Source organism: Seriola aureovittata, chromosome 20, assembly GCF_021018895.1.
Source record: "Seriola aureovittata isolate HTS-2021-v1 ecotype China chromosome 20, ASM2101889v1, whole genome shotgun sequence".
NCBI classification, from domain to species: domain Eukaryota; kingdom Metazoa; phylum Chordata; class Actinopteri; order Carangiformes; family Carangidae; genus Seriola; species Seriola aureovittata.
In genome coordinates this window covers 12273202-12398964 of record NC_079383.1, presented here as the reverse complement: position 1 = coordinate 12398964, position 125763 = coordinate 12273202, and the positions used below count along the sequence as shown (strand labels likewise).

Below are 125763 nucleotides of genomic sequence, written 5' to 3'. Positions count from 1 at the left end.
GTCTCGAAAACGTAAAGACGTAAATAATATTTTCTAGCTGCAGACTTTGACAGGAAATCTTCTCTTCATGTGTCCACAAATGGAACAGCTACGTACGGCGAATCTTAAACATAAGGCCGATGAGCAGCTCAAAACGGGTCATAATACCCTCATGTTATAACTGACAACAATGCACTAAAACCTCAACGGCAATGAATCATTTCACATTTGCTCTCACCCGGCGGATATGCAGGCAGAGCCAAAACACCAAAGATCAAAGTACCACAGGGAGCCACTGAAGTGGTAGGTTTTGTGGGTTGGATGAAGACTGAACCCAATCCCCCAGACTTCCAGGTCCATAGTGCCATTTGAGGGAGAAGCCTGCACTACTGATGTGAAAGTCTCTCAGGACAGGATGTCACCCCCCCACCCCGCTTCCTCAATATACCATACCAGCTATTCCTACAAACCATGGAGGGCGGAAGCTTTTGATTTTAAATGTCCCAGCTTTCCTCTTAGGATCCTCACCAGGGAGCGGGAGTCGTCACTCCTCATTTGCTTCTCCAGCAGCAGTGGAGTGAAATGACCAATCCATAATGGGTTCCACCATATCGATGTCCGACAGTGTTATGATGTCTGGAGGGCTGCGATGGGTTGTGACTCAAGCTGCCAGTCTTTGTTATTCCCCAGACAAGTACTACTTAATATTGTATATACAGGCACTGGCCCACCGACACAATGTGACACAATATGAATACAATCTTGTTAAATAAATGTTCTGTGTGTTTTACAGGTGCAGGAATAGTAGTTACATATGTATTTGCATTAGCAAATGTCATCCCACACGTGGTAAAGTACATGCTATATTCATGCTGACATACGGAACAACAACTTATTAGTCATGAGGCATCGAAAAAGGGAGATATTCTGTGTGTGTGTGTGCGTGCGTGTCTGTGTGTCTGTATGAGGCTGACATCTTTTATTACTTCAGTGTGACCATACACTTGCCCAAAAACACAAACACTCTGCATGAAAAAACAACATCATGTTCAAACACATGTGCGTGTGCTTGCTCAGTCACGCACGCACTCATTTTACGCTCTGACACATCATGTTTGGATTAAAAGCAGTCACTTGTGATTGGCTGAGCTCTGCCGGGAGAAGGGGCTGCTGGAGTGATTGATAGGCCATCCATGTGCGCCCAGGTCCTGTGAGAGAAAAGAGAGGCATACATCAGACAGGTGTCAAAACTCACAGCAGGGTGCGGTGATAGGTGGCGTTCAGAGGCTCTGAGGAATGAAAGGCTAGAGGACGAGGAGGAGAGCGAAAAGGAGGAAAACGCAGGAGAGAGAGGTAAAGGGCAGAGAGATAACCTGGAGGCTTGCGAAAAGAGCGTGACGTTTTGATTCTGACACCTTCATGAGCATGACATTGGATTGGAATATCATCTTTTAATATTAGAGTTTACGAAAACAACCCCAAAATCAAGTTTCACAACATAAAGTTTTGTACGGGGCAGTTCTGGAACATTGTTGGATGATATTAGGTTTAAAAAAATGCAGCTGACTTCAAATAATTAAGGCAGAGGTCCAACATATCAGTTAGGAGTAAACTCACAGAGCGACAGCCACGGGCCCATTAGGACCAAGGAGAGTGCCGTGAAGACAGATGGGATGAAAGACAAGCTTGCAGCTAGCGGGGTCTGCATGGTGCCACCAGTGTTTTCACACTGTCGTTTAAAATAAGGAAGGCCATTAATAACCTCCTCACTGTGCTCTGCTCTGCTGCAGTCTGGCGCTCCTCGCAGAGCTAAATGTGGCGCTGCATGGCAGCAGACTGGCAGACTGTGTCAAAGAAACCATATATACCTGAGGAGAAGGAAAGAAAGACAGGAGGCAGACAGAGTTTGTGTGTGCTTCTGCATCTGTTTGTGCTGTATATATACACGTGTGTGTGTGTGTGTGTGTGTGTGTGTGTGCATGTACCATATATTTGGGTTTAATTGTATTTTTTCACTTACTCACCTGTTTGTTTATGTGCTGTGCCTGTGCCGCCTGTCCTACCATGGTTGGATGGGAATCAGATAGCAGTGATGCAGTCAGGGAAGCCGTCAGCACCGAGGTGAAAAGTTATGGTTGCCAGTGGTAATGACTGTGTTCCTTCTTGTCAAACCTTTACTTTGGCAGATGAACAAAACATAAAATTTGACAGGGAGTGGGTTTTTTTCCCCTCATGATCCAAAAATATTACATGTACATAGCCACACTGTGAATGTGTTTTTGCAAAGATGGAGTGGGTACTTTGGTGGAGAAAAAAATAAGTTTTTCCTGAGTGGCAAGGTGACTCATATAATTATTGAGTTATTTTAGGCCTCTGTGCTTTTTAAAACAAACCTTAGACAAATCTTAGACATTTGATTTATAATAACCATTCATTTCCAACTGGCTTCCCTGTGACTATAACCCTCCCAACTACAGGAGTGAAATTGAAAAATCTTTAAGCATACACTCAAATTGCGGCGTCACTCCATTCAGTGAGTGAATTCTACCAGAATAGCAGATATTCAGGTTGATACCTTAAATGTGTCAATCAGGGGGCAAAAATAGAGACGGTAGAAGACGTATGGAATGTTTCTGTTCTCGCCTTTGCTCATGTGAAACGTGGCTCTTCCTTTAAAAGATGATTACTCCACCTTCAAAGAGCATACTGAAAAAAAAAAAAGATCATCTTCCGACTTGTGTCCAGTATTTCTATCCAAAAAGGCAAAGAGTTATGTGACATGGTTCCCTGATTGGAATATTTTACCGAGGTGTGAGCAGGGTGGCCTAATACTGTCAAACCAACGGTTACCTTCATGTGAGTGGTTATGATATTTATGATATTTTGGTTTTATCTGTAACGTGAGCATAAGTGGTGCACATTGAATCCTGGTTCAAAATAGCGCCATTTAAGTGTGTTGAAGTCACAGAAGCTACACAATGTCAGCAACTCAGGCTTGGCCAATGTGTTGTACCAGGTTAATTGCAAGTGGCAGGAGGATCAAACAGTCCGTCTGTTCTTCAGTCCAATGCAAATAAAGGAGACTTTCCAAGAGAAAATGTTCCCTTGTTTGACAGAAACTTAAGACACATGCAAGATGATTTTGTCCATGCAAACTCAAGTGAGTAATCCCAATTAGGAACATCTGGCAGAGCTACTCTTTACAGATTATGCTAAACGTGTACATCTGCATATTTGCATTGTTGTGCTGTCTCTCACCGTCTCCCTCCCTTCCTTGCACACAGGTATCTTTGTATGCACACAATGTTGAACATACATTCACCTCACTGCCGTCATGACAGAACGCCTCATTACCGAGGAAAGATCAGTCAATTTATTGTCAACAATTTGCACACAAAAGACACTAAGACTGACATTTGTTCCTGTATAAATAGGTGTCAGTGAAGCAGTTTCATGCTCTGGATGCAGATGTGAGCCACATGTAAAAGCCTTTTCCTAAAACAAGCACTGCGGAATAGGGAAAGTTGTGCTTACAGTACCTCTCCAGGAGGGGCTGGCTGCCTCCCAGACTGCTCTGCTGTTAGATCTGCCCCTCAGAATAAATAATGACAAGTCTGAATCAAATCTGGGCATTTAAAGAAACAAATTCAGATATTTCCTTTGGAGGAGTTTAAGGCCGGTTTTCAAGCCTCTCAGTTGTCTCCAGATATTTCAGAGAATCAGAGTTTTAGAGCGGGCGTACTTTTAAAGAGGGACATTTCTATAAGTCAGCTGTCTAACTTAGCAAAGATTTCCCGCTTATCCTCCTGGTGTGGGTCAGCTAAGCTAACGTTAATGATAACAATAATAACAAAATTGTAGCTCAGGAATGTGGCACGTGGAGTTTGCCTATCCAAGGCACAATCAGACGACCTGCGTGTAAAACAAACACTTGTTTGCAAAGGAAAGGAAAATAAATGTTGAGAAAGAACTGGAACAGAGAACGAGATGCCTGGCAAGACAACAAGGAACAGTCTGAAAAGCTACATACAGTACAGCTGAGGGTCATGGACAAACAATAAGGCCATGCATGGCAGCCAGGCACACACACTCCTTTGCAGTCAGTCATAATACAAAGAAAGAGGAAGTGGGAGAGTCTTGGGCCAAGGCCTCGAGGGCCCAGGGGTAGTTGAAGAAGAGCACAGCATTAAAAATGAAAGAAGTCATGAAAAACTACAGTTCATAGTACGCTACCTCAAAAGGAATCCCGAAATAAGTTTGTTTTCAAGTTTTTGCGCAAGTCAGCAAGAATGATTCCTTCTGTAGCTGCCTGCAACACGTGGTGCAGCAGATAGACTTATGAGCAGTGGGTGATATACCAAACACACCTCTGGGACAGAAGTGTGTGACTGCATTTATATTGGGATCATGGTCAGGGTGCACAGAGTGCAAAATATAAAGAGGTGCAACGAATCAGGCGCCGATGATGGGCCGCAAAATCACGGAGGAGGCCGTCCCCGGACTCCGACGTCATAACTGACCTTTCGTGTATTTACAGAGGAGGTTTGATTTCCACTCTTTTTCCATGCTCACACATGAGCCGTTGTGAAGTGGGCCCAGGAGGTAAAATAGTAGCTTTGTCCCGACCTGGACGGTTAGCACTGGAGTCATGTGCTTCTGCCAATCCCGATGAAGGGCCCACAAGCCATGACCATTGAGGAAAGCACAAGCATCAGCTGTTTTATATTAAATCAGTCAGATTAAATAAGGAAACCAATAACCTGCAGCTCTCGAGGTGCACTTTTAGCCAAATGTGACGCTCTGGTACTCTGATCATGCTTGTTAAAACAGTTTTCAAACCGACACTCAGGACAGATACCCTTTGCAAAGAAATTTATGAATCTGCACCTGACCATTTGATGCACTGCCATATTTAAATGAGATGCACGGTGATAAAGACGCCCTCCTCACTATTTCAGGACCTAGCAACAACAAACAGCAGAGCATCTTCGTTTTATGCAGCAATATAAACCGTCTGATACACGGCTTATATGGTGCCCATTCATCACCTTATGGAGCGTTTGAACAAGTATCTCATTATCATACAGTTGAAACATGAAGACATTTAAACAGCCCCTTCAAAGTACTCCTCCTTACGCTGCAGACAATATTGCCCTCTACAGGGCATACATATTAGTCACGCTTGTCTGTCGCCCCTTTTTTTTTTTTTTTTTTTTCTGGAGGAGAGGCTGTGATGAGTTAAAGAAACATAGCACCACATGCGCTGATGAATGTATAATTACACATTGTTTGGAGAGATGTCGGATCAGGATCTGCAGAGAGGCAGGAGCGTGAGGAGGGAGAGTGTCTTGCGACCTTAAAGACCCTGGTTTACACCCTCTAGACTCCGGCTTCCATCATGCTGGTGTGTCCTTTAGCCTTAATCCCTGCTTTAGTTTCACATGTGGTGCTCTGTAGTTCACCTCACTCTGGAGGGTGCAAGAGAAGAGATAAATAAAAACAGTGAGGAAATTAACAAATTCGCTATAGTTTAAACAAACAAAAAAACAAGGGCATCAACAAAAATGATGTGAGTCTAATAATGTTTTAATGATGTGAAATTTAATTAAAAAAAACAACAAAACATTAAGAAGACTGATCAGAATAATACCTCCCTAAAACCTGATATGAATTAATCCTAGCAACATGGGCACTAATTTATCAAATGTCTCCGAGTATGAAGGATGATTAAAATGAATGACATGGTCGCATGAAGGACCTGGTCATTGATCCAAGGCCAGCCACTCCTTCACTTAGAAAGTTGATGAATTCAGCCCCTGGTTTCCAAATTAGCTGTTTTGCACGAAAAAGAAAAAGAAAAAAAAAAGAAAAAGACAAAACAGGCCTCTCATCTCTCCTGTGGGAGTATAGCGAGGCAGCTATTTTGCACCTCCATCTTCCACGAGGAGCAGAGTGTGATGAACGTGGATTCAGCCTCCCCTCCGGTCATTTTCTATGAGAAATGCCACAGCGGCAGAACAGCTAAGTCTCCAGAGATACACCCAAGGGTCCGGCCTCACTGTGACACAAGACGGACCCCAATTTAGGACACAAAGACTGGGTCAAAACAGCAGGAGGTGTAGCCTCTCCCTGATAGTCATCCATGCCTTTTCTGTTTATCGTGTCCATGTTCTTGCCTCTGTCTCTTCTCCCTTTTTTGTGTTTTCCCCTCTGCTTCACCCTCATCTTTCTGCATCTTCCTCACTCACTTTCCTTACCATTCGTCCTCCTCCAGTTGGCCTAATGATAATTTGTTTACCTACATAGTTTACCAGAAGTTCATTGTCTGACTCATGCACTCATTTACAAGTTTAAATCTTCTCTGAATGCAAATGTTACCTCATTTTAGATGACTAGAATTTAAAACGGAAAACCATGAAAAAGGTGTATCTCCCAGATTACCTTGCAATTTCATTTTTGCACAAGCAGACACGCTGCTGAAAATTAAATCTTATCCTCAGCTCATCTGATAACATTTTTTGGTTAATTTGGTAATGCATGGACCCCTTGTAATAGGCTTATACTCTCCACTCATACACTCATCCGTGAGTGAAGCAAAGGACCCTCTCAAATCGCCCACTCTCGTGACTCACCTTCTGCAGAAGGACAGAGAGGCCCTCCAACCACTTCTGCTTCTAACTGTTATGGAGTAAATCACAAACATGTCATGACCAGTTCCTTTGGGACTACACACAACCTTAGCTGTCCTGCAATGTGTGACTAACCAAATGTCCTCCTTGCATGGCCAAGGACCCACTGAGCCCAAATCAGCCCCACATCTCTTATTCTGAGAAATGGAGTTTTGTTTTTTCTTTTTCTGTCCACGCTCTCTTGTTTCCTCCAGGCATTGACATTTAATCAAACCCAAATCCCATTGTGCCTATTAACATATCAGGCTGATACGGGTTGCTGTAAAAAAAAAAAAAAAAAAAAAAAAAGCGTGAGTGCAGGAACCTGCAGCAGAGCATTACCATAACTCTGCCTGTGAGATCTCTATTTTCTCTCTTCCGCCCATATGTAAAAATGCTTACCTGGCAAACAACTAAGCGTGGAGAGGCATTTCTCTCCTCCTTCCACTCATTCACCCCGTTTATCTTTTTAGAATGTGTTAATTATTTAGCTGTTTGTGCTTGCGAATGTTTGCCAAATAGCACTGAGACAAGCTAAGCATCTAATGCAAAGGCAATTTGAATATTTCACCAGACCATCAAAACAATTTAAAGTTTGCCTTTTTCCTTGGCTGTGACTGAATAAACAGTGTGGGGTGTTTTTTTTTAGGGAATGTTTAGTGCTTTAATGGATGGCATAGTTTCTCAGTGTGCTGCTCAGTCTTTCCATTATTAATCATCATAGACATGAAGGGACGTGGATACAAGGCTACGTCGATGAAAAATGGTGATGATTATGAGGTCAGTACCTGATAAACTGTTATATTGGACGAGAGTTGTTTCCTCCAGCTCAGCAGATTCTGGCTGCTTTGCTCGTGACCTTGATGAAGGTCTCCCTGCTCTTGAATGACTCTCAACACATCTGACCCTGTTGCAAGCCGTTCAAGTATGTCAGGGCCATATGTCGGTTTGTGTGGCATCCTGCACGCTGAGCATGCAGCCTCTCTACCTGAGACCAGCCGAGGCCAGACTGGTTGTTGGTCTTGCATCACAGCAGGCAATTACTTCTCCGAAAGTAGGACAGTTCTTGGTAATGACAGTCACCAGAGCACAATATTTAGTGCAATGAAAAGTCATTGTTGCTGTCAGCATTGTTTTCTTGGAGAGAGGATGACAAGGCAGTGGGAATGGAACAGGGCCATGTTGTACAAAGAGGATTATGAAGACAAAACAACTTTGACAAGTCGGAAATTTGAGGACACTTCCGGGGAGATATGAAGACTATCAAAGTCAAGCTGTTTGTTGGAGGGGTGGCAGCTTGCTGGTTTGTGTGCCCTTGTGAATGTAGACGAACGCGACGGAAAACACAGACGTCGAGTTTTACCTCTGGACTCAAAAGCTGACACTTGACTGAATAGCTCTTCTCAAAGTAGCAGCCATCTCTCTGCCACACTGAACAAAGGCCAACCTCTTTCTCGGCAGAGGATGTTTTCTTTCAGTGCGGCACAACAAATAAATAAATTAGTATGAGCAATAGGATAATTGTGCAGAGCTAGGGTGCGCTGTAATGTTCATGTCCTCATTTATAAAAGGAAATCTGTTTTCTGATGCCGCAAGATTAATCTACGGTGCTTTGTTTCTGTTATATAGAAATGTTTAAAATAAAGTAATCTGTGAAGATGTACTCTGGAAGTAAGAGACTCTGATCTTCACTAAATCATATAGTTGTTTGCACAACTCACTTACATAAGCCATCTCTCTTCTCCACATTTTAATCAACAAAAGTAATAGCAGCCCCTCATATCAATATACCTGAGCCATCTCCTGTCTAATACCAAGGATCTCACTGTGTACGATTACGCAACCCGAGCTACACTTCTCAACTGCGTCCCGATCAGGATTATAGCTTTGGCAGGGATCAAAATTTGTTTCTGTGCCTTTATTTCTGGTGCTTTTTTTATTGCCAATCTGCAGCACTGTATCTATAATATACAAGCTGCAGGCGGTGGTTGAGAGCTTTGTACAGTCTGTTTTGCTTACAGTTTATTTGATCCTTTAATTGGGCGGTGGACTATCTTGTTTTATTATTCAACAAATCAACAACATCAATTCAGGGCCACCTAATAATGACAAAACATGGTGCTCACACACTGGCAATCTCAAATTGTATTTCCTTATTAGCGCGCTGTCTGGTGAAAAATATGGAAATTATATTCATACTCAGACAGGTAATAACCAAAAGGCAAGGTACAAAGTGGGTTGCAAATTAGTCTAAATACCAAGCCTCTGTTATATTTGCATATTTTCTTTGAACATATTGTTGGGGGAAAAAAGAGGAGGCCAGAATTTGAATGGTTACTTCACATTTCAAAAGTTACATCAAAATTCACTAAACAAGTAGTCTTATTAATGATCAAGGCAAGCACCTTGATCTTGACATTGAGCATTTGCTCATCATGTTTTAGTGATCAGAAGGATGAATGACATGTGTCCAAATTCAGTATAGTCCATGCCTCTGTGCCATAGGATATAACATATGATCAAACTATGCTTTTACACGTTGACTCCAGGTAGGCCTGTTGGGATCTATCAATCCTACACTACTGTGCAAAATAAAGTTATGGTCCATTCATTGTTGAAATTCACAGTCACAATCTATGGTGTCTAAAAATACTATGGCTGCAATTTATAACTGCGACTAACAATTATTTTCAATCGATTAATTATTCTGCTTATTATATTTTCTCAAGTAATATATTTTCTATTTTCCTAAAGCCAAAGGTGAAGTTTTCAAATTGGTTGTTTTTTCCAAGCGACTCTCCAAAACCCCAAAATATACAATTTATTATCACATAAGACAAGACAAGCAACAACTCCTCCCATTTTACATGCTGGAACCAATCAATATTTGGCATTATTGCTTAAAGCTATTAATCAATTATTACCAAAACGGTTTCCTATTAATTTGTTGCTTGATTGTGTCACCAATTCTCTTCTACACCAATCTCCACACAGTAGTCTATTTAGTTATATTATTCTATAGCCTCCTATCCAAAACTAATAGTCCAACCAGTTATTAGTCCCAAACAGAAAAATGTATGTATATATTTTTTTGTATTGAAGCTGTATTAACGTCAAATTTGACACTTAAAATTTAAAGCGAGCCTATTACTTCGGTTAAACAGCAGCCACCGTGGCCATAAGTGACCATTAAAGGATAATGCTAAACTATTAAGTGACACAGTAGCACAGGTAGAGAGGATTCATAAAGTCAGCAAACTAACTCATGTAACTGGTTGTTACACAAACTCAATAAAAAATCCATTCAATTCATGTAGCTAATAATGATTAATAGTGCAATATCCATCTAAAGATAGCTAATGTTTGTAAGCTAACATGAGCCACCATAAGCTAGTGGTCATACTACACCAAGTAAGGCTGTAAAATACAACTTTAAGCTAGAAGGCCTTTTCATTTGCAAGAGGAAGAGTGTGTCATTTCTTCACTCAAAGGTTATACAAGTCATTTTTAAGATCAAAGTATATTTTTAATAGGCTATTATTTCATTCCAGAGATGCGACTATGAAATTATGACTGAGCTCATTTTTCACATAAATGGTGGCCTCCTCCCTTGATTTAAAGATACCCCGCTCCCGCCCTCCTCGGCACATATCCCCACCCCTTCACTGTTTCGGGGATGGTGTGGTCCAGGAAGCGCGCCTCTCCTCTGCTCTCCTCTCCGGCTGAAGTGAATCAGCTGACGAATGGTATCTCCCTCCTCTCCCGGATGAATCGCGCCGCTGAAGCCGGGCAGCCTGAGCGCTGACACAGGAGCAGGTTGCCCACAGGCTCGCTCTCCTCCTGCTAGATGTCGGACCGACCGAGCCTCAAGTAAAAAGATTCCGCCGCCCAAAATAGAGGTTACTTTATTTCATCTTTCGCCTCGGGCAGGAAGCTACCCGCTTCCCCTCACCATGGCTTCCAACTTCAACGACATAGTCAAACAGGGATACGTGAGGATACGGAGTAAGAAACTGGGGGTGAGTACTGTTGCACTTGCTGTCTTGCGCGGCGGAGGAGAAATTGGAGGAGGGGAATGAGGTGGCGAAGGATGAAGAGGGAGAGGAGTTCCAGTTGTTTGCGGTCTTTTAGCATCAGGGGCGGCTGGATTAAGAAAGAGGCTTTAATTGCTCCATAGGCGGCCGTCCTGCTGGGAGCTCTTCAAGAGGAAAAACAGATTAGAGCAGCACGAGCAGCGGCCAAGTTTCACTCAGTGCTTTGTGCATAAAATACAACTGCTCATACTGAGATGTTGGTAAAGTGTAGATGATTGACAGCTCGTGTCATGTGCGTGTTGCTGGAAACCATATCCTCCCTTTGTTTCCAGTTTTCTGGCTTGTAACTTTATTTTCTTTGAGAAAGTTAGGCTGTATCTAGTGTTCTGACTGTGTTTGGCTGCAACATTTTTAGACGGATAACACTTTTTTCAACCAGAGGAGTAGACTATGAATCTCACTTTTGACTGAGATATGCAGTAAAACTATGACAGATATTAAACACACCATAACATATTAAAATCGAATACAGTCACTTGCAATTGAGCGCCACAGGCTATACATCCCTTTATTATAGTGTCAGGAACAAATTAACACTATGTCATATGAGTTCCAGCAACATAATAGGAAAACTGGGAATGCCGCTTATCACCACTCAAATGATCACTGCTCATTCTGTTATCAGTCAGCCCAGCCTTACTATACTTTAACTTTTCTTTCAGCCTGGATGAATTATGCCCAGTAATGAAAAGTGTCATTGAACTCCAGCTGATTCGGTGTGATTGCAGCTCCTCAATGCCATGATAATGGATTTCCATTGAGATACAGCAAGGAGAAAAAGAAAAAAAAATGGCTTATCTGCTTATATTGAAATGAATGATATATATTCAATTATGTGTGCCTTATTGTCTGACTCATAAAGCCATCTGCTTTTGTTCATACTTCCAGCTCATTACGCTAACAGAGCGGGCACACTCCCTCTCCTCTGATGAAGTGTGATGATGGAGGCTAATGAGGTCTGCCTCCTCACATCATCACCTGGCCTCATCAACACTATTCTACTATTGTTTGCTGCTATTGAAGCTATCTTTGATTACTCTTTGAGAGTAATCGTTGTTGAGTAAGAGAAACCTTTACTGGCTCTAAAGGACTTGCACAACATAATCCTGATAAAGGATAAAGCATGAGACACTTGTAGTTGTTAACATGCAAATTAACTCGCTCCCATACAGTTGGCTCAGTTTATTTATTTCTTGCATAGGCTATTAGCTCGATGCATTCAGAAAAAGAACCCGAGTGCGTTTGAAGAGCCTCTGACTTTGCAAAGCTGGTGAGCATGCACACTGTGTTAGCTGTGTTCGAGGTATGGATGCCATATCTCTGCCAGTTCCACATCTCATCCTGCTGTTTGTGGAGAAAAACAGTTTGTGTCCTGATCGCCCACTCCCTCAGCCCTCCACCGCTCACTGCTGTTTCATCATAGAAAAGCCATGCTGCGATGGCCTCAGAGGACCCTGGTGGGGGTAGACAGAAAATATTTATCTGTCTCTTAGTTATTCCAGGCCAATTCTCATTCTGAATCAGATACAAAAACAACAAAACGGAACAGGAATAGGTATTTGTACGCCTCATTCAACAGGCGGTGATACATCCCTGTGATTACTCCTCTTGTTTGATTAGTGTTTCTGTGGGGAAAAATTGCTTGTTGGTGCTAAATGGCATAATTTCAACTATTTTTTGTGTTGTGTTTTTGAGAGAGATGAAAATCCAAATGTGTGACAGATACACACATGCGTGGGCGGACTGGAGAGATACACATCTGTATAAGAGGGGAATTATATTCAGAGTTGGCTAAAATCCAGAAAGTGTTGTTTTGTAGCCCATTTGCAACATGAACCCAAACGTCATATTTACTTTGTTTTATTTTTGTCAAATTTTTCGCATTCATCAACGACTCTACAGCTCAACAATGTTTGTGGCTAAGGAGAGAGACATGAAGCATCATTATCCTGATATGCTGTACAGAGCGTCTGAGTGGAGGGAGAACTGGATACATGCAGACCCAGACTCAAGTTTAGTAACATGGAAACGAATATGCCCTCTTTGCCCTTTCATAATAATACTGCCAAAAGTGCAACACAGATGGTCCATCCTCTCACTAGGGCTTGGTATCATGTCAAATGTTTCAGTACTCTGCGATATGATGGTTTCTGTACTGATACCAAAACAATACAAAAAAAAAGAATTCTTTCAACAAATTTCCATTTTTCATTTGACATAATTATACAAATAAGTCTGCAACTAATGATTATTTTCATCATGGATTAATCCATCAATTATTTTCTCAAACAATGGACTAATTGTTTGGTAAATGAAAGAGCTCAAGGTGACGTCTTCACATTGTTTGTTTTATCCCAACAAATGGTTCAGAACTCAAAGATATTCATTTACCATAATAAAAGACAAAGAAAATTCAAAGGACAAATCCGCACATAGGAGAAGCTGAAACCAGGAAATTATCAGTATTTTTGCTTGAAAAAAAGTTGCCGGTAACTGTGCTGTCAATTCACTAATTATTAGTCGAGTAATTGTTTCACCTTTTTAAAAGCAAAATCTGAAATGTTTAACTTATAAATACAAACAGCCGCTTAAGAATGTCGACTAATTATAAAGCCTGATTTTGATTTAAACAAGGATCTATCTGTAGAGCTACATCAAAAAGACATTTTCATTACTAATCAATCCGCAGTTTCTTTTCACGATAAATTGATTTATTGTTTCCTTTGTAAAATGTCTGAAAATAGTGAGAAATCACTGTTTTGTTTTGTTTTTCTCAGTTTCGTCTATCAAATCACTTATTTTCTCTATAAAGAATCTAAAACCCCAAAATATCCTGTTTAATATGACATGAGATAAAGAAAAGCAGTAGATTCTCAGTGTGGAGAAGCTGGAATCAAATGTTCGTAATTTTTGCTTGAAAACGATTAATTGATAAGCAAAGTGGTTGCAACGGCTAATGGTTTCATCTTGAGATGCCTGCTTTCAGTTTTTGACAGTTTTTGATGATCAGTGCTATGGACACATTTCTGTTGGTACCAGTAAAGTACTAAGGTTTGACACCCAGCCCTACCTGTCAGAGCAACTAGATTTATCTTCTCAAATGGAGTATTAGGCCAGAAAGGTCCTGGCTTTTTTACTCCTCATTGGATGGTTATTTAATATTTTTTATAAAGCGTTTAAAGGTCTCTCAAATATCACATATCAAGACTTTGCATCACAGTTGACCTTCTAATGCTCCCATCTTGCTCTCTATTGTAATGCTGTGTCATTTTAAAACGTATTATACATTATTTTTTATTAGAAAGTGGTACAGTCGAATGGTTCTCTTTACGTGATAAGTATTAAAGTGGCCATGCCAACACCAGCAGCTTTGGCTGAATTCATCAGCATCCGTCAATATGATTGGCTCATTTCCAAACCCCATCATGTGTGAAGGTTGAGGCCATGAGGTCAGGTCTGTGTTCTGCAGAGTGATCAAAATTACCGAGCGGGACACTTTCTCTCCTTTCACTTTCTCTTTGTTTGTCTTCTGTCTTTCTCCTGGGACATGTGTTTTCTTTTTCCACGGAAATGAATAGGAACGATTTCCTACATTAGCCAACTTCTTTGTCTCTTTGTTGGCTGAGGAGACAACGGTGCAGTGTTCTTGAATGCACAAGTAGTCTCTCTCTCTCCTCTCCTTTCTCACATTCCCCTTCTCTTCCTCACCTTACCACCCATTCTCTCACCTCCTGGCCCACAGCATCTCACCTGTACTCCCCACACTTCACAGTGTCTCTCTCATCTCCTCTCCGCTATATTATCTCCCTTCCCTTTCTCTCCTTTTTTCTTCCCCTTTATCTGGCTATCTCCCTCACCCCATTCCCCTTTCTCTCTCACCTTTCTCTCCTTCACTGGTTTGCAGACAGTTGAGAGACTGAGCACAAAAGCATTCTATTCATCACCCCACACTGCACCCTCCATAACCCCAACAGGCTATTCCCCAGGACACCATGCAAAGGCCCATACACATACACACGCACGCACACACACACACACAGACACACACATATATACAGCCAATTGGCTTGGTTCAGCATTGAAGAATTGGCACACACATGCACCCGACAAAACAAGTAAACAATCTGCTGCCAGAGAACAGTGTGTGGATTCTCAATTAATTTTAATCCTGTGGCTTTGTACCATACAGTATTTTTTCACTACATGAAGACAAACTAAATGCTCACAAGAGCAAAAAACAAGTGAAGTGTCTCCGCAAAGAGGCAACCATAAAGTCTGTCAGTGTGTGAGAAAAAGCAGTGGCGGTGTTGCCATCAGCCGCGTGCCTCTTTCGTTTCGCCTTTCAGTGAAAAACGGCTGATGCTATCTGTGGGATGGACTCCTCTTGCAATGCTGAATAACATGACCTTTGAGTAAGTTGTGTGTCAGTCTCAGTCCAGGTGCATGTTTCCCAGGTTTAGGATCACTGTGGTAAACAGAAAAGGTCAGCTGTTTAATATTTTCCCCCCGTCGGTCCAACTTTTCTCAGAGCCTTAACAAAAATGGTCATTTTAAGTTTGCTGCAGGTGAGTCTGTCTGCCATTCAGTTTCTCCATTCACAAACATGTTTTGACACTTCAAAGGAGCTGGAGATCCGATGCTGGCTCAGAGGCAGATATGTAATATTTTAAGAAAACCCAGAGCACTTCGCATGTAGACTACACACACAGATGGGTTCTTGTTGAAATTTATTTCACACTACAGTAACACCACAGTATTTCCACCAAAATAAATAGCACACACAACAAACTCAACATTGACTTCTTTTGAATACAAACAAATGTGCAGTAGAACCAGAAGATTATAATTTTTTACTGCTATAGCTTTAGCTGCTATCATTAACATTTGTGCATTAACAGTGAACCAACTGTGTAATGTGAAGGATGTCACTTGTAATGATGAACCCACAGAGAATGTTGATGTTGATGAATGTGTTGATTTTTCAAAACATCATCAGTGAGCTGGAATACATTTGTGAGATTCTGAGGTGTCATTGGCCATCTTAAAATTCATCATGTTGGATTGAACAGTTGCCTAATCTCCTTTAAATTCTATCTGGAATAGAATTAAAACCAACAAACAAAGATCTTAAAAAAAAAATACATTTGTTCTTCATATAATATGCTGCTAATGCAGTTTGTGATAGCAAGAATAAATTTTGAAAGGGCCAAAGTTGCGTTTTCCTGCTGTCTTAAGTGCAGCTGTGAGAGCGCGTTGGTCAAACCAGAACATTAAATGTCAAAACAGAAAACACATTAAAAATGCATTACGTCTGGCTAAGAATGAGTAGGAGTGAAAATACAATCAGCCAAAAGTGTGGATGTAAACAAATAATGCATGCTGAAAATTTAAGTTTTTCATCATCCTAATACAAGGATATAATTTGCAAAAAGATGGTTTACAGTCCTGTTTATCGATTTACTGAAGTGATTTGGGATCTTAAAATTGCTTTTTTATGAGAGAACCATTTCACAATCTTGGGTGGGCATACAGTTTGTTTTGGGGCAAATAACCCAACTGTAATTTACAGACTGTGTGTGACAACTATACTGCAGCACAGGAGTTATTAGAATCCTTCCACCTTTGGCCTTTTAGGAAGGTTTTAGGGAAGTTTAATGCGTGACAGAAGGGGTACTTTCATTACAGTCTCCCATGCCACGATACAGCAGAATTTGACAGCAAGGAATACTTTGTTGTGACTATTTGAAAACATCAAATTACATGGTGTAATACTCCTACCAGCTATACTGGCTCATGGTATAAACTGATTATGAATGTTTAGTCATGAGGCAAATGTAAATCCATGTAGCTTTGCATCTTTGCTCTATTGGGAAACTGAAGTCTGTAAATACTACAGTGTGAGAACAATCCACTTAGAGCTTAAAGCTGCAATATGTGCGTTTTTCAGTCTAAAACCTTTAAAAAAATTAACTGAAATCATCAGAATGTGAAGAAGTAACAGTTTTGATGTTATGTCAAACACGCCTATGTATTTTTTTGAGAAGATATCTTCTGCAGTTGGCGTGCTAACCAGCAAGTCCAGTCCCCTGTCGCAATACCACTTACCTCAAGAGGTGATAGTAAGTCACTCTATTGTCCAGTCTGCCCACAGTCCAACATGAGTGGATGAAGAATCACTGTCAGCAACAAAGAAAATAAATGATAGCAATAGAGGAAAAACAAGAGTTAGCTTTGCTTTACTCTGGTAAGTAAATAGCTACTAATGCTAATGTTGGCTATGTAGCGATAGCAAATATTTACATATAACACCTTTAAATGACTTGTTAATCCACAGGAAATCTGCAACTATTGTGATAAATTGTGTAAATTTATTTGAAGCAAATATGCTAAAAGCTTCCTCTGGCCCCAGCTTCTCAGAGGTGAAAATGAGCTGATTTTCTGTTTTATATTATCATAAATTGAGTATCTTTGAGTTATAGACAGTTGGTTGGACAAAACAACCACCTTGGGCTCAAAGAATTGTGAATTTTCTCACTTTGCTTTGATATTTCATGGACTAAGCAATTTATTGATTCATTGAGAAAATTATTGGAAGATTAATCAATAAAGAAAACTAATATTAGTTGGAGCTCTACTCTCATTTTAGTTTCAGTTTTTTGCTTTTTAAATAGTAGTAGGCTATACAATGTTATATTTCAATATAATTTAATATAATGTTTTAAACAAATACTCCTGTACCTTTAAAACTTGTCCACTTGAAATCAATTTCAAGCAACACAATAAACAACTTCTAAGTCATCCACAGCAATTTAGTCATTAAAGGTAATGCACTGCTGAACAAAAGCCAACTTTTTAGCTTCAATTCCCTTTTCAGTGAGGAAGCCTCAGCTTGGACTCCTACATTTTAGAATCTTATGGGATAAAACACCATACTGTACAGTGACAAGAACAAAAACTATTGTTTCGTACATGCTTTTTCCAAAATTGTCATTGATGAGAAACTAAAAATTGTGAAATGTTAGTTTTTGTAGAGCTTAAAGACCTGATGCTAAGCCTGCTAAAAAAAAAAAATCATCACAGTGCTTACTGATAAAGACATTAACAGTCAAATAACGAACTTTTGTACTTTAAGTCATTAGCTATGTGAACAAAAGTACTTTTCTTTACCCACTGGTGCTTTCCTCTCCTCTGTGTCTGCAATAACTCCCTCCATTATCAGTTATTATATCTCTTTTGTCTCTCATTTCTTTTTGACTTACAAGTGGGTATTTGTATTCAGCGCCGAGTGGCCTTTATGTGGACAGTGTGTATTGTATTGGTGTGTGGGTATGTTCCCCCTTGTTGGTGCACAAGCACCCACCAAAGCAGAGGCAAAAAAAAATGGAGAACAATGTGTCTATTGTCCAAGATGGCACAGCCATTTAAGATAGGATCTTGCCACTTTCATGCACTCACTATTAACAATGACAGGCCGTCTAGAATGGTGGATGTCAGGAGATTTTTCACCCCAGGAACTGTGCTTGTCAGTGGAGTGTAGCAAAGACACAGTCAGCTGTGTTAGACTTGTGGAAGCAATTGAGACTTCCAGACAACATGGATAAATGTGACTTGGGTTGTGCAAAGAAATCAAATTATATCAATTAGGAAATCATTAGATTCTTACATCCAGTGGCCACAATTAGCAGTGTTCTCCACTCCATTCTGATTGCCAAATAGAAATTGAAATGGTTGTAAATGGAGGATTTGTAACATGCCTAGTTTTGTTTATGATTTTATTTGTGCCTTGTGGGTGCATGTAGCCCACTTTCACTTCTTCTTTTTCTGATAAATGTTTTCGAACTCAGTGCATTAATTCACAGATATGCAGGGCTATACATTCTGTGGTCATTTCCTTTGGTTTCCATCAGCTTCCTCCATCAGACAAAGAACTGAAGACAAATTACCAGCTCTTATTGGCCCTGATGAATTGCATCTCTAGCAGGATATGGGAACAACAGCCCAATACTCGTTATTCATTGTGAAAAATGTGCCTCTATTATATAGTTGCTTTCATAAATAAATCTCTGCCCGAACCTCTCTTGAACATTTCACATCATTGATTCCCGTTGTTCCTAATTATCAAAAAAGCTTTTTGTCGTGAACAGGGACAAATGTTGTTATTAGTAGATATATGTCTAAAACCCAGCTGATTAAGGAATACACCATAAAAAGACCAGTGGTTAATAATACCCCATTGCATCAACACTCTTTTCCTGTCTTCACTCAGTGTTATGCTCTCAAAATACCAGTGAGAAATTTTGTTTCAGTCCCAACCACTTCTCCTCTTTTTCTCTCTCCTGCCGTCTCAGTCTTGCTTTCTGTCCCTTTGCCTGAAATCCGTTCACAGATACGTTACACCAAGCCAGTACCGTCCATAACAGCTTTGTGTTGCCAATGTTTTCTGATGAGCTGCTTTGTAAAGTCCAAAGTTCTATAATCCCATCGGGGGAGAAGTCACAGCTCACTAGAAGAGATCTCTCTTCATGGCTATTTAATCTTTCCAATCCCAGCACACCCTGCATCCTGACAACACACAAAACACTTGATTCAACACCATAAATTTGAGCAAAATGGAAGGAACCGCCAATGTCAGTCTGTTGTTGGTCAATTCACCACTTTGGTCCAGACTGTAATATCTCACAACTGGATAGGCAAATTCTGTAGAGACATTCATGGTCCCCCGAGGATAAAAGCTACTTCGGTGGTCATCTGACTTTTCCTCTAGTGCCACTATGATGTTCATGTTTGTGGTTTTGGGTGAAATATCTCAGATGGGTTGCCATGAACTTTGGTACAGACATTCATGTGTCCCTCGGGATGGATTCCGATTCCCCTGACTTTTTATGTTTGACCATCATCAGGACGAAATTTTTGATTTGTCCAATACTTTGGTTTATGACAAAATACCAAAAAAACTAATGGCATTCCCATCAGCCTCAGTTATACTTGGTGTTTAGTGCTAAATAGCAAATGTTAGCATGCTATCATGTTTAAGTAAGATGGTGGACATGGTAAATATTGCACCTGCTAAGTCGGTAAAATGAGCCCACTCCTGGACCATGCATACCGCACGATCTCATATGCACCCTGAATGATGGGCACAAAGAGAGTGAATATCAATACGCAATAAAAATCAATCTAACTTAATATTAGCTAAATCTATCTTTCTCTCTCCCCCCTTGACTGGGTGTTGCCATGTATCTCCACTTTTTCAGTCATTTCACATTAAAAGCCCTCTGCAGAGTTGTGTAGTCACAACTTAATGGCATGCAGCAGTGACAATAGTTTTTATATGGGAAACTCTGGTGAGCCACGTAATGAACAAATATTACAGCCCTTGATTGAACCCGCTTTTTTCTCCACAGATAAAGTTTCTATTTTTGCCCAAATTGCATTTATGCTGTTTTATCACTTTCTTTCAAGTCAGTGAAATGAAAATTCAAAACTATTTCAAAACTATTTCAGAACTATTTCAGTACTATCTGTGAAGTGTCATGTGCTCCACTTGCTTGTGACAATGAACTGAAGACAGACTGTTGGCCAAGAATATGTACTTAAGCTGTTAAATACAAAAAAGTTATATTTCGGCATTGTGCTAACAGACATTGACTGTTCCTGCTTAGTCACACAGAATGCTCTCACTGTTGTTGGTTAGCCAAGGATGTGTCTCAGTAGTGTTGTACAAGAGAGTCTTTTGTCTTTCCTCTGAAAGATGTTTTCAATAAAGTTAGTAAATGAGTTATATTTTGGAGTTGATTCTCTATCTTGTGGTTGAAAAAAGACTTATAGTATTGCAATGATGTCTCTTCACAGTTAAATTAATTCCCTTAATAATGTTAGCTGTGTGATTTTGAAAGGTGAATGTATTTTGCTCCATATTCAAGTCTTTCTGATCCACATATTTCACCTCCCACGCAGGGCTTGAGCTTTACAGTTCTCTGTGGTACTGTATTGCTACATTGTGCAGATACACTGGAGACTCACCTATAAAACACCAGGCCTAGAGGAATCTATCATAGCTCCATTAACACTTCTGCTTCATCCTCTTCTCCTCGCCTTCCGCCCCTCATTAATCAACAGACCAGCCCTCGGGGCTCTGCTCTGCAGCTAAGCTCACTTCAGTTTGTGTGTCTGTGTGTGTGTGCGTGTGCATACAGTATATGGGCACCGTGTTTTTGTGTACTTTCAGATGTGTATATGCATAGGTATTTTCATGTGTCTGTGTATGTAGATATATGATGATGTCCAGTTTCCAGAAGGATTTTCTTTCTGTATGAATCCTTGCCTTTAAATGTAGGACAAAAAAACTATCATAGATTCCCTCAGATGTTGTCAGTATGTATAGTCTTATGATAACAGTCAGTCATCCCTCTCAAACTGCTTCCGAAGTCAATTTTGTCAGTATGTGATCTGGAGAAATTTGATCAAATCAGATTTTCAGAGATGAGTTGTCAGAGCTGACACGCATGGTTGTACATACAGTATCAAAATTGGACCAAATGAAATTATTCTAAGAACAAGAAAAAGTTCCACCTACCGTTTTATATTTGAATCACGGTCTATAATGAGTTCTGCTCCTGCTGTTACCTTTCATCAGCCTGCTTGCCAAGCACATTCAGTACAGTGTGCAGCCAAAGATAGCCTCAGCTGTGTGTCTATGTGTGTTAAGGGGCTTGTCTTTGTGCCTGTGTTCTTAATTTACTCAGTGCGGTGCATAGGTAAACATTATTATGGTCTTGCTAAAAAAAAAAAAAATTAAAATATTACACCTGATCTGCTTGAAATGCAAGCAAACAGCCTTGTTGAATAATGTAAATTGCACAAGCTGTAGACTAAACAAGGCTTTTTTTAATGTGCTACTAATTGTTAAGCGCTGTATTATTAATGTGCTGTTGAAAAAACCTCGACCTTGGAGTACTGTGTAAGTGGTGGGAGAAAAAAACAGTCAGTTCATGTCACCGGCCTGTGTGGGAACGATGTTTGTTTCTGTTTGTTTGGAGATGAGTTTGTACTCTCCACTCTCCTTCCCTCCCTCTTTCCTTCTCGTGGGAGTTCTTTTAATAGTAAGGAGGTGACAGTTTACCTCTCGCTGAGCACCGGGGTGACAGTTTGGTACCTGCCCAGTGCGGCATGAAGCGTTACAGCTGACTCACGTTGCATGCAAAAGCGGCCTCCTTTTTAAATTTGCACTCCATTCTAATGAGCCGAATTGACCTCAAGTGCAGGCCAAGGCAATCTGATCCCCTTTCTATTAGACAGCTTTTAATATTTCCACAAGAATTATTGTTCGGGGAATGAATTTTGGATAAGTTCTGCCAAGGGAAATGGAGCACACAATAGTAGCCTTGGCAGTGGCACTTTGAGCGGATCATTTAAAGGTCATAATGGGGGGAAAAAATGGCTCTTTAGAGTCATAAAACAATTGAAAACATGAGGTTACAGGACAAAGTTTTGAAGTGAAATATATGATAGAAGAAAGAGGAGTGAATAAGGCAAACTTTTGACCTGTCATGAATCGTAGTGGGGGCCTAATATGCCAACAGATTAGGATTTAACTAATTTAACAAAAGGAAGTTTGAAGTGAGAGCAGACATTGGGGTCAACATTAACTGGTGTTACCCCACTCTCTCTCCACTCACACACACACCTCCCTCCCTCTCGCTCCCCTCTTATGTTCCCAGTTGTTCGTTCTCATTTCAGAGAAATGTCTGTTGGACGAAGTGATAATTGCATTCCTCAATGATTTCATGCTGAGACACACAGTGACACGGAATCACAGCCCACTTAATCCAAGGGAGTGTGTTCTTTGGAAGGAAATGAGACAAAAACAATATGACAAACTCCATCGGACCCGGTTCTTTGACATAAAAGTGCACTTCCACATTTCCCTCCCTTGCACACATGCGTGTTTACACCCCCGGTGTCCTCTTTGATTTGCAGACCAAATGTGGCCGAGCCAAGTTAGTTCCAGCGAGCACAAATCTCTGCTTTCTGGTTGTGAGGGAATAGTTGTTGCAGACACAGAGCCTGCTGCTTTCCCAGCTAACCGTATCAGAGAAGCAGCCCAGACATCAGTGAGCGAGTACCTCTTTAGAATTAATCCTTGGAGGGGAGGGGGGGTGGTGGGGGGGGTGGGGGTTGACTGTACCAATGTATGAGGATTACTGCTTTTAGGGCTTCTGATGAAATTCAAATAACAAACGCTTGCACAAAGTGTCCTGGAAAACACTCAGCGTTTCGTAATATCCTGCTAAACGTGCATATATTTGCTGGAACACCGCACAGTGCTCTTTGCCTCATTCAATTTCACACTCTTTATTGATATGATAATCAAGTGGTCAGCTAATGGTAATTAAGCTAGTCAACTGGGGGAGATGCATCATGGCTGTGGGCAAGAGCTCCTTTCATCCACTTTCTTTATATTCTCTTCCCACACAGGTTAGTCGGTCACTTCTGAGGCACTGTATTTAGTTTCCGTGTAGCGGCCCCTCACCTGTTGGCCTAGATGCTAATTTTGCTCGTCTAGAAGCCGCTGGCGACACAAGCACCAAAATACTAAAGTGTAAAATAAGGCTTTGCTGATATTACAGCAGGACCTAGATGGAGGTTTTGGAGTTTTGCGCATTCAGACCATTTTTTTTTTTTTTTTTGAGTTGGGTTTAACATTCATCCTGGCTAGAGCATCCAGAGTGGTGGACAACTCATTCCAGACTCATAAAGAAAATAACACTGGCCTGTATTACTGCTCTCTGTCTACGGTTGTCTCAGTATGCTTGTTGGCGTGGGTATTCTGCCATAGTCAAATCCCTCTTTGTCTGCGTGTTATTGTCTGTGAACGCTTCAGCCTTGTACATGGATTAAATGGAAATTGCTCTGCGTGTGTGTATGTGTATGTGTGTGTGCAGAGGATTGCTGACTAAAGCTGTAATACATAAAGAGGTTTGGATGAGGGATGGTTTAAAGAGCAGGCAATTGTCATAATGATGACTTAAAGCAAAGTTGTACCACCGTAAAAAAATGTTTTACACATGCATGCGAATCCACCGCAGCCTCGTATACTGTAGCAAACAGCGCCTGCCAGCCTCAGTGGCACTAGAATCAATAGTGGCTAAAATATACGATGGAATAACTTCACCACACTGGAGTAAGCAACATTAGAAAAGTGCATTGGTAGATTATGGGATTATGATTGCGGTGTAATCCTTTGTCCTCTCCTTTCCTGTAAAAACCCTGTTTCCTCTCCTAGACTTTGACTCTGTTCATGCCCAATACTCCCCAAAGGGTGGATGTATCTAAGTTGTGACATGAGCAATATGCCACCTTGTTTACGCCATAAAACTCCCCCCTCTCTCTCTCTTTTCTTACTCCTCTGCTCCCTCACACCTGAGAGAGAAACTTCAATATTGACCTACATCTCCTTCAGAATAATTTGGCTGCTATTTTTGTGCTGCGCTTAAAAAATGCTCTGCTACAGTAGCTGTGATGGCTGGATCCTCACAGTGTGCTACATTTTTTAACTAATGTTTTTCCTGCTCAAGGTTGTGCCGCCCAGCATGGGTTAAACATCTCCCTTGTCTCCCCCACAGTAATAAGAAACAACTGTAGAAATACTTCCCCTGTGCTCACCGTTGTTATTTTACATGACAATTGCAAGGAGTTTTTTTGAGATTGCTCGAGAAAAGCTCGGCTTGCAGATTTTCCAAACATTTTATTTGATGTTACATTTGAAATTTGGATCAAGAAGAAGGATTTCTTTAAAATATACGGCAATGGTAGTCATCGTGATCTATCTTCGATGCTCTGACCACAAGTGCTATTTAAAAGTGTAATTTATCATGAATCTTAATGGAGGGCTGCAGCCAGTTGCCTCCATGGCTCTGGCCTGTTCAGACACTCTACTTTTTCAGCAGCTGCTCTCACCACCTCATGATCATTTTCACTCCTTGAAACTTTGTCTTAAGTGAACTGCCTTTCCTCCTGCTCTCCACTGGCCTCTTCTCTCTGTCTCTTTCTTTCATGCTCGCTTTAAATTTTTCTTCTTTGCATTCTCTCAATCCCTCCATTGACCTCTTTTTTTTTATTTCTCCCCGTTACGTAATCATTTTAATACCACCTGCCATCGTGTTCTTTGTCATATTGGATTCGACGGGTACATTGCTTTCGGCGTGGAATCAGCTGGAACCTGTTGTCCGTCATATTTCATGCCACATTGTGACCAGGATCTAGTTTTCAGCTATTCATACTTTGTGTGTAAAGCCACCCAGTCACAGCCAAGGCCTTAACAAATGAAATAAGGGTTACTAATACTATGATATTACATTTCTGGACCAGTTTGGCTCATGAATGTTTGATGAGAATGTCCAATCATGCATAGACACAAGAAAGAGATGAGGAATGGGAGAAGAGAAATTTAGAAGAGAGAGAAGGGCAAGAGGAGAGACAGAGACAAATCAGGCTTGGAGAGAAAGTGAGGAGGGGGAGTGCGTGTGTGCGCGAGCAAGTGTGTGTGTATGGGATGGAGGTTTTTTTTGGGGGGGGGGGGTGGAGGGGGGGGGGGGCAGTGATTACTTGCTGCTGAGGTAGCACTGCATTACACATGAGGATTTGGAATGGCCCAGATAAAGTAATCTATGATTAACTGGGGCGCGGCTGGCTCACCACCCTGCCAACAGCTGTAGTCAGGGGCGAATTACAAAATTATGGGATGTCCAAACATTTTAGATGCAGCAGGAAATATATTTCAGTGGAAGCAGGGGGGAGAAGGTTGGGTGGGATGAGAGTTATGTACGAAGTCAAAGGTGACAGCCGGCGGCTAGGGAGGAGAGTGACAGAGGGAGCAGAGGTGCAATTAAGACAAACTTTTGTGGCTGTCACATTTGGCAGAGAATTGGGAAAATGGTGGAACAGTCCTTGGAGGATTTGGGGAGGGGAGCCGGAGGCTGGGGTCGTGGTTGGCGGAGTGATCGCTGCAATGATAGCTGTAACAACTGTCCGACGGGATAACAAATCAAATTATAAAGATGGACACAGCCGCACAGACCCCGCCACTGTCTGAAATTGATTGCCAGCACCGGGAGCTGATATTGCCGGGCCTGGTCTGTCATAGTCCATCAGGCGTCATTATCACCAGGGGAACACTAAAGCTTATGCAGAGCTGAATGAGGTGTAAGACTCGATGAGCAGTACTGCATGGAGTTTAACACAAAAAAGTAACTGAAACATTCTAAATAGGTGTGCATGCTGTATCAGTCTCAGTCATGTTTTCTTTGAGGTCAGGTTTAAGAGTCTACAGCCAAGCTAGAGGGTCCGAGAGGCTGCACTCGCTGCGATGCTTTAAGCTAATGGCTAGCATCAGCTTGCTAACAGGCTCACAATGGTGACAATAATCTCATGTTGAGGTTTAGCAGGTTTAATGTTTACCACGTCCACCATCTTAGTTAGCATGCTAACATTTGCTAATTAGTAGTGATGTTATGTGTGTCTGTATATATGACCTAACTGATGCATGAAGCCTCACTTCCCGTCTGTACTGCATGACTGCTTTTGATGGCAGAAAGAGAAATGTTAGTTTTAGATAGTTTTTGGTTTTTAACACCAATTTTGACATTTTGCGTACGAGTGGCTTGGTTGTATTTGCGATGGATCCACCAAGGAAAAGAAAAGACTTCTCCAGTTTGGCAACACCCTGATCTTATTTCTCCCAATAATTGGATGACTAGAGGATCCTCTGTAATAAGGGAAAAGGCAGGTATTAATTTATCCACATCTTTACAAGCTGGCAGTGGGGTTTTGGTGTACACTAGCCTCATCCGTGCCCTGTGAAAGATTGTATTTAAAGGCAGGGGAGATCATTTCAAAGAAATAAAATCATCTTAGTCCCAACACAGCTTAGAAGTTATTTCTCAATAAAAAGGAATAAACTTTTTCCACAATCATGTTCCATTATACATGCCCACAATGCATATTGACTGCTCAATTTTCACACTTCATGCGTAGAAAATATGTTGATTGCATTTACAGTAATTACTAAGGTATGCTTAGAATGAAAAATACAATCATGGTTTCCATTATACTCATATTTAATTTGTAACATACAAACAGTTATATATATACAGTATATATTTGCCTTTTTTACATTCTGGCCAGTAGATGTGTTACTGTACACATGAAGCATCAAGAAATGAACCTTTGTTGGAATGGTTCAGTGCTTCATGAAGCCTCATTCCACCATCACGACTAATTAGCGGCAGCCTGCTATAAGAAACAAGAAGTGTTTATAATTTTTTGGGCAATGAGGAAAATGCTAAAGAGTTGGGGCGTTATTGGTTCACATGCGTGTCGCTTTTGTTTCATGGAATCCGGATCAACGGTTCATTTGTTTTTGTTCTGTAATGTTGTTTGTGCCTTTTGGAGGGAGCTTCAAAAGATTTGTTCATATATCAAGAAGAGCTTCCAGCCAAACTTTGTCTCCGTTGTATTAGGTTTTATTATTGATTTCATTATTTTGTCAGGGAAAAGTTTTTATGTTGAAAGCTGAAGGGGTGGATTCCTTTAATATCAATAAAGACTGTTTTCCTAAGCGTTTGTTGAAGTTCATTGCAGCAGAGAACTGGTAAGAAGTGTGTATTTGTTATTAATACATTTGTTTCTATTTTATCTATTGGTGTAAGGCTTGGTAGTAAATGGGTGGCATTTATGTCTGATTTGAAGCTATATCTGCTCTGTTACCATCATGTCTGAGTGTTGCAGGACTACCTTGATTGAAGTGCTCTCATATCCTCTATTGCCAAGTAAGTGCAGCGGCAATCATCTTTAAATCGGAGTTTGCAGGACACATGACTCATCGAGAGGTTACAAACCCTTCCCACATTTGTCCCTCTTTTGTTCTATTTTTTTTCATCAAATATCTGAGGAATAATAAATGCATTTGCACCTCTGAGGTATTGCGATAGTGTTTCAAGATTCACTAATGCTCCAGAGAATCTACCAGACGGCTATTTTTATTCTACTGTGTGATTAGTCATTTACCTGAAGCAGGCTGTCATTGGAAATCATTTTCATATCTTTAGACAGTTCCTCAGTTCATCCAAATGATGAGTGATTTTGCCTGTGGGGGGAATAGGGCTCATATTTTATTGAGAGGCGAGACAGTTCCTCAATAATGCCCAAAGTTTGATAATGCTCCGTGAAGTGAATGGACTTTGTGTTTGACTGAGACTTCAGAGCTGACTCATTACTGGGGTCCATGAGGTGTCTGACTTCCTAAATTCTCCACCAGATCTCTCAGTCATGACTCTACTTTTTTTTTTTTATATGATAGATTCTGACAAAACTGCATGTCAGGAACCCAAGTTGAACTTAAAGGCATTTATTGTTTCATTTAATGTCACTGCCCCACAAAGCAAGGTTATTTTGTATGTAGACAGATGTGTTTCAGCTTCCTTTTGAACCTTTTGTAACAGCACCATCAAAACAGTCTGCTTCCATCTGTCTGTCTGTGATCATACTTTGGCTCTAATCCCTCTTCCGGTCCCCTCGTATGACTGTCTCAGTGTGGTTGTTGTAGTGGGGCTGGTGTTGATGAACTAGCTGCACCTTGCCAAGTGCCTCCTGAAGTGTTTTCCTCACCACAGACAGACCTCCCTAAAAGTGAAGCGATTGCCCTTGAAATGTTCTCTCCAGTTCGTTGCTTTTGCTGCTGCCTATTTTTCACACCGCCTTTCTATGTGTGGTGATGTTCTCATTTTCTTTTTTGATAGCATAGAATCAGAGAGAGATGCACTTCAGAACTGAAGGAAGAGTATCTTATTCAAATCTAGTACAAAGTGCCTGTATTCAACCTATTGACTATGACATTTTTTCCTGTTGTAGGTTGAATATAAAGTGGATTTCTTACATTTTGGTAACAATCTACAAAAACTACAATATGATGACAAAATGAAAACATGCTTTTGGAAGTTTTGGTATGTTCTTTCCCCATTCAAATTTACACAATTGCTCAAGGTCGGAGAAACTGAATAGGTAGTGGTAGTGAAAACCAATTTTGGAGCAATTGTATTATACACATTTTCAGTGGAATTCAAATCTTGGCTTATCGTGGGCCACTCCACAGACATTTCAGTGTTGATTTCAGAGGTTGCTGAGAGTCATCCCAGTCAAACATCCTGAACACTGTGAAACAGGTTCTCATCAACACTTTGTATGATATGACTCCATTCATTCCTTCCTGTATCCTTACAAGAGGTAGGATTTAACTGAGACCTTACATGGGTTAGGAGCTAATGCTTTGCCTTTTGTAGGACTAGTGCTTCACCAATTTTATTAAGAAAATTCAAATAGGTCAAGGTCATTATCTAGTTGCTGAGTTTGGTTGCGACAATAGCATTAGAAAAAAACTATGGTATTGTAAAATGTAGATCTTCGTGTCCTGTCTTGGTTGGCGAAGCTAATACAACGAGTTTTCCTCTGAATTATTTCCGATCAGTTGAACAAATCAAAAATGCAATCACAGAGATCACACAAAGACATTATAAAGCTTTTGGATATGCCTTCACTCTCACCACTGCTAAGAATGATTCACTATTTATACACACTTATTTGACTACTTTTTGGGTAAATGTTAATGTGTAGCTGTTCGGTATACACCGGCTGGCCAGAATAAGGTGATACATGTATCATAATAATATTTACATTGTATAGCTGCTTTGATTCACATACAAACACACATAGACACAAAGATACAGGCAATTTTAACTAAAAAGAAAAGGCTATGGATTGTTGTTTGTTTTCCTCTCATTGATTTCTGGTTTTGGTCTGTTTACTTATTAATGAAGAGGACAGAGACACGCACACATGCACACAGTCATCTTGCACAGTCATGGATAACTTATGTTGAAAAAATTATTTTCTTTAATAAATCATTCTAAGATTGTGTTAATGAAGTGTTAAATTTTAATGACCCAATCTCGTTTGGATACCAGTGGCCCTGTGGGCTCATCCCACCTCTCAGAATTTAAATGAATACACAATAAAATGACTGCTTTAAATCTTCATGTAAGGTCTTTTTTTTTTTTGATAGCAACCTGCTGAATTTTGCTCTCCACAGCAAGTACCATTTCGACCAGTGGATCACATGAATAATTTTGTCTTCAAGGGACTTAAATATTGCAGCTATATTTGACCCGTCACTGAGGAAAAGTGCTGAGATGGTGGTAGCTGTGTGTGTGTGTGTGTGTGTGTGTGTGTGTGTGTGTGTGTTCCTACACAGGTAAGTGTTGAGTGAGGGGTGTGTGTGTGCAGAAGAGAAACTCCTCTCTAACAGACTTTCAATAACATGCCTGTCTCTCATTAATCGGACGTTAAGACTGGACCTGCCAATCAGGCCTATGGGAAAGGTTCAGACTTAAGTGTTCATATGTAGCCTTTAAGAGGACTCATGCTGAAAAGCTGCTTAAATTAGATAGACAAGGCATGTGTTGATCAGACCTGCTGCTTACTTTATTACCTATTGTAATCTGTATTGAACAAATCCATTCAGAATTTAGTGTAGACTATACTAGTGTAGTATAGTATTCTCAGACTCCTCTGAGGAAATACCTGCAAAATCACTGTCACTCCAGGGTTGTTTAATTTGGTTCATGGCACATTGAGGAGCTTGCACCATTCCTTGACCTGAGTGCTGCTTTGCTCTTTAAAATAATGTAGATTTCCTCCTATATACATATACATATATATATATATATTCTGTACGGTGTTCCTCAGGAATCTATTTTGGTACTTGTACTTTTTGAATTTATAGTCTTAACCCCTGATGGAGTTAGTAGGAAACATGGCAAATCTTTTCATATTCTGATGACACACTGCATTATGTGGCTGTGTCACCTGAGGACACCGGACCAATCAGTGCTCTTTTAAGATGTATTTTAGTGTCTGGATGTCATATAACATTTACAGCTCAACTACATTTACAGGATAAACTGAACAATTCATTATAGGCTCCAAGGATTAAAGAGAGGAACTGGGGAGATGCTTTAGTGTTATCGTCGACAAGGAACTAAACCTAAGACTCATGGCGAATGTCAAAATTTTTTGGGAAAATTCTTATTTCTTAGCCATTGTACTTGTCTCTTGCCTGGTCTGCCCAAGAAATATTGTCGCTTTACTCTTTTACCACCTCACCACCATCACTGTCTGCAGTTCCCCAGGGGGTTCTCCATACTGGTTATACCCCTAAAAGTCAATGTGAACACTAAAGTCTTTTTATTCATCTGCACTATTTTCACTTGTGGTGTTTCATTGAAATAAAGCTGGATTGATTGATTGTGAGTCATGGTGTGAGAGGACCTGACTTCTGAATAAGAGACAAACAAACAAGATTGTAACTTGATGGAAGTTAAATAAAAGATTCAATGCTCAAAGACCGGACATTAAAAAATGCAACCAATCACATGATGTTGTTAATGAGTTACAGGGGCCTTTAGAATCACACAGCCTGTGGAAACAAAGTTGGGTGGCTGGTGTCTGCTCACTGCAGCAATCAAAGCCAGAGGCATTGTTGCATTTTGGCCACAAGCCTGCCATTTTGCTCATGTAAACATTCAATTTTGTTTATAGTTTTCTTTATGCATGGAATATTATTTTGTCAAACTTTGTGTAATGACAGCTTTTCCATACCTAGTTTGTGTAATTGACCACAGGGATACCACAGGTGGGTGGGTGGCGGTGGAACTGCTTTTCACACAGAAGTAACAGAAACAAAAAAGCTCAAAGAAAAAACTAAGATGATTTGATTTCCACCAGAGCTGTCCTGTATTTTTTCCTGGAACTGGTGAATTTGTTGTGCCAAGCAGTGTATTCGACACTGTTCTGCCATTAAATGAGTCACACCAAACCAGCAGAGAGTCTCATTCATGTCTGTGTAATTACAATCAGTGTAAGAGTGTCTCTGAATAAGACCCAACAGCAGCCCAAGAATAGGACTGCCTTGACAAAACATTGACAACTATGGAACTGGCAAAATTAAGCCCTCTCCATTCATACCCCCTAGTTCTTATTATGCACAAGCTATCTCACTGAGCTTGCTTTTGTGCTGGTATAATTACTTAATCTGAGCACTCCTAGGGTGAATTACTTTGTGTGCGGCAAGCAGGCAGCACTGCTTTGACTCAGGCTCCCAAAGGGGAATTGAGGCTAGCTTTAATTTTAGTGTTTTAAAGACACAAATGTGGTAATGGCCATTGTCAAAGGGGATTCATATCTGTTCCTGTGTTTCCGTCAAAACTGCAGTCTTGTTGCATTTTCATAAAGAATATTACAGAAATAAATACACTGTGTTCAATCTGGAGAAAGACTTTATCGCCCCCTTGTTTCCTTACTTCTTTAAAGCGTTTTATGGACAGTATAGAGGATCATCCACAGTGCATTAGTGAGTGTGTAGTGCACTATTCTGTGTTGTTTGCTGTTTATAATGTTCCTGGGCAACACTTAACTAGAATGGGGGCCCATCAAGGCAGACCGATAAGGACCTAGGGATCCACTCTAGTCAATTACTGCAAAGTGCCAAGTTCAACTCAGTGGGCCTTTTATGAAGCACACCAGCTGAGTAAACAAATTAATCGTACATCCATGGTTCCCCAACACAACCATGCGGCCCAGGGCAATCATACATCAGGCAGAGTGATAGCAGCTGTCTCCACCAGGAAATAGAAGGGTCCTACTATTAAAGATAGGCACCCACATAGGACTCATACGCTATTGGCCATCACACTTATTCTCCATCTCAATAGCACTGTTCTATCTGTATTGGGTTTTTACACCTTGACACCGGCTGTTTAAAGGGGGAGGGTGTGTTTTGGATTCCTGTCATTTCTAAATACGTCCCAAGTATAAGCCTATAAATAATTGGCACAATGGAGCAAAGAGCCAACAGCTTGTCCAGACATGGAGTAACAATAATAGACTCTGTACAATCGAACAAAAGAACATTTTAGAGGGAAGGCTTGATTTCTTTTTTTTATTCTTTTTTTTGTGTGTATATATAATTGTGGGAGTGTGTTTGTAAGAGTGCACTTGTGTGTTCCTTTTCTTGATATGACCTTGAAGTAGTCCGATACACAACACCCTGTATTTGTGTCTTTTTCCACTGGCGGATGGGCCAGACTGTGGTCCAGTAATCAATACAATGTACAGTAATTTGCTGCACCAGAGCAAGAGCGAGAGAGGAAGAGAGAGAGTGCGCATATCTGTGTGTCTGCACATTGTGTGGCAAGAGAAACTGAAAGTGTGTGTGCTCCAAAGCCTTTAGTAAATGGAAGCACATTACTCCAGGTTGAATACAAGTCTTGAAGTTGTTAAGCTTATGTACAATTGTTCAAAGCTCTCAGCAACAAGACCTTGGGTGAATTTGTTTTGCTCTAATTTCAATTCTTGAACAATATTTGCTTGTGTATGCACACATATAATGCTGTTTATTATTTGCCATTTCAGGCCACATTTCCTTTATTGATAATAGATTAATAAACTAGTCAATGCACAAAGCAGCTGGGGAATAAATGAATAAATAAACAGTTAATAGTTAGAGTTAATAATATGTCCAGAATTTGGGATATTAAGTAACAACAACAAAAACTGTAAATAAAATATTTTTATTTTTACTAACCTACATTTTCTTCCTGCAAAATATTTTTACAAATTGAATATCTAATTCCCTTATGTAGTTGATAGAGCTTTGGTGGGCATGGCTTTAAAATGTAAGATTCACAGCTAGTTCTAAATAACACAAGAAAAAGCAAATCACTGGTGAGAGGCTGCTTTCTGTTTTGTTTGGATTCAAGCTGGCTTCGCTCTTGCTCTTGTTGCATATTTAAAGTGTATCTCTGTATAATCTTCTGTTCTGTTTAATTTATTTCATTTATTCCTGTGAGCCCATAATACTCCGGCATTACAAATTCCATGCATACAATCAAAGAGAGGAGTTACTGTTGCCACTGTCCACAATGAGAGCATTTACTCCACGTACTGAAACTCTGGTTGTCACAGTCGTCTCAGTATATTATCTAAATTCACAATCAATGAGATTAAAACATTTGAATTAAATATATTACAAGTTTTTGATTCATGAGGCACAATAGTTTAATTTCCCTTCTAAAGTTTTCTGTTTGTTGCTTTTACTCTCCCAGAAAATGACATTCTCTAGGAATCATCTTGCTTAAGTACATAACCAGGATAAGAATCAATGTTATCTATTTTATGTCAGTGCTTTCCAATCGTAAACGACAGGAATGAACCCAAAGGCCGATCTATATTTTGAAAAGCGTATACAGCTGTTCTAATGTGGTCACTTGCTTTGATGTTTGGAAATTTTGCTGAGGTGGATTTTAGTGGTTAATAGCGAGCTTGAATTTTAGATGGTAGCTGGCACTGATTTCCCTCTCTGCTTTGGTGTAGCAGGAGTAGATTTTTCTGTCGTTGTTAATCTGATTTCATCTTGACCTCTCTTGGTCTATTTTTTTATTTTTATTTTTTTATGGTTACCATGAGCAGACTTCTCTGGACAGTGAGTTTGTCTTTCGCTGTAGTTTGTATCTCCGGTTACCATAGTGTATTTCTTTGCTTCAGGGCAGTTGTGTTTCTGTAACGGGGCTGCCATCGTTCTCTCTTGTCAGATCTTCCGGAGGTGTTGGCTGGTGTTCAAGAAAGCCTCCAGTAAAGGACCCCGCCGGTTAGAGAAGTACCCAGATGAGAAGGCAGCCTACTTCAGGAGCTTCCACAAGGTAAACACACAAGACTGAAACACATCCTAAATTTCATTCTGATCACTCATTGTCATTCAGTATGTCTAAATCTATTGTCTTATCTTGTCTGTTTTATGTCAATGTCAATGTCAGAGAATGCCAACAGGTGGGTTTTTTTTTTAGCATCCCATAAATTACTTCGACAGTTCATTAATAATAAAAATTGCCACTGATTAATTCATGCATAATTGATTAATCAATTAATTAACAAGTATTTTAATTTCTAAATAAATTTTCAAGACAAAAAGCTGTATATTCCCTTGTTTTTCCATTGTGTCAATTGTGGGAAGTTGCTGCTCTTCTTTATTTTCTGTGATCACAAACTAAATATATTTCAAAAAATGTATTTCTTAAAAGGTGCCCTTGGGCTTTAAGAAATTGTGATGGGTATTTCTCACTATTTTCTGACATTTTAAATTAATTAAATAATTAATCAAGAAACTAACGCAAGCAGCAGATTAGTTGAGAAATAAATAGTTGGTTTCAGCTCTAAATAATAGAAAGCTGTTCTCTAAAATCAAAGTTTACACAGTGCTTCACAAGAAAAGCAAATACCATGAAAACACAAAGCACTGAGAGGATGTTGTGTCTGGAGCTTTGTGCATCTTTATGATTTTCTTTATTTTTGTGTGGTATAGAAGCCATGTTTCACTAGGCAAAGGGTTTGAATTTACATTTTTATTGTTCATGGTGAGGCCAAAGGACACTGATCAGTCAATCCCTTCAACGATTAAGGTCATGCAACATGTAGTGACCAGAGTGCCATGAAATTTGGAATCAGTATTCATAATATCCAGAGTATGATTCCCGATGATTTGGTGACACCCTGACCTTTTCTCTAATGCATTTTAAAACCCACGTATACCACTAAAGCTCCAGTGGATCTCCTCATGTTAATTAAAACAACAGAAAACATGTTCCAGTAATGTTGTCGTATGACTTGATCAAAGTCATGGGATTCATAATAAATGCAGTACTCATTCTGAGATTAAGTCACTAAAGGTGACACTGCATTAAACCTATGGAATAAATGCTGTGACTGAGCTCTAAACTGTATTACACAGACCTATCAAGCACCTTGTCCATTTTCATATAAAAAGTTATGTCTGTTGGCTACAGATGATGGAGTTAAGGACCAATTAAGATATATTTTGCAACTTCATCTAGTCCTGTGGGGCCTTTTCCCTCCATTTTGAAAGTAATAATCCAGAATAATATCTCTCTCCCTGCCTCTTAAGCCCTTTGAAATACTCTAATTATGGCTCATTATCATGGTGAGGGGAGATGATGTTAAAGGAGCAGCACTGTGAACCGTGTGTAACAGTAATGAAGGGAGATAACGGCAGATGATAGCGGACTTTGACACCAGGTTTCTTATGTGGATGTAGTTTGACAGTTGATTTTTTTACTCTGTAACAGTCTTCTACTACTTAGTGATTGTGAACTTTACATTTACTGTAAACACCTCAATTTCCCAGAATGCAATTGAGCACAGGCTTTTACCTGAGAGATGATATAGGAAGGTGTTTTAATCCACTTTGTTAGAGTCCCTCGCTACTACAGCATCAGCCATGTATCGTGAATGAAGTATCTCCCTGCCTACTATATCATGCTGTCACACGGGACATCCTGTGTGGCTGTAACCCTCCCCACCAGAGGCATCTCACACTCCCAGCGCTGGACTGAGCGATGAGTGCACACATGCACCAGTGCATCTGGTAATGCATCGCCACAAAGATCAAGAAAGGTCCCGTCTGAGGGCTTCATTCAAAGCTGCAGTGCTTTGGGAGGAAATAGGCTGCACTGGTGGCTGATTTACAGAATCAACACAAAGGGGATTGGTTTTTTACTTCCCACTTTTTTTTCTGCGCCCCCCCCTCTCCCTGTGCAGCTTTCTCTGTCTGAGGAACGCTGGTCCTTGAATATTTTTAGCAATATTTTTAGCCCTTTGAAAAAGTTGTTTTTCTGTGTGCTACATTTTTCTAGCTCTCCTGAGCCTCTGACAGAAACAGTTAAAGTGGAAAGATGGAGTCTTATTTAAATGTCTAAATACAGACATGCATATGGAAGTGGAAATAACTAGTAAAGACTGTTTTTAGCTGTTAGTGACGTCAGTCGGTCGATCCACCACTTTGGTCTGTATTAAAATATCTCAGCAACTATTGCACAGATTAAGTTGAAATTTTGTACAGACATTTGTGGCCCCAAGAGAGAGAGACAGAGACACGTTTGGCTTTTAGTCTAATTTCTCAACAACTGATGGATGGATTTCCATGAAAATTGATACACACAATAATGTCCCACTAAGGATCAATTGCACTAGTACTTTCATTTATGACTAAGTGCCTTCTCATCAGCCTCATCTGTAGCTAGTGTTAGCATGCTAGCAGGTGCTTAACTAAGACGGGGAACATGGTAAACGTTCCACCTGCTAAACATCAGCACTTTAATGTGCTGACATTAGCGTACAACTCTTAGCACTCCTGTCCCTTATGCTGCATTCACGTAATATCGGCAGAATGGGAAGAACGGGAATAATGGCAGTTTTTCTGACGTGGGAGTGTTCACGTATTTTTTCAAGGTGGTTAGCCCTCTTGCTAACCGTGTAGTCACACCAGATAAATAACCTAAATGAATTAATAGCAGTTTGTTACCAATTGAAACCAGTTACAAACATTGTGTATATGTCCTGTAAGATTGTATTAGCATGATGTTATAGTCAATATTAGACTTTATGTTGATGTAACTGCCAGTGGTGATGCATTTGGAGCCATTCTGCCAACAGTTTGACATGTTCGAAGTTCTTCTCACAAAGTGGGACATATTACTGTCATAAATTTCTAATATCTCTGACGGTTCCGGCATGGTTGCTTGTAATATGGTTTAAACGATATGATGTGAGCGCGGCGTAAGTACAGCTTCAAAAAGTCGCCAGCCTGGCTGTCGACTGTTGGTCCTCTTAATATGAGATTTATGTTACACCTTTGAATAAAGAAGAAGATGGAGAGGAAAGAAGAGGAAAGGAGATTCACTTTGCTCAGATTCTAGCGCCTTAGGCTGGGAATGCACCCAAATCTCTCCCAGCGCAGCTACACACACACACACACACACACACACACACACACACACACACACACACACACACACACACATAAAGGGAGGATAAAAAATGCACAGTTACGCACTAAACACAAACAGAGAAAGAGATGAGAAGCTGGTGGAATTCACGGCTCAGAAAGTCCCACTGTTGATGCTTACTTTGTGTCAGTTATATGTATGAATAGCCTGCCTGAGGACAAATAAATACTGTATCTTCACAGAAAAAAATCACCTCATCTCATATGAAATATTTAAATACTGTCTTTGAAGGGGATACGAAATAACAAATGAAAAATATCTCCCATCATTCAATATAAATAGTCTCCTCTCCCCTTTCTCGTCATTTTGTGTTTCCTCGCGTTGTTGTTGAAAATACTACACTGAATCTCTGAGCAGGGGATATTTGACAATAGAGGGGAAATTTATTATACATGATGTTATCAAGCAAAGAAATCTGTAGTCCACATATGTTATTAGGTTTGCTCTTTTAACCTCAAACAGTCAAGCTTTACTATACGGGCAGGGAGCCCAGCTAATTCATTCCCAACAGTCTGGCAAAGGGCCCACAGTTAGCACACAATGGACTACAATAATGTAATGGGCCTTATCTCCCAGGCGTAGCGAACACAGAGAAGACTGTTGAACAAAATGGCCTGTAAATGCGGGTTATATTCAATTAAATGTAATCTTCTCTTTTTTTTCATTCGCGATCAATCTCCTGGTAAAGTGATTTAGATGCTTTTGATCGCAGTCCTCCCTATTGTGTGCAAAAGCAGCTTCAAGGAGAGTCTCTTGAACGGTGGTATAGTGTATGTAGTATGAGCCTCAGGTCACATTTATTCATAAAGCGCTTTTAAAATAGATAGCAGTACATTACATATTACATGCTACATTGCAGCAGGCCATGTGTGATTTCTTACTTTTTGAAAAGAGCTTTTTGTAATCAGCAGAATAACTACTATTTATGAGTCCCTTAAGATCTCCTACATTTCTGTTTTACTTTGCCATCCTTCATATGCTAAGCCTTCAACTAGTATTGCACTTTCAGCAAAGCAGTGCAAGATGGCAATTCAGCCTTGCTGCTGCTGGCTGTGTTCATTCATGTAATGTGCTGCTGCCACTCTCCCCTTCCTCCTTAGATCACCGAGCTCCATAACATCAAGAACATTACCCGGATGCCACGGGAGACAAAAAAGCATGCAGTGGCGATTATCTTCTGTGATGACACGTCCAAGACGTTTGCCTGTGAATCAGGTAAGTTCCTTTTCCTCCATTTAAAAATTCAATTTTTTTTTGTCTTTTTAAGGAAGGGAGGAAAGAATCCACTATCAGGATTTTTTTTTTTTGGCATTCTAAGACCTGTGTTGGATTAGGACTGGAGGGCTGGTTTGTTAAAAGTCTGGCAAGAAGTTGATGAAGAAGCAGAAAGGCAAAAAGAGAAAGAAAGAGCTGAAAGAAGCAGGGGAAAATTGGAGTTTGGCCAAGTGATACTCATTTGCCGCTATATTAAGAAGTGGGAGGATCTGTTCCGAAATATTGATCTTGATATTGCAGGTATGAAAAACGATATTGGCCATCGTTTGCGGTGTGTTTCAACCCCATTATGGACTGTAACAACAGAGATTGCTTCTAATACGTGGACAGGAAGCCGGATGATGGGCGCAAGGTTGGCTGAGATGCAGTAGTCCATTCTTAAGGTGCAAATGCTGGATGTGAAGAGGCTAGATGAGGTGGATGTACGTTAATGTGCGACCACTAAACAGACGAGGTTGAACATCTCAATCTTCACTCCAGCCTTGTGAGTGTGTGTGCACATGTGTGATGATGAAATACTCGCCGATGGAGAGATGCATCAATAAACCTCGGGGGAAGATTATTGAACTTAGAGTGGTGAAGTCTCTTTTACTCTATTACACGTGATTGCTCACTCTTTCTCTTTCTCTCTCTCTCTTGGCTCATTTCCATGTTCAGAGCTTTCCCTCTCACACCACCATATGGATGTCTTTATCAACCCATGTCGACTGACCTCCCATAATCCTTCACTTCCTACGCCCTCCTTACATTTCACCCCTCACTCCCCAGGACCTCATGTGGGAATTCACACTCATATGACCAAATGTATATGAAGAAATATATAATATACATGTTATATATGTATAATTAAATTTTCTTATTTGAATCAGTTTCTAAATGATGTAAATACATCAAAGGAAAATGTAGTAGATTTTATTAGCTCATATTGCCAGCTGGGTCAGGTTACATGAGAGCTAACCTACAGTGGATGCTAATTTGGCATATAGCCTTTCTACTGCAGCGCAATGTCAATGAGAGTTTGGATCTGAAAACTGAACCTGGCAATTGGAAAGCAAACTGCAAGCCTGTTTGAATATCTTTATACAGATATGCCAAAAAAAACATCATAAGTGTTGACTGTTTTCTAAAAGAAAAAACAAGGTAATTAGGCCTCATGAAGATCTCTTGATATTTTATTTTTAAAAATAACTTTTTGATGCCTCCACCTGAGCAGTGTCATGTTGTTTAGCATGCTGTCAATGAAACAAGGCACTGAACAAAAGACAATAACGGATCTTACACTTTTTGACAGTTGCGTGCTTTGGATGAATCTGTCAAGTATGAGCCATAAAGAGATACAAGGGTGTGACCTGCAGATCTGAAAGAGATTAGATATGAATAGTACCGAATGAGTCTACTCAAACTTAAATTCCACAGCTGAATCAGATCCGAGAAATTATTAAGACAACTGCATATGTATATCGCATTTGTCTGTCAAACCACAGCCTCTTGCAGAAAGCAGGAAAAATAAGACATCCTGACTCTCATTATTCGATTTTCACATACGCTCTTATTCCAACCTCATTTTCTTTTCTTTTCTCATACGCTCTTCGCTAACATTAAATGCCTCTCTGTCCTCTTCTATCACACACCTACACCTCCTCACAGACAGAGAGACATCCTCCTACCATATTTCGTCATGCGTGGCACATAGACTAGCAAGGCTGCCTCAGTACTGATGAAGTGTTTGTTTAGCCGATTTTCCACTCAGTGGCCTTAAAAATGTGGGAGTTTAGAGGCACTTAAAGGCCATAGTAACTGACTGAGAGGAGCTGAATCTGGGCAGGCATGAGCAGGAAGCTAAAGTGCAGAGCTGCTGTAGCTGCCTGTGTGTGTGTGTGTGTGTGTGTGTGTGTGTGTGTGTGTGTGTGTGTGTCTGTGTGGGTGGGTCGGTGGGTGCATCTGTGTTTCTGCATTCTGTTGTGTGTGAATGAAGTGCTTCAGGCTGCAGCAGACCTTTCCTTCACCCTGCAATGTTGTGTAGATCTGTACCATTGGACACTAGAGTTGATCTGACAAACAGGCTGTCTCTCTACGCCAGCGATTACACAAGCTAGTTTGAAATGAATGAAGTGAGAATACCTCTCCTCACACATAAGCATATGATGATTTTTGATTAATAGACACAGAAACATTCCCACACTCGCCGGCGTGGCATTCCCATACTTCCATGTGTCTCTGTACACATCACTGGCCACATATCCCAGAATTCCACAGGGCCCAGAGTTAAGGAGCTTCACAAAGATAAACAACTCCAGCGTTTGCCTCATTTCATACCTCAGTAACTCTCACCAAAAGCTCACATAAGACAATTGGAAATCTTCTCCATTGTAAACACAATTTTTTTCTGACTTAACAGGAAGGAAAATTGGTATTCACACAGACTTCCAGATTTGATTCATGAAATTTGTCCCTACTTACCGTCCAATTAAAAAAAATTCCATCTTTCAGTAAAAGCCCTCTCTCCTTTTAGTGCCAGCTGTCACGTGTGGTAGATATAACTTTCCACCCAAATCCCAGTCTTCAAACCCAGAAGGCTTCTTTAAAAAGTGCCAGTAATCATAATTGTCATGATTTAGTCTAAAATATTACAAAATTACTATTCCTATGAACCCCCAAAGGAACATTTTTAAAAAATGCTTTATTTGCTGTCTTGCCAAGAGTTTAAAGATTGAAATCTCATGCCTCTATGCTAAATTCGTAGCTACTGCCAACAGCCAGTCATCTTAGCTAACCCCCCTGTAAAATGCCAATGTTCTCTGCTTCAGCTTTAGTATTTATTAAACAAACAAGAAATTACATGTCAGGTAGTGAGCTGGTATTTGTTGCTCCTGGAAAGCTCCTAACTGTTTCATCGTTACCAGTCTTTGTGCTAAGCTAACAGGCTGCTGCTGCTGCTAGCTTCAATAACATGATAGTGGTTATATATTTACCCATCTAACTTTTGACAAGTAAGCAAATAAGCGTACTTATTCCTTTAACCATCTCATTATATTGAAATTGTATTTATCTTGTTTCATATGTACATTTCCTTTTTAAAAGGATAATGCTAAAGCCTTTGTTCAAATTGTAAAATAGGTTTTTGACTGAGCAGATGATCATTAGTTTAAGTTGTGACTTTAGCCATATTGTTACTTATAATTTACAGCCTTGGAACTGAGTATTGGCAAAGGAGGGAGGAGAAACCTAGCGTTCATCTGTCATTGGCTGTTGCTGAACCCAGTGCCTCTTTTAATCTACAGCAAATCGATCAGATTGATTTTTTTCCCCAGTGGTTTCTGTTAGCTGTACTTATGTCCTGTGCATCTATTCTTTTATTTTGAAATTCCTTGGGTGATTTATGTGTATATGTGCACGTGTATGAGCAGAACACACTGCAGGCAGCACAGATGTAGCAGTATAATCTGGACAACATGTTTTATTATGTCCACAGTATTGGATATGGAGTAGGTGTGTGTTTTTGATGGTGGACATGCCTTAACGCTGTGCTGCTGTGTGGCTGTGTGCAGAGCTGGATGCAGAGGAATGGTGTAAGCTGCTGTGCATGGAGTGCCTGGGCAGCCGTCTCAACGACATCAGCCTGGGAGAGCCAGACCTGTTAGCAGCGGGGGTGCAGCGGGAGCAGAACGGTGAGTGCCCAATTAGTCCCTGCTAACACAGACAGCCATTCAGGGTCAATCTCTCTCACTCAGCCCGCCACCATGCAGTTAGTGCTTGCAGTCCGGGCCCGTATGTGTTAATGCAACTGAGCCCTCAGAGGGTTAGGGGAGCAGAACAGACACTGTCCAATTAGGCCTAGCTAATAGGGGCCATTTTTTGTCAATATCTGATCCGAAGTCCCCTGTAACTGTCTTTGGTAACATTAGGACGTTTGTTCAACTTCAGAAGTACATTTGGATGTGTGTGTGTTGAAGGAAACCTGTGTGTGTGTGAGTTAGAGCACAGGTCACAGGCTGTGGTTGGGGCTCTGTTCCAGGCCTAATGAGAAGTGCTGTGCATCACTGGCTTCCCTCATAATGAAGCTTGTCACAGAGATGGATGAGATTATGGCTCCTAAAGCCATGTGAAATAAATGTGCTTCCCCACATATTCCACTCACAGGAAATGGAAATGGAAAAGAGAGGACACAACAGGGCGCAGCTATCACAGTGGAGCTCATTCTCTGTAATTTGTAAACTCGCGGAGGAAATCGAAAAGGCAACAGGCAAAGAAGAGCAGTTTAAAGTTGTAAAAGGGCGAGTAATTGAAAAGAATGTGCCGTCATTTCAACCCATTTCATTTCACTGCAGCAGTAAAGTGAAATTGTATTCTTCAACATAACTTGGCCTCATTTTTTTTAAGATATCAATACACACGTTTTTGACTCTGTTGCAGTGAACGAGCTGAACTGTAACAACACAATTTCTCTGTCTCTTCTTGTGGCTGAAGCCCTGCTGTTTGGTGCTCATAGAAAAGTTTCAGCGCTGTGTTATGGAGACAAACTGAGCCAGCAGCTCTCTGCTGCCTGTAATGAATGGAACAAGAGGCTTGGGCCTGCAACCACGTTTCAATTAGTAGCCCTCCCCAAACAGCAGGGGCTGATAATTAGATCAGAGTTCATTTTCACTGTCCCTAAAAATATGCCACACTATGACATTGCCATTTTCTATCCACAGCAGACACATGGCTTATTTTGAATCATTAAGCGTAATTAGTGAGAACTAATTTAGATTATGGAGAACTCTCTTCCTCTCTATCTCTTCCTCTCTCTTTGTCTGCCACAGAGAGTTAGTTTAAAGTGAACGGGGAGATCTGGTTCCTTGATCCCAAGCTCCAGCTCACTGGATGGCTGGTTAGACCCACTGTAGGGGAAGTCAAGTAAAGTACTATTTAAAATACTTTTATTAAAGGAGCCATATGAAGGTTTTGCTATTGCTACATAGCCAATGTTAGCATAAACAGTTGTTTATTTACAAATCTTGCCAAGAGCAATCGTTGCACTTAGAATACAAGATACGTCTGAGCAGCGCTACTTCATCAGACTTGACTGGATGCTACAGTGACTCGGTATCGGAAAGTGACGAGATGGGCTGACCGGGCAAATTGGCGCGCTAGCTTTAGTAGAAGAAGTAATAGAAATAGAAGCAAAACAAGAGGGTTGTTTTCCACTAATGAAGACAGCTCTTGGTGAGTGAAGAAATTAAGTTTGTTGTTAAACTCACAACATTTCTTCTAGACTGGTGAGTAATCAGCTGTCAATGCTAATGTTTGACTATGTAGCAGCAGCAAAACTTACAAATAGCTCCTTTAAAGGTTGTTTTACTCTGTTATTGTCACATGACGTGTAAAAACACGTAAAAAGTAGGTCATGGTAGAAGTCAATTCACTGTGTTGTTAATATTTATTAGTATGCTATGGGCTATAGAATGGGCAGTTACATACAAAACACTTGACTCTTTCCAAATTGGTGAGGCAAACCCCAATTGTTTGTTTCCGTATGCACAACGCTGATATCATATGGAAACTATATATTGTCGCAGTCTTGTAGTAGTCACATCTTTTATTCTACCAGCCTCAGAAACTAAAAAAATCTAACCTTCCCATCCCTCTAATACTCCATATCTTAGATCCACACAGCAGAGAGTGAAGAGTAATCCATCACTTGATAAGAGCTGATCCCTTATCTTAATCTGGCTCTCATGCAACCCTATTTAAGATTTAAACAAAGCTACATCCCAAACTGTTCAATTTAGGCAACTTGATTTGAACTTTCATCCATCTGTGTCTTTACAAATGCAACTTTCTTTCTTTTTCTTTTTTTAACACCAGATGTTTTGAATACTTCTGGTAACCTCTGTGGTTTCAGTGTATAGCATCTGACAAATTTCAGGAAGACTGACTTATATCTTTAAGGGAGGTATATTAATGAGTCTAAGGAAGAGTAACCTGTGTTTTCTGTTGCAAACAGTAAATACTAAGTAAAGTAAATTCTTCTTCTTCTTTTTCTTCTTCTCCTTCAAATTCCTTCCTGTACTTTGACTTTTTTATGCCTTACTATACTATGACTTTATGACTTACTATACTATGACTTTTTATGCCATACTATACTATGATGTTTTTATGCCTCACTATACTATGACATTTTTATTTATTTATATACTATGACGTTTTTTATGCCTTACTATGGCATGACATTTAATTCCATACTATACTATGATGTTTTTATGGCTTACTACACAATGACTTTTTATTACTTGTTATACTATGATGTTCTTATATCTTACTATACTATGACTTTTCTATCTACCTTTTTTCTACCTCCATAGTATGCAAATCTTGAAGGCAGCAGCTAGCTTAGCTTAGCTCTATAAAAAGACATCTAGCAGGAAGAAACAGCTAGCCTCAATACAAAGATAAAAAATATAATATAATAATACAAGTACCTCCAGAGCTCCATTATAAAAATGAGATGTACTGTAAGTGTTAGAAAGAGAGAGAGAGAATAAGCTTAGCTCCTAAAATTTCTTTCTTCTTCAAATTAATGCAAATAACAAAAATATGTATATATAAATTTTAGACTCACATGGTCACTTTATAGAAGATAGAGTTTTTTTACATGTAATTTTCTAATGCTGCCAGCACCACAAACAAGATAAAAACATAAAAAAAACAAAAATTAATTCACTTCCATTTTACTGGGATAAAGAGAGAAAGCAAGAGAAAGATCATTATCTTCAGTTCTCAGTTTTCTTCTCTGTTGAACAATTGAGAATCCCACTTACCTTTTAATGAAGTGCAGTGTCAATCTTTCCAGAACGTTTCAATGTGTACCTAATGCCGACCCCTAACCTGGACATCTACGGAGAGTGCACCATGCAGATCACCCACGAAAACATATACCTGTGGGACATTCACAACGCTCGGCTGAAACTCGTCATGTGGCCTCTCAGCTCCCTGCGCAGATACGGTCGAGACTCCACCTGGTTTACTTTTGAGTCTGGAAGGTGTGTACGCATGCAGATTTGTGCTTGTTTTTCTAGTGTTTGTGTCTGTGTGATTGAAATGTTGTCGGTGGGAGGGGGAAAAAAAATTTAGTTTTGAAAATGTCATAAAAACTTTAACAAAGCAACTTTGGATATCCAGAACATCCCAGGATATCAACATTTGCCGCAGAGCCCTTCAGGCTGTGATTTGACAGGTGCCTCTGTGCGTTTCTTTGTTTGTATACTGTATCTACTCGCTCATGTGTGTGTGTGTGTGTATGTGTGTGTGCGTGACTTCAGAGTGCTATTTAATCTATGTGTCTCTCTGTAACATTCAACCATGCATATTTGTAAATCAGCAATCCAAGAGTGAGCGCGATCAAAGTGTGTGTACTTCTCTCTGTCTCTGTGTGTGTGTTCCTGGCGCAGGATGTGTGACACAGGAGAGGGTTTGTTCACGTTCCAGACGCGGGAGGGGGAGATGATCTACCAGCGGGTCCACTCGGCCACGCTGGCCATTGCCCAGCAGCATGAGAGGATGATGGAGGAGATGGAGAAGAGCTCCCAGGTACATTTTTACATATTTGGTTATTTATCAGATACCCACAGCAGCTCACAATGAGGCCAAAAGTGCTGCCGGTATTAGCAACAGCTGACAATGAGTGCAAGTGTCAACATACCACGGCTCTAGGAACAATTATATAATGCGTAGATGTTGTGCGTCACCTTCATACAGCTGCTAAAATATCCTGTTGCACCTGATTCTAGAAGAAAGACTGCAAGATGCATTTGTTCAAGGATGGCATCTGTACACATGCACACACATGCACACACATGCACACACATGCACATGCATGTACACATCGTTTTCATTTTAAAAACTGCCTTGCATCTCTAGTATTTCAATGATTTCTACACCGTCTTTTGATTTAAGCAGATCAAACAAGCATTTCATTGAGGCTGTTCAAAGAATTATTTTTAGAAACCAATGAACACAAAAGCAATAAATCATGATTTTCACACAAGATGTTCAGACACAAACTCAACAATACGCAATTCTCTGTAGGTATTGATGCCTGGTTTCTCCCCCACCAAAGCGCTGCCTTGGTCCAGGAGCCCTCTGACACCCTGTGGTCTTGGCGTCCGCTCCCTCCTTCCATCACAACACCCCCCCCCCCATCCCTTCCTTCCTCCCTCCTTCCTTCCTTCCTTCCTCCCCTGCTCCCCGCTATCATCTTTATTCTTTATTTATGTAGGCCTGCCTAGTGTTTGATGAGCCTTGACCATATGGCCTTGCTCTTGGACCCCACCATTTGGGAACATTTCCAAATGCAGCATTTACCCTCAGCTCTATAAATCACGCGCGTAGCTTCACAAAACTCACCAGTCGGGGGTTACAGAATGGGTGAAATAACATGTTTACTGCTGAGTAAGTGCAGATTTTTTTTTCAGTAAAATATTGACATATTTCATATATTTCAAGTTGTTTTTTGACTTTAAGATGAAGCCTCTACTCTCACACTGCAAATGAAATCTAAAACACACCATGCAGTGGCACAACATCATCATGATTCCAAATGAATCCTCATCTCACTCGCCAAACAGTCATTCACAGTGGAAACATGCCATTCAGCCAGCAATATACCGTACTATGCGCAGAGCAATTTCCCCCTGCTGTGAATGAGTGACTGAGAGTGACAGAAAGTGAGAGTCACTGCAAGCTTCCTCTGTCTGTTTCAGATCCACTCCAGAGAGACACTAACCAAGTCCATCTCCCTGCCACGCAGCGCTTACTGGCAGCACATCACGCGTCAGAACAGCGTGGGAGATCTCTACAGTTACCAAGGTAGAGGCGTGAAGTTACTAATTATCATACGCACAAGTGTTGCTATTTCTTTATCTGCTTGTGTCAGTGGTAAAGTGTGGAGCACACTGGGCGAGGTAAAGGAAAAGACAGGTGGAGAAGCAGGAAGACGCAGAGTGGAAATATCATATGTTGCATCTGAGGGATTTCAAATTCAAGTTGTCACTTAATACGACCATGTCACCACATTTCTTTACCTCTGCAGTATCTTTGGTTGTGATGGGTGATAGGAATTATGAAAAAAAAAGAAATTATTTTGTCTTATATCCATGTTCACTATCATCTAACTAGCTCGCTTCCTCAACCAAAAAAAAAAAAAATTACTTATAAATTACAACTTGTGTATGTGACAAATAATTTTTATTTTTTTATTTTTTTTATTTTACTGCTGATCTTAACATATTATCTGTCTAATTTTGAAGATATTTCTTATCAATTACTAATGTTGTAAATTATTCCACATGTTTTTGATTTGGCTCTTCTTTTGATTGGTTGCTGCCGCCTGTATCTCTAGTGTGATGTTGTTGTTTCATATTGTGAGTCCGATGCCTGATGAAGGGCCATAACCGAAATGTTGTTTTGCTAATTAAGTGTTGACAATGTGCAGAATTTAAAACATTTTTTGTTATTTACACAGGTCAGTTTTAAACCTTTCCTCTAAAAATCAACCCTCCAAACAGGAACTCTTATTCATATGTAAAGGTAACCTAAAAACTACTGAATTCCAAGATAAATGTTTTTATCTCTGAGGTCAACCTATGACAGACATAAATGAATCCGCTATCAAATTGTTTTGAACTGATTCAGACTGGTATTATTTCTGTTTTTAACTTCTTTTTTTTTGTGTGTGTGAAATAAACAATGTGTGTTCTTTAAAAATAAATGTATTTGCAAGTGAGGGAGAGATAAATGTCACCCGAAATACATTAATACCACAGGAGGTGCGTTATGGGATCCAGGCTCAGCACAGTATGTGGACTTAATGTACATATACATAAGAAAGAGTGTTAATGTGTGTGTGTATGCCAACGTCTAGATGTAGACCAGAGGCAGAAAGGTGCTTAGAGAGCTGATGAGATTACGCTCTGTCCATGGTATTAGTTGATTAGTAGACTTATCTGAGGATTATAGGGCCTTTTGGCTTTCACTGATAGAGCAAAACAGAAAGCCAGGCAAAGATGAAAGTCACTCTGACGTCGTAATTTTCTTTTGAAAAGCGAAGGCTGGATTTTTTTTCATTATCATTTAATTGTGGCCTGATAAGCTTAAAAGCAAAATGTGAGTCTTCCATTCCAAACATCAACATGTTTTTACTCATATACGCTAAACAGAGAAGCTTCCACCTCAGGGTCATTATTTATAGGCCCAGTCTCTGTAAACTCTCCTTTTTAAACTCTTCCTCTCCAAACTCTGGTGAGCAGAGGAGCTCTTCTCTCATCCATCACCCTGGCATCTCCACTGGTCCTCCCACTCTTTCTCTGTGTGTCTGTCCGATTCGGAACAACCCTCCACCTTCTCTTGCTCATACACATTCAGCGCGACCATTATCTCCCCTCCTTCCCCATGAATAAATTGAATGCATCAGTGTGTTTGAGGACGCAGGTCTCGTCAGACAAGGAGGACGACAAGGTGATTCTAGGGAGTGACAGGAGTTTAACTCCTGTTGTGACACTGGGTGTTTGGACTGTGAAAGGCATGTCAGGAGAACCTCGCCGACGTCAGGCGCCGGCGCTGCTTTTAAGCCGTGCAAGCCATTCTTAGATGAGGACAGCCATGTACAATAATTGCATTGATTCCTCATTGGCAGAAGATGTCCTCCTCCCTGGAGCTCTTTTATATCCTATGTGCTGCACTGAGCACCTCAGTGACACCATATTCAAAATGTTCATTTGAAGTGATTTTAACAATTGATTTAACTATTAGTTATATAAAAGTGGATATACAGCTGTCAGTGTTTGGTCACTTTAATGAAGTCGACATTTGTACTACCACCACTTGGAGAGGCAGAAGCTGGACTTTAATCTTTTATCCCGTACTCTCTCATACTCTTTTAGCTTACTATTTCAACTGTTTATCCAATACTTTTAGCAATTGTTTTTGTCATTACATTCAACTATTTCAACTGTTTATCCGTAATCTATTTAACTATGCGTCCATTACATCTGCCTAATTAATTCAGATGTTTATTCATTCATTTTAGCTTACTACCTACCATTTATCTGCTCCATTTATCTAAGTATTTCAACTGCTTATCCATTACTTTTAGCAATCTATTTGAATTATTCATCGATGATTTTCAGCTATTTCAACCATTTATCTTTGAATTTGAGCTATCTACCATTTATACATTACTTTTACATCGATTTTTTTTTTGTTCATCCATAACATTTACGTTACTGTTTGAACTGTTGATTCACTACTTTGTCCAACCAGTTGTCCATTACCTACCTGTTTAGAACTACTCTGCATGTAGTTTTCATGCACATGTAGTATTCAGGTGTCTCAGTTCTTAATGTAATTTTAATTTCTATTTTGTCAAAGTGGCTGAGGGATTCTACAGTATTTCTAAATACCCCCCTGGCAACCGCAGGTACAAGTACACCTGATTGGGAATCACTGTTACTGTTACTGTGAGACACATACAGAGGTCAAAGCTGCAGGTCACTTGTTTATAAAATCATTTTTCAATAGTAATGATACTTTTATGATTTGGTACAAATAGAGGTAAGAAATTAGGAATTTGGACCATGATGGCTGGCTGTGTTTGCTTGGCTGTATCACTGCGTGCATGACGAATATCCAATCAGCACAGTCAATTTGCTGAGTCATGCTCGGGTTGCTTTCAAATACCCTGCGGGTGCGGGGGGATAATTAAGGAACACAGTTTCCTGTCCCGTTGAGGTTTATTCACCTATTTGTTTATTTCTTTGCCTCAGTTAATGGGGGACCTGGCAAGTGAAGTACTGTAACTCCTTTATTTTAATGTATTTCACATCTGCTTTTTATTTAGCTGGAAATGCCTCAAAAGTATATCCCAGAAGCCTTGTTTGTCATAACTTAAAGTAATAATTGTCAAATGTGTTTTGTTTAAAAGAAGCAGAGGGATGTGGTGTAGAAAAAACAAAAAAAAACAAACACTCAGCCTTGATCATCTTACCGTATGAAACGAAAATTCAACCTCCAGAGAGTTCACCTTTTAATAAAACCTAAGATAGATGGTTTAATCTCCAGAAACCATACACTGTACAATGACAATGTACTCTCTACTGCCTTCCACCTCTACTCTCCTAATGTTATTCACTCTTTTGCATTTCACTGAAACTGTTGTGTTCTCTGAGTTTGCTGATGCATAGAAATAAGTGCACTTTAAAGTTTTCAAGTTGAAAAAGCAAAGTGCCACGCCTGTCGGAAATGGTTCAATTACCAACTCTAATATTGGAATGGAAAAGCTACAAGAATGCTTGTATTTTTTCTTGGGCCCATTTTTATGTTTTTTTTTTTTTTTTTTTTTTTGCCATTTCACACACGCACACACACACTTTCTGTCTCTCTCTCTCTCTCTGTCTCTGCATTTCATTGTGCTCCACAGTTTAGTGGCGTAGTATTAGCAATTCTAATGGAATGAAGCACGGTGCTTAGTTTGATCGGCTGGGAGTGATACGAGGGGATTTTACAGAGAGGGAGCAAGTATCAAAGGCACGGGGACAAGATGATAGGGGAGCGGGATGATAACACTATCTTATCTGCAACAGGCGACATGGAATATAGTAGATGTAGATGCAACAACTGAATCCCATGAAAAATTCATTACAGCCAGGTAAAACTGAGTTCAAGTGTTTTGGTCTCTGTCTGGTGTATGCATGGAAAGTTTTTTTATTTATTTTTCTATCTCAGTCATCAACAGGCATTTATTTGAAATCCAGATTTAAATGAACTGACCCGATCTTTAGGATGCATTGGATTGATCTTTTATTCCCTCAGGTGTATTGTTGTTCCTGTGGCTGGCTTACTACACAACAAAAAAAAACAAAACACAAAGCTGCATGTCAGCAGTCTTGCATAATCCAGGGTTTGTGGTGCAGGCACCTTCTCTTTCTCTGGTTACAGCTGTTACAGTGTTATCGCACGGTGAGGAAGGAAGGTGCAGACAGGTGTGTGTGTGTGTGTGTGTGTGTGTCAACATGTATGCATGAATAGCCCCTTGTGTGTCCGGGTCCACCATTGTATCTGTCTGTGTGTGTGTCTGTGTCTGTGTGTGTGTGTGTGTGTGTGTGTGTGCCCGGCCCAGCAGCTGCCACCCCAGGCCAGATAGGATGACATGACCTTCCCCAGTAATGAAAAGGCACTGACAAATCACTGTCTGCTTCTCATAGGGATAGGAGAGGAGGAGAGATGCTGACACTGTCTTCTCACTCTGTGTTTTTATCATTTTTTTTTTTTTTGTGTGTGTGTGTCTGTGTGTGTGTGTGTGTGTGTGCACAAGCGTGTCTATATTTGTGTGTCCTGTCCAAAAGCGTGGCTCTCGTCAGGGGTCTGGCACCGCACAACAAACACCGCTGTTTATGACCAAGGAGATGATGAGATCTGCTTCACCCTCTCTGTCTGCACTGGGCTCCCTGCCTCTTTTTTTTTTTCCAGCCCAAATTGGCCTTGGTTGAGGAGAGGGATTGTCTTGGCAAAGATGTGAAAAGGATATGCCTGGTTGCGCACCAGTCGTTTCAGCAATCTATTAAGTACAGCGGGGGGAGGGGAGAGCAATACCCCCCACCCCACCCCCCGCCCTGCTTTCTTTTTTTTATTTTTTTAACCTGTGTTTTTTCTAGAAACTGGACTGAGCTGCATTTAAAACCTAAGGCTGGAGTCTTATCTCATTTTTCTTTATTTCAGGGAGTGGTGGAAAGAAAAGACTAGCAGACAGAGCGGTGTATGTGTGTGTGTGTGCGTGTGTGCGTGTGTGTATATGACTCACCTGTTATGGCTGGTACTGTTTTGGTCTCATCCTCACACCCACACCGGCCCCTCTGAGCTTCCTCCTGCAAGCTGTTCACACAGGAAAATGCTCTTTTTGTGTTTTTCCTGTCGAGCGTCTTCCTTTACTTGTGCATCATTTCTCTTCGCACTTTTTTTTTTTTTTTTTACTAGACTCTGTCTGTTGGTCTGACACACACTCACACAAACCACTTGACATTGATTGGCTGACTGGGTCATGTTTAATATTCTATGTTGTGGTGAGTTGGCAGTGCGTCTCACCGATTCCCTTTGGTGGCATCATGACTGGCGCTGCGGGCTACACACACGCACACACAGGAGAGGCAGCCTGTGTGTGAGTGTGAGCGTGAATGTGTGTTCACTATATTATGAATGATTTGCTAATAAGCTTTTCAGCACCAACAGCAGAAGAGAAAATTATCTCTTTGTCAATGTTGTCGGTATGGCCCTGGAAGAAAACAAAGTCAAATTTTAATTTGTTAATCAAATTTCAATTAACCTCTGTGCGTGAATTGATTCGAAATGTATGAAATGTATTGATATGCAGCAACTTCTCCTAGCCAGCTGCATAAGTAGGTACCACATATGCTATAGGTTAGTGTTGATTACAGTGTTGTGTTAGGTTTTGCGCCTCCTGAAATATTGATCACTGGCCACTTCCTCCTTGTTCGGTGCATGATCAGCAGCCTGCCAGCCACTTTATTCTCAACCTACCTCAGCGCGCACATCTCCAAACAGCATTCTAATATATTATTAATGCTCTCACAGTTGCACAGAACAGCCCTCCACCCACGAGTATCCATTACTCCCTCTCAGTGCAGTTAACCAATATGCACTGCAGAACAAATTGGTCCAATTAATTTAAATTAAGGTGGAGAGGGAGAGAGCAGGGAACGACAAGACAGCAGACAGTACGAGAAAATCAAGCTGTGTATCTGAGGTGAAAGGTTGATTTCACATCACATCTGTTACTGTACAACTGCAGGTTTATGCTTTTGTATTATCTTTGAACCACCTACAACAAAAGGTTCTGAAGGATCATTTCACCTAAAATGGGAAAGCCAGGAGCATCGTGTAATCGTCATTTCTTTATAAAGATATCGGCATGGACAGTAGCTAAGCAACAGTAATGCCATGAGTATGCTGTAGAAGAAAACAGGACATATTGTTTCAATGCAAGGTCCAGTTAAATGAAACAGATGAACTTAAAAAAAAAAAAAAAGAAGTGCTCCATTGACTCTTCTTCCACTTTTATTTTTTTTTCTCCACAGGATCCGGCCTGACAATGACTTTTATCCCCCGAGCACAGACATTTCCCAGCTTTCTGTCTGATGAGCCAGAACAGGAGGAGAGCCAGCACCAGGAAGAGGCGCCATCACCCTCTAGTGGCTGTGAATCCAGTTGCAGCCTCAGACCCCTTCAATGACAGAGAATTGCTCGACCAAAACTGGACACTTTACCCACTACTGTAGAGAGGATGTAGAAATATGTATAGTGACGTGTAATATATCATTTCCTGGTGATACTTTAATAATAGTGTCAACTGTAGAGCGAGTGGTACATGAAGAGTTGTCCTAAAAAAATATGTTTGTTTTTTTTTTGTATGTTGTGTGACAGCAGCAGTAGCTTCAAAGATTGCACCAAAAATCCTTTAAGTGTAGCTTTAAGGTGTTTTATGTTGCCATTAATCCAGCATGACCCCCAATTTTTATTTATTTATTTTTCTAAATCACTGCACTCCACCTCACAAGAAGATACTGAGAAACCAAGGTCTGCTGTAAAAAACAACGTTAAAAAGGCTTTTGTTCTGAAAATGACAAAATCACATCAGGCTCATTCTAAGAATGTGCAGCCTCAGCAATCATTTCAAGGAAAAAAAATCCACAATTTTGACACATAATACTCCCACTTTTTTACCATATTCTGTTTTCTCTCAAAAATGTGAAAGTGATCAATGCCTTACACAAAAACCGCTTGACTTTGATGGCAGTGATGAATCAGCGAAATCCCTAAATCGGTTACAACCAGCAAAAGGAAAAAGTCATTCAGAAATCTGCTTCAAGGATATAGGAGTGGACGGCCATGTCAGAAATGATAGAATGCAGCCTTCTCACAACCATCTCTCCCATTAAACTGCCAACCTTACATTACACTGGCAGCGCAATTTGATTTTAATAGCTTCCTAGCTCTTCCCCCAGCCTCATATACGCCATCTGATAACTGGTTCATTATTAAAAGGAGAGAAGTGAAATGTTGGTGACCTGACGGGGCGGGTTGTGCGAGGCAATAAAACATCATGGTAATTTTTAGCCTTTGGTATGTCATGTTCATACAAGATTTAAACTTAGGAAAAAAATAGTATCTCTGAGAAAATGTGAGCTTAGTAAAATACAATTAGTTTGATATTATTGGAAAATGCACTTATATACTGTCTTGACAGAGGTTAGTTGAGACTATTGATAGCACTCTCATGTCAGTATCCTAAACACGTTAGCTTAGCCTACCATAAAGACTGGAAACGTGGTCAAGCAGCTAGCATGGCTCTGTCCAAAGCACTGGTAGAACTAAAACTTTTTACAGTTTATTTTTTGTGCAGATTTTAAAATAAATAAAATAAAAAGAGGTATAATGTGTTCAGTAGTGAGCTTTAGAGGTGCCAGTCTGTGGAATTTTGTTACTGACTGGGCCAAACTAACTGTTTGCTACTGTTTCTCTTTGTGCTAAGCTAACTAAGCTAACCAGCCGCTGGGGGTGGCATAGATCTCCTCATCTAACTCTTGTCAAGAAAACAAGTACACTTCTTTAAAGTCAAACTATCATAACAAGCCTATATTGATAAAAATAATAACCCTTTTTTCTAAAAAAAAAAAAGAAGAAAAAAAAACTCTTAGATATCTTGTGCCATCTTCTTTTCCATCCATTAGCAACAGTATTAAGTAAAAGGAAATTATATTAGTAGTCCATGTCACTAAAATAGCCAATATCAGCAGAAAACCTCTAAAATATTTTCATACATCCATAGCATGTGAGTGAAATGTATCATTGAATATGTGACCGCTGTGATGATAATGTTCTCCCTCAGTAAGAAGTGCCTTCTGACACAGACCAGAGTGTTAAACCTCACCAAAGCAGCGTCTTTGGGCCTCGAGTTTACCATGGTGGACAGAATAGTTAGCTCTGTACCTTCAAAACTGTTTTGAAAAGTCTTAAGTTTCTCCTAAACACTGTAGACCCAGCTGTGAAAATGCCATATCACATCTGAAATACAAAACCTGACCGGAGATCTTTTATAAAGTTGAGTGTGACACTTGTTGCCTGTCGGTGGTTGTCAGCAGAGATTGATTCATCTTTTCAGATATATGTGGTAAAGGTGTCTGTGCTTAGCATCAAAGTGTGAATCTTTCAAATCCAGAAATTACAGCAACAATTAACACTTAAATGAAAAAAAAAAAAAAGGATTCCAGTGACAATCACTTTAAGACAGCAAAGCGGTCTTTCACTTTCAAACTTATTCACTTTTTTTGATGATATTGCTTTCTCTTGGGTTTATATCTAGAGATACAGTAGGTACTAGATTCCCGGAGAAGTGGATATAAATGGACATGCACTTATTTTGTGTTAAAGTTGTATTTTGCAGTCACTTTATTTTGTATATTGTTTTTAACAGAACTCAACTTTCATATCAATTTGAGCCTAAAGCAAAGTGCCCATCTTAAAGTCTGCATCACAGACTCTGTCGTACGAGCAGGCAGGAAGACAGTTGACATATCTGGCCACATTTCTGCTCTAGTTGTCTCGAGTCTTACAGTAGCTCAAGTGTGGTTAATAAATGTATGTATAATAGTTCCACTACATCTGGAGCGGTAGAGCTACACTGACTGAAATGTCTGGAGAGAGTTAGTTGACAGTGTTTATTATTTGCAATTTTTTGTTGTTTATTGTAGCCATTCACTTGTTTGTAGGTATGATGTCATATTTTCTGTTATTGTTACTATATTATTGTGTTAGTGTCTGCATTTTGTGTTCTGTTACTGTCAGATTATATGTTAAAAGCACTTTGAATACATTGAGTGTAGGACTACAGTTTTCACTAAATGTACATATGTAATGTTTTTGATGATAAAATGGTAATAAATTGAATGTTCTATCATGTATCAGCATTTTTCTTTCAGTCTGCAGGCACGTTGAGAACCAGGTAAGTAAAAATTTGAAAGGAATTTGATTTTTAATGAGGAGATTGACAACACTCTCACATCTGCACAGTAAATATGAAGCTGCTGCCAGTAGTCACTTCAGTTTTTATATGATTTAATGAAAACATGATACAATGTGTTAACCAGAGAGCTTCAGAGGTGGAAATCCCATTTTACAGTAAATTGTTTGGTTTCCTAGGTGTAGTTTTCAATCTACAGTTTCTATTTCTTTCAGTTTAGTTACCCACTGTCACACCCCCACATGACAGGAAACAAGCGAGTGGCTTTATTGGCTTTGACACTATGTTTCATTTATATAATAGCATGTCACTAACAGTATCACATGATCAGTTTTAAGTAATGCTGGTCACATACACAGTATCACAAGTATCGCAGTCGAATGTACACTTCCAGGTTCCGCTGTTTTGCCGGGAACAGCAAGATGAGAGAATGAAGGCAGAAACTTGTGATTCCAAAACTATATTGTCTCTTTATGTTCCACATTTCTACCTTGTCCACATTTGTGTTGTTTCCTAGCAGAAAAGCCCGCATATCCATTACTGCCTCTGCCACTGCCTCCATTTCTATGGAGATAAATTAATCACATAACACATAAACAACAGTTTAATAGTGCTACCGTAAACCTTAAATACTGATTTACAATAGCATATAGGCAAGCTTGAAAATCATAAAAACAATAAATATAACTTGGAAAACTTGCCTTTGTTTTTTAATTACATTTCATAAAGCTGAATAAAAAAATGAAAAAAAACCTCAAAGATTCTTCAATAAACAAAAGATAGACAAAGTATCAGGAGCTATAAACTGAAGCACAGGATTAGCTAATTAGAGTTTCGCTTTCATAATAAGAGCGTGTTGCAACTAGAAGGCAGCCATCCTAAACAGAGAGTCCTTTGGGGAAAGCAACCGTCTCAAGTGATGGTACAGTGCTGAGTGACTGCTTTTCTTTTCCGTTAGATGATTAGACACCATTGTCAAGCTTTGAATGGAAACCAGGAGGGATGAAAATAAAAGGAGAGCAATTACACAAGCTTTTGTCAATCGTTTTACTCAGGGGTTAGCGAAGTGAAAGAATGATTATACAGACTTTTGTCTGCTCTTTCTGCATGATGGTTACTGTCATATTGTTTTGCCCAAAACAAATATTTTCCCAACAGTAATTATGCAGCACATACTACATTTAATTACGGGCTTGACCCAACGAAACTTGTCAGCGTTCTGAGACTTACATGAGCACCAGCTTTAAATGCATTTCAAATTACTGTACGAATATTAATCGGTGTCAGCGAGATCCCTGCGCCTTATTAAAAAACTCAAATAAATTGTGCTCAGCGCTTGTCAAAATACCTTTATTTTTGTTCATATACATGATTTGTTTGTAAAAAAAAAAAAAAAAAAACCCTGGCGCGCACTGACATCTGTGTCAGATAAAAACTACGCGTTCACATTATGCAGTACATCATATTTATGTGCGCTCATTTATCATGAGGCTGACGTCTGGTTTTGTGCGATTGCACAGTCTGAAGGTTGGCGTACACAGGGCAAGTTCTTATCTGTCTGGACTTCTTTGTAATCCTGGGGCACATTGGGATGTTCTCGTAGAAGTTGGGCTGTGAATATGTGGTAAATGTTGTGAGTATTAGAGGTGTTACACACAAGGACATGTGGCAGGTTATGAGCAGCTTGGCAAAAAGTAATAAACTGTCACGCTAAACGGGCTCAAATCGGAAAATGTGATATATGATAGCATAAAATCACATTGTAACACAGCCGTTATTACATCATTAAAGATGTGAGACATTTTATTAAATATTCTCACACTAAAAACATTTATAAATAATGCAGTACATTTTTAATTAAATAGGAACATAACTGAATTATTTGAATGCTTACATCGTTAATCAGCGATATGATTGTTACACTTATTCATATTCACATTACTAAGTCATTTATAAGATGAAATTACATTTTCAACCAACTCTTGCTATATTTTTGCTACAAGTTGACAAGCTGCTGTATTACATTATCCAAATGCTGTTACACTGTCAGTTACTGTAAAGCAGCATACATTGCAATGTATCAGGTTACATGATGATGGGATGTGCTGTATCAAATAAGATTAATGGTAAAGTGTTATGGTATTGTAATTAAGAGCATGTCCGATGAGAAGGTTGGGGAGAGTCGTAAGGGTGTCAAGTGTAAACACAAGAGTAGATATAATGAATGCGGCAACGCTTACCTGTCTCTGAGATGGGTGCAGTTTGACTCTGTATTCCTCTCTCCTGTTCTTCTTCCTGCGGTGATCATTAGACAAAAGTAACCAATCAGCACTTGAGGTGCTAGGAAATACCAAAAATGTGTTTTTTTTTTACCATTGTACTTATAATAAAGCAAATTCCCACTGCACTAATGTTATTTCCTTATCAATACGAAAACACTAATTATCAAAGAATAGGGTCAGCACTTTGGTCCAAACTAAAATATCTCAACAACAACGTGATGGATCGCCATGAAATTTTCAACTAACATTCGTGATCCTCAGAGGATGAATCCCATCCTCTCACTATTTCTCTTGTGCCACACATGTTCTCCTCTGTGATTACAGAACAAATGTCTCAACAGCTATTGCATGGAATTAAATGTGGTTACAGCAGCTCTAGAGAGGGCCTTTCAAGTTTTCATGTTGCCTGAAGCCACCGTAGATTCTCCTACACACTTGGAAAGGGAGGGGTGAGGGGAAGGGGTTGGTTGCAATCTTCATCCTGACAGCTAAATGCCACTAATTCCTACACACTGGTCCTTTAATAGGACAGAGATTTTGGCACCTCCATAAAAGCCCCGAGTCAGCTGTCAAAGCAAGAGTTGATGCCACGATGATGATGATAATGATGATGATACAGTGTGCAGAATATCAATTTTGCGTAAAGTTTATTATAGATATCAAACCAAATCTATTTCCGTATCATATATAACTCCGAATTCATTCAGATTAATTGACTCTTAATTCTTAAGTCAAAGAAGTGTGATTTCCATCTGTGCTGGAGGCCATTCTATTTGACAGGTCTTGTGTATTTTGTTCATGCCACAAATTTTCTTAAATTGCTCACATGTTCCACTTTAAAATTTAAAAAAATAATTCTGTGGTACCCGACCTTTCTTTATATAAAAACATCCAATTGGTTGGTTTACTACCAAATACCCTGCACTCAGCATTTTACTCTAATTAGCAATGATTCTTTACTCTATTAGCATGCTAACATGTTAAACTCAGATGGTGAAGCTTAAAAACAGCATGTTAGCATTGTAATTGTGAGCATGTTAGCCAGCTGATGTTAGCATTTAGATCAAAGCAGAACTTCTACTCACTCGGTTATATCTTATTCAATTATGTCACTCAGCCCTGTGTTTAAAACTGCAAAGATCCAAGCACTTCATGTCAGTAAACAGACAACACCATTATTTTACAATCAAAATTAGTTTTGACGTTTTGTTTGCAAAAGATACAGGAAAAGACAGTGTGAGATCTTACCTTTGCTTTAATGCTACTATGATGATGACGATGAATAGAACAAGCACAGCAGCTCCAGCCCCGATGTAAATAAACATCATGTACACAGATAGGCTGAATCCACCTGGTTATAAAATGAGAGTAAATAATGAAAAAAAGGAACAAAACAACCTGAAAGCAATGATTTTTTTCTATAAGGTCTTTTTTTTTTTTTATTATCATTCTTGCTTTCATTTGACAGCAGCAGTAAAGATATAGACCGACAAAACATCACATTGAAGCATACATGTAGCACACACTCACACAAACAAAGCTTCAAGGTAACAATACTCAGAGACAGACCACAGGATGTTGTGGTTTAAGCAGGTGTGAATCTTTGCAAAGCTAACACTGCTGAAAAGGTAAGATTATTGTTTCCATTACGTTTCATCAATCAATGTTCTCTGTGAGGTACATTTCCTTCCATAAATCATTTTAAGGATGAGAGACGATCAGTCATATATCTATATGTACATTGGTGTTAACCTTTAACCTCAGCGTGATGTCAGTCTTTGTACCTGGAATTGCCACTGAGAGCAGCACAGTGGTGGTCTGCACCCCAACATCTGTGCTGAAGGTACAGCGGTAGAAACCTCCATCGTCCAGCACCACACCTGTCAGGTGCAGGCTGACATCCAGGCTGTCGGCACAGCTGACCGTTCCCCTGTCGCTGTAGTCCTCGCTCACCAGGCCCATTTCCACCTTCTTACACACACCGATGATGCCCCAGGGTTGGCTGTGCGGCATCCTCTCCAAAATGACCTGGTGAATGGTACCGTTGTGCTTGTGGTTACAGCTGATGGTCAGGTTGCTGTTTTGCTCTGCCTCCAACTCTACGTCTGCTACAGTCACCTCCGGGGTGAGCGGGCTGGGCGCCTCTGTGATATCTTCTTCTTCTTCGGGGGGCTCATCTGTAAACAAAAAAAAAACAGGAAAGCGGAGAAAAACAGCTTGTCAAAGAAAAACAGAAACCTAAATGCATAGTGGAAATTAAAAAACAGTAATCTGTTAAGTTTCATTTCCAACAGTGGGGGGTTGGCTCAAAATTTCCACTTGTATTCTGAAAAAAAAAAGTTAAGTCCAGGTTGAGACTGAGCCACTTGATAGTGAAAAGTCAAAACTTTTTCGATAAATGACAGTCATACTGTCTGTCCGCTGCTTTACCTAAATCCTCCACCTGAATGTTCCTGGTCCAGGGTCCTTGAGGGAAGGTCTGAACAGAGCAGTGATACAGCCCAATATCCTGATGAGTGACGTTCATCATGGAAATACTTCCATCCATAGGTGTGGTCCTCAGGAACTCTACTCTCCTCCTGTAATGGTGAGAGAAGGCCACCCCGTACTCTGGATGGAAAACAGCAATTGGATACTTGTCTGGCACTTTAGTCCAGGACACCATGCTGAGGTTGCCATCCCAGGGACACAAACAGTCAAGAACCATCCCTTCCTCCAGTCGAACTGTAACAGCCTCTTTCTGCTGGACAGCAACTGGACAGAGTGCATTTTGTCAAAATCATCATATCAACACAGTTACGAATTTATACTCGTTTCACAGTCTCATCAGATAAAAAAAAAAAAAAAAAAGAGGTAAATGACACATTGTTTGTATGTTTACAACTGATTATATTTTAACATTTTCATTTATCAGTTCAGAAGCCCTCAAAATGTAAGTATTCATGGTAACACCTGTGCGATGTGGCATAAAAGGACATGCTTTCCCCCCTAAATTCCTCTACTTGAAGCCAGCCATTCAGAGCTTTGAGGCCATCCCTTGGGTAATGGTAATTAGGCTAATTTGAGCCAGTACACATAAACACGCCTAACAATAGTCGGTGATCAAGCTTCCAAGTTTTCAAAGCCTTTTTTTCCCCCCAAGCTGAATGACAGCTGATTTCGAGTTCGGTGACGCTCTATAGGGAGACTTACGGCAGGTTTGGAATAATAATGTCTCAGAGTATCACAAAACTTACAATAACAAGCATTCCTACAATCTTCCCCTCCAATTTAACTAAAAAGAAACTGTGGAATAAAGGATACTTTTAATTACTGATTATGAATTAAACATAAACACGTAAACTCACAGTTTCCAGACTATCTCGGAAGACAACAATGAATATCACTTTTATCAGTGTCAATAAAGGTTCTATCACGGGCCTGTTATAAGAATAATTCACTGAAAACATATAAGTATAAAAAAAACACAAAAATCAATTCCATACCTTTAAGAAAAGGGAGAAAGATGAGTACCACAAAGTACCAGTGGTCCTTTTGTACAGCTTCCATCTTGCCCCACCGAGGGAGAATGAAAGCTGCATTGATGAGACAAGTGGAGAGGCACCAGAGCTGCACTTCCTGCTAGCTCTCTGCCTACAGAGAAACACTTGAACTACTGGGGGCACACTTCATGGCAGCCCACTGTTAGCTCATTCCACACAGAAGGGGCACTTTATCACCAGGGCTGGGAATGGGAGGCAAGCTTATGGCGTAATGCTGCACGGTGGGATACATACTGAAGTTTTCTAGATTTTATTGACATTGTCCACCGCCACCATAAGATTCTGGTTTGCATCTTATGTGCAACAATTTTTCACACCTCAGTTCGGACTTTTGATGCTGGTGTGGCATTTTGAAATATAAATTCATGAATAAAGGATGTAAAATCTTGATTTGAAATGAAATTTAGTTTGTGAGAAGGTTTTTAGCCATCCCAGCTGTCTCAACAATTTCATGGATAACCATTCAATTTTGTACAGACATTCATGGTCTTCCCAGAAGATGAATCCTATTGATTTGAGTGATCCTCCAAATTTTCCTCTAGCGCCACCATGAGGCTGACATATGTGGCACAGACAGAAATATCTCGACAGCTACTGGAGGGATTAAAAGAATTTGCTAAGGTTTAAAAATTCCTATATGGGTAACGTCTAATGGCTTTGGGGATCCCCTGACCTTTTGCATCAGCATGCGGTTGATGAGGGTTTTTTTCACTGAAATTTTTATTTTATGACTTTCATGGTCCACATATGATTTACCTTAAGTTTTTACTGACCTTTCATTCATTCATTTTCATTTTCATTCATTTTCATTTTCATTCATTTTCATTTTCAAAAGCGAATTAACAAATATCATTAGCAAAACTTGCTGAAGTGAAACGGTGAACATGGTAATCAATGTACCTGCTAAACATCAAAATTCTTGCATTTTCATTGAGCATGTTAGCATGGTGATGTTAGCAATTACTTTAAAGCACTGCACAGCCTGGCATATTCACATTACCATGGAACTCTTCATTATTGTGTATGTGGTGTGTTGCAACAGCTCTGCGCCGGTATAAAAGTGACACTGCTCTTTCAAGTAAAAGTACAGCATCATTTGTACACTTGTTAGACTGAAATCAGACCATACAAGACTGTATCTAAAATCTGCCACGTGGCACTTTAATATCAAAATTAATTCATATTTCAGTATAAAACATGATACTAAACAAACAAACCAAAAAATATATAAATACAATCAGTTACTTAACAGCTGGGAAAGGTTTTCAAGGCACTTCAACAGGTAGGCACTTGTAGGCTTGTTCTCTGCATCTGCAGGTTACAGAAAATAAAACACAACTGTAAACAATGGGAGATGAAAATATAATGTCCAGATTTAGTGCCAGGACAGCTGCTGACATTCGTTCATCGAAGTGATTAAATTCATACCTTTCTTAGAGATGGTTTGTGCCTCCTCGATTCTCAATCGCACAGAGGGACACTTCAAAGTGGCCTTGGCCTTTGAGGAGAAATTACAAAGACAAATTAGGAAGAGTTATGTTGATGAGCCTAAAACCAGGAGAGTACATTTTTTCAGTTTTATAATCGTGAGATAAATGAGGTCGGCCATCTGTATGTGAGTAGAATGAAGATTTCAGGCAGATTTATTTATGTCTAACAGGCATAGAAGCAGATAGCATGAAGACACCCCAGGATTTAGTTTGACATATATCACCAATAAACTCCAGCCAATAAATGCAGTCACTAAAATAAACTTTAAGAGCTTGGTGGCATGTGTATGTGTGTGTGTGTGTGTGTGTGTGTGTGTGTACCCTCTGATTGTTATGGAGCAATGCCCAAAGTGCAGACGCTCCCATACAGCGAGTCTCCAACTCTTTACTTTCCAGACAGCATAACAATGACTTCATGGCTTTGTCTGAAGGACGGACATGCAGATAATCAGAGGCGTTCATCAAGTGTGAGATAGCCATCAATTTGCAGGAAAAAAAAGTAATATATTCCATAATTTAGAAAGTCGACAGCAGTACCCTTCAAAAGGATTGTAATTATCAAAACTCATATTATATATTGGCATATACTGTAGAAAACTGTTGACCTGGATAAAACATACTGAAAACAGAAAAAAAATTAAAATGAACACACTGAAATTTAACAAAATAAAAAAAAATTTAACAAAAGAAATCTTAATGATCGATTCAAGATACACAGGAAATGTGATCTTTGCACAGGAAACACAAATAATGTCACAACAGATTACACCCACCAGGACCCACAACTCCCACCTGCAGCTTGCACTGCATGGGGGGGATAGAATCTGTCTGTAAGTCTTCTCTGCAACTTCCTCTCCTTTCTTCATCTACGTGTTTCGGAATCATTCATCTACATACACATGCATGTACACCTGCTGCATCCTTTCTACTTTCCTGAACTTAAATGTGACTCGCTCTAAAAAAAAAAAAATACCTGATACTTAACTTCTTACACTTTACTCAGTATTTCCATCATGAATAATTTTTTAAGCTGTGTTAAGTGATTTTATATTTTTTTAAACACTAGAAGGAACAAAGACTCCAAAACAAACCTTCAGGTTTGATATGAATACTGTATATAAAGACGATTTCTTCGGGTAATCAGAAAAGGTAAAAACCAGTTTCGAGATTTAACCATTAAATTTATGTTAAAGCAATAGTTTGACATTTTGGTAAATAAGCTTGTTTGCTTTCTTGCAGAGAGTCACAGTAGATGAGAAGATTGATAGGTCTCACACCTGTGCTTTAAGCAGACAGCTGGAGCCAGGTTAGCTTAGCATAAATACTAAAAGCAGAGGAAAACAGGTCCCCTACTTACAGCACACGAGCGCAGCAATTGATCCTTTCATGTAACTTATTGCAAAAAAAGCAAATGCATTTCCTAAAACAATTTGTTCAATATCAAATGCTATGACTATCTTCTTCTTCCTTTGATGTGAGTAACCGCAGAGCACCTCATCAATGAAATGGTGTTTTTATCAGATGATGAAAAAACACTGATACGTATCAAAAACAGACTTTCCTTTTGTAATTTGCTGCTTAAACACTTTCATATTTCTGCACGAGATCAATAAATTCAACCGCTGCTTTCCTTTCATACCATTGGCAATGATGTGGGGCTTGTTGGCAGGGCAGAAGCAGAGGTTGTGGAGGGTGAGGAGCGCATGGCGCCGGAGAGGTGCCAGGTCTGCCAGAAGTTCCAGGGCTCCGGTCACCCTAAGGATGCTCTGCTGGATGTCTTCCGCGAACGAGAGACTGACCAGCAGCCTCAGCCACAGGCCCAGCAGGCTCCCACCTCCACCCACAGACGTGGCCTTAACACCACCTGCCTTGGGCATCGGCACCGACGGGAAAGCTTGCAGGAAATTATTCTGAAAATAACAGGAAAGGACGAAGTGAAATTTGATGAGTTCCAGTGTGAAAATATTTCCCCAGCCAGCATAGTGTAATTGTGAGGGAGGGAGATTTTAGACAGGCTGTGAGTGAAGCTTATGTTATGTGATTCATGCTATATCTCACATAAGTAAACTTTATTTTAATTGTTAATTTGTTTTTAACTGCCATTTAAAAAGAAACTTCTGCTGAAATGGCTCATCTGACCAGGTTTATATTTAGGAATAGAAATTGATGCTCATGCATTCTGAATCTTTCATATCTCTCTCTCAGGAAAAACAAATATATTAAATTTATATTTTCTTTGACTTATCAATTAGATGTTTGTCTTGCCTAATAAATTTATGCCATTATTATATCATGTTCAAAAAATGTGGGCCGTGAACCTTTTGCAGGAGCCCTCTGCAGTCGCGGGACATGGCGAGGTTAGCCAAGAGAGAGAAGGCTAGCTTCTGGATAGGGCTGTTGTCCGGGGCGACCCCTGCTGCCAGCTTCATGACAGCGTGCATCAGAGAGCTACTGGAGGAGCATTTCAATCCTGGTGGAACACCAGGGCCGCTGCCACAAAGAGAACTGCATGCTGGGAGAGAGGAATTACATTAATATAACCTTTTCAATCATCAAAACATTTTCCACGAGCATGCACCCTGTCCCAAAGGCAGCCAATCAGGAGTACTGCTGATTGACATAATTGTGCTGACACCAAAAAAAAAAAAAAAAGCCATCATTCCATCCTTTTCCACTAAGGGCAATGCTCAAACACAATGGACTGTGGATTGTGGGTGTAGCTAATGCGAGTAGCTAATATGTAATGTAATATTCAACCTAGAAATTTAGCATTCTAATGTATGCAATAGGAAAGTGTCACTTATTGGCAAATGTGCAAATACAATATTACATGAAGCTTACAGTTACAATTACAAAAACAGTGGCTTCAGTCTCGTTATATGAGAAGTGTTAATCAAAACAGTAAACATCCTTACAGTCTTTCTGGTGTGCACTGTATTCCTACCTACTCTTAGCAGCTATGCTAGCCAATTTTAGCATCAAGAAAAGTCAAACACAAACATAATGAAACACTTTTTCTTCTTGTTGATGGAACTGGTTGCTTCTGTTTATCTTAAAGCTAGCTAGGTGGGCAGCCAGCACCAGTGGCTGCAAAAATAAAGACTGACCGGCATGGTTGTCTGCCCACTATACCAAAACATCTCTGCACGGCTGCATGCACAGCTTGTTTTGATGTAGAAGCTGTCTAGCCAAATGACAAAAATGATGAAGAGGAGTGGAACTCCCTTCGTAGTCATCTCAAAACAGTGAGAGTTTAAAGGCAGCGGTTGAATCAGACGGCTTTAAAACACCTCCGAAAGTTTTTTCATCTTTTAACTGGCTTTTAATCTTCATTCACCATGAAAGCACCCTGACTGATGATGACAGCCTTTAGACTCTGAGAGGGAGGGAAATTATTTAGCCCTAGGCTGTTGCTACAATTTATTCTATTACAAGGCCATTCAGAAACGTAAACACAAATAGATAAGGCACAAATAAGTGATGCAAATAAACTATCTCTCTTTTGGCACCTTATTAACACCAGTATAACGGACATGGCTAATTGCTTCAGCAGTAGATTACATGTAAATACAGAGAAATTACATAGTCTGACACTGATTGATGTTTCTTATTGGTGAACATGACAGCTAGTTGGTTATGCTAATCCCTAAAATGGTAACATACAGCAACAGGCATATGCTGATGTTAGCCTGAGGTTATCTCAATACCTGTCAAGAAAGCTGGTGTATCATGAAACTGACAAGAGAGGTCTGCTTTATAATGGATCTACTTCACCCATGTGATTCCAAGCTGATCCCACTGCCGCCTCAAATCTGATTCATTTTCGAAAACATGCAACATATGGAACTGATCATTCCATGGAAGTGTAGTAAAAGAGATGTGTTTTCTTTTTTTTATTACTTTCTGTGTGTCTGTAGGAGCCGGTTTTGAGGCTGCTACAAAAATATCTATGAAAATATGTGATGGAGATGAAAACAACAATCTGACTTGAACTAGCAGTGCAAACAAAGCCTTGGATAAAGGAGGTAGACTGGAGATGAAACATTCAGTAGAAATGTAGCAGTCTCAGGAGATGAAATGGTAGCCTGAGGGTGGATGGTGTAATACTAAGCCTGGCTGCATGCAGCCTGAACAAAACCTGCTGTTCAGTTAACCTTTAGGGAAATACTGTGCCCGACTTCACTGATTTCTGGTGCTTCACAGCTTGAGCTTATGGGGGGTCTAAAGCGAGTGAGTTTAGATCAGAGCACACGCACCTACTCAGGAACCGGTGCCAATCAAACAGAGGGACACACACACAGACACACACACACACACACACACACACACACACAGACACACACACAAAACTTCCTTTCCTTCACTGATGAAACTGATTTCCATTGCACAACTACATCAGTCACACATGCATGCATGCACACACAAAGAAATCAAAGGGCCCACGAGCCGTTTATCAAAGATAAAACTCCCAACTGCTTCCTCCCCATGAATCTCGCCTTTCCCCAATCAAAAAGCTTTTTTTTTCCTAAGTCTTTTGCTGTTCTGATTTCCACATGCATGGCTTTTACATTTGCATGATGGAATACTAATTTCTCTTGCGACACAGAGATGCTCTGTCATTCCCCACATCATCTCTCACTGGTCTAAAACCCGTTGCCATATATACAGTGAGACAGCCATGCAGCTTGATCCCAAGATCCTGACACTGTGCCCATTGTGACTGGCAGGCAAGCAGGCACTGGTCTTATACAGTGAGACACAATGTTGTTCAGTGGTCACCGGAGAGGACAATGGGGCTCTTAGTGCGAAGTGTGTGTGACTCAGTCAGATTGCTAACCGCAGACAGAGGCGACGGGTTGGCACGGGCCAGGCACAGTGCCTGCACAAACACATAGACATACAGAACGACCAAACAGACGCACACATACAGACCTGTGGTGCAGTTGGCCGTATAGACGCACAGAAGCTCCAGCACTGCCTCCATGGTGGGGTCGTCCAAAAGGAGCCAAGGCCAAAGAGCATAGAGGGCCTGTGTTAGGCGAGCATCTGCGGCCACCACCTACACACCCAAATCCAAATGGATATATACATTACACCCACACACACACACACACAGACACACAACACATGTAGAGAAGGCATATACATACAGGCATGTATATGATTACAGATGCACAGCTGGTTAAAGTCATACAACAGAAAACCTTGATTTACACAACAGCACAAATGCAGATGGCAGTAATCAACATAAATGCCTCAATATTTTTTTATAAGTGTACAAGAAAAACGTGAGGAGTAGAATATGGCGTGGCTTGGTGAGCACTGCAGTCAAGCCTCCCTGGTTATTTAGTCTGAGGTAACCACCAATGACTCAAAAGCCACTTAGAAAATGAAAACCAGCTACTATGCTTTGTGAGTAATGCCATTACAGGGTCTAAAAAGCTAAACTTGCTGAGATGTTAGCAGGGCCATGCACATTTAGGCGGATCTCATTTACAGACACAGCGTTGTTTCTCTGAGGTTCCATTAAAAAACAATTAGCAGTGGGGAATTAAAAGGCAGACACAGAGGCTCACTTTGCATTCATCGTTGCAGTAAAGAGCACTCCGCAGGATCTCCACAGTCAGCTTGACTTCCTTTAAATGGCCCTCTTCCTGATAATACAGAAAAACACAACACAAAGATCAATATGTTTAATTGTCCCAAGTTAAAAACACCCTTTACTGCACATTTACTGCTCAAGAAGAGTAAGTCGATGTTCATAACATTTATCCAAAAACTCATTCATGTTGAATTCAGATTGTTATTCTACCCGATGGAAAAAAACACTGGCAGCACAGAAAAGCTGAGACTGGAAATTTCCAGCCGGTCTCTGCTCACCTTTTTGCGGTGTGAAGCCTTGCCGGGTCGGACCGACTCCAGGTGGAGCTGGGAGTAAGTCTGCTTCATTTGCTCCACACAGCTGTCAATTAAACCGGCTGGAACACAACAAAGTCAGAGGTTCAGAGTAGGATGAAATGATACAGATTTAACTCAGTTAACAACTAATTATGTCAAGATTGAAAATAAGTTATGCACCATAATTGCATAAAAAAGCTCTAATTTATGGTGGTAAACTAAGCAATTGGTTGAGAGATGCAATGAAGATAATAGTCATTTTCTAAACTAAATATGTAGCATTTTTGGAAGCTTCCAGGACAGAGTTTGCTAATTTAGGTTAACATAAAGAAACCACTTGGTGGGTCTTATGGGGAACCACAAAAGAAAACAGGCTGGTGACTCATTTTTAATTTAAAGGAGTAAAAGAAAAAGTAGTAAAAAAGAAAAATAGGTGACAGACTAATGCTTGCCTGAGGTTTTGGGATTTACCTTTGGCTGCATGGTTTTGAGCTGTGGGACTGCAGGCTAGCAGTGTCATCAGAGCTCGGGCTGTCAGCTTCTTTAAAGGATCCTGAAGGGTCTTCTTATCAAAACTCTGGCATCAACAGAGGGACACAGTGACCATTGCGCATAAGCGTGAACTATATACAGTAAATACCATTAAAGCTACTGTAACTTTGCCGTGAACACATACATATTTGCACATAAAAAAAGTAATCAAGTTTAGTTCATTCTAATTTCCACTGTGTACCAAGGTCTGGACAGATTACCACATGCCACCTCTGCGTACCTGCAGTAACAGTTCACACAGCTGGCTGGCTGAGGGACCGTTCACAATGTCGGACAAAGCAGCTGCGTACTTAGAGTTCGGGGTTGTGGCCTCTACACCCCGACTCTTTGCTTCCTCTGTGAAGATTGTACAGAGAAACTGCAGAGCCACTGTGTGGAGGAGAGGGTCTGCAAACTTCTCAGTCACACACACTGATAAAGTTCCTGCAGACACAAAGGGGGAAAATTAAAAAAAGTGAATAACGAGAAGACAAAATGGCAAATACATTGTTTAAATCCCTTGACAGCTGGTTACTTGTCCATGACTGAGGCAGTATGCACTAGTGAAGGAAACACAACTCATTTGAATGTGTATGCAGACACCCGAATATCATGAACATGTACACACAGACATAAATACATGGACAAAGGCTCAGCATTCATCTTTTACTGGACTCCTCGCATTTCTCCGCTCCACCATTAATCACAGAAGAAGATGAGTGGGAGGAGTGGAGGTAGTAAAAGGACAGGATGCAATTATCTTATCCCAGCATCTGTTCAGGGAAGTTAATACACACAGTAATGATGCAACAAATCTGTTATTATGATATAATTTCTTTTGTTTGAACCAGAATTAAGGCTGCACAAAACCTAAAATGCTAATCCTGATGATTTAGTGAGTTGCTGCAATCAGCATAATTACCCTAATCATGATTATCAGCCTTTATGAATTGAGGGAGAAATGATTTTACAGCCCAATTTCATCATGTGTCAAGATCTTGACTCCTTAAGTGCAGTGGGTATCTTGAACTGAATGAAGCACGTAAACGTTACCAAAGTAAACAATAATCTGTTATTGCAAATTGTGAGAAGGCATCTATAATGTATGATTACAATTAATTAAATGGTACAAATAATTAAATAAATAATGAATAATTAATTTTGTCACTTTTACTCATTCACACACACACACACACACACACACACACACACACAGACAGAACTGAGTATCTGTGTACCTGCAAATGTCCGCCAGCGTCTCCCCAGCGCAGCAGAGACAGATGGGTACACTGCTGAGCTGTCCCTCCTCACCAGAGTAGCCAGGAGCATAAACGCGTCTGCCCAGCATGCACAAACCGTGTCCCGGGTACCTGCATCTGAAGAGGGGAAAGCATGAGTCACAAATTATATGACACAAGACAGCCACAAAGTCACACACAGATATCTCTGTGGGGCACACTGCAGATAGAGTGGGATAAATGTCTACATTGGACTAGGGATAGGATTGTTGTGACATACAGGGTAGTACATATATGGGACATGGTGAACATTTTTGAAATGTTTTTGGGCTATTATTACCAACTTTATTTATTTAAATTTGAATTTAACATAAGATTCGGACCTAATCCTTTGATGTCCAGCATGAGCACTGCAACCAGCGTGGTCAACAGCTGTTTCAGGAAATCCAGTTTAGGAATCAGCTCCTGGCTCACTGTGACACATGACTGCAGCAGCTTAGAGAAGCTGGACAGGAACTGAAGTAGGGTGACAAGCTAGAAACACATACACACGGGCAGAAATTGTTACAGATTCACGAAACATACATGCAGATTCACATGCAAAGCTTTATTGAGCAGGTAAGGATGGAGGAAAAGGTGAAAATGAATGTATAATGAGAATGAGTAAAAGCTAATTTTCCTGGCTGGAACAGCAGTGGTATGAGCTTGTTGAGTATTCCACCCACACTGAAATCTGGAGGTACCCTCAGACAGCTTCACACTGCTGCACTGAAACTGACACTGAAACGTACCAGTCCAGGTTTTTAGTGGTAAGCCATAATAACAAAAAAAAAAAAAAAAAAAAAAGCTGTGTTCCTTACCTGGCTCTTGATGTCTTCTCTCTCTCCTGGTAGGACGTTGAGTGTCTTCAGTTCAGTCAGACATTTCTCAATGGGCCTGACATCCACCAGACTGAGGAAGAAAAGAAACGATGATTGGAATTTTCGAAATAGAGGTGATTAAGGCTACAATTAACATGTATTCTCTGCTGAATAAAATATACACATATTTCATTATTATAAAAAGAAAATGACAAAAATATGTTACCAGGGATCAAAGTATTGACTTTATGATCTCTTATTTACACTGAAAAAAACTCCTGCAAGCAGAACAAGTTTGATATGTCTACTGAACTAAAAGAGTTGAAGTGTTTGAAACACTGTGTGTTTGCTGTACAAGAAATCTTTTTGGTTTTATTATATTATGTTTATGTGCACTGAGAATGTGGCCTGTTACCTGGCCAGGGCTTGGAGGAGCCGGTTGTGTCGGATGGCAGTGAGGGTGAAATCTGACAGGATGGCCAGCAGATTAGTCAGCAGGCCACAGTGGGCCGTCAGAAGGTCGGGAGTTACCATGACAACGGGCTCCACGGCCGAGGGCTCGCCCTGTCGGGAGTCTTGGGAGGTAAGTGAGTCGCTGGTGTCTGTGTCACTCTGGCCTATGAGACACATCAATAGACAGCTAATAGAGAAGCCTTCCCGAAGGTACACACACTGTGTGAATCATGTCTCTGTCTGTGACTGGAGATACTCTGACCACATAATCAAAAACATCAAACTGAGGCAAAATATCGGAGAACAGCGCTCTACTTTTCAAATTGTGTATGTAAGATGGAAATATAAACACACAATCGTGGGGAATGGCTTTAGTTTATTATCATCGCCGACCACAATGAGGCTTCACTGCTTCTCAAGGAAAATGTGAAGGTTTATATGGTATGAAGTACTAAACCATGCAGTGTTACTATGACTGTGAATGCACGTGTGCACACACACGTACACACACTCTTTCTCTGTAGTACCTTGAGCCATCAGCCTGCTGGCAGAGGCGTCTTCTGAGATGCTCAACAAGGAGAGAGCCTTAGGGGTGTGTGGCCCTGAACCTCTCATCTGTAACGGAAAACATTAAGACGTGAGGATCCACTTGACTTAAACTGAGCTGTTTATTTTCTTGGTGTTTATATCAGAAGGTACAAGAGCCTCGCTGACCACAGTGCTGGATGTAGAGAGGGAGCTGGAGGGTCTGCTGGAGTTGATAGTGGGTGCTGGTGGGTCGCATCTCCAGAACCACAGAGAGTTCTCCGAATCTAGACAAGCAGATTCACACAATGACACCAAGACTAAAAGAGCACTTTATTTATGGGTAGAAAATAAAAGACAAATTTGGAGGAAAATTTCAACAATACAACTATTGGTTACAAGTTTTCATATCCACATTATCAAAGCTATAACTGGTTTCTCTTTTTGTATGTTGTATGTTAATCTAACATAGATACAAGAGGCACAGCCTACCCAGTGAATCACTCTCCTGAGGATTGGTGCCACTGCTGGCTCCAGCACGAGGCTGTAAGTGGAACATGTACCTGCCTCTGTAACAAATGGAGGCAGAGAGAGCCACATGCTGGAAGTACTGACAGTGGTAGAGCAGAGCCTGCAGCGCTGGAAGACCCACCAAAGAGACACCAGACACCTCATCATGGACACACGGGTGCTGGAAGAGGAGAGGGTGAAATGTGGGAAAAGTTGCACGCAGATATGAGAGGCCAGAAAATTGTTGTATCACTTCCACTGATTTTTCACTAATAGGAACAGAGCAAAAGGAACAGACATGAGAAATAGGACTGAACACAGAGGGGTTAACCTTTTCTGCACAAGATCTATATTTGAAGGGAAATTTACTTTGAGTTTAGTCATGGCAGTGATATGACTGGCATTTCACATCTACTGGATGACGATTTGTGTCCTAGTTTTTTTGTTGTTTTTTCTCCCCTAAAAGTCCCTGCATGGCAAACACCGAATCTAAGAGTTTTTTTTTTTTTTTCTCCTTCTATGTGGCCTGATTTGTGCTATGAATATCTCTCTTGATAAACATTTTTCTGGCACTTACAACTACATCAGATTTTGTCAACAGCAAGCCTTGCTTTTAAAAGATAAGAAGATTTTATCACCTCTGACATACAGCTCCCTTTGCGAGTAACGACATCCCAAATTAAGATGCAGTTGGTGTTTAAACTTAATTATTTTGGATGTGAGAACTGGAAACCTGCGCCCAAGTACAGCTACAATTCTAGAAACAACCCCTGGTTTGAACCCCGCAGTGCTCAATGAGAGAGGAGTTAGGGATGGGAAGGGAAGAGGGGGATAGAAACAGAAACAGAAGCAGAGAGAAAACAGTTCATGGTCTATAAAAGCTTTTTAACTAGCTGGCAGAGCTGCTGACCTGCCAGTGGGAGTCCTTGGCCTCCTCTGCGTTGGCAGGCATGGGCATCACCAGCAAGTTCTGCAGGATAAATGCAGCCTGGGTACACAAACCAAAAAAGGAGACGCACACACACACTGGGTCAAGTTAGACTGCATCAGCAACACTGCCATCTGCCTGTGTTTGGCTGGTAATACATAAGAGGCCAACAACATTTTCTGACCATTGATTAAGTATGAAATATGCCGTGCTTTCACTGTGTCTGATAGTTGTGTGAACGAGAGTTAAAACTTGAAAAGTAATTTTAGGACAAAGCAGCAACAGTTTTGACAATTTGCTTTTTGTCAATCATCTCAGCAAATATGAAAATTAACAGTCTAGTGCTCTCAATTTTGCCCCCGGGATAAAAAAAATGGGTTGTTCAGACGAGACACAGAGCACAGTTGCAGCTCTAACATCCTACCTCCCTGCGGACCATGCTGCTCTCCTGCTGATCCAGGAGAATGTTGAGCAATGTGCCCCACAGACCTCCGCTGATGTTCTGACAGCTAGCGCACAGAGCCTGGCACCCGCTGGGCACCGAGGACAGAGCTCCACCCAAACCCAAACTGGCAAACCTCACCTGACGTGAGGGGGAGGGGGGGGGGAGAGAGAGACAGATTTGAGTGGATGTTTGAGGGCAGAGAGAGGAACAGGAAGAGAAGGATATAGGACAATAACCTCAAAACAAGGTGGAAGCTGCTAATGTTATGAGAAATCTATCTATAGCAATATTAAATGTGAATTTGGCTAGAAATTGGTATTCATAAGACAAGACAAGGATTTAAATTGATGATGGCAAAGACAGAGTCTACCTTGTCAAGGGAGTCTGTTAGACTGACTTATGTGGGAAGTTATTTTTGGAGACAGAGAATTTGGTATGACTAGCTGTCATGTGCTTCCTTTTTGTCTGTGAGTTTTTGCGCAACTCTATAGGGTTTCATCTTGTCCCAAAAGCCAAGCATCTAGAAACTTCATTTTATGAGAGAAGGAGTTTATACTCAAGAAAAATCAGAAGATAGAGATTTTCTGCACCTCTTGATCTCGGTCCACCCATAGTGGGATGAGCCAAGCCAAACCAAGATGAGAGGCACTAGCTTCCTCAGCAGCTGCCTCGTTTCCCAAAGACCACTGGGAAATGAAGTCCTGAGGCAGAAAAAAAGGAAGGGGAAAAAAAACAAAGTGTTTGTGTTTAATTCTAAAACGTTTTAATATTGTGTAGTACTGTGCTCATTGCCTGCCGAAAGCGTAGACTCATAAGTACATAAAACTATCTACAGCACATAGTATGGTTGTGGTCGGTTCTGCGCCAGCGTCCTCACAGCACTGTTAGCAGTGACACTTGCCTTGTCCTTGTTTTTTTCGGCCAACATCTCATGGGACAGGTGAAGCAAGCAGATGACAGCATTCTTTGTCACACCTTTGCCCATGAAAGACATGGAGTTGCCTCCCCACTCAACATAAAATGAGGAGATCACCTGCACAAAGGACACAGATTATACTGGGAATACTGAAACAAAGAGCAATGCAGTGTTATCATGTATTTCATTGTTTCCCATCCAGAATTTCTCATCCTATGAAAACATGGCTGGCAGAACTGCACGTTATTTAGATATGGTAAGTGGTTGTTATCACATGTTGCTCCCAGTTTCTGTCATTTGAACAACAAAGACAAAGTCAGTTGACTGAACAAAGAGCGCTTGTTTCTCTGAGTTACTGAGTACTGTATACTTGTCATGCAACTCACTAAATCCGAAAGGCTAAATACAACAGAGACTAATTATTTTGCTTTGATGTGCCATCAGGATGTGGGACTGCACTGAAGAGCAGATGAGCCCAAGGCCTGCGGAGCTTTAGGGCCCTACAGTGCCAGGGAGTCCTGGGTGAGAGGTGGGTCAGAGGGCTGAGAAGGCTGAGGTGAAAAAAGTTAGATATCCGATTGTTATGAAGCAGCTACTGGAGATGTTGACTGAAAAGGAAATTAACCTTCCCTCTTCATCTAATAAAAGCTGCTCATTGTGTAAACAGAATAGTCTATTCCACAGGGAGCTTCAATCCCAAGAAAAAAATAAAAGTTTGGACACCTCTGTGTTGAGGACTGCTGTGCAAGCTGGTCTAAACCGTGTTACACTATTGTTTTATGGACTGTTGAACAACTGAACAGATGGAATAGGCAAGGTTGATTAATCTCATCAGCATCTTCACAGTGTGGCATATTTAATCAATGAGATTTTTTTCCTATTGTGATTCATGTCCCATAACCATATTTTTCTTAATTTTAATTAATTCCTCAGAAAGTACTGTGCTTTTTGTTTTATTCATTTCTGTAGGCAGTCTCATTTCTGATGAGACAGGCTTGCATATGCCCATGTAAACACATGAACATATGCATAATACTGTGCAGACGCAGAGCTGATCACACGCGCCATTCACAAGCACACACCTCTAATAGCCCACTGAGATACTTGGAGCAGAGGGAGATCGGCTCCAGGTCAGGGCAGTGGGAGCTCCAGCCAGGCTGGGCAGTCAGGCTGACCATGCCCTGCAGTGTCCTCTCTAGGCTGGGAAGGCCATAGAAACGTGGGGCGTCAGACACCCGCAGGCTGCGAAGCAAACAGACTGCCAGCTGGCTCTTGAAGGGACCTGCTAATGCCAGACATAGCCTGGACAGACAGGAAAGGACAGAGATAGAAAGAGAAAAATACAAGCACACCAGACAGACAGGAGAGCAGACAAGAGGTGGAAAAAAAAAAAGAAAAAGAGAATGTAGACAATTGGCATACCAATTCCTTATGATAAATCTGTGGCTTTTTATGTGTGTTGGCATTCATTGTCGTGTTCCAAATGAACAAGTTAGTAGCATTTCCATCACAAATTAACTGAAATAAGCACTTCCCCTACAGTGGAAGAACTCCTCAGTCTCTTTTTTCCTCCGGATATTAATCAATTTACTAACCCCACAGGAAGGCTGAAAAGCATTACCTGAGAATACATTCTAATAAACGAACAGAGTAACAATTCATTTATTTCTCATGAAGAAGGAATTGACGTAGGAAATATTCTGGCATATTGCTGGAAGAAGAAGGGTCTTTGAAGGTCAGTTGTGCCTTGGTCGCCCTGAGCGACAGTCAATGCAGAATTCAGTACTTTATATTTGATAAGCAAATAAAAAATAAATTCATACCCACTGTAGTATGATGATGTAAGAAGTGAGTTTATCATAGAACTTATGAACTTTAATTTGCAACTTTACAGCTAATATTTAAAGTGTGATAGAAGGCAAAATGAAGGACCTTTTCAACTGCCCTCAGTTCGACTTTGTTGTGGAATCCTCTTACCTGTCAGCGGTGTGTGTGAGGCGGAGGAGTAAGGTTTTAAAGAAGGTGGTGAGTTCTCTCTGTAGTCTCTGGCTGATGTGGTTCTTCAGTTCCTCGGGTTCCCCTGGGCTCTGAGTGGAGGTCTGGGTCTCCACAACAAGCAGCAAATTAAGGAGGGACACAGTCTCCTGGATAATCGATAGATGAATGGGTAATTGGTTTGTTCTTCGAGTTAATTTCATTATTTTGGATTACATCATTTTAAATGTGACAGTACATCTTTGCTTGCCTTTTTATGAACTTAATTTCACTTTGTTTTACATGCTTAGTTTCGCCAACTTATGAATGTGTTATCAGTTTTTGTTTTCCTTTTGTGCTTTGCGTTACTGCATACACACAGGATACACATCTTCAGACAGGTTATTCAATTTAGTGGATTAATAGTACAGAACCAAATGTTCTGGAATTATCTTCTTACCCAGTTCAAACAAACTGACCCATAGAGGGAAGATGTGGAGGAGGCTGACAGGTGTATTACTTCTCTCCCTTCAAAATTCAGATGCAGAATTTTTTTTTACTGAGCAGTGCACACTGAGCAGATAGTTAATGCAAGTGTAGGGAGCGACAGATGTTCCTGAAACAGTTCAGTAATTACAGGAAAGTTGGAGCAGAGCAGAGCTGCTCACCCCTACCAGGCATTCAATCTGAGTCTGCTTTAGCTGCCAGGGGAGGGCTTATTGTTTACACACACATTAATGAGAAAGCCAAGGTGAGACTGATTAAATCCTAAAAGCAGCTCTCCTTACTAAAACAGTGTGGTGATTCTTCTCCTCGGGCAAAAGTATGAATCCAACTTTGTTTTAAGAGCTCAGGAAATAATCTCTGCCGCAGGTCTGAGGTGGAACGCTGTGATACTGCTTTTCTGTTGTTATGAGAGAGTAATATGTTTGGCTTGTCTGACGGTGTGTGATCTATTAAAGCTTTGATTACAGGTATATAACCCTCTGTGTTGGAGAGGACAGTGTATAACCAGATTACTAGCGAACAGATATGCACACACACATATTGTACAGGCACAATACACACACCAAAGGTAAGGTACAGCAGTACGTATGAATAAGATAAAATAATATGTATTGATAGGGGGCTGCTGGCTACCTGGGAAATCTCCAACCGCAGGATTCAATGTAATGCCAGTGTCGCAAAAAACTCAAATATCCCTTTAAACCAAAACCTTAAAAGGAAATGCGGTACTTCTCTGGTAAGGTTTTACTTTCAGACTTGTCCAGAGAGTGTAAATTTGCTTGTACCTTGTTGAGAAGCAGCTCCAGTATCCAGCGCAGGTCCTTGTCCTCTGGGCCAGATGCAGACTCAGTGTGCATCTGTCTGAAGTAGGCATTCAAAAATGCAACAATGCCCACCAGCAACCTCTCATCCTCAACACAGGCTGGACGCACCTGGAGAAACCTGAAGAGAGGAAGAGACACAGACCGTGTCAACAAGAGGGAGAGAAAGTGGTTAAAAGGAAGATACTGGATAATAACATGGTCTGAAGTACATAGAAAAAGAAGCTGAGGTTTTTATCCACTAATCTTTTCCCCATTTTTCGTCTTTGTTTTCTTTCTTATTCCGTTGTAAAACATCATTGCACAGTGGAAATCTTAAATGAAGATACCACTGACAAGTATACAATATACGCCATTAGATAGGAAAAACCTAGTCTCTGGAAGATGGTGGTGATAAACTGATGAAATCAAATAATTAACATACTTAAATGTACTTTCATTAAAGGCTTGCTCTTTTTTTCTTCATTATTACATAAGAAATAAGTTAAATCATTTCAATTTTTACGTTAAGCCTTAGGATTAGAGCTGTTTGAGGAAGAAAGACGATAATAGTAATACTTTAATAAAGAAACAAATGTATTATTTATTGTTTGATGGTTAAAAAAAAAAGACAATCATGGTAACACCAAGCAAAGAAAAGAACTAAAGAAAAGTACACATCAATCAGGGGTCCAAAATTAGTTAATAATAAAGTATCATACTCCTTCAAGGAAGCTTTAATAGTCATTCCAGGCCATGGTAAACAGAAAAGGCATTTAATGCCATTAATACATGTCAATTTTTCAAAATGAGGCAAAAGACAAAGCCTTACTGTGCTCACTGAGCAATGGAAAACATTTGGTTCACAGCAAGTACTGTTTAGATCTACAGCAGCAGTGATAATAATAGCAGCCATAAAACCCTTCCATTATTTTCTTAATTCATAAATCTTAACAAGACATATTTACTGACTTGGTTATTAGTGTGTGAAACTACAGCACATGAACCTTTAGATTTGTATGCAAAGTACCTGGTGATTGCTGCCTGCCAACTGAGGGAGTGAAGGGTGCCTCTGCAGCTGTGGGTGGGGATGTGAGGTAGGGCCAATCTGTCAATCAGCAAGTAGAGGCTGAGCCTGGAGAGGGCAGAGGTCACAGAACTGTGCCCTGCCGCTGTGACGATGGCCTGGATGCAGTCCTGCAGCGCAGCGGGAATGTGCATCGCTTTCAGCGACAGAACCTGTGCTTCTGTCAGTTTCAAGTCAGGATGAAAACTGTAAGGGACAAAATGTAAATGGTTTAAAAAAATATATTCAAAAATCAGATTACATGACTATTGATGTGCTGGCAAGTATGTTGCATAAGCAGCAGCCTCAGAAGCATACTAATGACTGCATTAACAAACATATTTGATCATCAATCTGGAGGGATGAGACATTTATGAGTCATCCATAGAGAGATGTTTTCTGAGAATCACTTGCAACTGAAACCAAGCAGAGGCAGCAGTGATCATACCAGCTAAAATCAAGAGGCAGTTCTCAAGAAACTGTCAAAAAAAAAAAGAAAAAAAAAAGATCCTGTGCTTTCTTGAACTTTATAATAAGACACAACAATAACATCAAAGGTGAACTTGTGCACAGAGCTGTACTTTATACAGAATAGCAAATCCACCTCTCAATTATCAATGACATCCTAAATATATACTTTACTCCGAATGACAAAACTGTACAAAATCCAGTTTTGGACAGATTGATCCATCTATGGTTTGCTTTAAACGCCTTTGCTGTAATCAAGCCGGATGAAACCGTGTGAGAGACATTCTCATCTGTTTGAATTAGGTCACATTAGAAGTAAACGAAGACAGATGAAACACAAGATTACCAAGCCTTCTGAAACCAATTCTTCCTTACAATTGTCCATAAGAGAGAACAACGTGTTAATGTGATATGTAATAGGCTCTTTCTTTAAATCCTCATATGGAATTGCTGATCTGGTCAGTTCCTCTAAAATCCAACATCTTGGCCTCAAACAAACAAAATATAGAAGAGTCATCTAAACACAGGGCAGGAAATCTTGGGAAAGATTTATTCTCAATAGATAAATGAATATACTGCAATGTAACAAATAACCACTATAGCTCATATGCTGCTATTTATACCTCATATGCTGCTATTTTGTAAGTTTTTGTAAATACCTATTGTATATATTTATTATCTGTCATTGATCTTTCTAAATATTTCTTACTGGTATTTTGAAGTTTTTCTTATCTTGTATAAGGAAAATCTTATTCTTATTATTAGTACTAGTATTAAAGTATTATATACAAGGACATCTGCCTTGGTCTCCGATCTATTTTCTGTCGTAGCTGCAACACAACAACACAAAATTAGACTCTCCGGTCATAAAAGTAAGAAACATCAAAGCTCTTACTCAGGAACCCCGGCAGAGGTGTCATGCAGCTCCTCAAGAAGGTTATCAATCCCAGAATGCCACGCAGTGTTCCAGGCCACCTGTAGGGCTTGGCGGGCAGGAGCCAGGGTCAGGAGGCCAGAGGATGAAGGCAAGACGCAGCAGTACGGGCTGACAGCGTGATGACTTGCTGCCTGGAATGGGATGTTATACCTGGGAGAAAATTAAGGAGAAGAGTAAAATGTTGTGAATATTGATTGTAAGGTGCTGTTGATGAGGGGAAAGAAGCCCTGACACAACTGTAAAGGTTGCCCCTCACAACTTAATGGCTCACCTTACCTGCGTATTATTGTCAGTGGTAGGGAGAACGGTGCGAGAGTCACATCTGCCCTGGATTTGTCCGACCTGATGTAACAGGCAAGAATCTAGTAAAACAAACTGCTGCATGGACGTACACATTGTTATTAGAAGCGTGGAGAAAGCCTGCACAGAGGAGAAGAAACTCACCATATTTCAATGCTAGCAATCTCATCAAGTAGCAGTAAACTCATCAGTACAGCAATCTCATTTCCACTGCTTTTGTTCTCCTTCAATATCAAGGAGGCTAAAATGGAGACACGACATAAGCAATAAACATAATAACCACACCCTAAACTTTATCTCTCTACTTCATGAACACATTTATAAGAATTTCATATTTGAAATTTCATTAGAGACACAAACACTTTTGGGAACCCCCCCCCTCACCCCCCACTACCGGCTTTGCGTACGTTATGATATCATGATGACTCTCAAATGAAGCGCCTGAAGTTTTAATACAAGTGAGAGCTTCAAAATGAGCTGTGCAAACATTACTTTTGTAATGTATAAAAACCTGGCAGTCCAAAAGTTTCCCATTGACTTGAATGGGAAAGTGATCTCAGACTTTAAGAACGCTCCAAAAACTATACAGATGGTCACAATCAAGATTTTGTAATTTCAATGTAATGCCTTCTGATTTAAACTGAGGGGCTTACAAGCTGCAGTACTGCATATAAATGTGCTCCATAGCTACCAGTTGCATCATACTAATCTGCCACTTACTGCAGTGTGACAACATGGTTAAAAGCTATGCATCAATGGATGCCTTGTCATCTTTTTTTTGAGAATGTGCCCTGGAGCTACACAGTACAACGTGTAGAGTTGTTACTTAATGAGCTGTCTTGTGAATGTACCCCTGAGCAATGTGAGGAGCAGGAGGTTGCGTTGTGCCAGGCTGTGCCTCAGAGATGGATCAGCATACACCAGCTTCCTCAGGATACATATACAAGGCTCCAGCAGGCAATCCATGCTCTGGGGAGAACAGCAACATACGCACTTGGTGTTTAATTGCAGGGAAAACATAAACAAACACACACTTTTCCTTTCCGTCTCCTCCTGCTCTGTCTCACACATACAAATGCGCAGGATCTCTTTACTGTCACTTCACATAAGCTAAATCCGAATTTAGTGACTGTGCAGGTTGGCGGCAATGGAGGGTCAGGACAAACACAACCTGCAGGCATCCCTCTTATACACCCTTGTTAGCTGAGACAAGTCATTCTCTGTGGCCCTGTTCTTCCACCTCCATGTAGCCATACATGCTGGACAATTACCCCTGTTAGCAGCGTCTGATTCAAGGCCTGGAAATGATCAGCAGACTGCAGAAACTAGAGGGCAAAAATCCCTGCTGACCAGGGCCTGTCTGACACTATTAATACAGGCCATTTCATCCCTCTATCATGCACGCCTCAGTGGTTTTCCTGCACATCTTCTGGCAGCACATGTACTTACATGAGCACATATAAGAGATGAGATACAGGGCTTGTTTTATTTAGTTTAACAGCAATTTCATATATTTAATTATTTATCACTTTGCCAAGCAATTATTTATTTATTTATTCAATAATTTTATTTATTCATTACCTTGTTGCCGTTGACACTCGCCATTATGAAAGAAATAACTTTGTCTGTTATTCCAAGAGTCTTCAGCACTGGGTGCATCGTTGTGTCTGCAGGGAAGTAAGATAACAATTCAACTAACAATAACATATATAATTAATAATAATCTTCAACAATTTGCTTTTACTGCTTTTCTACAACATATGGTGGTGTCACTTATGCATCACAAAAACTTTTGTTGTTTTTAATTTTATCAGGTGCATAAAATTGAATCTAGAACACTGATCAGGCATTTTATTTAGTTTTACAGTGGGGCAAAAAAGTATTTAGTCAGCCACCAATTGTGCAAGTTCTCCCACTTAAAAAGATGAGAGGCCTGTAATTTTCATCATAGGTATACCTCAACTATGAGAGACAAAATGAGAAAATGAAATGAAAAAAAAAAAAAAAAAAAAAAAATCACATTGTCTGATTTTTAAAGAATTTATTTGCAAATTATGGTGGAAAATAAGTATTTGGTCAATAACAAAAGTTCATCTCAATACTTTGTTATATACCCTTTGTTGGCAATGACAGAGGTCAAACGTTTTCTGTAAGTCTTCACAAGGTTTTCACACACTGTTGCTGGTATTTTGGCTCATTCCTCCATGCAGATCTCCTCTAGAGCAGTGATGTTTTGGGGCTGTCGCTGGGCAACACGGACTTTCAACTCACTCCAAAGATTTTCTATGGGGTTGAGATCTGGAGACTGGCTAGGCCACTCCAGGACCTTGAAATGCTTCTTACAGGTGGTGCGTTTGGGATAATTGTCATGCTGAAAAGACCCAGCCACGTTTCATCTTCAATGCCCTTGCTGATGGAAGGAGGTTTTCACTCAAAATCTCACGATACATGGCCCCATTCATTCTTTCCTTTACACGGATCAGTCGTCCTGGTCCCTTTGCAGAAAAACAGCCCCAAAGCATGATGTTTCCACCCCCATGCTTCACAGTAGGTATGGTGTTCTTTGGATGCAACTCAGCATTCTTTCTCCTCCAAACACGACAAGTTGAGTTTTTACCAAAAAGTTCTATTTTGCAAACTTCAGACAAGCTTGGACATGTACTGGCTTAAGCAGGGGGACACGTCTGGCACTGCAGGATTTGAGTCCCTGGCGGCGTAGTGTGTTACTGAGGGTAGCCTTTGTTACTTTGGTCCCAGCTCTCTGCAGGTCATTCACTAGGTCCCCCCGTGTGGTTCTGGGATTTTTGCTCACCGTTCTTGTGATCATTTTGACCCCACGGGGTGAGATCTTGTGTGGAGCCCCAGATCGAGGGAGATTATCAGTGGTCTTGTATGTCTTCCATTTTCTAATAATTGCTCCCACAGTTGATTTCTTCACACCAAGCTGCTTACCGGTTGCAGATTCAGTCTTCCCAGCCTGGTGCAGGTCTACAATTTTGTTTCTGGTGTCCTTTGACAGCTCTTTGGTCTTGGCCATAGTGGAGTTTGGAGTGTGACTGTTTGAGGTTGTCGACAGGTGTCTTTTATACTGATAACGAGTTCAAACAGGTGCCATTAATACAGGTAACAAGTGGAGGACAGAGGAGCCTCTTAAAGAAGAAATTACAGGTCTGTGAGAGCCAGAAATCTTGCTTGTTTGTAGGTGACCAAATACTTATTTTACAGAGGAATTTACCAATTAATTCATTAAAAATCCTACAATGTGATTTCCTGGATTCTTTCCCCCCATTCTGTCTCTCATAGTTGAAGTGTACCTATGATGAAAATTACAGGCCTCTCTCATCTTTTTAAGTGGGAGAACTTGCACAATTGGTGGCTGACTAAATACTTTTTTGCCCCACTGTATGTGGTTGACAATTCAATTCAGACATTATACTTCCATATGGAATATCGAGCTCAATATCATTCTCAATTCAAGTGTTATAGGGATGTGACTTCTTAGCAACTGCAATGTGGCGCACTGCTTGTACACTTTGCAGTGATACAGATTTGCAGGTACAACTATGAAAAATACAGAGGATGTTTAGTGGGATCAAAAATACAGAAGTTGGAAGGAGTTGCGAAGTGCAACCAGTCACTAGTTGAAATTCTTTTATCTTTTACAGGTAACTCACCTTGCAGCACCACAGACAGCTGTTCTGAAGCTGATCTTCTCAGAGAGATGTCAACAGTGTCTGAGGACAGGATACAAAAGAGTTTCTCCACAGACTCCACCTGGAGAACATTAACACACACGTTAAGTGAGCATTTATTTCTGTCTGTATAACAAGTATATGCGAGTGTATTCGTCTTACTCTTTGTGTAGATTTATACCTTAAGGACAGATTTGTTGCTTGTATCCAGTGAGATGTCTAATGGGTTTCGGAGACAGTAGAGATTGGGCAGTGCGGAGGTCACCGTCGGATCCATGTCTGGTCTGGCTGTTTGAGCGTCATCAGCGCTGGTTAGGTGTGGAAGGATTTGTTGCACTGCTGCTATTCTCACACTGTTTGGAGTTGATAATTTCATTGACAATCACACTGATTTAAAAACAGCATAAAACCACAATTTTAGGTGATAAACCAGTGTTTTATCTTCATCATAGCACTGATACACAGTTGAAAGTGTTACCAGCCTTTCATGTTTTTTTTGTTTGTTTTTTTTAATACAGCATCCAAATGACAATTAGTTGTCAAAAAAGTGGCTGGCAGGGCAGACAAATCTATTAGCTGTTGCCAAAATTTTCGAAAGGCTTGTCTTCTGGCCAGTGTCTGGTGTTAATTTCTATCTCCATCAATATTCATAGACTGGGACTGAATCGCGGTTTTACACAGGCCTCACAGAGCATTTAGATGACTTGATGAGCACATCGCCTGACAGTAACAGACAGCGGTAATATGTCCATCCCAAGTGTTGTGAAGCAAAATATTCAGACGCATACAATGACTTCACTCAGAAAAAAACATACCATCACAGACACATATTATGCGCACACATCCGGGCAGGCACAGAACACCTAAACAAACACAGAGACACATAAATACAAACAATGACAAAGACCCAGAGGCCTGACTCACGCGGGCTGTTTAGTGAAAAGGAGTCGGAGTGCTGCTTTTAGCTTGACTGTACTTGGAAACGTCTTGTCTCTTGCCACGTCCGACATGTCACTTATCAGCAGGACACAGTTTCCCAGTGACTCTTCGGTGCCTGCGTAACCCTGCCACAAACACACACACACACACACACACACACACACACACACACACACACGGATACACACAATTCTGAGACTGCCTTGGCAGACAATGGAGCTAACAATGGGGAATTCCAGCTAAGCAGCACAACAGTAAATAAAATATGCATCGCTTTGATTACGGATGGTTTCATTTCGTCTCTTGTTGACATGGCGGGCCCATCTCTGAATGGCCTCCTTGAATTAAATCACACTTGACAGCCTAGTCAAAATCTCATGTATATTCATGAAGAATTTCCAGGCTTTCTGTTGCCTGAAACTGAACAATTAATAAAAGCTTGTTTTTTTTTTTCCACCCAAAAAGGAAACAATATAACACAGAATATGTAAATGAGAGAATAACTAAATTTTTTCTCACTGGCAGCTCAATATGCAGACTTTGTGGCCCAAGAGTGCTAAAATTGCACTTTTGATCATAGCTGTTTTGATTGTGGAGAACATAAACCACTCCACCCCCACCCCGCTCCATAAATATAATGGAATAAGTTCCAAACATGAAGCTGCTTTATGAGCTCTGTAGTACAAATACAACGCAGTCTCCGCAGAGAGCACAACACCTGTAATATGGGCATGACCGGGTAAAGTGCCTCATTGAATCTGTCCCAGGTTGATGCTGTCATCATCAATCGTCCCTTGAGCAGGAATAGCAGGATATCCTTGGCAGCAACATTCACCTATAGATCACAAGTAAACTGCTGATTTTACAAAGGCACTGCTGATAAAACATTTACTAGGAGGTACTGTAAACTACAGACTTTTAAACATCTAAATTACATGACACCAGCAAGTCCTGATATTTTAGCATGACCTTAAAGTAATGTACAATAACATTACTTTAAATCTAAATCCACATACAACACACAATAATCCCAGCGCTTTTACTCTCATGAGTACCTGTATTTGACTGGATTTATTCCTTTAAACCCTGACACAGAAGGAGCCAAAATGACCTCACTCCAAAGTGCCAAATAGGTTCTAATTTACAAGTACAAGTGCCAAGAACACCTACCTTTTCTGCAGAGTCCTGGAGTCCGAAAGCGCTTATTTCATAGAGCACCCTGTGGTGGAGAAGGAAGTTGACTCCACCACAGGCTCCTGGTTCCTGACGTGACACATACTGGATGCCAAGGCAGTCCTAGGGGTGTATGTAATCACACCAAAGCACATCATGAAGTGTCGCTATCCTCTCACTTGTGCATGCATACGAGAGCTCCAATTCACTTTAAATGTAGCCATGCACTCTAGACAGTGCTTGGTAAAATGAAAAGGGAGACCGATTTCAAATGTCAAGTGGTATTTTTATAGAGCACTGTCAAAGAGCTGTGATTCATCCATCTTAATCCAACTTATTTACATATGGGTGGCCCTCCCAACAGACCCACATTATTGCCCTGGTACATTATTTATTGCTCTGTACACTTATTTAAACTCTGCCTGTCTATATAAGATGGCTTTCTCTGACCTTGACCAGGCGTAGAGCGCATGTGTATGTTTCCGTCTTGACAGGCAGTAAGGGATGAGACAGCAGCTTGAGGAGAAGTCTCTGACTCTCTGTTTGGAGGAGCGGACTGGGCTCATCAAACTTCCACCTAATGATGGACAAACAAAACAATGTAGCATAAAATATTTAATATTTAAAAACAGAATAAGAAGTGACTGACTTTACAACGCAAGAAACTATGATTTTTACAGCATCTTACAGGTAAGAGCAGATGTGAACACATTCCTTGACGATGGGTAAGTGCTGGTGAAACGGGAGTCCGTCTATGGCTTGGTCTGCCAGCTCCAGTAACTCCAACCAGTTCTTTTCTCCCTTGATGAAGAAATAAATCAAGGAATGTAATATATAATGCATATATGAATCACAGTGAATGTTGTATGTCTATAAAAGATAGTTCATACCTCAGCTTGTGCTTCTTTGAGAAAGCTGCAAGCGGACTCCATCCAAAGGGCAGCACGGGTCACCTGCCTGTAGAGGTCATGGCTATCAGAGTTCACCTGCTCCAAGTAGGCAACTGCTGTCTCTTGCATGCTGGGTAATAAAGTTCCCAATGATGTGTCCAAGCATAGGTGGAACATAGCTGTTGCAGTGCTTTCTGGGAGATTGTCACAAGCCTGTGTGAGAAAAAGGACTCTGATTCTTATGAAGTCACACAAAGTAATAACAGATTTGGTCAAACACACACACACAGACACACACACACCTTCTCAGGAGGGAGGATGGTCTGCAGGAGTTTGATGGTGAATATGGCAGTGCCTGTGTAGGCCATTCTGTGGTGAACCTGAGAACTGTGGGGAATGTCTGCTGCGTAGCTCTGATGGTAGCTCAGGATATCCCCCAATAGTTCCAAGAAGGCTTGCAGCTTCTCCTTCTATAAACACACAGACAGAAATGTAACCAAAAGAACACATACCAATCAAACACGCCAACACACACAAACACACACACACACACACGTGCTCACATCACGTGCATGTTCACATTCATAGACACACACTGACGCACAGCCACTGGCTGGGAGCCAAGAGTAAAATTGTTCGTTCCAGGGGTTAGGAATTGAATGTAATCAGATTTCAGGGTTATTTTGGGACGAGATACAGATCCACCCTATCTCAGTATGAATAAATTGGGACAATCTATTCTCAGCCACTTTGTTCTGGGAGCAGAAATTGAACAATAGAAGATAAATACCAGGAGGGGGCAGTAGATGCCCTGTGCATTGCCGTGGCTGGCATAAACAGTTCGGCCCATTCCCATAGGAAAAACCTAGAGGTCTGGCACGGAAAAGCTGCTCTCCACATAAAGATGACAAAACAGTTCTCAGGCTGCAAGGCTCTGGGCATGTATTAAACAGCAGAGGGCCAGAGGGGCCTGGGCTTGACAAGTGTATAAGTCCCCCTGCAGAGGAACATACTCTTTAAACAGTCAGGGAGGATAACAAATGATTCTGCATGGTAAAAAAACACACACAGAAGTTTAACACAATCCATTGTGTGGACTTCATACACATAATAAATGAAGACATTTACTAACCCAACAATTTTGTGCTTAGATAAACCCATGGGTACCAACGAGAGGTATATGCGAGAGGCTCTTTGTAACCAGCAGAAAGCCTTTGTAACCTTATATAATTCATTCAGCTCAATCACATGCCTTCAGTTCTCCTTGACAGTTGAGTACGGTATGCCTGTGTGTCTGTAGCAAATTGTCTGGTGGCCAACCCAGTTCCCCTTTTCAGTGTAGTGTATCCATTCATCTACATAAGAGGCTGTCATGAGCTGTGTTTTGACTTGCCAGCTCCATCCCCACCAGGCTGCGATCGTCCCAGACCAGCTCACAAACACTGTCCCCAAGCAGGAGGACGGCGTCGCAAAGCAGCTCCAGAACACGGTGGAACACACGCGAACCCTCTGAGAAACGAGAGAGAAAGAGAACAAGAGCAGGGGAAGAGAATTTGTTTGACAAGAGCTGATAGTATACCATCACGTATGGAAACAGGTGCGGGAGTATTTGCCGTATTTCAAACAAAAAAAAAAGGAGGAGAAAGAGAGTGATCACTCCCCACCTTTATTTTAAAAAATACTACAAAGGTTCTTACCTGTCTTAAGAAGTGGTATAGCATGCTCCATGATGGCAACAGTGAACTGGGCCAAAGTGAGCTGCTGTAACTGCAGCTCCAGGATATCTTCAACTCCCAGGTCAGGAAGCTCCAAATGGGCCACATCTGCAGGTGACTGAGGCGTCTGCCTGGGGGCTTGGACTGCCGCTCCACCTCTGTGCGAGCTGCCACTGCATGAATCACAGACAAGAGAGGCAGACAACTGTAAATTCATGATCTGTGCTTGGACCACTCAAATACAAGGAATGACGTATGAGCTGTATAGGGATGGATCATAAAAACTGAATATGCCATCACGGGAATCAGAAGTGATTTTTCAACACTGCTGACTAGCCGCTAGAGGGCTCCTGGTGTTATTCATATTTATGAAGAAGAATAAAATCCCCCCAGTGTTCCTCACATAGTTTTATCTTCTTGTGTGGGTTCCTGGTGTCAATAGCAATTTTGTCATTATCAAAGCCACAAAAAATCCTACTGTGCACAAATCTCCAAAAAAACACCCCCCTTAAGGTCTGCTGAACAGAATAGACTGCAATGACGAATTATATCTAAAAGTTATTTGTACAAGCAAGGGAGACATACAGTTCTGGCACAATATAACTAATACCTCAGAGGTGAGACAGGAGCCAAACTGAGTGAATCTCCTCCCTCACTCAACATGATTACTCAAGACATGCAGAGAAAGTGATGCAGTTTTTTGTTTCTTTTTCGGAGTTGCTCATACGGACACACCTGTCGGAAGCTGCATCTCCATCTTGGCCGTCGCCGCGTGCTCTCTGACCAGTGCGTCCCACTACAGAGGGCCGGGGAGAGCACTCTCCCCCTGGGGAGGAGGCCTGGGAACGCTGGGTTCCCCGCACATCCTGGGAGTGGGAGAAGGAGGAGTTCTGGGACACTGGATCTGACGGCCACAGAAAGAACAAAAAGCACATAGTTGTATGATAAAGCAGAGAGGATTTTAAATAAGGTCATGTTAAAATTTCCCCCTTATGAGAAATTAGTCAGTACTGGATAGCAATTATATAAAATCAACTTTAATTTCAACTATTTGAATTAGAAGAAAAATATAGCTAGGAAATGTATTAACTCTATTTAATATATATAATATTTCTTTAGAGGTTTATACTTGAAAAATGTAAAACACTTGAAAATGAAAGTGCAACTTGGTGATTGTAACTTTACAAGAATATACAGTATGTACACAAACAGGATAAACAAACAAAAATAACTACTGAAACCCATCGCTATCGGCAATAGGAAAAAAAAAATCTGTACATCTGCCTAACTCATGAAGCATGCCACCTTGCTTTGTAGAGTAGAAGCTTGGATCTTGATAAAAGCGCAGTCTCCTCCGTAGCCCTGCACAAAGCTGCCGCAGGCATGGAAGAGCCTGCAAGTGGAGGTAGCTTGCCTCACCTTTACCTGAACCCACCCTTAATAGGGACAGAAGGCTCTGAAAGCAGAAGAGGATATCAGAGGTGTTATATTACTGAGAATGAGGGAAATGGAAAAGTTTTAAATGGAAATTAACAACCAGTAATCATTGGGCAAATATATCGGCTTGTTTACGTACAGAAAAAACAGAGCACAAACTGAAACAAACAATGTAGAAAAACTGTGTATAAACAGTACAGAAACCTCAGACAGTGATAGAAAAGTTGTAATAAAGTTCACTAAATAAAAAGGGCAAGTGGAATTGAATTACTGAAACGGCAATTTGTTCCAAGTTCAGATTTCCTACCCTCTGTAGCTAATGATGTCTTGTCTCTAAATCCAAGTCTTTTAATTTAGCTTAATAGCTCTAGTAACTCAAAGGAGGGGCAAGTAAAGCCACAAGAAGAAAAGTACTTTCCCATAATGATTTGTTTTTGATGATGAGACTGCTGGGTGACAGTATGCTAATACTGCCCTGAGACCAATGTAATGTAATGCACCACTTTATTAACAAAGTAGTAATGTTCCTAGTGGCTCATGGGGCAAAATGATGTCTCCTCCAACACTCTTTCTATGCCAATGAAATGAAGACTCCGATAACAGACGCACATTGTTTGCTGACATGATACTGGTAAATACATCAGAAAGAGCGCACCACGTTTTACACAGATGGAGAGAGAGTGTATCAGAGTTTGGTTACAGGACACATCGACTTGACACTTCACATTTCGATATAAGACATTTGAGATTCCTCCAAAGCCAACAAGACCACGATGAGGACAGTTCAGTTTCTGATACTCTCCACCAAGGACTTTCACACCATGCAAGAGGTATATCAGGATCAAACTACCCTCACAGCAATCTAGTGCCTGCTCAAGCAGAGTAAGTCCCCAGAGGCCTCCACAACCTCCTACAAGATCAGGGACACAGAATTATAAATTGGTGTTTTGTTCAAGGGCACTACTTGACAGGATATTATGTTGACAATGGCTAGAGTGACCATCTCATAAATCCATTATGAGGTGTTCACACTAGTCCCTCAAAACAATACACTTCATCTAATTGATGTGAATAAAAAAAAGAATATAAAATATTATGAACAGTTGGAATAGTAGAAAACCAAAATCTTCAATGACAGCTTTAATTTTGTCTCTTTGGACACCCATACTGAATGAGAGATTTTAGGGCAGCATTTTTAAGTTTAGAGTTTAGGTGGTGGAGATTTTCCATCAAATGAAGGGATCTGTCTTGAACATGGACACTGCACCTAAGAGTTGCCAGAATTTAGACTGACAAAAATAGTAGAGCCTTTAAAATTTAAAATGACAGCAGTGAGAGTGATTCTAATGCGTCGCTACAAGTTAATGAAATGATTAAAAACTCAACTCCAGTCTTTAATGACATACACTCACGAGCACTTTATTAAGAATGACATAATAATACTGGGTAGCGCTTCCCTTTGCTCTAAAAACAGCCTCAATTCTTTTTGATGTGAAGTCCACAAAGACGTTGGAAACATTTCTTTGAGATTCTGGTCCATGTTGATATGATTGCATCACTAACCCTGCTCCCGCTGCAGCCTCAGATTTCTGTTCTTGGCTGACAGGAGTGGAACCTGACGTGGTCTTCTGCTGTTGTAGCTCATCCACCTCAAGGTTCGATGTGTGTTGCATTCTAAGATTGCTTTTTTGCTCACCGCAATTGTAAAGAGTGGTTACCTGAAGTATGGTAACCTTTACGTCAACTCAAACCAGTATGGCCGTTTTCCTTTCTCTCCTCGACGAGGTGTTTCCATCTGTTGAACTGCCGCTAACTGGATGTTTTTTGGTTTTCGCACCATTCTGAGTTAAAAACTCCAGAGACTGTTGTGTGAGAAAATCCCAGGAGATCAGCAGTTTCAGAGACGGGCAAACCTGCCCATATGGTACCAACTATCATGCCACAATCAAAGTCACTGAGATCACATCACAGTTTTTTTTCCCTATTCTGATGTTTGATGTGAACATTAATTGAAGTTCCTGACTTGTATCTGCCTGATTTTATACACTGCACTGCTGCCATATGATTTGCTGATTGGATGATTACATGAATAAACAGGTGTAGAATTTCCTAATAGAGTGCTCTGTGAGCATATCTGAAATCAGTGTAACATTATTAGAGTCCACGCCAAGAAAATCCACTTTAACTTGAAGGTGATAAAAAATAGCAATCATTCAGACATGACCTGTTATAGCATGGGATCAAACCTGTGACTCTTAATAAAGGGAAGTGCAACCATTGTAGCGCAGTATCTGTCTGGTAGTGCTTTAGGTTTGTTCTTTTCATTCATATTTTTCATATGTTTTAACCAAGATGATGGTAAAGTTGCGATGGTACCTTTACAATACTTGGCCTCTGCAGGAAGATCTCAGCAGGAAAGTCTTGCATAATGACATCACACAGAAGATCACATGTGGTCTGCACCAGGTTTGAGTTGTTGCTCCTCAGAGAACTGTTTCAAACAAATTAAAGCAGATATATTCAATATTCAGTCATTTAAGAAAAAAAGCAGACTTGTGAAGTTGATTACTGAAATCATTATTTTGTTCATTTTACACTGCATTTTAATTAGGCACATATTAGAATATTAGTTATACACATGTACCATCTCTCACCTCTCATTTGATGAAAGTATGTGTCTGTCTGTGTTTGTCAAAGTCAGCCAAGGAAACACAGAAAACCTCAGACATCTCACAGACTCATGCACTGTAAAACAAAATGATTTACAGACACTTTGATACACTTGATACTTTGGGACAAAAATAAGAAGCAAATTTCAAGATGAAACCAAGCACATTACAAAATTTTGGGATTATATTTTCAAAATACTGCTACCTGCTATCTTGTGAGGTGGTACATCTGTATGGGCTGGCAAACTCTTGTGGAAATAGCCCATTTTAGGAAAATCCTCTTCAGGTAGAAATACTGTAGGGGCTAAAGCAGAGACACCTGATTTGTTAAAATAACATTTCACAAATGTTTGATGAAACGTGTGCAAAGTAAAATTACAATCTGTATCATCCTCTCCCACATAACATTATGAGCATTTAGTAATTTGCAGATGACAGACTCAAAACACAAACATGTTTTTGGCTGAACATGTAACACCTGTTGGAGCTGTATTACGCGGTCCAAGTGAGTAAACTACTGTTTTACTGGGGAGTAGATCAGGTAGCTGAAACAGCTGGTCCAGGGTTCCACTGATGACAGCTCGCAGTCTGGGCTCCACATTAGGAGACAGTTGGGTGAGGAAGTCCACCGCCCCAACGTCTCTCAGCATCTGGGCTGCACTTGGATGCTTGGAAGACATAATGACGAAGCAAATAGTCATGAAATGGAAAATATAGTGTTCAGTGTAATGTTAGATGGAGCACATTAATAGCACTTTGCATGTGTATTGGCATCAAAATGTCACAGGGCAGACATCACTGCATTTATGCCCCTGTTAATATTTCTTGCAAGGTAAATTATGATTGTGGTCCGAGCAGAGTCAAAAGTGGCATAAAACCTGCTATATATTAGAAAAGGCAAAGAATAATCCTCTTTTGATTGACCTAAGTCTGGTTAGCTTTGTTATAGATATAGACTCAAACCAAGACCAAATATATTATACAGTTTATCAGTCTACTTTCCTCTGCTACACATTCATAGGATCAGCTGCTGAATAGATCAGCTGTTCCCCTGAGGTCACTGTCCTTTCAGAATTATCTTCTTGTAAGACATTTACTTATTTACCTTTGATAAAGTTGTGAGCAACTCAAGGACCTCCTCCTGCATTGGCACCTCGGGGAAATTAAACCACTCCAGAAGATACACAAACAGCATCTTTTCTTGGACAATGTCAGAGACGGAAATCAGGGAATGGTCCAGCTTACATATGATGCTCTTCAATGCTCGCACTCTTATCTCGACCAAAGAGTGGCCTAAGGTTTGTAGAAAACAAAGTGGTAAGTTGTGAGGAAACATTGTTGCAAAATTTGCCGAAGTTTTGCTTTTAACTAGCAAGTTAGCTAGCGTTGAGTGAAGTGGAAGGTACTTGGGGTCCTGAGCTAACGTTAGCGTCATCAATTAGCTACAACTCTACATTATTTGGTAAAAATATACATAACAAACACAGCCATCTACCAGATAAAATTAAAAAGATGAATTTGGAAAGAGCTGCTATTGTTAGCAAGCATGCAAGCGGCGATTACATTTTGTTAATTAGTTCAGGTAAAGTCAGCACCCTAATCTTAAGCTACATTTGCTTAGCTACTAAGTTAGCCTACCTATTTTCTTTATAAGGGAAGATAACTCCATATCCGGTGTATATTGCGTTTCCCTTTGTAAAAAAGAGATGAAAAAGCTTCATCAGCTATTAAGGCTTGTCAGTTTAGTTGGTGGTTGCCTGCCAGTGTCATGTCAACAACGTCTGCCCGGGTTTGTTTTCAACAACCGCGCCAGCGTCACTCCACTTCCGGTAGTGGACCAGGGTGCGTTCAAGAGGTGCAACTGGAGACCATAGACTGTATATAAAACGCTAGAGACACAGAGTTACTAATCCGCTTCCAAAAGTCATTCACATAGTAGATATAGCTACAATAATACAAGCACCTAAAGGAAAATGACTCTTTAACGTAATTATATTTATAAACTTTATTGCAACAATAAAGGTCCTAAAAGACCACAAGTCACCTGTGCCCAAATTTCAGCTGCATATATGTAAAAAAAAAAAACAAAGAAGCATTTGAAAAGGACCCCACCAAATACAGTATTAGCAGTAGATCACAAATGATCAGATGATGTCTCTAGTTGGCCTTTCTTTCAACTGTGTTTGTCAGGTGACTCATATGATGTGCCACATACTAGCACCACTCTCATCTGATCTTTTAAAATGTTCTGTAAACATGATTGAGCGATTTTTCTTGCCAGGATCATTAGTGTTGCAAGGCATGTTTCAAATCATTGAAGGCTTTTGCATTGCTGACATATTGAGTGAAGTTTTGACAGCATCCACATTATCCTGTCATTAAACTAATCTTTTCAAACATTGATGCTCACAAAAATCAAAGGTGATGTGCCTTGCCTCTTAACACAAGTGCAGATATAAATTCTTTTCATACTGTGTGTAAGTTAATCTAATTGCATCGGCTCTCACACTTGAGATGTGATGTGAATATGATCATCCGACAGGGTGATAATTAACTAACTTAGCAAATGATAATTTGATATGACAATAATATGATCACACAGCTTTTGAGAATTCAGGAGGGATTTCAGCCCATAATTAATTTGGCCATGTTCTATACTATCACCTAGATTCTTTGGAGTTTGAGGAGGTAGAAGGGGAATGATAATTTGTACTTTCATAATCCATGTTGGTACATTTTACCAATATCCCACTCCAGTTTATCCTTAAGTTATTTCAAATTTAGATACAACACTTTCCTCGCAGTCTTTGCCAACATCACATATAGCCTATCTACCCTTGCTCTTGCATCATATAGCGTAATTAATTTAAAATTGAGACAGAGGTTTTTATGCTGCACCATTATACTAAATGGGAAAATCATTTTACTCGCACATCCCTTCAGTTTTGTATGACATGCAGTATTTGTTGTCTGGCCCAGAATTTAAAATGAAGTTTTGTGGGTTGGAACAGAGGTTGTCTGCACAACATGAGTCATATTGATGGAGCTGCCAAAGGGTCCATTGACCAGTGGAGGTTAAAAAATTTATTCCGGTTCCCCCAGCCTCTCATACAGTATATAGGACTGAGTTTTATGGATGTTTTCTACATTCTACAGATGTACATTGAAAGTTACATCCAAACAGCTGAGTAGGCCTTCTTTACCTAGAGGAAAAATACATCGCTCTAGGTCAGGCTACGATTTCTCAATAGCTGTTCAGTCTGCTCCAAACAGTACATCATGTCATTTTTATTTGACAACCACTGTGTGTCTTGGATCATTTGTTTACATCAACTGCAGACAAGAAGCAAAACGTCACTTTTAATGAATGAAAACATGGGGTAAGGTGTTTGTCATTTAGCCTTGCACATTTGTTCATCAGGGATAAGATATGCTTTTCACACAGACGTCTTTTCAGATGTTTTTGTTAATTTTCCCTCATTTCATAAAAACTCCCTTCATTAATATTTCTTGCAAACATTTTTGTGGCACATTGTAAATCATATGCAAAATCTGTCAGTTGTTTAACATCAGTCTAAATTACTCATATGCCAGAAACCACCTCAGGCTGTTCATGAATGTAAGCCTGATCACTGAGTGGAAATCATGCCAGTTTAAATACTTTGAAGGCAGATTTACAAGCGAAGCATCTCGGTGTCTGGACTCTCACCACAGTCAAAAACTGATTCTGAGTTGGCCAACCTGGATGGAAATCATGGAGCACTTAACTATTGATGTGCATTTTATTTTAGAGATATATGACGGACGCTATCTGCTAGAGCTGTAAAAGTAGTATGAATGTACAGTATAGTTTTTTCTTAGACAAGCTTAACACATGGCGGAAAATTACAACACATTATGGACGGGGGAAATATGTCAAACCTTTTTATTTTACTTTTTTAAAAAGCACATATTTGTCCTATTGGCTATTGATTGTGGGAAAAATTAATCCCAATCATATAGTCATCTGCATAGTGCATAGTAACCACTGTTTCTTCTTTTTTAAATAAATCTTTTACGGAAAGTGAAATATAAATTTGGGGTGACCATATTCATGCTCTCCCAAAAACAAACAATTATAACCCTCCCCATTTTCTAACCTCCTCTCTTCCCCTCATAATTTTTGTGCAGCCCTCTTAATCGTAGTCATAGCACTTTAAAAGTGAATAGAAATGTGCGGAAGAGCTGCCAGAGACTACAAAAAGATTGGTTGTTACCCTGATGGCTTTTCTTGTATAAAACAAGGTCAAATCAGCTAATTAATCATATCATTATTGTAATTGTCCAGAATCCAGCTCCCCATATGGCAACAAAATGCAAGGAGTTACTACCAGAATTAATGATGTGGAATCAAGGGTGACGTTATAACAGACTCAAAGAACAGGAGCAAGAAAGTTATTCATTGTTCTAACCAGGCAGACATTTGGACTGAGTTCAAGTCTCTATAGCTGAGTCATTACATTATATGTGCACACAGCTGGTGTAGCAATGATTAATGCATCTTTGAAACCTCTTATCCAAGGAGGGGGGGGAATGATATGACGGAGTGATTTAGTCATTGGTCACTCAGTTTTTAAACAACACAAAAAAAAAAGGAATCTGCTGAAATCAACGTGAGACACCAAAAGAATGAGGCGGAGTTGTGGACATCATCCTTACCATAAATGCTCAGACTGCATTTTGAGGCTAAACTCTTCCTACGTTATTCCGCAGTCGCTCCTGAAACAAAACCCAAATGGTCCCACTGGCCCTGTCACTGTTTGACATGCCTGCTGTACCCGTCTTCCGCTCCACTGCAAGTGTTGAGGATATGAGGGTGGGCACCGAGGGGCCCCCGACAATCCCCCATCGGCAAAGGAGTCAAGTCAAAGGACTGAGTCAAACTGAAAGCAAGCGCAGACATATTGTGCAAATAATTTATGGCTGATGCAGCATTCATTTGAAATTAAGATGAAACGCGAGGAGCTTCCCCACATGTAGAGGTATCTCATTAAACAGTGTGGCCTGCTCCATGTGTACAATGTTCCATCTTGACTTGAGATTCAGTGTTATGAGTCGTGCTTATAAATAAATTCAAATTCTTTTGGAATTATTGATCTTGAGACACAGAGAGGTGCTCCAGGGGCCCTCATAGGTTTTGCTCTGTGGTGTTTGACAAAATAACGCAGATACTCAATTCCAATCAACCTATTAGAGCAAGATTTCATTTATGTAAAATCTAAACAGCCTGTTATTATTAACTGTTTGATCTGTTTATCCTGTCATAACAAAACAGACCGGGTTATGCCCACAGCTGAATATTAACTTGTTTTTACTGTCTGGCAACAAATATCAACCAGACTAAAGTTTGTTTGTCAGGTCTAATTTAGCTTGTAGAGACACTGCATCCTTGCTTCCCAATGTCCTTGGTGCTATATCTAAGAGCTGCCACCCCTCCTTCCTCCCCCTCCACTAGCCCTTCCCTCCTGTGCCAACACATCAAGTGAAGGCAGCCTGATCAACCCTAATAGGGCCTGGTAATTAGAGTCTTTGCATAGAGCCTGTCTGCACGCAGCTGCCCTAAGCAGGTTGGGGAAGGACTGCCATACACTTGACAGTGTGGAAAAAACAATGTAATGTTCAGTATATGGGCCAAATTAGCCTGGCAGTGGTAAACACAATCTACTTTAAAACAATACTGACACTAATTAGGCAACCAATGTATCATTTCAGAGTTCAAGTTTTAGTTGCTGTATCAAATACTTGAAAATACTTGGAGAGCCAATTTGATGTTTCTAGAATACAAATTAGAAAGACCTTCCTGCATAAAGGCTAAGCACAGATGGCATTAAGGGGAAAAAGTGTAATGGATGACATTTCTCCAGTTATCTGGTGTGGAAAATGGAATCCTGATTATTACTTTGGAGTAATGGTATAAAGTTGATGTAAACTGTATGGTGTAAACCACAAGAAAACAAGCAGAAAAACAAGCAGATCAAAAAGACAGCCCTAATTGTTTTTGCCATAACCTTAAAAAAATAAATAAATAAAAATGGGTGCAATCAGTTTTAAGTTTTACATATTTTTAGGTATCTTCAAAAGCACCGGCTTTATACCCCCCCCCCACACAAATATCATCACTGCAATCAACCACTATCTGCAGAGCCTGACCAAAACACACAAAATATCTGGAATCTATCAGTTGTCAAGTTTCTTTAGAAGAAACTATCAAGGCATGATAGTTTGGATGAAAGATTGGAATACATATTAGTGATTTAGGATAATTAAGAAAAAAAATCACTCCTTATTAGACATGCCAGCTGTGTCACACTAAATCTTCCCATGCTACAACCTTCTTATGAAAAGTCCAAGTAACTTGGGTAGTGCATTTTTTAAAACGCTGTCTGAGGAACAAATCTTCAGTCATTTGTAGTGCCACAGAAAGCTGGTTTGTATCTCTGCTATTATGAGTGAACGGAGTGGGTAACTTTCTTTCAGTCTTCTTTCGATAGAGCTTCTTACCAATTTCCATTTAAAATACAACACCTCTTTGAATGTTGATGAGAGAATGTTCAAAGTGGTGGCAACATATGTTATATACCTTGCTCTAAATTTCATTTAGAATGACCTACTGTAAGTATGTTGAATCCTAGCCAATGACACATCTTTACAACTTCTTTTTTGTATCTAAACCAAAGTATAAAGCATTTATATGGCCATATTCAGGACCTGCCTGTATGTGTGAATGTAGTTTTGTAACTACAATGACATAATCACCAATACAGCAATTGCGCTGGCCATCGCTTTTGTTCATATGTGTTTATGTGTTATTTATTTGTTCATTTTAAAAGCTCTCTATTTAGTTTTCAGGAGACAGAGCATGAGGGGTTTTTGCAATACCTTGCTCCATACCAGGGAGCTGCCCATCACAACCACATCCTTCTACTTTGGGCAGCTGAGCAGCTCCAGTAGAGCAGTTACAGTGCAATAGTTTGCTCAGAAGCATTCACTGGCTTTAGGGAGGGAGAAGTACTTGCTAACTAATATGTGCTGTTTGTGATCTGTGAGATCAAATTTTCTTCTCAAACCTAAAGGTATTTCCAAACACACTTCTCATTATAACATTAATTAACTGACATTAAAAAAAAAAAACAGATCAGGTCTATTTTGTCTGAATTATTATTTTTTTTATAGGGTTGTAGTAGGCTACACATATTTTCTCATTTGAATCAGAAAGTATTTATTTTCAATATGGATATTTTATCATTTGCAGATTAAATAAAATGATTTTGAAGCTAGGTTAATTCTTCTTTTTTTTTTTTGCTGAACTATGCAAATGCTTTGTCAGGGTCGGGGTTATGTCTGTCTGTCTGCCTCTGGGATGTAAAACTTGCTGGAGCTGCTTTGAGTCTGATTCGCTGCATCTGAATCTGCTCCCACAATTCAACAGGCAACAAAGGAAGAAAGGAAGAGGCCGTAAGCTACAAAGTGTTAGCCAACCCAGGCAGAAAGATGACACCTTATTGTGTCATTCTAGTCGGCAATGTAAACATGCACGTTTAGAGAAGTGTTGAATCTGGCCGTACATACGCTTTATACTTTCGTCTGGGCGCAGAAGCTGATTAGAGGGAAGGTAACGGTAATGTTTTCGACAGTAAACGCTAACAAAGCTAGCTGATTGGCTAAGGTAGTCAGCTAACATTAGCCAACAATCGTCAAGAAGCGAACCTTTCATGAACATATTGCACAAGACAGATGCCACCACCATTGGGTTATTTTGCCCAGTAAGACAAGCAGGTAAGAGACTATATGATGTGCAGATTTAAAAAAATATTTACAGATTACAAATGGACTCTGAAAGTAGATATGCTAACAAACTAACTGGTTGGTAGCTGTTTCGTGTTAGCATACAAGCAAACCAACGTCTTTTAAATTGGCTAGATCAATCGGTTATCCTCATTTTGTTTCCTATTCTCTTAATAGTTAATGAGTACCAAATAAATTAATGTTGGAGCATTCAGTTTCTCCATTTTGTCATTAAAGGCGCATGCTAACGAGCAGAGCTAAGCTAAAGGCATGCTGTTGTGTCCGTAGGCCTTGCCAGGTCAGGACAAACCTTGCTAAGGTTGGTTTAATTATGACACGCCGTTTGTTCTAAGTGGTTATGAAGGTGCAAGTTGTGTTTTTTCCTCTTTTTTAAAATCCTGTGCGACCTCAAAGTGTAGGAGTTTTCTAATCGGCTGTCTTTGTTTTTCATAGCATCAAATGAAAGGTGGTGGAAGTGGAACTTGACCCATCCAACTGAGTCACCATTTTCCTGCACATAATGGTGAGTAATCAGATTGCAGCTGTCTTGATTATCAAGCAGCTTTGTTTAGGCGTTTCAAGTGGCACATGTCTCCACATACTGATTTAGTCTTGTTTGCCTGACCTGTCATAGTTTTTGACAGATGAAAAAGCAATGATATATTTATTTCTCAAAATCATGACTTTTATACAGTGTGGTCAGTGAGTATTTGGACAGTGACATATTTTCTACCGTTTGGAACGACAGACTACAGCATTGCATTTAAATTGAATTGAAATAATCACTGTAATGTACAAGTGCTTGCTTTTAGCTGTAGGGCTGTTTGAAGTTGGTCACATCTCTATTGGTGGAGCAGTGTCATCCATTGTAAACAATGCAGCGGGAAAGTGATCCTGAACATGCAGTTAAAGCAAGCAAGGAGTTTTTTTTAGGGCAAAACAGTGGCAGCAGAACTGACAGAACATCATATGGCAAAATACCATGCAAAGGATTTGTAACCAGATGCACATAATACAAAAAACATAAACATAATGCTTTTATTTATGTTTGTGTAATTTGTACAATTAAATTGCTTCCCCTACCAGCTCTTCAACCAGCTATATATCCAGCTATTTTAATAAAAGATTGCCCATTTTAGCAACTTTTCAAGCAAAAATTTCTACTTCCATCCTCTCAGTTATGAGGATTTGCTGCCTTTGTTTGTGTTAGGTAAAATAATAACTTGATGCTAAAGTTAGCATCTGAAGGTTTGACAGAGAAAACAAGACATTTGATAACATTACATTGGGCTTTTAGGGAAGTTGTAAGAGGCTTTTTTCATATTTTATTGGTTAATTTATTTATATTAATTGCTAGTTGTGACCCTTAGTTAATACAACAAAACGCATTGACTTTTGTCCAAAAGCCTGGGGACTGCTTTAATTGGCTATAACATGCTGTCCTGTCATTATTTTCAATCTTTCCATTGTGATGGGCATGTTATTATCTGAATCTTGCATTAGGCATAAATCCATATTATGAGCATAATGCATGCAACCCTGTTTTTTTCCCCTGAAGTGAGTGTTTTTATGACTAAACCTAGAATATCTCTCATGTTTTGTGTGTTTTTGTTTTCGCAGGGTTTGATGGCTCCACTGTATGCATGACTTGTTTCGTGTGGCCTGATGGGAGGACACTGTGGATAGTACTTTCATCAGGATACCAGGAGAGCCATCCCATGCCGCCACGTTGGAGGGCCTGTCAGAATGAAGAAGATAAGCCTTAAGACCATCCGCAAGTCCCTCAGCATAAAGGGCAAAGAGGAGGGTGACTTTGTCATGCTCCAGCAGCCCTCGGTGACTACTGAGTTTTCAAAGGAAGAGTCACTTTTTGGGGGCTGCTACACCAAAGAGCTCTCTGGCTGTGACCTTGGTGGAGAAGAAGACAAAGGGGGGCAGAATAAGGGCCGCTCAAAGAGTGAGAGTCTGATGGGATCACTAAAGAGGAGGCTGTCTGCCAAGCAGAAGGCAAAAGTGAAAGGAGGCTCATCTGCCATAGGCTCTGTGGATGATGATGACACTTTTTCATCTTCTTCTGTACCCATCAGCTTCAACGAGGTGAAAGCCCAGAGACCCCTTAGATCTTCATCACTACGAAGTCACCATTATAGCCCCTCACCATGGCCTCTGCGATCAGTCAACTCTGATGATTCGTGTATTAAGATGGAGGTCAAAGTTAAAGCCATGGTACACTCACCTAGCCCCAGTCCCAGCTTGAATGGTGTCCGGAAAGAATTTCATGATTTCCAGATGGAAGGGCTCTTTCAGGACCAAGCAGAATCCTTAAAGAATCTCCAGCAGCCACAAAATGGTGAGCTGCATCTAAATATTGATGAAAATGATGTGCCTGTGGTGCTGGGGTTGACGCCCCAGGACTACATCCAGTACACAATGCCTTTAGATGAGGGAATGTACCCGGAAGGGTCCCACTCTTTCTGCCTGGACAGCTCCTCTCCTATGGAGGTGGTGACTGAAGCAGACAATGGGTCCCTCCACACAGACCAGGGACAAGAGGAACATGAACTGGTTAGTGGGTTGCCTCCGGATCTCTTCATGGAAACCTCAGTGAATAGTCTTCTCATTGGTTCTGCTGGTGTGATGCTCCAAAGCTCTAGAGTAGAGGTCCCGCCTCCCCTCTCTCCACTCCTGCCACCCATGACAAGTAATGGACATATCCCCAGGACTTTTTCGGGGTTCAGCTCTTCAGACAGCCAGGTAGCTGAGAGGGTAAGACACCACCTCAACTTTGACCCAAATTCAGCTCCTGGGGTCAGTCGGGTGTATGACTCAGTCCAGAGCAGCGGACCAATGGTCGTAACCAGTCTGACGGAGGAGCTGAAGAAGCTGGCGAGGCAGGGCTGGTACTGGGGCCCCATCACACGCTGGGAGGCAGAGGAAAAGCTGGTCAACTTGGCTGATGGCTCATTCCTGGTCCGAGACAGCTCAGACGACAGGTACCTGCTCAGCCTGAGTTTCAGGTCACAGGGCAAAACCCTCCACACCCGCATCGAACACTCCAATGGACGCTTCAGCTTCTACGAGCAGCCCGATGTGGAGGGACACACGTCCATTGTTGACTTAATTGAACATTCTATTAAAGACTCGGAGAACGGAGCATTTTGCTATTCCAGGTCTCGCTTACCAGGGTCTGCAACCTACCCTGTCAGACTAACCAACCCAGTATCTCGGTTTATGCAAGTGCGCTCCCTGCAGTACCTTTGTCGCTTTGTCATTAGACAATACACAAGAATAGACCTGATCCAGAAACTGCCCTTACCTAACAAAATGAAAGATTATCTGCAGGAGAAGCACTACTGAGGACACAGACAGGACAGTGGTAGCAATTTGCACTTTTGTGTTCAGTTGAGAGATTTAAACAAGGTTTACAGACAACCACGGTTTTGAGATGATTAGTTCTGGTGGCTCTTGATTTGTGTCCAGGTGACTCTGTTGCTGTTTAGTCCTCCATTCCACCGTTTTTTCGCTGGTTTTAGGAGCCTCTACTTCCAGAAACACAGGCCAGCACATAATCTATCGCAAAAATATAGCAGAGGTTTACAGTCAAGTTATCTTAGTTCCATACATTAAGTGCAGACATTAGGCATGCTTTGTGATGTGTTGTTAAGTGTAACATCCAGCTGTGCAAGTAGAACCAAATTTTCATAAATTTGCTGTCTGCATTACAGTTGGGCCAGTAAGAAAAATAAAATTCTACTCCAATTCATTGAATTTTTATCCACTAAATTGTACTTTTCAGACATGATTTCTAGGATGGAGATTTTTTTTTTTTTTTAAATCAAATTTTAAGCTCTCAGCCGACTGACCAACTTTGATCATCTTTTGCATCTTATTATTTCTTAGATTGTGTGATGGTAATATGTCAGCATGACCAGACTGCAAATTAGAACACAGAATTTGCAATGCTAGGCGTCTTTGTATTTTTTAAACAACCTAAAGCAAAACCTCATTTTTGCTCAAAATTGCTTTCACTGCGTTAACCAGATTTTTTACTAATTTACAAATGTAACTACTTTTCTAGTGGATGCAGTTTCTTCGTAAAGTATAATGCGACTCTGTCATGGCATATGACACCTGACGTACTACAATTACATTTCTGCTTCAGTATGGTTAGATTGGTGTGTGCTTTGTCATGTTTGTTACTTTCAGCTGTTTTGGTGTATGATCAAGCAAGTTTTAACGCTAACCACAGTGCCATAGAAGTAAAACCTCAATGTGTAAAGTCCCTTTCAGAGTCACACAGGTTTACCAGGTCCACAACATGAACATTTTGTTGCAAAAGATGTCCAAAGATTGCCGGTCTGTCAGAGGCTTTTAACAGTTGGTTAGAGAAGTAGCTTTAAATTGTATGGCTGCATGTAGCCAGTATATTGTAATGTGCAAGCCTAAAGGTACTGATGATGCTGGATTTTTCATGTTGTGCTGTTTGTAGAAACAGCATCAAGTCGATGTATAGATCTTTTCAAAAATATGTTAACATTAGAAGTTAAATCTTTCTGCATTAGGAATGTTACAAAAACTGCACCGCAGCTCAGGCCTAACAACTTTGTCACTGTCAGTAATGCTTGTATCTGCATGTCGTAAAGGCTTTAAGACTGTCAGTTAAGGGCACTGTAGAGTTACTCTAAATGAGTGAAGATGTCACAGCAAAAGGGTGTAAGATTTTGGCTGTGTTGCTTAAGTGCAACTCTGAGTAAAAGGCTGTTTAATGCACAATTGCGTTTACCTTAGGCAGTTCAGATGTAAAGAAAATTGCCCTCAATTACCCTACAACTGAAAACCGATCTCAAGTCAATTGACCTGCATCTGTATGTAAGGATGGCTGTTTCTTAGTCTCTCAATGCCAGAACTGAGCTGGACCCAGATCAAAGGAATCCAAAAAAATGGTGTGAGCTTAGGTCAATGGATTTGGCAAAGCCAGGGTGAAGTCCTCGTCACCATCTTAGAGTGAAGCCAGGGTTTCAGCAAATGACAAAAGTTCCATCACAGCTGCATGGCATCATTAGTGTCATATGAATTCCAAGGTCATTTAAAAAAAAAAAAGAAAAGAAAAAAAAAAAAAAGCATCCAATTTTTGTCATTGCTTATTCACATCGTCCCCAGTCCCCACAGAGCTGCACTACCCCACAGATTGTCTCGCTACTGGGCTGTTTGTGCCAGAGTAAAGGGAAGAGCACACAGTATGCTACGCAAGTGCTTTATATGGATACTTTGACAGGGAATTGTTTTTTCACGTTATGAATGAGCATCTTTTTTGACATCAGTGTCCTTAAAAGTATTTGGAAAATGGTCTCTCAGACAACTTTGGTAGGTTGTTAGCGCATAGTTCTAGTTTTAGTTAGCTAGAAATGTTGGTGTCTGAGGAAGTTACCATGAATCTAGCACAGCAGAAATTAGATAGGAACTTTGAATGGTGTTGCATGTTTAAAGACTTAGCATTTTAAAGCTTTGAGTTGTATAGGAATGAAGGATCTAGGATGTGTGTTTGGCTGTATAGAAGGATGTTTTTTTTTTTTTTTTTCTGTCACAAACATTGGCTGGACATTCTCTGTACAAGAAATGTATTTTTTCTTTTTTGGAATCCTTTAGTGAATTTTTTGTGACATTTGCCATCTGGGGGATGGGGCTGTACAAAAGGAATGTACGCTTGTTTGAGGTATCCATTTTATCTGCCTGCAAACCAGTTTCAGAAAGCATGAGAATCATAAAAACTACATTGACACATTTTTTTGCACTTGAATATTCTCCATTGACATGCTTGGATCCTCTCCTGCCTAGAGTTGTCCTTCAGATGGCATTTAAAAAAGAAGAAAGAAGAATTAAAGTCACACATTTGTCCTTATGTGTTCATATAAATGTTTAGATTAAATGGAGATTGTTTTGTCTTTGTCATATCTGTGGGATATAAAGGGTAAGGCACCAGCATCATATCTAAGCCTCTGCTAATGCTCACGGGCTGTCAAGGAATGGGATCATAGCAAGAATGTGGATGTAAATTTCATTTGTCTTCTTTTGGGTGCGTGTGTATGTGTTTCATTTGAAATGTGAAAGTAAAATGTTAGTCTTTTTTTTTAATACAATGTTGTTTTAATTGTATTTCTGTGTTTTAATTTGCAAATGACAAGCAGGAACCAGTTTCATATGGTGTTGCTGCTGTGATTTTTCAAAAATACTTATTTTGTTTATTATTAAGCATTATTGCCTTCAGTGTTTGATTCCAGAGGTTGATGCTTGTTAATAACAGCTGTTTAGCACTTAACAAGCTCCAACGTTTTTTTTTTTTTTTTTTTGGTTTGTTTTTTTTCCGCGAAGGTGATTGTTTACAACGTTATGTTTGGAAATTCCCCTCCCTTCCCTTTTTTTCTTTTTTTTTTTCTAACCCTCTCTCACATGAACATCTTGGTATGTTGGTACAATTTGAAAACTCTTTTTATTTCATTTTAATGTGTTGGACACATTTGTGCTGCTTATGGATATGATTGCCTTTCTTGTATTTAACAATGGGGAAATAGAATGTCACCAGTGTAGGTGTGTGTACACATGACAACTCTGGTTATCATCCTGGGAGAGCAAAGCAGATTTGCAATTTGTTAACAACTGTAGTCAGTTAAAAGGAGCATTAGTAGCGATTAGAAAAACCCTCTGTAGAATTACCAGTTCACTCCAGTTTACATTGGTTGTCAACTGTCAACTTTCCAAAGTAGATGGTCTTTTTGTATTTTTCTTTTGGAAAAAAAATCAACAGTGATTTATTGCACAGTTTGGATACCGTTCAAGAGTTTTTTGTATCTGCCAATTATAAATTATAAATAAAAAAAACTATATTCTAAAAAAAAAAAAAATAGTTCTGTCTTTGTACACTCTTCTGTCACTCACATTAAACTTATTGCTGTACACAGAGTTCAGATGACGCCGTAGTTTTGAGCAAGTGATGCACTTGACAAGAGCCTGGTCGTGCTTGTAGTTGTGTTAATGGATCAAATCATAGAGTCTTAAGGAGATTCTTTCCACAGTGGGTACAAATTGGCAGCTAATCCCACAGCTCTGGTTGCCTAAATTACAGAGACAGACTGGGAGGTCTTACAAATACAACTGAGTGGAGCAGAGACTCTGGGGAAAGATTAGCAGCGATGCTACCGTCCTCCCTTTAACTTCACTTTAAGTCGACTCTGGAGAAACAGTGAGAGAGTTCTTGTATTGTAGGAGAGGAGGAGAAGGTGGGGGGTGGGTGGGTGGTAATGGTGTCAGGTTTAGACTTGGATCTCCTGAAACATGGTCGGCATGATGATGAGGAGGTAGGCTTTGTTAACTGCTGTGTCTGACAGGCCTCTCCAGGCATCTGAGGTGAAGATACACAACTGTTTACTCTCTCTGCCCGGTTCAGGATGATTTATTCATAGCGCACGCCGGTGGTCGCGTGTCATACGGAGATGCCTCCATCATAAAAGGACTCATCTTTGCCTTCCACTGTTATTTTTTTTTAATTTGCAGCTTTTCAAACTGTTTATATTCAGAATTTAACAGGAGAGATGCTAATTTGCTGAGAGAGTGCAACTTGTCACGATGTGACGCGGCATCTCGGCGGTTTCGGGTTTGTCTGCAAAACGTCGTGATATTGGACCCGCTCGCTCTGCCACCTCACACCCAGGATGTTGCCTACTTATTCACAGTGCTTCACTGCGCCGTTGTTTTTTTGAAGGGGAGCCGTCGCTTGACAAAATGTTGTATCGGTTGCTTTTTCAGGAAAACATCGAAATGACACAAGTTAAACAAATTTTTGACACATCAGTGGAATTTCTGGCACGTGAAACTTCATTTGTTTGTCGTTTGATCCATAGAAAAACCAAATTGTAAAAGCAAGCTGCAACATGTGTACTGGTTTCTATATGAATTCAACTAATGAGATAAAACATGCTAATTAGACAGTTATAGAGGTGCTGGTGTGTGGATTTTGTTTTCTTTAGTCAGAGCTGTACTAGCGATTTCTTTGTGCTAAGCTAAGCTAACCAGCTGCTGGCCTTGTTTATGGCAGGCCAAACAATTCAAAAGCCTCACCAGGATAGACACCGATTACTGTATCCAGCTGTCCTCTGTTCGGATCTTGGTTCGACATCTGACCAGACGGCGCTGTTGGAGTTGGGTCGGGCGCCACGTCCAGCTGGATAGGTGCGACTTGTCTGGGTATTAGCTTTTCAATCATGTGGTCTCCCAAGCTTATTTACAGCAGACATAGCAACTATTACTTCATCTTTAGAGATGTCCAATTGTCTAAACCAAAAACAATAGGTCTTTGGAGCTAGAGCTGTGAGAGCGGTGAGAGTGAAACAAAACTAACAACAAAAGATAAACAATGTGCCGCTCCTCACTATAGAGCTCTGTAAAGCCCAGGGGAGCTGCAGATTTGGGCGATTATTCTCTGCACTATACGATAGACCCCTCTCACATTGTCACGCTGTCATTTGATAGATTGTTAATATACGAATTTAGATTATAGCTGCTTTAAGACCTTGTTACAGGAGATAATCCGGCCTGCTGTCCTCATATTAAAAATAGTCAATTTGGGAGTGTGAGCAGATTCTTTTCCTGCCTTTTTTTTTCGATTTTGCGGCGGTGGACTGCATCTCTTTTCAATTTGCACCATTGCGCCGCGCCTGAGAATTTGAAGTCCAAAGCATGAACAGCCGAAGACAGCCGACGCACAATCCTTGCAGTGCGTGTCGACACAAAAGCGCTCATTTGGGAGCAAATTTCCTCTCAGTGTGGTTCTTAGTTTGAAACTGTTTACTCTGGGGAATCCATCCATCACATGTCTGCTGTCTCAGATTGATGATCCATTCCTACCATCTGGTGCACTGCGTGGTGCACCCATTTTTCACCCACAAACAGGGATGATGTTGACAGCTTGAATTAGCCAGCAAACATATATATCGCTTTAAATTGTCATGCCAGGAAAACATCGGTGGGTCTAGCTGGTAATGATAAAGCTGAGGTTACCTGCTGGCAGCAGATGTCTTTCAGCCCAGAGTGAAAGGTTCAGCTCTATTAATGCTTGTGATCTCATGCCAACAGTGCCACACACCACCGAGACCCTCATCTTCTCCATCTATCATGCATTAGATGCCTCTGAACCCCAATTAGCCCTGTTAGAGTAGGGACTGCCTTCATCATTACCAGGTCTCCACTGAAACAACAGCTCTTCCTGGTATTTGTTGTGATCATTCCTCACAGTTTCTCATGTATTTGGGGAGAGTATGTTTGTTGAAGTTCAGCTTGGTAGCTTCCACTGTGTGTGTGTGTCTGTGTGTGTGTCTCATACTGTTGTGGAGCATGTCTGTACATCAAAACGCCTTTCATCACAGTCCCCTTCCAAAAGTGATATCTCTACCCACACCAAGGAAAGATAGGATTTAACAAACAAAGTGCATCTTACTGTGAGCACAGCTTCAGTTACTCTTTCTGAGAAGAGCAAGTACTCCAAGATTGTTGAGAAAGTGAGCGTGGTTAATGACCAGAAAATGGCCGAACCAGATGGCCCCAGCTCCAGGGTGTCAGCAAAGAAGAAGCCGGCCAGTTTGATATTTGATTGATAATTTTTCAAGGAAATTGTTCCTTTTGTGAGGGCCACTCATGCTTTACATTTTATATGATTAATACGTGATTTTGTGTCAACTATAATTATGTTCTTTGTGATATTATTTGACAGCAGGAAATGTAAATTAGCTACCTGAGCTAAAGAAAGAAAGACGTCTTTATAATTACAAATGGCGTAGGCACAAAGGCTTGGGATTTTAATGATATGCAGGAAGTATGTGCGTTTATGTGTGTGTGTGCATAGCTTCCAGCGCAGACTGAAGGCCAAGGGGAGTCGTAAGACGGTCATAATTATGTCATTAAAAAGAGTGACATCTGGAACTCGGGGGCCATCGAGTAACACGGATTACCCACCTCCTTCCCTCCTTTGCCCCCTGTGACAGTGACAATCCACTCTCATCCCCCAACAATCTGCCCATCCCTCACACGGGGGCAAGGTGTGTGTGTGTGTGTGTGTGGGGATGTGGCGTGGTGGTGGTAAGAAGGGGGAGGGTGGGGGGTGAACAGGTGGCGGCCATCAGGAAATGGATGGGGAATGTTTTGAATGGGAAACTCGCCTCCATTCCTCACGGAGTACCTGGGTGTCTGCCCTTCACCAGTGGTCCAAGAGGCACAGCGAGGACGGGAGAGATGAAATGAGAACAGGTGGTGGCGTGTCGTTTAGCGAGGAATGGAGTTCCCCTGTAGCTCTGCGAAAGCACAGCCAATAGAGCAATACGGACTACACCCTTCACGACAGGATCCCTAACCCTACTGCTCACAGGTCTCTGCGGGTCTCGCACTGTATCCAAAACAAGAGAGCTCGGCAGAAAGAGCTCAGCACGTCACACTTTACAATGCCGGTTTAAATCACTGTGGCGGTGTTGTGAATGGAAGATTTACCTAAGACAAAAAAAAAAAAAGTGCGCTGCCAGAGGAAAATGAACAATGTGCAGTTAATGACATACCTGACTCCAATCTGTTTTTGGTCAAGGGCCAAGTTGCCATCATTTTGTACTTTGATTAAATTGCAGTCACACTCCCCGCTCTTTGAACCACCACTGTCCCACAAGTGCTCCCTCAACTGAGATGTAGAAGGCCAATTAACACCCCCCCCCCACCCCCCTTCCCGATTGTGCGTTACCCAACGTGGCCCCAACCTCCTCTGCTGTCACATCCTGCTAATATTCTCCACCCATCTTCTCCCCTCACAAGCCCCTAATGTGACGGAAGCTGCAGGAGCTCGTTGCTTCCTGAACCTCTGGTGCGCTGATGAGCTCAGTGTGTCGGTCTGCCACACCTCTGGTTACGCGGGCACCGTAACCACCGTGACTTTCAAACCGGGCCTCAGCCTCATCGAAATGCATCCCAATTGTCATATACGACATATGCCGCCATCCGTCCTTGATTTGAAAAACATTCGCCGGGCAATTAAGCAAGAGTTGGAATTTGTCTGCTTAGATATAATATTATCTCCATTTTCATTGATATCAGTCATTTTTTACCCCCATGTGACAGTGAGACTCAGATTTATTCTGCTTAGTCACAGCTCCGAGGCAGCTGCATTCGACCTAATCACTATGCTAATTGTGCAGCTTTACATTATTGGCTGATATTCATCAAAGTACCAAAAGAACAATTAAATTCTTAAGAGCTGAGCAACTTTTAGGAACTCAGAACTAAAGAACTAAAATCACCAGTCTGTTTTGGTACCTAAACACTTTATTTTGGTTTTCTATTCATTATAACAATCTTAATTTATTTTATGCTTATGTGTATCGTGTGAAAGTATATATATATATATATATATTTTTTTTTTTTTTTTTTTTTTTTGGGCTTTTTGTGCCTTTAATGGACAGGACAGTAGAGAGACAGGAAATGGGGAGGCAGAGAGAGGGGAAGTTCGAAGCGGGGGGCCAGCTGCAGCGAGGACTGTGGCCGCTATATATGGGTAACCCACTGCGCTACGCGACGCCCCTGAGAGTATATATTTAACCTTTATCGATTGATGCCCTCCTGTCCTGCTTCCCATTTACACATCCTCAAGACACAAAGACCTCTCCTGACACCTTGCCAACACTGAAGGTTTGAAACTTTGGCAAATCTGTTTTTTACATTATCTTTAAAAGCCTCATCTCTGAATAAGTGAGAAAGTGATTTGCTGGAGCAGCCGGGGGTTCCCTGCTCAGTTGAAAGTTGAAAGATCTTTGCTTTTTTTTTTCTTTAACCATTTAAAAAAAAAATGCCTTAGATACTTGTAATTTAATCTTCGACTGAAGGACTCATTTATTATATGCATGCACAGGAAGCTTTACATCAATACAAGCTTCAAAGAACACTTGTGTGAACCAGAAACCTTGATCATAAAATTGCGTTCTCAGTATTAATAAGAGGCAAGGTACTTTCTTCTAATTCCGGTTAGACACGCAAGTCGATGATTAAATAAATTACTTCAATCATATAGATATTTGATAAGCATGATACATGTTCTAACAGTTTTCTTTGCGTTGTTGAGATATAAGGTAGGAAGCTGGTTAACTCGCAGTTTCCCACGGGACGATTGTGGTCTACTTTTATAAGGCTAGTAAAAACTAGCATGACTATATGTCAATGTTTTAACTTTTTGTTCTGAATTATATTTAAAAAAAAGAAAAAAAAGAAAAGAAATCTGATTATCTGATTGTCTAGAGTAAATAGGAAACAGCATTGGTCATCACAAACTAAAAATTTCATTCTCCTCCGTTGTATCAGGATGGCGGAAATCTCAATCAAAGCCTCTGGAAATAAAACCAAAACTATCATCATGACTGGACTTCATCAGAATAAGTGAGAAAAGTATGTTTTTTTTTTATTTTTATTTTTTTTTATTATTTACTTGCACCAACCCTTTAAAATATAGTGTTTATCCTCTGTCTACAGAGCTTCTCCCCTCTGATGGGGAGAGATCAGAGGAGCGGTCTCTCTCTCCCACATTGATGTAAATCCGAACCAGCACACATGGGTAGCTGCCTTGAAAGTGGGCCTGGGGGGCAAGTCTTTTAAAATTAGATACAAACTGAAGGAACTGTGAGGCGTATCGGCCAGTGTGTACCACTTGTGGATATGCAGCGTGAGTGTAGCTCCTCACCAGCTGATTTCCTGTTGTATCCATCTCGTGTCTTGCATTCAAATGCGTGTGTGATTTCGCGTAGTAGGGTCGTACGGGCAAAAGACCTATATGGTTCGTTTTAAGTTGGAGGGCTCAGGAGTGGCTCAGGTCATTTGAGTTGGGTTAAGTCGATGTCTGCACTGGTTACATCAGCTAATCTTACTGACGTTGTCTCCAGCCAACCATTTATTGAGTCCGTCTGTCTGTCAACTCGTCCCTTGTTCTCCGGACTCCCTGCAGCTATGTAGGCGCTGTTGGAAATCCTTCAATCCCATTAGGCTCTGTAAGTATGTCTTTGCTCAATGTCTGTCCAGAACAAGTCAAACAGAGAATTCTCGTCCTGAATCTGTCCTCTTCTCTTCTTACAAAAAACAAACAGCAGCCTGAGAGAAGGGCAAGTCCTTTAAATATACCTTCACATATAAAGGTGCTTAATGGAACATGACATACTAAATGAAATGCTCATTCATAATTCAGGATTAGGTTTTTAATGGGTGACTCCCAGTCCTGTAATACAGTGCTCCCTCAATTGTTTCCATTTTGTAAATAATGTAATGCAGTCTTGATGAGTAAAAGTGGCCATGGGCCATGCAATAGTAATGAAGACTGGGAGCGGGCTCAAGCAGATCTGAAATAATTCTGTTTGAGGAGGACGGTTAAATATCCGCAGCTGTCATTAGAAAGATCTACGGGGATGTGCTCGGATAAAGGAATGTGTTCCTTTATTTATTCATCTCACAAACTGTCAAGTGCTCTAAAGACTTGGTGGTTTGTTTAACGTCATTGTGAAAATGAAGAGATAATGCTTTGAGTGAGATTTGATATGAAACATCATTGGCTAATGGCAGAGACCGGAGATCTTTATTTAAGTTTATGTACATAACTGTACAAAATGGGAAAATTGAATGAATGTTTTTTTTTTCACTGACAGTCATGACTCAGCATCTTAAAAACCTCGTCATTCGGCTAAAACAGAAAAATTCAAGAGATAGTTTACTTCCATGGCCCACCAGCAAATAGTTGAACTCCTCTACAGAACATTTAATGTTGTTATCCTTAGAAGCCCTTCATCATTCTTTGCTCAGGTCTCAAAGGTCAAAACAGCCTCTTGAATCTAACTCAAAACCACTAAATGTTGTACTGATTGAGCATGATGAGGAAAATGAGTGTTCCTGAAAAGGGCGCCTCGGTGTTTCCTGTTTGAGTGAGAGGCTTAAGAGACATGAAGTGGTCTTTGCCGCACATGATGTAATTTCTAGGTAGAGAAGGAAAAAAAATATACACAAACACGCACACACACACAAAAAAAAGCACCGTCATCAACCGATTTTTGGATGTGTTCTGCCGTACATCCCTGAATGAAGTGAACAATTACATTCATGCAGCTGTTATGCAACTTAACTCCATGAAAGACATCAAAAAACATTTTTCAGTTTAGTGTGTCAGTTTGACTAAGTAGCTTTAGCCCATGCATGTCCGCTCCTCCTACTGAAGTGTGCCATTCAATTTTAAGCATAAAAAAAAATCCTTCCAAATCCCCTGGAGAAAAACAGCAGCTTAAGTAAGGTTAATGTTCAGTATCCTTGCTTCCTCCACTCTGTGTAAGATTATACTGGGGCGTGTGAATCATCTCTATCATACATGCTGTGAGCCATAAGGACGTGAGTAGAAGGGACATCATATGTGACCTATAATGTTTTCATGGAGCTTTTATTCTGACAGGTACAATTAGTTACACATCAAAAGAATCTGTATTTGCTTAAGGAATCATAGTCAAATGATTCATATAAATAAATAGTTTTAAAAGGCTTAGCAAATGTGCAACTTTTGTGTTTTTGAAAACAAACTTATACAAAATGTATCCTAGTAAAACAGCATTGCTCTTTTACTGTAATTCATCAAGCACACAAACATAACATCTGTCTGTCATGATTCTTGTATTATCCCACATGACCCATAGATGTCCTTGTTCAGCAAGTGATTTTGTTTGGATCCTGTTATAAAAGTGAGGTACCTCTGTTTGAGAGAATAAAATGAATACATTACATGCATTTCCTTTAGTAAGACGCTATACTGATATAATATCACATGCTTGTCTGGAATGAAGGTGGCTATCAGCGTTTGATTATCTCTTCCTCTCCATTTATGCCTCTTTTTCCTTCTGCTAAACGAAAAGTGAATTTAGATTAATATAATTTAACGAGCCTTTGCTCAGATTTCACAGTTACCGTTTACAGCTTCTCCTCTGTGTTATATGTTTTTTTTTTTTGCAGTTCTAAATAAGGATGTGTTTGCAGAGGGAAGCCTTTTGGAAGCTTCAGTGCAGACTCATCTCCTCTGTAGCCTCTACAGAGGTTTCTGTGGTTCACCATCTGAGACACAAGTTGATCCAAGAAAGCGCAGGCAACGTCTCACTCTGATTCACACATTATAAAAAAAAAAAAAGAAGAAGAAGAAAAAAAGGAAAAGAAAAGTGTAATCATAATCCCTGGTTTCTGTGTTTTAGATGAAACAACCCAGACTGCCTGTAACGGATTTAACTTTCAGATTTGATTAGTGATCATGATTATTCATTATTTTCGCTGCAGCTCAGCAGACCGCTGTCAAGATCTGTTTTAATATTACCTTCTCAACAGTTTCAACCTTTAGCGCAAGTATTATTGTGCATGATCAAAAAAAAATTTAAATCACCAAATGTTCTTGGATTGTTTTAAAAGCCCCTGAAACTGTTTTGAACTGTACACAACTCATTATAAAAAAAAAAAGGCTACAACACACCATTTGAGAAAATGGAGATTTTAATTCCCTATTTGGAGCAATATCACAACCTGTGGCACCAAATTCTTGTCCTTGCATCTGGTTTTGTTTATTTCAGAAATCGAGAATTCACTTTCCACTCTCAAAAATAAACATTTCATATTTATATAAATATAAATCCTCTGTCAGGACTGAATTGTCTATAAATCCACATTTAGAGGAGTAAATATGCACTATGTAAGGCTTTTGGATCTATGAATCACAAAGGTAAAGACTATCAGCTCCGGTGCTGCAGTGCCTAGATCTTAACGAGTGAGGAGACAAGAGGAATGTGGAGCAGACGTGGGTGGTATTTAAAACTACATATAAATAAATAAAAGGTGAAAAAAAAAAAAAATCCTACCTACATCACTGAGCTGATAGCTATCTCCTGCGAGATGAATCCAAATAGAGCAAATGGAGGACAAGCTGCTTAATTTTCTTGGTTTAGCCTTGAGTCTTTATGTGCTTCTATCGGCACTATTCCACACGTTTACATGTTTTTACCCAGTCGAATTACCACTGCACTTGGACCTTCGGCTCATACAGGAGCATGTTTATTTACAGTGTGTCTCATTTATGCAAAGAAGAGTGGTTTTCATCGCTTTCGAGGATACTATGAATGCCTCCAATAGAAGCAACGCTTTTTCATCTCATTCAAATTGAGCTTTTCAAAAATACGAACTGACCCCAGAAAGTATGGATTTGCAAAGCTGCTATTGCCCGCCACTCCTTTAGGAGACTCCTCCAAGAACATGAAAGAGTCTTTTCATTGTTAATTTTGCAGCAGGTTTACTGTGTTTCCTCAGACGTGGATAACATACCCTCATACTCACCTGTATGCTTTAAGTGAATGTGCAGCGGTCGCAGATCCTGGTGAAAGAATGTCATCCTCCCCCGTCACTGATTTAAGAGAACAGGTTTTGTATGAACAAGTGTGAAATTGACTGTATTGGTGAATAAGGTAGGGTTGGGGAAAAAAATGGCAGGTTAATGGATAAATTGAGTAAGATGTGGGGAAAATATAGATATAAAAATAGCAGGAGAAAAAGGTTAGAAGCATAAGTTCAAGAGATAATGTTTCTTTATTACCTTTTTTTTATTTATCCACCCCCCCCCCCCCCCTTGCATCTTGTCCAGCCATGGGTTCTTAGATCTCCTTTCATCCACCATCACTCTCACCCCTCCCTCCAGTCTCAAAAAAAAACTGAGAAGGATGTAACAAAGCAGCTAAAATCAGTCTGTGAAAGGTGTTGGTAGAGATGAAACCACAGAAAATCATCATCTGACTTTGCGTTCCCTCAGCTCTGTGGAGCGTTTTTTAGCGTCTTTTAGCCTGTAACTTTATTATTTAGCTTCACTCTCACTGCTTTCATAGTGTGTTTTTATTTTTTTAGCCACAACAAGCACCTGTTTTCAGCAAAAAAATAAATAAAAAATAAAAGCTGTAAAACCCCACTACACGCTATCTGCCCAGCACCAAATGGCAGAAAGACAAATTTAGCTACTAGCTAGTGAATACTTAGAATTTATCTGAAGAGCCAGACATTTCCCTCTGGAGTTAGTGAAGATCAAAACCAGTGCTAAGAGAGAGTGAGTGCTGGACTTTTTGATCTATCTGTGGACAGAAACACAACTCCAAATGAATGTTGCTCCATGTGTGCAAGGTGATTCAATAGAACAACTGTCCGTTAACAAGTTCCCCATATGGACTTAAAAAGGCGATAACATGTAGCCCACATATTGTACGGCTTCATTCTGCATGCTCTTAAGCGGCCAAACATACATCGTTATCGTGATTGTGTGTAAGTATTGCCAAATGCAGCAAGAGAAAAAAGAAAGGAAAAGCTGCAGAGTGATGCAGCATCAAGAACATGTGCTAAATTAAGGTCCACACTCTGAGTTTGATGAAATTACGCATATGTCAGTACAATGGAGAGACAGAAATTAAGGTCAAATGTAATCAGCGTGGTTATTTATTGACGTAAGATGAATCATTTCATCTTCATCAGTTAACACCAATTAGACTGTTCAGAAATTTTATTTACTAACTAAAATGTGTATCTGTTTTGTATTTTTTCTTTCTACTCTTTTTTTCTTTTCGTCTGTGTGGGGGAGCCTCCATAGAAATATGAAACTTTGTCTCTGAGCTCCAGAAGAAAGGCGGTGTGTAAAATATTGATCACAACACCATTGTTCATTCCTGACTGGTCAAACCGACATCCTTGGTCTCCTCTGTATCTCCTACAGGGAACATGTCTTTTTTTTGGGTTTGTCCACTTCCTCGCAGCAGGGCAGAATGCAGGGTCAGCAACACAGCCCTGCCCCCCCCCCCCCCCCCGTGGAGCTGGCAGAGATTCAAAGACTTGCTCAAGGACACTTCAGCAGGACCACACCGGAGCATGAACCTTGGTTCTCGATTACCACCCTAAGGGACGGACTCTGTTCAGTATGGAACCTTGTAGAGGTGCTGCAGGCACCAAAAGGTGTTAAAAGTGGTTCGCTCGCTGCAGTGGAGAATACTTTTATTAGAAACATTTGTACTTGCATGAATTTCACTATGATTTGAAAAAAAGAAAAAGCTTCTAGCTCCAAAATCAGTTTCTAACTTGGTTTTTGTGAGGTTAAAACTGTGAAGCCAATTAGCGCTCAGAACGCACACAGTGTTGCCCCACTGCTCCGTGGCTGAGACTAAGGCGAAATGATGCCTGTTAGATGGTTTGAAACCAAAAGTATGATTTAAATACTGTGAATGACACTGTGTCTGACACCAACTAAGTTAAAAGTCATTTTTATTAATGTGTTTAAAGTTTGTGAAAAGTTTCCATTAGCTGCCATGCAAGGCAGCTAATGTAAATTGCAGAGCTCATGCTAATGTTTGTTAGTAAGAATTATTGTTTTTATGAGTAATTCAATGATATTCTGACTATGTAAGAGGAAATCTGTGAGCAGACAGGAGACAGTAAAGCTTGCAAACACAAAAACTGTAGCACAAGAAGAGAAAGAATCAGCAGACATTAGCGGAGAAACATTTTTTGAATATCTTGCTCTTATTCTGAATCATATTCCTAGTAGAACTTGACAAATTGCATTGTCAGTTTAAATCTGTTCAGTGAAAACCATTTGACCAAACATTTCATTTCCTAAATGAAATACTGTTGGTTGTTTGTGCTGAAATATTTCTTAGCAAAACCTACTTCTGTAAGTTTTGTATGAATTATAACAAAGTAAGACTAAACTGTAGACAGTGCTTTTTGTCATTTCTCAGCAGTTCTCACTATTAGAAGGTTCTATTTTCAAAAACACCTGTTATAAAAAAGAAAACACGTTTAAGGTGCCTGTTGATTATGAAGAAAAAAAAACTAAATGGCAGCATTTTCTATGTAGGATATGATATCTCACAACCAATCAGATTGCAGATGGAACCTTATAATTCCACGGTTAAGATATAAAAACACTACAGAAACTGAAATATTTGGTGAGGGCACAATCTTAATAAACCAGAATTTTTGGTACCTAAGGATTCCAGTTTGGCCGAAGTCCTGGTGACATGGTATGAATTTACAATTTGAATGGATTTTTCATAGTACATTCATTTTTAAACAGGGGCTTAAGGAGAATCCTGGCGAGCCGACTGTGTCTTTGTGCCAGTATAAGTTTCCTGGCAGGAGTGATATGCACAGAGCTGTGCTCTTATTTGTTCAGGTGTGGTGATAGACATCTAGTGAGAGCAGAGCAGAAGAGGAAAATAATAAGCCAGATTCATCCAACTGACACTGGGCTCCTTGGGGACAGGACATAGTAACCTAATTATAAGAGATGTAGCATGTCATGTTGTTGTTACATGTAGGTTTATTGTATCATGATTCAGCCATCACAGCGCTCATTATTATCTGGCTTTACAAAGACACAGCTATTCCAAGTAAGAAAATATGTGTTTTGACATTTTTATAATGGACATTTATTGTTAGTGTTTGTTTACTTTTGATTTTATTGTATAAATACATGCTTTCTACCCATTCAGTTATGCTTTCCATTTCAAGAAAAGGTAGTAAAAATAAGTTAGATATTGCAGTTGCTTCCAAAAAAAAAAAAAAAAAAACCCATCATGGCGGATGATAAGAAAGCACCTCAAACAAACGCCTCACCTCAAACAAAAGCAACTACTTTCCACCTTTCTCTTCCTTCCTGTTACTCATCTTTGTCACTAACAAACCCGCTAATCCTTTGACCTGTGCGGAGCTACGTCAGTCGCTGTGCCGCAGGAATCCAAGGTATTCTCCACGGTACCAGCTGGTGCACCACTTGTGCCTGTTTGATCCTTTGGCAGACTCCCCATCCTGTTTAAAGTGTATTTTTAGGATATTAGAAAAATATAGAAAGTGATGTTGCCCACAGTAATGTTGGATAGATGTGTCATCTTGCTTCTGCTAGTTGTCATGTCACTTCTCATTAGTTTCTCGGCGAATGTTCGCAGAGTCAAACACGTGCTTTGGGGTCAAGGAAAGGATTTGCTTGGGCAAGCTGTGTTGTTTATTTGCGTGTGGCCTGTTCCCGGTTACACCTTAGTGGGTGGCCGATATTAAGAAGCTGCAAGCTGCGGTAGTTTGTCGCCTTAATATGCAGGAATTTACTTTCACTTGACTTGATACCATGTTACTATGCCAAGATTTGCATTGCAGTTTATGTATTTGTGTTTAGAATACTTTTAAAGGAGTAGTTCAACATTTTGGGAAACCCACATGTTTGCTTTCTTGCTCAGAGTTGGATTAGAAGATTAATGCCTCTCTCATATATGTCTGTTAAATAGCTTACCTTGGCTTTGTAAAAAAATCATTTTAATTTTTGCACAAACAATATATCACATGTTAATTAGGTAGCATTGGAGGTGCTGGTAGGCGGCTTGTGGGCTGTAGCTTTTATGTTCTTTTTAAGCTCCAGATGAGAGATATTTTTCATATTTCCAACAGATTCGGTTATAAATAGCATTTTATTGAACCTGTTTGATGGCATATGCAGCATTAATGTCAGACTGATGTGCACTTATGTGAAACTTTGAACTTCGATACACTTTTTTTTTTGTTTTTGATATAATCCAGGAAGCACGCGAATAGAAATTAAATCGTCACAGTGCAGAACAGTTGCGGAGTAGAGGAACCCAGCTGACTGACAAACACCAGCTTGTCCCATTCAAATGAAGGGGTGCGTCAGCTGAAAGCGCTGCGAACCTTGCCTGGGTGGAAGGATTTTAACTATTGTCAAGTGAGGTGACTCATTCAAGACCAACCGCAGCTGTCGCGCATCAAATGGAGCCGGAATGAGTTGAATAGAGTTGAAGTTATCAAAATGTGTGGAACTTTTTTTCCCCCTCGTTATTCAACAATAGCAGCTATCATGTCATATAAATAAGTTTGCACGTGACAAATACGTCTGCAATATACTTTGCAATCTTGTGTTTTTCTATCTGCTAATTTTGTACAGTACTGAAGAACACAAAGCTCTATTTTTGTATTCTGTTTGGAAGGATCTGGCAATGAAGATAGACAAGGGGGTATGTCTCTGTCTCCCCTTTCTCTTCCTCTTTCCCTCCTTTCCTCTATATTTCTTTCGCTTGTCTTTCTCTCCTCCTCTGTGCCTCGCTCTCTCTCTCTCTCTCTCTTTCAGACTTGCTACTTTTGAATTCTTCCTGTGTTCCTGCGGTGGTATTGTGGCACCTCATTCACGTTACTGGTGTCACAGTCTTGACTTCCCTTCCCTTTGTTAATCGGCAGTAAACAACATGGCTGTCTGGGGACTCTGCGTGGCGTAGGGACATATTTTTACCCCAGTATAAAAAAAAAAAAAAAAAGAAGAAAAGAAAAGAATAGAAAAAAAAAAACAACGCATGATTAAAGATGATGCCTCTCACACTCCACACTGTGCTCAATGATAAAAGGTGCTCAGATGTCCCAGTGACAGGTCAAAGCAATGCACACAGCTAATTGATGCTGCCTCAGAATCTCACCGCAGTATCAGACACATTTGGCAGTTTCACATCGTTAGCGTGCATATTTATTCTCCTGGGAGAATTCATTTCTGTTATAATACTTTTAGTCAAGTAATCACTTCCATTTACTACCTGCCTCACAAAAATAATGAAAAAAAAAAAAGAGGCCAGGTATGTTGATTTCCAGTTGATATTGTCATGTCTGATTCGTACCTTTCGGTTCAGCAAATATTTCAGTTTGTTCAAGGCAATGGGTGCTGTCTAAATCAGCCACAATTCTTTCTTTTTTTCAATTATTATTATTATCTCTTTTTTGACTAGTCAAGTCAATTTAAGGGCAACATCATTTAGAAACCCACAGGAGTCCAACACTTTGCAGACACAGATGACACAACTTGACAGGGGGAAAGGTATTGGTAGTTGAAAGTCTAATGGTTTTTGTAATGATTCATGAAAATAGCAGGGTCGTTCAATACTAACTGCTGGGGTAACACTGCTAATGGAGAATAGATCTGCGATTGCCTCGCCAGTGTAGAAGTGAACATGGGAGAGAATAAAACTGAAATATGAATATTCACAATCAAAACCAAACATACCTCATTGTCTATAAGAAGATGTCCATAAATCGCACGATCACAATATTCTTGCAAGTGAAACCCTCCCTCACATGCAGCTGGCTTACCAGCGTAATGTGTGTTTGTCTGCACTATGTCTGTGTGTGTGTGTTGCGAGAACCCTTTTAGCTGATTAAATATGTGAATATTTAAAAATGACAATTCTCAGCACAGCTGCAGATAGTCGGCAGGTCTGTTCCTGAGGGAGCTGCCAAGCTGTTCCTCTTGCATTCAGCGCCACGCGCCGCGCAGCACAAGGAGACTCCAGCGCCATTGGAGGGGACTCCATGTCATTTGTAGAATCAGATTTTTCCCCATAAATACAGAGCACTTGGCACGTCCCATGTACGAAAAGGACGATCCCAGAGGGCTGTGGAGTGTTTGGCTTTCACGTAGCTTCTCCCTCGCTTCTCCCTCGCTTCTCTGGCTCCACCGTTTGCCTCTGTTTGATTGCGGTGACTGTAGCGAAGCGGCCTTGGCTAGTTCTGCTGTGATCATCTGTGGAAGAAGGGCAAAGTCTACATGCAAATA

General features: G+C 40.3%; 4 protein-coding genes across 8 annotated transcripts; 2 read left to right on the top strand and 2 right to left on the bottom strand.

Moving 5' to 3' along the window:
- Positions 1-10339: 10339 nt before the first annotated feature.
- dok6 (docking protein 6) lies at positions 10340-56991 on the top strand. The gene is made up of 8 exons (XM_056364318.1): positions 10340-10666; positions 34444-34551; positions 38811-38925; positions 42534-42653; positions 45818-46007; positions 46416-46554; positions 47727-47832; positions 54111-56991. The coding sequence occupies exons 1-8, from the start codon at positions 10601-10603 to the stop codon at positions 54263-54265; spliced, it is 999 nt and encodes a 332-aa protein (XP_056220293.1). The 5' UTR covers positions 10340-10600; the 3' UTR covers positions 54266-56991.
- Positions 56992-57130: 139 nt separating this feature from the next.
- On the bottom strand, positions 57131-62983 carry cd226 (CD226 molecule). 4 transcript variants are annotated; one of them, XR_008826114.1, is made up of 7 exons: positions 62820-62982; positions 61765-62088; positions 61119-61511; positions 60583-60685; positions 60420-60465; positions 59293-59347; positions 57131-57616 (listed from the first exon to the last, which is right to left on the bottom strand). XR_008826114.1 is itself a non-coding variant. In XM_056364316.1 (6 exons), the coding sequence occupies exons 1-6, from the start codon at positions 62881-62883 to the stop codon at positions 57590-57592; spliced, it is 966 nt and encodes a 321-aa protein (XP_056220291.1). In that variant the 5' UTR covers positions 62884-62981; the 3' UTR covers positions 57131-57589. The 4 variants fall into 4 exon arrangements, 2 of the variants coding, with proteins under 2 accessions (XP_056220291.1, XP_056220290.1); XR_008826115.1 differs by lacking the exon at positions 57131-57616 and adding an exon at positions 58597-58663; XM_056364316.1 differs by lacking the exon at positions 60420-60465 and having other exon boundaries at positions 62820-62981.
- A 1034-nt stretch (positions 62984-64017) lies between these two features.
- On the bottom strand, positions 64018-97040 carry rttn (rotatin). Its single transcript, XM_056364961.1, has 49 exons — positions 96876-97040; positions 96343-96530; positions 95716-95905; positions 95443-95541; positions 95223-95313; positions 94945-95059; positions 92437-92587; positions 91867-92035; positions 91114-91304; positions 90810-90925; positions 89719-89886; positions 89417-89629; positions 89215-89327; positions 88977-89103; positions 88524-88649; positions 88072-88188; positions 87339-87478; positions 86596-86767; positions 86397-86496; positions 84304-84389; positions 83574-83691; positions 82867-82963; positions 82699-82764; positions 82381-82572; positions 80982-81224; positions 79937-80093; positions 78648-78814; positions 77753-77972; positions 76656-76787; positions 76345-76455; positions 75734-75892; positions 75292-75369; positions 74364-74562; positions 74061-74158; positions 73874-73961; positions 73309-73510; positions 72894-72984; positions 72417-72567; positions 72034-72171; positions 71037-71239; positions 70736-70841; positions 70247-70344; positions 69943-70020; positions 69299-69425; positions 66685-66878; positions 66006-66276; positions 64688-64791; positions 64305-64374; positions 64018-64187 (listed from the first exon to the last, which is right to left on the bottom strand). Exons 1-49 carry the CDS (start codon positions 96904-96906, stop codon positions 64114-64116), a joined length of 6735 nt encoding a protein of 2244 aa, XP_056220936.1. The 5' UTR covers positions 96907-97040; the 3' UTR covers positions 64018-64113.
- A 5658-nt stretch (positions 97041-102698) lies between these two features.
- Positions 102699-109960, top strand: LOC130161485 (suppressor of cytokine signaling 6). Of its 2 annotated transcripts, none has more exons than XM_056364812.1 (3): positions 102699-103052; positions 103515-103584; positions 104682-109960. In XM_056364812.1, the coding sequence occupies exon 3, from the start codon at positions 104808-104810 to the stop codon at positions 106416-106418; it is 1611 nt and encodes a 536-aa protein (XP_056220787.1). In that variant the 5' UTR covers positions 102699-103052; positions 103515-103584; positions 104682-104807; the 3' UTR covers positions 106419-109960. The 2 variants fall into 2 exon arrangements, with proteins under 2 accessions (XP_056220787.1, XP_056220788.1); XM_056364813.1 differs by lacking the exon at positions 102699-103052 and adding an exon at positions 103299-103380.
- Positions 109961-125763: the final 15803 nt, after the last annotated feature.

Bases quoted from the DNA above. Each gene is read 5' to 3' on its own strand.
- dok6 (XM_056364318.1), top strand. From the start codon at position 10,601: ATGGCTTCCAACTTCAACGACATAGTCAAACAGGGATACGTGAGGATA. The intron at 42,654-45,817 runs GTGAGTGCCCAA...CAATCTTTCCAG, and splicing joins GGTGCAGCGGGAGCAGAACG to AACGTTTCAATGTGTACCTA. The intron at 46,555-47,726 runs GTACATTTTTAC...TGTCTGTTTCAG, and splicing joins AGATGGAGAAGAGCTCCCAG to ATCCACTCCAGAGAGACACT.
- cd226 (XM_056364315.1), bottom strand. From the start codon at position 62,883: ATGGAAGCTGTACAAAAGGACCACTGGTACTTTGTGGTACTCATCTTT. The intron at 60,686-61,118 runs GTACAAAGACTG...TTTTATAACCAG, and splicing joins GCTCTCAGTGGCAATTCCAG to GTGGATTCAGCCTATCTGTG. The intron at 58,664-59,292 runs GTAAGCGTTGCC...ACATATTCACAG, and splicing joins TGCACCCATCTCAGAGACAG to CCCAACTTCTACGAGAACAT.
- LOC130161485 (XM_056364812.1), top strand. From the start codon at position 104,808: ATGAAGAAGATAAGCCTTAAGACCATCCGCAAGTCCCTCAGCATAAAG.
- rttn (XM_056364961.1), bottom strand. From the start codon at position 96,906: ATGGAGTTATCTTCCCTTATAAAGAAAATAG. The intron at 89,630-89,718 runs GTGTGTGTGTGT...TTTCTCACACAG, and splicing joins CCATCCTCCCTCCTGAGAAG to GCTTGTGACAATCTCCCAGA. The intron at 73,511-73,873 runs GTACTACAGAGA...TGTGTCTCATAG, and splicing joins CAGCAGGCTGATGGCTCAAG to GCCAGAGTGACACAGACACC.